The sequence below is a fragment of the Bos indicus x Bos taurus genome, chromosome X, assembly GCF_003369695.1.
Source record: "Bos indicus x Bos taurus breed Angus x Brahman F1 hybrid chromosome X, Bos_hybrid_MaternalHap_v2.0, whole genome shotgun sequence".
Lineage (NCBI taxonomy): Eukaryota > Metazoa > Chordata > Mammalia > Artiodactyla > Bovidae > Bos > Bos indicus x Bos taurus.
The window spans coordinates 12,524,575-12,668,753 of NC_040105.1; the positions used below are offsets into that span (position 1 = coordinate 12,524,575).

General features: G+C 40.6%; 1 protein-coding gene and 1 non-coding gene across 3 annotated transcripts; both read left to right on the forward strand.

Moving 5' to 3' along the window:
- Positions 1 to 10,378: 10,378 nt before the first annotated feature.
- On the forward strand, positions 10,379 to 94,755 carry MOSPD2 (motile sperm domain containing 2). Of its 2 annotated transcripts, none has more exons than XM_027533289.1 (15): positions 10,379 to 10,509; positions 10,654 to 10,723; positions 28,361 to 28,516; positions 30,422 to 30,508; positions 32,173 to 32,327; positions 35,652 to 35,712; positions 38,040 to 38,078; positions 48,195 to 48,319; positions 77,967 to 78,143; positions 78,908 to 79,020; positions 81,005 to 81,101; positions 81,855 to 81,951; positions 82,325 to 82,454; positions 91,432 to 91,534; positions 92,034 to 94,670. In XM_027533289.1, exons 1-15 carry the CDS (start codon positions 10,483 to 10,485, stop codon positions 92,169 to 92,171), a joined length of 1,575 nt encoding a protein of 524 aa, XP_027389090.1. In that variant the 5' UTR covers positions 10,379 to 10,482; the 3' UTR covers positions 92,172 to 94,670. The 2 variants fall into 2 exon arrangements, with proteins under 2 accessions (XP_027389090.1, XP_027389092.1); XM_027533291.1 differs by having other exon boundaries at positions 10,385 to 10,509; positions 93,851 to 94,755.
- Positions 94,756 to 139,150: 44,395 nt separating this feature from the next.
- TRNAG-CCC lies at positions 139,151 to 139,223 on the forward strand. Its single transcript has one exon. It is a non-coding gene; the product is annotated as a tRNA-Gly (tRNA).
- The last annotated feature ends 4,956 nt before the right edge of the window (positions 139,224 to 144,179 follow it).

Sequence of the window (144,179 nt, forward strand, 5' to 3'; positions counted from 1 at the left end):
GGTTGCCATTTCCTTCTCCAATGCTTGAAAGTGAAAAGTGAAAGTGAAGTCGCTTAGTCGTGTCTGACTAAAGTCTGTATCCCAAATATCATTTCTGTAGAGCCCTTAAAAAACACAGTTTGCAAAGAAGGCAAACAAGCACATCACAGAAGATAAATGAATGTTAACAGCATCTCTTAAAAGGTACATGTGCTCCATTATAAAGAACCACAAACTTTCCGGCTCAGAGAATTTCTTAAGGGTTCTACCTCTGTCTCTCAAACATATAGTCCTAACCTGGTTTCTCCCTCTACGTCTTAGCCCCTCTACAATGACATCTCAGTCAGTCAAGGATTCATATTAGGATTGCTTCCATAGCCCAGGCCCTTGGGTTTCTGCCTCCCTGAGAAAGGAGTTTCTACAGACTTGACAGCCAAAATGAAAGCCCGGTGAGGTGGGGGACGGGGGCGGGGGGAGTGGTGGAAACCAGGAAATGCTGTAGCATGACTTAAAAAAAAATCTTCATAGGAGTAATAGAAATAAAATTTAAATCTTATTTTGCAAAAGCAATGCAGTTTTACATCCTAAGGAAGTCACTACTCTTATTCAAAGTAGAAAAAAAACAGAGGATTAGATATTGTAATGAACACAAGAATTAAAAAATAGCCATAAATTGTTCATGCTTATTATATGCCAGGTACAATACATGCATTATTTAATACTCACAAACATTCTTTTAAAGTAAGTATTCTTAATATCCCATCTTTTAATTTTTTAATTTATTTTAATTGGAGGATAATTACTTTACAATATTGTGATGGTTCCTGCCTTACATCAACATGAATCGGCCACAGGTATACATGTGTCCCCCCCATCCTGAACCCCCCTCGCACTTCCCTCCCCACCCTATCCCTCTGGGTTGTCCCAGAGCACTGGCTTTAGGTGCCCTGCTTCTTAAATGAGAAAACTGTATTTTAATGAAGGTCAGAAAATTTCCCAAGGTTACAAAGCTAATCAGCAATGGCACTAGATTTAGAAGAGGGGCCCTCTGGCTCCTGACCCTATATTTCTAACCACTACATTGTCCTGGCACGTATTCCCTTGCTCTGAAGACTGGGTATAAGAAAGGCAACTTGAGACAATAAGTAAGGCAGAATAAAGAACAAAGAACACCCCCTCCATTGAACCCATGTGAGAAAACATGTAAGAAAAAGATGGTGAAGTCTCTTCATTCACTGGCTATGTATGCTGAATCACTCCAGTCAGTTCAGTTCAGTCGCTCAGTCGTGTCCAACTCGACCCCATGGACCGCAGCATGCCAGGCCTCCCTGTCCATTACCAACTCCCGGAGTCCACCCAAACTCAGGTCCAGTGAGTCAGTGATGCCATCCAACCATCTCATCCTCTGTCGTCCCATTCTCCTCCTGCCCTCAATCTTTCCCAGGATCAAGGTCTTTTCCAATGAGTCAGCTCTTCCCATCAGGTGGCCGAAGTAATGGAGTTTCAGCTTCAGCATCAGTCCTTCCAATGAACACCCAGGACTGATTTCCTTTAGGATGGACTGGTTGGGTCTCCTTGCAGTCCAAGGGACTCTCAAGAGTCTTCTCCAACACCACAGTTCAAAAGCATCAATTCTTCAGCACTCAGCTTTCTTTATAGTCCAACTCTCACATCTATACATGACTACCAGAAAAACCATAGCTTTGACTAGATGGACCTTGGTTGGCAAAGTAACGTCTCTGCTATTTAATATGCTGTCTAGGTTGGTCATAGCTTTTCTTTCAAGGAGCAACCGTCTTTTAATTTCATGGCTGCAGTCACCATCTGCAGTGATTTTGGAGCCCCCCAAAAATAAAGTCTGCTGCTATTTCCACTGTTTGGCCATCTGTTTGCCATGAAGTGATAGGACCAGATGGAGTAGCAGCTGTGCGGTGCTCGAGCAACTGTGAGGAGATACCCCAGGCCCAAGAACAAAGGAAGAAGCCCCAGCAAGATGGTAGGGGTGGCAAAATAGTGTTTAGAATTAAACCCCATACCCACCAGAAACACTCAGAGGGCTCAAACAAACTTTGTGTGCACCAGGACCAGAGACCCCACAGAGACTGAGCCAGAACTGTGTTTGAGTGTCTCCTGCAGGGGTACGGGTCAGCAGTGGACTACCACATGGGCAGGGGCTCTGGGTGCAGGAGCCCTGGGTATGGCATAAGCCCACTTGGAGGAGGTTGCCATTAACCCCACCATAGAGCTGCCAGAACTTACAAAAGACTGGGGAACAGACTCTTGGAGGGCACAAACAGAACCTTGTGTGCACCAGGACCCAGGACAAAGGAGCAGAGACCCCACAAGAGACTGACCCAGACTTGCCCGTGAGTGTCCAGGAGTCTCCAGCAGAGGCATGGGTCAGCGGTGGCCTGTTGCAGGGTTGGGGGCACTGAGTGTAGCAGTGCATGCATGGGACTTTTGGAAGGAGGTGGCCATTATCTTCATTACCTCCACCATAGTTTGGCCCCAGGAGTCACTCCTGTAACAGTTACCAAATGCTTAGCATATGCTAAGAACCATCAGAGCACCCTCTGAATGGTGGGCCTGCTTTTCCTTAGATGTATGATTTACAGCAAGTTATTTAGTCTCTTTATGCCACCTCACATCCACATCTATGTAAGAGGGTGCAATAACAGCACCAAACCTACAAGGTATTAGAATTAACGAATAGAACTCACTTGAAATAGAACCTGGCCCATAGAAAGTGCTAGAAAAGGTTAGCTACTATCATTCTCATCATCATGGCTAGCTCTGGTTCATACAGTACCTAATCTTAGAAACATCAGAGCAACTGTATACTTAATAGTTTGTGAATGCTGAAAGGTCTCTTGTCACTTTAAATAACTCTAACTCATACTCTCTTTTCTCTTATTTGTGGATTATTTACACCAAGAAAATCAAGTACTTTAGAAATAAATGAAAACGAGGTCATGTACAAGTAAGTAATATAGTTTTCCTCTTTTGAATGAGAAGCAAACTCCAAAGGCTTAGGTTTTGTTCTTTTATTATAAAAATCTACCAACAATCCAATTAGAAAAAAAGTATCACTGAAGCATAATCTATTAATTTAACTTAATGTTGCCTGCATTTTATTAAAATGACTTGATTTACAGGCAACTCTACTTAAAAGCATATTAGATCATTCAAGTTGGAGACGCTGCACCTTATTGTCGAACTTCTGAAAATACATCACTTGTGGTTTTAAAGACCCTCACAAATTTCTTTGAAACTCCTGTCATTAAGAAGTGGCACTTAAATCTCCTCTCCTTGAATGAGGCCTGGTCATCATGACTCATTTCCAGGCACAGAATACAGAAGAAGAGTGGGTCACAGAGCATGGTGGCTTCCTCAGTGACCTCTTCCTTGGATCATTTGCACTAGGGAAAATCACCTGCCATATCATTAAGACACTTGGGCAGCCCTGTGGAGATGCACACACAGCAAAGAACTGTGGCTTCCTGCCAACAGCCAGCAAGGGACGGGGGCCTTTTGCCAAGAGCCATGTGAGTGAGCCTTCCTGGGATCACATCTCCCAGCTCCAGTCAAGCCTTTCTGAGCCAGAACCACCCCTAAACTGTTCCCAAAAACCTGGTCCTCAGATATTTTAAGATAATGAATGTTTGTTGTTTTACATTGCTAAATTTGGGAGTAATCTGTTACACATTTCTTTTCAAATCAAATTTATGATATCGTTTTTGAGAATTTCTAGAAGAATTACTGAAGCAACTGGAGATACTGGATAATACAAACTAGCAAAAGCCAAATGACTTCCTGGCTTGTTAGGCAACTCATGCAAAGATCTGGGAAAACAGGTATCTCAGAGCAGCTTCAGCTTTATCAGTAAAGCAGATAGGTAGTGAAACCAAAGGCACAGCTTTTACTTGTGAAACTGTTTTACATGAAATTAGTTACATTACATGAAAATGTATGACTAATAACTTCTTGATTTCAAATTTCCCACAGACATCTCAGACCTCTTAGGAGACTTCTAACAGAATTTGCTTTTTTGGCACTAAATGATATTTTTTTTAACATTATATATTCGGAGGTAAAGATCTAAGAACTCATCGTCTTTTACTACCTACTCACTTCAAAAGGTCTTGACTTCCTAATACTGAAAATAAACAAAAATAACTTACATCCAGAAAAGGATTTTGTTAATTTTAATATTAAATGTCACAACTAATGGGTCATCAACACAATGCTCTGGTTTACCCACAAGTGTGGCAGGAGTAAGCAGGATCTCAGTGCTAAAAGGTCAGTAGAACCATCCCCTTCAATAAACTTTAGAGTATGTACTGTTGCCCCTTCAAAATGTGAAGAGTTAGGAAAATCAGGCACCTTACATTGTATCTTTTAATGCTATCACTAAGTTCCTTAACTTAGAAACTTCTTTCTTACAATTTTCTGTCCCAGTTGTGTCTGTGATGGTTCAGGCTTTCATCCCTCATTTAGGCTGCAGTGAACGCCCTTTATCAGCCTTCCTTACTCTAGTCTCTCTCTCCTCCAATATGTCCATTCATTTATGCTACCTCAGTTATTGTTCTAAAACATAAACTTATCTGGTAACTGGCCCCTAATTCAAAAGTTTTGCATGCACCTACTGCTGTACTCCCCCACCCCCACCCCCACCAGCCCCCAAGTCTATGATTTGTATCCCTGAACTATGACCTGGAAAGATAGACGCTGAGTGATAATAGAGATAAAAAGTTGCAAACCACTGCTACAAGCTTTGAGCATGAGCTCTAGGCAAAAAGCAAACTTATTCTCATGGACTTAGATTCAAATAGATTTAAAAACACAGCTGTTATATGAAAGGCTATTTTTTATTTTTAAGTACTACTGCAAAAACATGCACATTTTCAAGATAAGTTATTTTACATGGATCATCTTCAGAGCTAAAAATCAGAAGCTAAACTATTAATTTATAAAAATAACTTTTTTCCTTCAAACTTTCTATAATAATCTCTATGCTTACTGAATTCACATATCTGTGAATATCTGTTTTATTTTATACTAATGCAACATCTACATTAAAGGTAAAAGTTCTGAGCATATGTTCACAAGACAAAACTTTAAAGCTATGGAATAAGTGGTAATATTCATTTTTAAGATAGAAATAATCTGGAAACAAGTAAAACTAAGGTTCAATGTAGAGGTTCTTAAACCAATATAAACAAGTCTTGATTAATCAAATCAGGACACCAGGCTTAGTATTCTAGCCTATTAGTCATTTGACTTTTTACTTAGTACTCTTACAACAGTGGCTGCAGAAAAAAACAGGTAACTCAAACCAGTTAACTTTTACCTCCAGTCGCAGCTCTGGAGGAGGCTGGGGGAAAGAAAGCAGCAGGAAGGAAGATTTGGATGCAGATTATTTATAAAATACTAGGCAGTTAATTTGAGCTTTTCCTGTTCTGTATCGCCACACATCAAAGTTGACTGTATATTTTACACATAAAATGAAAACAGATGTGTGAGTATATTAGAAAAATGATACATGCTAACCTAAATATAGGCAACAAATTATCACCCTTATCCATCCTTCTCTCCCAGTCTGCCAACAAATAAACAATGTTTCTGTTAAATGCTAATAAATACATTTGGCATTATAAATTTCAGAACCAGGTCTGGTACAGGAAGATCCTAAAAGAGCACTATATTATCTACATATGAAAGCTATAAAATTCTCTAAGAAACCAATCGATAGACTGCAACCAGTGGGAAGTGTCTTTGGAATTCTACCTTCGGGAAAAAGGTAGAATTACAACACTCAACTGTAAACTTCACCTCATAATAGTAAACATAATCTTATGAGCATAATACACAGAGATAATCATTTTTCCAACATACAGGACATTGTTTACCTAGTAAATTAACTTGGCTACAGAATAGGTTCACTGTTAAAACTTCTTCTACCTATATAACTAGAAGTCATTTGTTGAGGCCTGCCCAGAGTCAAATCTCCCCTTTGCCTTTCCCAGCAACACTTAGTGTATCTGAAATTTGAATGAATGTGATCCACTGAGAGAATCAGGAAAGATTAAAGGTTCTTGATGCCATACTAAGGACTTCTAACTGTCTCTAAGGAATGTTAAACCACTGAAAGATTTCAAAAATAGAAACCACAGGATTGTACTTTTGAGTAATAAAGATCCTGGTGACAGTGTTGAAGATGGGGGAGTGAAGTGACACTGGAGGTGAAGTCATAAATTAGGAAATAGTTACAAGTACTTAATTAAAGGGAGACTCTGGAAGACAACCTGGCAGTGAACAGAAATGCATACACTTAGAAATTTCATTTCTAGATATTAACCCAGAGAAATAATCCTACATAATAATGAAGACTTTTTTCTGGAATGTTCACTGTGCTATTTTTTTAAAAAAAAGCAAAAACTTCAATGACCACCAATAGGGGAATGAATAGATATGGATGGAATATCATATTATAGCTAAGAGGAATGAATTAGATGTGTATCATTGAGCCTCTTGATGAAGGTGAAAGAGGAGAGCAAAAAAGCTGGCTTAAAACTCAGACTATTCAGAAAACTAAGATCATGGCATCTGGTCCCATCACTTCATGGCAAATAGATGGGGAAAAAAAATGAAAGCAGTGACAGATTTTATTTTCTTGAGCTCCAAAATCACTGTGGATGGTGACTGCTGCCATGAAATTAAAAGACGCTTGCTCTTTGGAAGAAAATCTGTGACAAACCTAGACAGCATATTAAAAAGCAGGGACATTACTTTGCTGATAAAGGTCCATCTAGTCAAAGCTATGGTTTTTTCAGTAGTCGTGCACGGATATGAGAGTTGGACCATAAAGAAGGCTGAGCGCCAAAGAACTGATGCTTTCGAATTGTGGTGTTGGAGCAGACCCTTGGACAGCAAGGAGATCCAACCAGTCCATCCTAAAGGAAATCAACCCTGAACATTCATTGGAAAGACTGACGCTAAAGCCACAATACTTTGGCCACCTGATGCAGATGACTCATTGGAAAAGATCCTAATCTGGGAAAGACTGAAGGCAAAAGGAGAAGGGGGAGGCAGAGGATGAAATGGTTAGATAGCACCATCTACTCAATGGACATAAATTTGAGCAAATTCAGGGAGACAGCAAACTCAGGACAGGGAAGCCTGGTGTGCTGCAGTCCAAGGGGCTGCAAAGAGTCAGACAGGACTTAGACTGAACAGCAACACTGTGGCTTGATTTCAAAAATCAAATGAAAAAATATTAAGTTGCAGAAATATGTATACTGTAGTATATTATGCATAAAAATCAAAACAGATAAAATAGCATAATATGCTTTGTTTACCTCCAATGGCTACATTCCCTGACTGCATTTTCTGTGCCAGGCACTGTTCTAAGCACTTTGGACTAATGTACTTATTCCTCAGAACATCCTTATGCTATAGGTACTATTATCCTCAGATGGGGAAACTGAGACATGGAATTTAAGGATCTTCACAAAGGCCTGCAGATTGGAAATGACAGAGACAGGATTCAAACATAGGCTGCTGCTGTTGCTAAGTCGCATCAGTCGTGTCCGACTCTGTGCAACCCCATAGACGGCAGCCCACCAGGCTCCCCTGTCCCTGGGATTCTCCAGGCAAGAATTCTGGAGTGGGTTGCCATTTCCTTCTCCAATGCATGAAAGTGAAAAGTGAAAGTGAAGTCGCTCAGTCGTGTCTGACTCAGCAACCCCATGGACTGCAGCCTACCAGACTCCTCCGTCCATGGGATTTTCCAGGCAAGAGTACTAGAATGGGTTGCCATTGCCTTCTCCCTCCAACATAGGCAGCCTGGTCCAAAATTAAAAAGCAAAGGTGTCAGGATTCATGACAAATCCTGGTGACTGTCTATTCTGGAGAAGAAGGATATCAGAGTAGGGGAGTGGAGCCAGACAGACACTTTAGCCATGCTTGAGATACTGTTTCAAGGATATATTCAAATACAATATTTCAAATAAAATGAACACAATGTTCATTTTCCCCCATAATAAAGATAAGAAAGTTTGGGGGAAATCATGCTCAAGTGTCCATCCTGTTTGACTATGGCTGGTGGGAGTATAGGGACTGTTCTTTTCTTCTTATAATTTCTTTGCAGTTTTCTGTTGCAACAAGCAAAAATGTCTCCAGACACGGTCAAAAAGTCCCCCCGGGGGCAAAACCGCCCCAAGTGAGAACTATCTTAATTTAGACATCATCACGCACAATACCAGGCTGGATGAAGCACAAGCTGGAATCAAGATTGCCGGGAGAAATATCAATAACCTCAGATACACAGATGACACCACCCTTATGGCAGAAAGTGAAGAAGAACTAAAGAGCCTCTTGATGAAAGTGAAAGGGGAGAGTGAAAAAGTTGGCTTAAAACAACATTCAGAAAACTAAGATCATGGCATCCGGTCCCATCAGATCAGATCAGTCGCTCAGTAGTGTCCAACTCTTTGTGACCTCATGAATCGTAGCACGCCAGGCCTCCCTGTCCATCACCAACTCCCGGAGTTCACTCAGACTCATGTCCATCTAGTCAGTGATGCCATCCAGCCATCTCATCCTCTGTCGTCCCCTTCGCCTCCTGCCCCCAATCCCTCCCAGCATCAGAGTCTTTTCCAATGAGTCAACTCTTCGCATGAGGTGGCCAAAGTACTGGAGTTTCAGCTTTAGCATCATTCCTTCCAAAGAAATCCCAGGGCTGATCTCCTTCAGAATGGACTGGTTGGATCTCCTTGCAGTCCAAGGGACTCTCAAGAGTCTTCTCCAACACCACAGTTCAAAAGCATCAATTCTCCGGTGCTCAGCCTTCTTCACAGTCCAACTCTCACATCCATACATGACCACAGGAAAAACCACAGCCTTGACTAGACGAACCTTTGTTGGCAAGGTAATGTCTCTGCTTTTGAATATGCTATCTAGGTTGGTCATAACTTTCCTTCGAAGGAGTAAGCGTCTGGTCCCATCACTTCATGGCAAACAGATGGGGAAACAATGGAAACAGCAAGACACTTTATTTTCTTGGGCTCCAAAATCACTGCAGATGGTGGCTGCAGCCATGAAATTAAAAGACAATTGCTCCTTGGAAGAAAAGCTATGACCAACCTAGAGAGCATATTAAAAAGCAGAGACATTACTTTGCCAACAAAGGTCCAGTCAAAGCTACGGTTTTTCCAGTAGTCATATATGGATGTGAGAGTTGGACTATAAAGAAAGTTGAGCGCCAAAGAATTGATGCTTTTGCACTGTGGTGTTGGAGAAGACTTGAGAGTCCCTTGGACTACAAGGAGATCCAACCTGTCAATCCTAAAGGAAATCAGTCCTGAATATTCATTGGAAGGACTGATGCTGAAGCTGAAACTCCAATACTTTGGCCTCCTAATGCAAAGAACTGACTCACTGGAAAAGACCCTGATGCTAGCAAAGATTGAAGGCGAGAGGAGAAGGGGACGACAGAGCATGAGATGGTTGGATGGCATCACCAACTCAGTGGATCTGAGTTTGAGTGAACTCCGGGAGTTGGTGATGGACAGGGAGGCCTGGCGTGCTGCAGTCCATGGGTCGCAAGGAGTCGAACACGACCAACCGAGCGACTGAACTGAACTGAAGACGCTTTGTATCTTTAAACTTTACATAACTGTTTCAAAAATTTCAAAGTTAAATCCTTTGTTAAGTACCTCACACTCCAAGTGAGAAAGATGCTGCAGAAGTGAAGAAAGTTGCAAGTGAAGTAATTCCCAGAGAAAGCACTAGGAATAATCTAGTTGTCATTCCAGAGAAAGAGGTGCACAGGCCTGGGGATGCCTACTTCCTAACCGGTCTTCCGCAATAATGGGACTAGGGGAGCCAAGCCCAGCCCCGCTACCTCTCGGCGAAGGTCGGGTCAGGGAACAAGCCGCCAGCCCTACCTCTACGCGTGAGACCCTTGCTCAGCACAATAGCAACAACCCAGCAGCAGCAACGCCAAAAATACGTACAGTGTCCTGCAGCTCCAAACCTCCCGCCTTCGCGCTGCATCTTGGGAGGTCCAGGCCGGAGGCTGCGTCCAGCGCAGAGGAGGCGGAGCCTGCCCATCCGGCCAGAACTCGGTTGCCATGGGAGCCTGAGGAGGCGGGGCCTCCGGGGAATATTGTAAAAGTGAATGGCAGGCGGAGCTCGCAGGGGCGGATCTCTGCAAGGGAAGAGCCCGAGATTCGCGGGCTGGCGGGGGAGGGTCCGCAGTTCAGGACGTCGGGGGCGGGGCCCGAACGCGAAGCGAATGGAAAGCCAGGTTGAGGGCCTGGTCCCGCCTCCAGACCCGAGCGGACACACCAGATTGGGCGGCGTGGAGACGCTTCCGCCTTCCTTCCGTTGTCACGCGACCGCCTCCACCTCCCGCCCTTCCCTCTTTACCTCCTGGCCAGCTTGCCCAGTGCTGAGATATTCGGACCGCAGCTGTGGAAAGGAGCGACGCCAACTCTGATCATGTCCACGACCGCGACTATCGCCGAGGTGAGGAGCTGACCAGATCACTGCCGGACCCCGAAGCCGCCTCTGAGGCGAGGGGGCCGCACGCCCAGGTGCAGGTGGGCTGGGCTGAGGGGAAGTGAGATGGTGCCTGTAACGTCTAAGCGTCCCTTCGTTTCTCTCTTCTAGTATCAAGCCCAGAATAAAGCCAGGCTCATCTCTGAGGTTCGACGGAGGTTTGAAGCTGAGTATGTGACAGGTGGGTACCGCGATCTTGGTGTTGAGGCAGGTATGCCATGAGCGGCCCCAACTTTGCTGAGATGTTTGCTTGGTCTCTGTGGAAGCCGATAGGTACCATTTCGATCCTCACGAGGACCATGCCTTCTACGTTTTCTAGGTTTTCTCTCCTTAATATGGCAAGGATACTGCTCCAGCTGGGCAAGTGACGTGTCTCTTGCTTCCTAAAGGGTTAATGTGAGTTAGAAATTCGTGTTTCGAGTATCTCGAGTTTATGGAACTTTCAGGACACTTGTTAGGCCCTCAGCTCAGGTGACGCCGTTCCTCTGGTGACCTGTCAGGAACAACAACCGAGAAAATGAACCTGGAAATTGCCGAAATACTATTCACGTGTGCTTAATTGGGTATCTGAATCCCTAGGTTAGTTTGCCTAATTCCACTTTATACAACCCAGCAGGTGCCCGCGAAGTAGGCCCCCCTGTGCTGGAGCAGGTTCTTTTCATCTCACACTGTACCTAGCAAAGTACCTGTGCGTCCCAAATTGATTTATTGGGTGAACCTCTCTGTCCATATGTCACAGATAACTGGAGTTGTCCAATATTTAACTGATGATTTAATACCTGTACAGTAATTTTCAAAATCCTTCAGGATAATTTAAGTACAGACTAAAGACCAGTCTTGACCCTGCCTCTTAATAGCTTGCTTGTCTTTTCTGAGCCCCTGATTCCATATTTGTGAAGTTTGACTAACTAGGAGGATTAAATGAAAATATGTATAGCAAACTGTGTAGCATGGGGTTAGCATATAGTAGGCTCTCAGTAAGTAGTTTTCCGCAGTAGCCTTTTTGGTTACATGGAATAAGTTCAGCTTCTACATCTTGACTTCAGTGCTGAGGGTTCCCTGCAACTTTAGATGGCACTAGCTTGTATGTCAGTAATAACCTAGAACAAATAAAGAAATGTGTTCTGAATAACCTGATCAGTAAATCTTTTCATCCCTCCCTGTCAATTTTCCTCACACCCCAAATCTTGTACCGGAGAGTTGCAAAAGCATTTAATTCACTTTCAGCCCAATGATATAACTGGTTCCAGTAAAGAGATAATTCTAAAATTGATTTCTAGGGAAACATAATTCTTAGCTGTATAGTTTATAATATTGTGAAGTAACCCAGAACTTGACCTAATGTGCTAGTACTCACCAATAGTTGTTTACTTAGGCCCAAGGGAGGAAGCAGGATACAGCCAGGAGAATTTAGTAATAGATAAAATCTTAAAGGTCATCTCCGTCCAACCTTCTCATTTTTACAATGAAGAAAGTGAACTCTGGAGAGAGTAAATAATTTGCTCAAATAGGTCTTCTGAATTCACTGTAGTAATCTTTTGGCAACACTGGCATATCTAATTAGATCATGGCCCTCCTCAGCTTAAAACCCTCTAGTACCGTTCTACTGTGTTTAGGAAAAAAAAAAAAATCTCAGTTATTTTTGGTGGCCTGCAACACCATCCTCATGTTACTACTTTTCTTGCTCAGTGCAAATTTCACCACTGCCCACAATAAGAAATGTATTATATATTGCAGTCCAGTACACACTCATACACATCACTGAAGCGACAGTTCATTAAAGAATACTTACGTTGAAAACCTATGACTCCCTGGTACACTGATGCACAAAATTAACATCATAACCTACAGATGTGACCCACAAAATAGTGTGACCAGCTTCTTTTATGCCCTTCAAACTGACTTGAGTCTGTTTCCATCTCGGGACCTTTCCATTTCTCTGTCTGGAAGACTCCACCAAGCATAGCTAGGTTCTGCTTTTCCATCTTGGTTTAAATATATCTGAGAGACCTTTGCTGTTTATTAAATGGCCTCCCTGTCTTGTCTCCATTACAGTTCTTATCATAACCTATAACTCTGGTTATTAAATGGCCTCCCTGTCTTGTCTCCTTTATGGTTATCATCACCTGTAACCTCCCTCGTTTATTTGTTGACTTATTATTGTTCATTTCCTTCAGTAAAATGTGGGTCTGGGGCAACCTGTGGGCCATGAGGGCAGGGTCTGATTCCCCTCTGTATACTTAGCACAGTTCTCAATACATAGTCATTGACTGAATATAGCAACACTTAAATATAAATATACATATACATATGAAGATGAGTCCAAGTCTGCATGAAGGGCTGTCCTGTCTCCTCTCCCCCACAAAAATCTGGCAAAGAGCAGTCTTCACAAAATGTCTCATAAAGACCAGTGTTATTTCAAAGTAAAGCACTGTCTGGCATTAAGTATAAGGAGGGTTTTGTCACACCTGGGTATGTGTGAATGAGTTATCTGCACAGCCATGGCAAATACTGATTTAATTAATTTAAAGACTTGCATTAGTAAGGAAAAGAAAAATTCTTGAGACTTTCTCCCCTTAAAGTTTCAGTTGTTTCGTGAAATAGAGCGTTGGGTAAAGGTAGAGTGGGAAACTGGCACAAAGGGTTTTATGATTTGTCCGTGTTCTCCCTTTCAAGTTTACTTTTTAGAAGTTAGCGAGATGTTGAGAACAACCACTTTCCTCCTTCCTCTTTGATTCTCCCTTTTCTCTCACCATTAACAATATTTTGTTTCAGAAGTGGCTTTAGGCAGACTTAAGCAAACATGTTTTTCCTAAAGGAAAATATTATCTGCAGTGTATCAGTTTATACACTGGCTGAACTCCAACAGCTCTTTTGGGGGTGGGTTCTTGGAAATTCCAAGCATGTTTTTGTTTCCACAGAAATTATTACCAATTATGGATAGATTTCTGGCTGCTAAAAGAACAAATTTGAAGGTCATAATTGTTGTAGCACTGCTAATTGTCCTTTTTATCCCTCATTGTTTCTCTGAGAAATTTCATGCTGAGTCCCACTCTCTCTTCCTCCTTCTTGTGGCCAGGGCAAGAGACTAGTCTCTTGTGACAAAAATTTATTCAGTTCCTGTTTCATTCTGGGAAGCAGTTTGCCAATATTAGAGATAGAGCCCCTTCCTGAACTACTACAATCTAGTAAAGGTGTTAAGACAGAAATGTTAAAGGCAAATGCTGTCCAGAGGAATAGGAATGCTAAAATCATTTCTGTAGGAGTCCAAGACCAGGAAAAATCACATCTAATTTGGGTGGCTGAGTTAGCACAGAGTTGGAAAAACCTTCTCAGAAAAGGCGGTATTTCTCAAGAACTTTGGGAGATGTTAGAACTCGGCCAGCCAGATAGCGAATGTGATCCAGGTGGATCAGATAGTCCAGGTTGAGCTGCTTAAGTGAGAAGGTATGGGGCATGTTTCAGAAGCCAGAGGAAGTCCACTTTGATGATCCTTAAGGAGCACACCTGACCAAAAACAGTGGGCGTATAGCGTGGAGATCCATGGCCACTGAAGCAATACATTTGTACGCAACTGAGGTTTGTGGGTTTTATTATTTTAGGCTTGTTATCTGATTCTACAAGTATGTGAATTTATTTAAATAAATTTGTGTTATACCAAAAACAGTCCAGAGGATCTCCCATAAACTTATCATACAGAGATACAGCTCTTCTAACAGTGAACGAACTTTTTTCTATACATTAAAACAAACACTTAAAAGATCATTCTGTATGTAGTTTTCTGTGTTCTATTTTTTATTGCCATGATTTTATTTCCCCATATTAGGAAGTAACCAACATTTAACATTACTTAATATTCACTTATGTAAATAAAAGAGAATTTTCTTTTATCTGAAATAGCCTCTTTTGGACATTTAGATTCTTTCCCCTTTTTTTTTGTTTGTTAATATTTTGTGCAGTAGTTCAGACTGTTTCCGGAAGAGTCATGTCTAGAAGTAGAATTATTGAAGAGTGAATAGTTTAGGATACTTGACATGTGTGCTTAATTCTCCTCCATATAAATTGCACCAAGCTTAATTCCCACTATTACATAGGAAAGTGTTAAGGTCACTATAGCCTTACCCAGATTAGGATCGTTTCTTAATGCTTTTTTCTTGGTTTTAATTTGCATTTGATTACTAGTGAGAATAAACTTCATGTATTTATATCCATTTGTAGTTTAAAATTCTTTTTTTCAATAGTGTGTGTTTTTTAAAATTGGTTTGGCCTTTTCTTGTTTGTCACGCTGACTTTTTTTCATTTTTTTGAATGAATGTATTCAAAATTACCCATTCCTCTGTGGTTTCTTCCATTGCTGTTACGTTAAATAATTGTCTCTTATTCAGTAACTTTTTCTAGTGCTGTTGTTTTGTGTTGGTCTCTTATTTCTTAATTTTGAAATATATTTTACATATAAAATGTATAAAACATAAACACCCATATACTCACTACTCAGAACTTTCTGTGTATCCCCCAACTCTGCCATTCACACGGTAGTTGCCTATCCTGCATTTGCTGTTACCCAGCCTCTTGCTTTAGAGAAGGCAATGGCACCCCACTCCAGTACTCTTACCTGGAAAATCCCATGGATGGAGGAGCCTGGAAGGCTGCAGTCCAAGGGGTCCCTGAGGGACTGAGCGACTTCACTTTCACTTTTCACTTTCATGCATTGGAGAAGGAAATGGCAACCCACTCCAGTGTTCTTGCCTGGAGAATCCCAGGGACGGGGGAGCCTGGTGGGCTGCCGTCTGTGGGGTCGCACAGAGTTGGACACGACTGAAGTGACTTAGCAGCAGCAGCAATCTCTTGCTTTTCATTAGCTTTGCCACCTGTGATGTATTCCTCACCACTGCTTTATTAAGTTTGCCTCTTTTTTGAGCTTGAAATAAAAGCTGAATATATTTCTCCATGATTTGCATCTGTGCTCATCTCTTTGCTCAAGAGTCATTCTTACTGTAGCTGATTCCTTTTTACAGTCGTGGTGTATCAACAGTTCACAGAATGGAAATACCAACTGATGAATTTGGGGTTCTTTCTAGATTTTACTACTATGTACAATGCTGCTATAAACATTCCTAAATGTATCTGATGCCTAGACTTTGTCTAGAGCAGTGGTTCTCAAAATTGGTCTAGGAACTAGAGTTTCTTGAGATGATTTCAAAGAGCTTCAGAGTCCAAACTATTTCCATAATAACACTAAGACATCATTTTCCTTTTTCACTGACATTCTCTCACAAGCACACAGTGGGGTTTCCCAGAGGTTACATGGCATGTGATGATATTACTCTAACAGATGATAGAATAAAGTGCTTATGTGTGGTTATATTTAAATTTTTCTCAGTTACGATACCTAATGTAGTAACTACCAGTAAATATAACCCATAGAAACAAAAAAGTCTTTAGAGGCCTCAGTTATTTTTTAAAACTCATTATTTTATATTGAAGTATAGTTGATTTACAATGTTGTAATAGTTTCAGATGTACAGCAAAGGGACTCAGCCATACATATACATGTATCCATTTTCCCCCAAACTCCCCTTTCATCCCAGCTGCTGCATAACACTGAGCAGAGTTCCCTGTGCTATACAGTTGGACCTTATTGGTTGTCCGTTTTAAATATAACAGTTTGTACTTGTCATTCCCAAACTCCTAGCCATCCCTTAACCTCATCTTTCCCCCCGGCAACCATAAGTTCATTCTCTAAGTCTGTGAGTCTGTTTCTGTTTTGTCAATAAGTTCATTTGTATCATTTCTTTTTAAATTCCACATATTAAGGGATGTCATGGGGTTTTTCTTCTTGTGTGAGGTGACTCAGTGTGACTCTGGGTCTATTCATGTTGCTACAAATGGTGTCATTTCACTCTCTTTTATGGCTGGGTAATATTCCATTGTGTATATGTGCTGCATCTTCCTTACGTATTCCTCTGTCAGTGGACACTTAGGTTCCTTCCGTGTCTTGGCTATTGTAAGCAGTGCTGCGCTGAACACTGTGGTGCATGTATCCTTTCAGATCATGTTTTTCTCTGAATATGCCCAGGAATGGGATTGCAGGGTGATATGGTAGCTCCATTCTTAGTTTTTTAAGGAACTTCCATACTGTTCTCCATAACGCTTGTAGAAACTTAACGTTCCTACCAACAATGTAGGAAGGTTCCCTTCTCTCCATATCCCCTCTCACATTTGTTGTTTGGATTTTTTGATGATAGCCATCTTGAGTGGTGTGAGATGATATCTCATTGTAGTTTTTATTCCCATTTCTCTAAAAATTAGCGATGTTGAACATCTTTTCATGTGCCTCTTGGCCATCTGTGTATCTTCTTTGGGGAAATGTCTCTTTAGGTCTTATGCTCATTTTTTGATTGGATTGTTTTGATTATATTAAACGTCATGAGCTGTTTGTAAATTTTGGAGACTAATCCCTTGTCAGTCACATCATTTGCAAATATTTTCTCCTAATCTCTGGGTTAGAAGAATTGATGCTTTTGAACTGTGGTGTTGGAGAAGACTCTTGAGAGTCCCTTGGACTGCAAGGAGATCCAACCAGTCCATCCTAAAGGAGATCAGTCCTGAATATTCATTGGAAGGACTGATGCTGAAGCTCCAACACTTTGGCTACCCGATTCGAAGAACAGACTCATTGGAAAAGACCCTGATGCTGGAAAAGATTGAAGATGGGAGGAGAAGGGGACGACAGGATGAGATGGTTGGATGGCATCACCGACTCAGTGGATCTGAGTTTGAGTGAATTCCAGGAGTTGGTGATGGACAGGGAGGCCTGGCGTGCTGCAGTCCATGGGGTCGCAGAGAGTCGGACATGACTTAGTGACTGAACTGGGTTATCTTTTTGTTTTATTAATTGTTTCCTTCACTGTGCAAAAGCTTTGGAGTTTAAGTAGGTCCCACTTGTTTATTTTTATTTTCATTATTCTGGGAGACAGATTGAAAAAAAGTATTTCTGGGATTTATGACACAGTGTGTTCTGCCTATGTTTTCCTCTAGGAGTTTTATAGTGTCTGCTCTCACATTTAGGTCTTTAATACATTTTGAGCTTATTTTTGTGTATTGTGTTTAAGAATGGTCAGACGTGTGGCTGTCTGATTTCCCAGCACCATTTGTTGAAGAGATCGTCTTTCCAACATTGAAGTCTTGCCTCCTTTGTCATAGGTTAATTGGCCATAGGTGCATGGGTTTATTTCTAGGCTTTGTGTCCTACTCCATTGATCTGTGTTTCTGTTTTTGTGTCAGTACGATAGTGTTTTGATGACTATAGCTTTGTAGTACAGTCTGAAGTCAGAGCCTGATTCCTCCAATTCCATTTTTCTTTCTCAAGATTGCTTTGGCCGTTTGGTGTCTTCTGTGTCTCCATACAAATTTTTCACAGAACTAGAAGTTCTGTGAAAAATGCCATTGGTAACTTGATGGGGATTGCAATCGGTAGATTGCCTTCGGTAGTATAGTCAGTTGCATGGTACTGATTCTTCCAGTCCATGAACGTGATATGATTAACAAACAATGTGATAGTTTCAGGTGAACAGCAAAGGGTCTCAGGTATTCATATACATGTATCCATTCTCCCCACAATCTCCTGCTGCTGCTGTAAAAAAAAAATTATTGCTTAATTTAAACTGTGCTGGGCCTTGGCCACTGCATGCAGGCTTTCTCTAGTTGCGGTGAGTGGAGCTACTGTTTGTCGCCATGCAATGGGGTTCTTATTGCAGAGCACAGGCTCTGGGGCGCGTGGGCTTCAGTAGTTGTGGTGCACAGGCTTTGTTGCACCACTGCATGTGCGGTCTTCCCAGAGCAGGATTGAACCCATGTCTCCCGCATTGGCAGGAGGATTGTTAACCACTGGACCACCAGGGAAGTCCTATTCTGTTGCCTTGGATGGAATGTAGAGCCCTAGTGTAAAAGGGGTCCAGAGACCAAGAAGTTTGAAAACTTCTGTAGCCAGCTGTGAACTGGGTGAGTGGTAGAATAGATTCTCAGTCCACTTTACTAGATAATCTAGTTTCCAAGGTGATTTCACCTGCTTTTATTTTAACCAGCAGTTTTTGAATGTCCTTGTTTTTCCACACCTTAAAAACTGGCATTGTTAGTGTTTTGTTTTTTATTTTTTCCCATCTGATGCCATTGGTAGAATATCTTATTGTGGTTTTAATTTGCATTTCTTTGAGTACAAGTGAGATTGAGCATCTCTTCATATTTTTATGGGCCATTTGGTTTCTGCTTATGAAAATAACTTCTTCAGATGGCCCTTTGTTCTTATGTATAAATTTTAGAATCAGTTTATTATGGTTTTGCAATCCGCGCCCCCACCCCCCACAAAAAAAAAGAACCTCTTTGGGGATTTTGAGTGGAATTGTGTTAAATCAGAAGATCAATTTTGGGAAACTTGACATAACAATGGTTAAATCTTTGGAGAACTTGGTATACATATCAGCCAAACTCTTCCTTATGGAAAGATTTATAATTTTCTCCATAAGGGTTAACCCACTTTTATTCAGTTTATTTCCACATACTTTATATGTTTTATTTTTGTGGTGCTTTAAAGAGTATCTCTTCAGAATGTATTCTCTACGTGATTGTTGCTGGTTTATAGAAAGTATGTTTGACTGTTTACATTAATATTGGACTCAAGAACCTTATTCGTTTCAATGAATTTATCTCTAGATAAGTTGGCAATTTCTTTGTAGATTATAGTATCACCTTGAAATAATGATAGTTTTCTTTCAGTTTTCTTTCTAACTTTTTAGAAAGAAAACTAATTGTCATTAACGATTTTTACAACTTTTAAGTACTTTTGCTTTATACTGGCTGGAACCTTTAAGAACACTGTTGAATCAGTGATAAAAGCCTACTTGTCTTATTCCTGATCTAGATAGCCCCAAACAAGATCTCTGTAGATGTCTTTTATCAGAATGAATAGGTTTCCTTCTGTTCCTCCTTTGCTAGGTTTGGTTTTTGTTCATTGTTTTGTTCCCATCACAATTAAGGGGTGAATTTTACTAAATGCATTTTCTTCATCTGTTGAATACATTGTATATGAAATGTTCACTTGGTTTTTCTCTTTTAATCTGTTAATATAGTTTATTGTATTAATCGGTTTTAAAAATATTTATTTTGCTGTAGTCAGTTGACATTTTCAGTAGCTGATATTTTCTTTGGAAATTTTGCATCTGTATTCAAAAATTGGTCTGTAAATTTCCTTTCTTGTATTTTTCCTGTGTGACTTTGATGTCAGAATTATTCAGGCTTCATAAAATCAGTTAGGAGTGTTTCTTCTTTTCTCTTCCCTGAAAGAAATGGTCATTGTGTAGTTCTAACTTGGTTCCTCATAAATTACTGCTCTTCCAATTTGTTGCTGTTGTTTTATATTATGTGTTTGCTTTTATACCTTATATTTGCCAATATCTTTATCATTTCTTTTAAGTTTCAGATCTTTTATCTGGTATCATTATTGTTTCATCTTGAGTATAATCTTTAGATTTTCTCTTGGTGGGATCTTGGTGGTAAATTTAATTTTGAAAGTGTCTTTATTTTTACTGCCTTTTTAATTACACAGTTAACCTTGAGGAATGTCTTCACCTTACTAGGCTGAGGGAGAGGAAGTGGTTAGAGAAGTAGAAGAACCAGGAAACTTTAGTATCATAGATGATCTCTGAGAGGAGAATTTCAGGGACAGAAAGATAAGTAGTGAATAGAAGGAACCTCTGTGGGTAAAAGTACATAAAACTGTAATTTTTCTTATCAACTGCCCTCTCTGGAAAGGGAGGGTGGAATTACACTTTTAAAGTGTAATTACACTCCTGGGTAGTTTACATAAACTCTCTCGATTATGAACCATCCAAGGGATCGACCCAGGCTTTGTTCATCTTTGCATCTGCAGTTCCTAGCTCTCTTTTGAGCTAACATATGATGAGTGATCTTAAATTAGTCCTCATAACTACTGAATTATGTTTTATCCCCAAGAGAGGAAGCCTTTAGAAAATAGGTAGGTAGACAGACACTTCGATTTCCTTAAATTGTGCTCTGACATTTTCCAGGTCAACTTTTTAAAGTTGTCATGGTCACAGTAAGAGGAAAAGATGTTAAGAGTTTATCAGTTTTTGTCCTTATTGCATATCTACAGACCATGTAATATGATTTAGTAACTTTGTATGTAGAATATATAGTTGTGCTTTGAGAACTTTTGTAAACAGTCCCCACATATTAAGTCACAAAGGAAGTCTCAGAAATTCCAAAGCAACTAGATCAGACCATGGTCTCACCCCAGGAAGCAACTGTATGGGAAGTCATAATCAAAAGGTACTTAAAAGTAAATTGAATGTTAGGAAATTAAAATAACACCTCTAAATAACCATGGATTAACAACTTCCTAGCAATGCACATAATTCTTCTGCTGAATAACCCAGAGAGTAAAGAGGATATCACAGTGGAAATTACAAAATACTTAAAGCTGACCAAGAGGATGCCTGTGGTCTTTACATTTATTTCTTAGGAATCAAGGCCCAAATAAAAATCAACTAAAAAGATTGAATTCAAGAAACTAAAAAATGAACATGAGTAAATATAGAGAAAGTAGAAGGGAATAAGAGCAGATAATTATGGTATAGGAAAAAAGATCGTTGATGTAATAAACCTAAGCTGACTTTTTGAAAGGACTAGTAAAAGAGACAAACCTAGGATGACTGAGTGGGAGGAAAAGGAGACGGCAAAAACATCCACTAGGAACAAAAAGCAGATGGAATTATAGCTGTGGCAGAGATTTTAAACACCATAAAAGAGGATATAATGGCAAGCTTTGGCACAGTAAGTTAGAAAACTTAGATTACATGGAAAACTTTCCAGAGAAAAGAAAAATCATCTAAAATTGTCTCAATAAAAAGTAAAAAGCCTGAATATATCAATGACTGTGAAAGGAAATTGGATTGGTAGCCGTAGTCCTCTACACTCTCCCTGCCCTACCACCACAAAGACACACACAGACGCATAAGGCCCAGGCAAGCACTTTTGTTAGCCCCAGGAATGTAAAGATAATTCATAATTAGAAAATGCAGGGGAGGAACTTACTACGTTCACAACATGCTTCTCAGCGAAATTTTAATGGGCACAGTTCACCACCAAAACTATTTAGAAAGGCAAGTATTGAGAAGTGTCTTTCATCTCTTGTGCCTCTTCGCTCCCTTTTCTCCTTGCCTTTTTAGCTAGCCATATCTGTTTTCTCTTTCTTTTTTCTATATTTGTTGAAACAAATACAAACATATTTGCAGTAACAAGATTAAATGGGGGAAAATGTGTATGTCAATAAAGACAGAAACCACATTGGCTGTAATTCACCTTTATGAAAAGCAAACAAAACTTTTAGCAAACAAGGTAACTTGTTTTCTTAACTCTTCTAAAAATCCTGCAGCAAAAGTCATGGTTAATTGTGAAACTTCAAAATGATTCCCAGAAAGTCAGGCAAAAGACAATGATCTTCAATATTATTTATATAATTCTACAGGATATAAAACAACCTAGTTATCAATGTGGCAAGGAAAATAAGAGGTGTAAGGTTTTCAAGTCTTGTCATTATTGGCTCATGATAGCAACACAAAAATCTCTAAACTTTCTAATGAATTGTTATTAAAGAACATTGAAAGAAGACTCCAACTAGAGAAGTAAGTCACCAAGATATAATGTCTTGTACATATTGAGCATATGAACTCAGTTCTTGAAGAATAGGAGCTGAAGCAGAAAGCCCCTCCCCTCTCTACAACAGACCAGAAGTCAGCAAAGTTCTGTTGTGTCTTATTAATTTATTTTTGGTTGCGCTGGCTCTCTTTCCTGTGTCCAGGCTTTCTCTAGTTGCAGCAAGTGGAAGCTACTCTTGGTTGTGGTGTGCAGGCTTCTCATTGTGGTGGCTTCTCGTCTTGCAGAGCACAGGCTGTAGGGTGCACGGACTTTAGTAGTTGGAGCGCTTAGGCTCAGGAGTTCCAGCATGTGGGCTCTAGGGTGCGCAGACTTCAGTGGTTGTGGCTTTTGGGCTTAGTTGGCTCTGCAGCATGTGGAATTTTCCCAGGCGAGAGACTGAACCCGTGTGCCCTGCATTGCCAAGTGGATTCTTATCCACTGGACCACCAGGGAAGTCCCCGTGTGTGTTTTTAATAGCCCTTGAGCTCAGAATGGTTTTTCTATTGGTAAAGCGTTGCTAAAAAAGAAAAAAGAAAAAGAATCAGCAACAGAGGCCATATGTGGCCGTCAGAGGCTAAGATCCTTAGATGTTTATCCTCTGGCCCTTTACCAATTTTGCCAACCCCTGTAGTAGCCCCAGAGTTTTCAAAGTGTGGTCTCTGAAGCAGCAGCATTTTGTAGGGACTTGCTACAAGTGCAGATTCTGAGATCTCACCCACAAATTACTGGGCCCCATGAATTTAGAGGTAGGGCCCCAGTCAACCCTGTTTTAACACTCCTTCCTGGTGACTGTGATAGCTGCTAAAGTTTGAGAATCGCTGCTGGAGGGCCAGTGGCTTAATCCCACCATAGACAGTCACCTGCTTGTCAGGGTAGGTTGTGGCCAATCAGCAGAGGATGCCCTTAAGGGAATATTTGTTATTTCAGCCTGATCACTCCCATTGTTGACATATTCAGGCTCCAGCCAGTAGAAATCGCCCATCTAGTACAAATGCTTTTCCAGGGCCCCACCAGGACTTTAAGTGGATCAGTGCTTAGAGTCTTGGAGAAATAACAGATGCTAAGAGGTTTTAAGGGCTTCCCTGGTGGCTCAGTGGTAAAGAATCTGCCTGCTAATTTAGGAGGCTCGGGTTTGATGGGTCAGAAGATCTGCTGGAGAAGGAAATGGCAACCCACTCCAGTATTCTTAACTGGAAAATCCCATGGACATTGGAGCCTGGTGGGCTACAGTCCATGGGGGTCACAAAGAGTTGGATGTGACTTAGTGACCAAATACACACACACACCCACACACATGAGATTTCACACTACTGAAATGTTTGAGTTGTATATTTGCTGCTTTTTGACATTATGACACCCAGTTGATAACTGTTCTCTGTTTTTCATTATCAAAATACTGTTGCATTTTTTTAACCTTTTATATGAATTCTAGGCACATTTATAATAACTACAATATAATTTCAAGATTTTCTCAACTGACTGATATGTCAATTAGAATTTAGGTTTCTGTTCATGGGTAGCATTCTACCTTATGTTAATAAAAATTCATTGGTATTGTGTTAAAAGTTTTCAAAGTGTCCTTGATCTTCATAAGACTGAAAAGGCAGACCTTATCTCCATTTTACAGAGAAAAAACGTCAGGCCTGGAGTGACTTGCTCAGTCTCCCTGAACATAGTTAATATCAGGGGTCTTCTGATTCCATCACTGTCCCATATCCTGAATCTGGCTATGAATTTTTTTTCATATTTGTTAACCTTAAAACATAGTTTCTGGCTGGTTTGTAATTTACCAGCCAACAAATGCAAGAGAGAGAAAAGTTAATAATGGAATTTGCTATTTTATGAGTAAGCACTGTATTCTCTTTATCTTGCAACATTTAAAAGTGTGTATGTGAGAGAGCTCGAAGGAAGTGTGCATGTGCACGCGGGGGAAGAAAGAGAGTTGAGAGGAGTCATCTTTTCTCTGGAACAGTTAGTCCTGTCTGACTCAGAGGTTAATCACCATAGCCACAAATTAGGAGTGTCCAGTTGGCTTGGTGATATACTGTATAAATATAAGACCAATTTATAGAGCAAAATTCATATAAGGAGAAATAGTAGAAAGAGACAGTAAACTGTAGTAAGTGTGGCAATAGTTCATTAATGTTTCCTAACAGAGGAGTGGCCAGAAATGAGCTTTGAGCTGTTTTGAACAAGTGCAAGGATGAGGCTTAAAAGTCTGCTACTTGAGATTCGCATTGGTTTGTGATGCAGTTTTCCCTGGTCCTCAGCAAGATGAAAGTAATAAGGACAAGGTATTAGACAGTGTACACATATATCTCTGTATGAGACTGATCTCTTCTTTATCTCTGTGCTTTAATTACTGAGAGGTAAAGTGATGTCTTAGGTGGGGAGTGGGGAAGGTTTTGATATCTTCCTGTGTGTTTTGATATCTTCAGATACCTTCTGGGTGTACATCTTTAGCTTTTCCCTGTAACATCTGGATTTATCAAGGGACAGGTTTTCAGAAAACTCCCTAACACTTGAGGGTTCTGTGGAAGTTCCTTCTACCCTTCTAGGTTCTTTACCTGATCTCATAAGTTGATAAAAGACAGATGAACAGGAGAAAAACAAACACGTTTAATAACATGTATACCTCCTGTATACGTTGAGAGGGACCCAGGAGAACTGAGTCACTCTCCAAAGTGGCCCAAGCCACCACCTTCACTACCATCTCCAGCTAAAGACAGAAAATGTTGGGGTGGGGAGCCAGTTATTAGAGATGACCAGGAAGAGCTCAGTAAATAAGGGTGTGGTTGTGCAGATTTAAGTCCTTACCTTCTGTGTTGATAAGAGTTTCAGGAGATTGCCCATCATTCTTCTCTTCCCATGACAGAGAGGGCGGCATCCTTACAAATGGAGACTTCCCTTATAAAAGGATGACTTCTTATAAAAGGATAACTTTTTCATATAAAAGGATGACTTCTGCTCACCTTTTAGAGCTTTTCCTATATTTGCTGTTTATTAAAAATAGCTCAAAATAATCAGTATACCGAGAAGCATGTTTTGGGCTGTGTACTTCGCCTTCCGTCAGCTCAGTTGTCTGGGGGCTGTGTTGCAGCAAACTCTGATGTCGTAAACAATGTCGCACCTGGTCTTGTGGTCCAGGTCAAGTGTTCCTTACCTCGAATGCTCAGTTTTCTGTTTCTCTGTCTCCTTCCTTCTCTCCCTCTCCTTACCTTAGCCCCCTTCTTGGTCCTCTTCTGCCCCCACTTGTCTCTTGCTTCTCTCCCTCCACCTACATAACCTTCTCCCTAGTCCTCTCTTGCTCTCTCTTTCCTAGCGCTCTTATTTCCATTTCTTTCTATCTAGGGATAATGTCTAACAGCAGGCATCTCATATGTTTAAGTACATGTTTTATTAATAACAGTCATCTTAATCTAAATGGAGATTTCTGGTTGCAAAAATCTTCATTCCTAAAAGCTCTCTGGGAGCAGTAAGCTTTGCATTTCTTGGTAAGGGACACTGTAGGGATAATACCAACAGGGGTAGGAATAATTATAATAACGGCAAGTATATTTGATTCTTCTGCGTATAGCTAATAATTTTCTGAGTTTTCACCACTTACCACATGTTTTCCTGGGGAAGTGGTTCTCAGAGTTTAGTCTCTGGATCCTTGGAGATGCCAAGGGCTCTTCAGGAACCCATGAGGTCAGAGCTGTTTTCACAGTGATGCTAAGAAGCCTATTGCATTTTTCATTTTCTCTGATTACATGGAAGCATTGGTAGGCAAAGCTGTTGCCTCCTCAGCCTGAATCAAGGTGAAAGGCCAATATAGTCTTCATTGTCAGCACACTCAGTTAAAACTTTTTTTTTAAGTCAGTGTTATTTTAGAAAGTCCCTGATGAAGCAATAAGTTTTATTAAATCTTGACCCTTGAGTGCATGTTCTTTAAGTGTTCTGAGTAACAAAATTGAGAAGTACTCATAAAATACTTTTGTGCATTTGAGTTACCAACTAAATTAGTCATATTTTTCATAGACCACCCTTTTTATTTGAAAGAACAACTGTTAAGTAAATTGTGGTTATTCAGACTTGGGTTTGGGGGAGAAATTTTCTTGAAGGCAGACAGTAATTTCAAGAAAAACACCATATTGGTCCATTGGAGAAAGTTGTCCAGTGGCCAAACTGGATGGTCCTTCTGGAGGGGCAGGTGTTCCCAGGGGCCTTTTTGCTTTGAATATTGATGAATGTTTGAATAGCAGAGCTAAAATACCATTTTCTAAGGTTTATCTACAACAGAATATGCATTAGAAAAGTGGAGACCAGATATTGAAAGCCATATCCAAGCTAACACTCTACAATACATGATTTGTGGCCTCATGTTATATTTTATAGTGCTTTAAACTTTCAAGTACTTTTATATATATATACATTTTTATCCAATCCTCACACAACCCTGTGAGTATCTAATGCAATTTAAAGATATGGAAATTGGGTCTCAAAGAAGATAATTCCATGAATGCACTTTATATTCCCCTGCCCTTTCATCTATTATCCATGAGGGCCTGAAATAAGTCAGAACAAATGGAGAGGAGATAGAATCTATACAATTTTGCAATTAACTAGGGGCCAAAACATTTGGAGATGAAGGCAGTTTTCTGAAATATCTTCCTTGGGCCCCTGGGAGGGTATCATTGCCTGAGAAAATAAAAATAAGGAAGGAAAAGATTCAGTCCACAAATATTTCCTAAAAGTCTTTTCATTGGCTCTGCTGTAATCCGCTCTGGGGGCTTCTTAGGATGTATAGACTGTGCTGTTAAGATCTCTGTACAGGAAAATATGGCATAAATGCCAGTAACTCTGTCAAGGGGAAATGGACTAAGTGCCTTAAGAAAGGCATAGTTCAGGTCCACTAGCTATTCACAGAGAAGGAATTACTTGTGGGCCTAGGGAAAATTTTATGGAAGAGGAAGCATTTGAAACGAGTCTTACAGAATGGTAGAATTTGGATGTGCAGAGGTGGTTGTAAGGAGACAAGGAAACTTCAGTTACAGGAAAATAGAGGGGGGCGTGGAAGGAGGGTATAGAGGTATGTAGAGGTTGATGAGAACACAGCTTGTGTGTAGGTGGATAATGAGACATCATTGGCAACAATTACTCCAACTAGGGCTTCCCTGGTGGCTCAGGTGGTAAAGAATCTGCCTGCAATGTGGGAGACCTGGGTTCAGTCCCTGGGTTGGGAAGATCCCTGGAGAAGGAAATGGCAACCCACTCTGGTATTCTTGCTTGGAGAATTGCATGGACCTCTGTCCATGAATGTAGCCTGGCGGGCTACAGTCCAGAGGGTCCAAAGAGTCAGATATGACTGGGCAACTAACACAAGCACACATACACATTCCAATGAACTATGGGAAATGTTGACTGCTACATACATCATTTCCATTTTGGATTTAGTTCCTTTTCAAAAAGACATTTGACAAACATGTCTTTTTTTTTTTTGTTCAAGAATAAAATTATTTATTCATTTTTCTTACGAATATATTCTTTTTTTTAATCTTTCATTCTTTATTTTTTTAATTTAATTTTATTTTTTAACTTTACAATATTGTTTTGGTTTTGCCATATATCAACATGAATCTGCCACAGGTATACATGTGTTACCCATCCTGAACCCTCCTCCCTCCTCCTTCCTCCCTCCCCCCTCCCTGTACCATCCCTCTGGGTCGTCTTTTTAAGTACGACTTAGTTATTTCTTTACACAAAAGTTCATTTTTCATTGACTAGGGTGAGGACTTCAAGTTCCGATAACATAATTGCTTTTCCCAGATCTTCGTTTATGGTTTTAGAGAGGGTTATGCAAAATATTTTACTATGTTCTTATTTTTTTTTACACCTCTGGTGGCTTGTCTTGAAATAAAGCTGCAATTTTTAGATAACTTTTAGTCACACTTAGAAATTCCATCAATCCTTTAAATTGCATTTTCATCTGAACTGCATCCCTGTGTCTATCTTCAAATAGCTTAGCTTTATCCTTCGGGTCTTTCTTCTCCTTTGGTATTAGTATTGGTTATCATTCACTGCAGAATTTATCTGACATGGATATTTATTACTGTTTTTCCCCTAGATAAGTCAGATAAGTATGATTCACGTGATGTTGAAAGACTACAGCAAGATGATAACTGGGTTGAGAGTTACTTGGCTTGGAGGCATAATGTCATAGATGAAACACTGAAGATGCTTGATGAGAGTTTTCAGTGGAGGAAAGAAATGGCTGTCAATGGTAAGCTGTTCAATTTAACCTTGACTGTGTACTGTATCCCTCCCCTGCATAAATGTTACTATTTTACATGTATCGAATAGCATATTTGGAAATATTCTTGGCAGTCATCATAAATATCAGGGTACGAGGTTTTATAAAGACCCAGTAACGCTTTGAGAGAAGCATCTTATAAGTAAGTCTTAAAAGTAGGATTATTCACAAGGAAATCAGATTGCCAAGGAGCCAAATCACACTCACGTTCTTCACTAACAGCACAGTCTCCTATTCTGTAGTTTTTTGGTTTAGAACCTTAATTAAACTAGCAGCTCAGCATCTTTACCACCAAGCCTGGAGTAAAAGAGGTACTATTTGCCTGTTTTTCTCACTTGTTGCCTGGTGTCTGCCTCTATTCCCAGGGTTGCTTGTGTTAATAGGTGCTCCATGTGGAATTACTAGATAAATGGGAATCCCCAAAATGCAAGCTTATCCCCAAGGATGCCTGTAGCCACCTCCTCTTAACATTTTGATTTCAAGGTCCAATTCTAGATTGAAATTGCACCCCCTTCCCTGAAAAAAAAAAAAGAGTTTTAAATCTTAGAGGGGATTATGTAGTAATGAAGACCTCTTTTCAGAAAAGGTTACCCATTATCTCTCTCCTCCTAAAAAATTTAACAGGAAGAAACTGGCATAACTACTGGTTTCAGTTCAGTCACTCAGTTGTGTCCAACTTTTTGTGACCCCACGTACTGCAGCATGCCAGGCCTCCCTGTCCATCACCAACTCCTGTAGTTTATTCAAACTCATGTCCATCGAGTTGGCGATGCCATCCAACCATCTCATCCTCTGTCATCCCCTTCTCCTCCTGCCTTCAATCTTTCCCAGCAAAAGTAGTTTCAAATAAGTCATTGAAACTACTGGTTTCAATGAGGTTTAAAGAAGGGTTTCCTGACCGTAAGGATTATAAACTCTGGAGTGACTGAGTCTGGAGATTTAATACAAAATAGTCAACAAATAAATCCAGAACAGATACTCTTTCCAGTCATATATTTGGAGAAGGAATCTATCAGAAGGAGGGTATTTAAAAAATCATTTGATTGGAAATATAAAAACTGTAGGAAATTTGAACAGTGAGCATTCATTAACCAAGCAAGAAACGTAAACCTGATATTCCTGTCGTTTAAGTACGGGGGTAAAGCTTAAGCTCAACAATAGTTTTCTCTTACATAGAATTGCTAGTTTCTAGTGGCCAGTAGCAGAGATATGATGAGAGAGGGCTGAGGAAAGATAAAGCCATCTTTGAGAGTTCTTAGGGCAGTACTGATGAATGCCACAAAAGCCTTGGCATTTGCTGCCTTGCTGTGTTGGTTCTTGACCTTGCTAGAGAGCAGGCCTCCTGCTAAAGGATCTAGCATTTTTCGTGAAGTATTTCCCACCTGTACCAAGATTATAAATGTGTTAGCCTCTGCTGGTTATCAGACTTTGTAGAAAAATAGACTAAAACATTTTACTAGAGAAACCATAGTGATTTCTTACATCACCTCTGAGACTATGATGTGGATATTTACTGCCATGTTCTTCCGAAGTTGTCCAATAGTGATATTTGTTTGCAAATCATTATGAGAAATAAAATCAAAACATGAAAATGTGTCCACATCATAATGGCTAACATGTAAAAGGAAATGGATTTTTTCCATTTTTCTCATCTCTGTCTTTATGTAGTTTTTTCCTACTTAGTAAGAAACACTATATTTTTTTTAATCATCAGAGGTACTTTCCAGATGTTTGCAAAAGCTGTATCTTTTTTAAAAAATAACCTTATCGTTTTCTGTACCAGAACTACTATATAATAGTAATCTGTATGTTGTAAGTATTCTCTTTAAAAGACCTCTGAGTTAGAATTACTCATTAAAGTTTGTCACCTTTTAGACCTGACTGAAGCCTCCATTCCCAGGTGGCTATTGGAAATTGGTGGCATTTATCTCCACGGTTATGACAAAGAAGGCAACAAGTTATGTGAGTATATTTAAAATATGTACTAGCTTTTCGGGATTTTGAGATGTCATCCATCTCAACTGAACTGATAATAGGCAGAACTTTCTGTGTATGAACCACACGTCAGGTTTCCTACGGTGGGAATGGTTAGGGCCAGGTGGACCAAGCATCAGGTACTTAGTAGTTGAATGTACCATTTGCATTATAATAAAGCAGGCTGTAAAGGCCCAAATGCCACATCCCATCACACAGCCAAAATGATGTAACCCAGAGTCATTTTCTTCTTTCTAATTTACTGATATTAAAATTCAACCCGATATCTTGATGGAGAATGTTTTTGACAGTCACTGAGGATGGCTAAATGGACTTTTTTCCTTCTCAAGTTACCCACAGTCTTCTCCCCTTGCTTCTTCCTAAGTCGGTGTGAGAGTGAGGCGATCATCAGCCTGCTGTTGCAGGGTCTCCCTCGTCAGTCCTCTCTCCCCTTTGCCCAAAATGCAGCTTGGTTGGCACCAAGGCTGGCACTCAGTGGCCGCGTCGGAGCCCCCATCCTGAGCAGTCGGCCTGCCAAAGCAGTGTGCTGCAGGCTCCATGCCCACCTCGCACGCCCGGTCGGCGGCCTGTGATCAGCTCCGTGTCAACGCCCTCTCGGAGCGTTTTCCTCCCAGTGCCGGCTCCTCCTGCTTAAGTTTCCTTTCCCATTTCTCTTCTTCCACTTGGTGCCTCACATGTATTTCCCAGGCTTTGTTCCTTTCCTGGCCTCTTTTCCTTTCCAGCTGATGCAGCCTCTTTGGTGATGTCAAGTACCTGGGCTCCTTCAGCCCCTATCCCCCAAACAGTGGTGATGCCAGGCTGTCCCCCAGGCCACATGCACATACATGGCCAGCTGTGCCCTGGATCAGTGGTTGGCCGCCTTCAACACAACTCAGTGCACCACACACATCCTGCCCCTGCCTTCCCTGTACTGCCCAGCTCTGGTCCACAAGCCATTGGCTCTTCCCCGGACAGAGCTTCACTTGAGCCCCTCCTCTGATTTCAGCAGCACTTCCTCACTTCAGTCCCAACCCATCCCCACCCCAGGCCCTTCCCAGGATGCAGCCTGCTGGGCCTCCCTCTCTGCCTCTTGCAGTCTTCCCTCTGTGCTGCTGCTCAGAGGTGTTTGAAATAGGAAAATCAAAACACCTTAGCATTTAACGCAGAGTCCTTCAAGCCCAGCTCTCTCTCTGTTCAGCTACTCCTCCCACTGCTCGTCACATTTTGTCCTAGCTGCCGCCACTCTGAACACTCGCCCCCACGCACGACACCCGCTTTTGCCACCACTGTGCTTCTGTCTGGGCTTTTCTTCTGGATAAAATGTTTTTCTAGTGCTTTCTTTATTGTTAAGCACATGGTAGAGTACTTGTAAGTTATTAGCAAATATTACTTGTTCACCTGTATTTTCTTTCTTCCCTTGCTTACTAAGGGGGAAAGTGTATTTTCTAGGGGGGGGTGGACACCTTTTTTTGACTCTTTAAGATTCACAAGTATACACTGTTTCTCATTTAAAAGAAGGAAGAGATGTTTTTAATCTGAGAAACAAAATGAAATATAAATTTAAAAATATCAAGGGAAATGAAATATGCATAAAATAATATTAAAATGCTATTAATATTTTTTCTTCTTTTTATCTTATGTTCTGCTTAAAGTCTGGATCAGGGTGAAGTACCATATAAAAGACCATAAGACCATGTTGGACAAAAAGAAGCTTATTGCATTCTGGTTGGAACGGTATGCTAAGAGAGAAAATGGGAAGCCTGTTACAGTGATGTTTGACCTGTCAGAGACTGGACTAAATAACATAGTAAGAATTTTTCATTAATTCTGAATCATTGTTTATCATGATGTCATCCTCCTCTCCTGTCCTTCCCATCACCAGCCACTCAACCAAAGAATCCTATAAAATTGAGCTAATCAAGTCATGTTTGGAATTTATTTCCCCTGCCCAGAATTGTGATTGAAGTCAAACATGGAATAGGATTTGCAAAAAACTAAACATATTTGGCCTTGAAACTGTATATTTCCTAGAAATGTTCCTTGCCCGACATGAGGATATTGGGTGTCAAGCTGGCAGGGTAATGAGTAGATGTGGTAACAGTGAACTTTTCTATCAGAGCCAGTATCCTCTGTAGCACTTCCCCTGCGCCTGTCACAGAGGAATGCACTCTGAAAATGTGGAGCTCTCCAGCATACCCTTACCTGTTTTGCAGTGGAAGGATGTTCACTTGCATTTTTGCATATCCAGCACTTTGTGATTTTCTTGGGGTTCTTGTTTGCTCCTTTAAACTCGCTTTCTGTTTGATTTGGTTAGTTTTCAAACCCACTTTTCTTCAGGTGATTCTTGCCAATCTTAAAAAAATAAATAAAACTTACCAGTCTTTCATTTGAGCCCTTAGTGCTGACTGCAAACCCTTTAGCAGTGATGGGGATTTGTTGTCTGTTTATTAGAGCTGTTGTCTCTAACACTCAAACCTGGGCTAATGCTGGTGGCAGTGAAGTGGCGTTTGGGGACCCGCCTGCATCAGTGTTGAAATCTTTTTGAAAATCCAGTTGGCAAAGTATGTTAATATCTTTCAAGTGTTCGTATTCATACTCTTTGCCTGGTAATTAACTTCTGGAAACCTATTCTAAAGAAATAAACCTTGGTACAAAAAATAAACCTTTGTGCATCACAATTTTTTTTCAGAGTGTCATTTAAAATGGTGAAAAATTAGAAAAGATGTAAATGTCAACACAGTGAAGTGATGAATTATTAGTATATCTAATTGATGGCATATGTGTAGCTATGTACAATGGTGTTTATAAAGAATTCGCAGTAATACTGGAAAATAGCTGTTTTTTAGATGATAAAGGCAATGAAATTGTATCATAGTGATACCCTCACCCCAAAAAGGGAAACTTTAGACATTAAAAAAAAAAGCTAGATAGAGTTTTTTTAGGCAGTAGGCCCACATTTTCTTTAATCTTTCTGTATCTCTGAGTCATTTGCCCTTGATTCATTTTTCAATCTAGTTTCCATGTCAGTGAGTTCTAGATTACAGAGTAAATCATTTTATATCTCAAATCTAAACCAAAATGCCTAGATAAATAAATATTCCATGAAAATAAATTATGATTCTGTTATTCTTTATGTATGATACTATTCTAATAATTAGTATTTGAATTAACCCAGAATCATAAAAAAAAATGTTAATGTTTTTTATTAACAAATACAGGGGCAGAGAGTTGAGCTGTCTGATAATTTTTCAAGCTACTTATATTTTATTTCATTATCTTTAATTTATAAATAAGATTTATTTGCATTACTTAGTATTTAAATCATTAATATTTCCAAGTACTAGAATCTTACTGAATTATATTTATATAATGTTTATATATTTTTATATTTATACATAACAATGTTTATATATATATAATTATATATAATCCTCACAATTCACAGAAGATTTAAGTTGGCCTTTAAGGTGTATACAGAATTGTAAGTCAAAAGGTTTTTTACAATTATTTGAGTTAGGCCACCAATTTGGCTTTAACCTTGCCTGAAAGAAATGGAAACATTTAAAATTACTCAGTGGACATACTTTAAAATCTGTGTCTTAAGAGAAGTTCATCCATTCCTGATACTTGAACTAGAAGAAAAGTCTTTCATGACTCTTCAAAGGGAAGACGTTTTACAGGATAATGACTAGCATCCTTGAAAATATCCTCACAGAATGTGGAGCAGTGGGTTTCATGGAACTTTTTTATGTAGTACCTGCCAATATACGTACACCAGTGGCATCCTATAAAATTCGACTTGAATTAGCAGTAATTATGGATTTTATAAGCCAGGTGATTCAGTTAAATAAAAGGTATTTATTTAATTTAATACCTTTTATTTATTTTATTTAATACCTTGGAAATAAAAGGTATTTCCAACAAGAATATTGGACAAGGACTTTTTAGGCAAAGTCTGGGGGCCACAGATCATGTACTAGGTAATTAAATATATAAATTTTGAGGTATTCTCTTGATTCTTACTTTACTACAGATTATTAAACCCTGTGTACAGTAGATATAATGACTAGTTATAAAAGTATTATTATATGCTAGGGTTTATTCCATAATAAATACTTAAGGATGCTTATTTTCAGTTTATTGGAGTTAAAAGATGCTATAACTCACATGCTAGGAATAACTTTATAGACTCAGATCTCCAGGACAGCTTACCTTTTAGTAATTGACGCCTTTAAGTTTACCTGGTTGTATTTTTCATCCTACAGTCCTTACAAGATAGTTGATGAGTAAGTCATCCCATGGCTAGTGGAAACATACAAAATGAAATGAAATGATCCATGTAGATAGTATCCCTGATAATCTAATTTCATGTTGCTGTGTTGAGTGCAGTAGAACCAACAGTCAGCTATATCTCCCAGAAATTGAAGTCAATGAACAGTATTTAAATATAAACTAAAAAAAATTCTTGATTCCTACATAAGAGGAACAAAGGTAGAAGTAGATTCAGCGAACTGGTATGATCAGATTAACTGTTGTGTGAAAGATTAATAAAATATATTTTATTGACTATTATGAGGTATAGAAATTAGGCTTAAAAAAGAGACATATCAGAATTTATATACATATATATTGCCATTCCCAGTAGTCAGGCTATAGCCTGTATATTTGTTCTAATAATTCTTTAATTGTTCAACAGATTTTTAGAATTTTTCTATGAGAGCTCCTTTTTAGATCCATTTTATAATGCCACATTACCTTAGAAGCCTGAAGTATCTAACTAGTTTGAGGTAACATGAATGATGTATAAGCATTTAAATTCTTTAACTCAATGTTTTTAACTTTTTATTTTGTATTAGGGTATAGCCGATTAACAAACAATGTTGTGATTGTTTCAAGTGAACAGCAAAGGGACTCAGCCATATATTTAATTCAGTTTTAAGATTGATTATTTTAAGTATCTTAATGACTTAAAACCAAATTCTGGGAATATAGATACTTATTTTATGAGCTATTTTTAAAGAATTTAATAATTACCTCATTTTTATTTAATTGAGCACCCTTAGAAATATGCAATTTAAAATTTTCTAATGTGGACAGTCTGAAAGATTTAAATGTATATTCTTTATTTCAGGACATGGACTTTGTACGCTTTATCATCAACTGCTTTAAGGTTTATTACCCTAAATACCTCTGTAAGTAACTTTCTTGTTTATAAAAATATAGTGAAACCATAGACAATGACAGTTGTGAGCTTTATATTATTATAGCCTTTAAAACCTGAGACATTACATTTTGGTGAAGAGCTTTAAATGTGTTAGAAGTTTAAATGCATATCCTAATAGGTGCAGGAGAAATTTTTCATAAATAATCACTGTTCTTTATAGTTGTAAGAGTATGTTATAATCTGTGTGTTTATCATCCTGTAACACACACATACACACACATACAGAGACATAAAAACATATATATATTTCTAAGATTGTACCATTTTGACTAATGTTTTCAACTGAGAAATTACTTTTAAGTATTATTTGGAGCTTCTTACATGCAAGACACAGATGAGCAGTATTGATAAGCATATTGTGTGATAAGCAACTCAAACATAAAATGCGCTGTTTTCTATCAATTTGATATTTTTAAATTGTTACTAAGAAAACATTTGACTAGTTGGCATTTAGATTTTGTTTTTTAATTGTGAGTCTTTGTTAATTACCTAAATGAAGCACTGCTATGTGTTATGTATTCATGTTTGATTGATTAGATTTATATGATGGTTTCCCCCTGGAGAATCAAGATGCCATCCCACATAGAAAGCCAAAAACTTGTGACCCGTGTGGGATGAAAGTAAAGAGACAGGATAGATGCAACAGGGATATCAGAAAATGGAAACTGAGGTCTGGTTGGACACACCCCTGGCAAATTCCACAGTTGGGGTCTTTTGGGACTTGTAACTCAGGTGACACTAAAGCATGGAATCCCTAAGTCATTGTATTTTTTTTTTTTTTTTTAGATCAAGCTTTTTTTCTTGGTGGGTTTTTTAAATTAAATTGTTTATTTTAATTGGAGGCTGATAACTTTACAATATTTTGATGGTTTTTGCTAGCATGCTTTCACGTTAGTGTTAATGTGAAGTGAAGAGTTAATGTGAAGTGAAGAGCATATCAAGGATCAGTGCCACTCATAGCCCTGTGCTCTCATGTCTTCAGAGAGAGTATTCATGAAGATTTTTAGGCAAAAGGAATGTTTGGTTTGGGGAACCTGTAGGATCTGCTGTTCCTTCTGCATTCTTGCTTGATATGGCATGTACCCTGATTCATTAAGACTTGCTGAGTGGTGCCAGTCATTGGTCAGTAGGGAAATACTACCCCGTATTATTAGGTTTTCTTTTTTTTATGTACAAAATGAAAGAAAAATCTCCACTTGTTTATTGAAATATCCAAAGCAGTTTGTGAAGAGCCATTTTGAAGAGCACAGATATCATTACTGCTTTATAAAATAACATCTAAGATTCTTTTGAGGAAACTGTTAATAAATTCATGGGTCTATATGAAGATGAGTTGAACATTATCATTCCAAATAACTATATAATGTATATATTCTAGTTTCATAATGCTTTGCAGACATTGAATTTTATAGAATCTTAGGTTATACTTTGAAATTTGTCATGAAATGTAACTATTATTTCTTAAACTATTGAATCCAGATCTTTTGAGGCATATCTCAGATGAAGACTGAGGTATTGAGCACCAGGGTACCTCTTTCCATGTGCCTTCTTCCCTACATGTACTTTACTTGTCCTACATTAATTATTCTAGGAGGTTCCCTGTTCAGAGAAGAATGAAATTGTCTTTTGATCTGAAATAGAATGAATTTTATATCAAAAGTCCCCTTTGTGAGTTCTGATTCTTTGTCACAATTGTTAATAGAGCTGTTTAATATCTTCATCTAAGTATACAACTAATATTTCTGTGTACTTTGGAATTATAGGCTTCCTAGGGCTGATAATATTAAGAAAAGTTGAAACAAGTTTGGTTTCTTAAAACATGACTTACTAAAAATGAGGAGGACAACTGTCAAGAGTGGGTTTAACAATATAATCTCTATAAAATTATAATTGAAACCATAAATTAGACATTGAAATCATTTTAAGGCTCAGTGGACTTTAGCACTAATACCACATGCCACATCCATAGTCTCCACTTACCCACTTAACTATTTTTTGTACTTTTCTGCAAAAAACAAAAGCTATAAATGAATAAAGGAACAGAGTACTTGCCAGCGGGCAGTGATAGTGCATTTTTCATTACACATAAGCCGTCCTCCTAGGCGAACCCCTCACCATTGTGAGAAGTTAGTTTACTTCTAGCACTACTCACACTTGATGGGATTCAAACTGAGTCATATATCTCAGCTTTTAGTTCCATTTACGTCACTAGTTTTTTCTTGGTCAGGTATAAGTGATACTACAATTGCAGGACTGAGTTACAGTCGATGTTTTTTTTTTTTCCCCATCTTTCAGCAAAAATAGTGATCTTCGATATGCCTTGGATAATGAACGGTGAGTATATTACTTATACTTTCCTAATACAAAATATCTGATTCCTTTTTTTTTCTTCCCAGTTTAGCAATATTTCTATACTTGTTTTTTTTAAAAAATGTTTGTATTGTGCTTGGTGTGTACTTTTTAACAGGCTGGAGCTAGAATAGTCAAAGGCTACTCCTAGGCAAACTGGGCTAACATTCTGTTCCCAGGCTCTGGGGACACCCTTTGCTAAGTCGCTTCAGTCGTGTCCGACTCTGTGCGACCCCATAGACGGCAGCCCACCAGGCTCCACGGTCCCTGGGATTCTCCAGGCAAGAACACTGGAGTGGGTTGCCATTTCCTTCTCCAATGCATGAAAGTGAAAAGTGAAAGTGAAGTCGCTCAGTCGTGTCCGACTCTTAGCGACCTCATGGACTGCAGCCCACCAGGCTCCTCCATCCATGGGATTTTCCAGGCAAGATTACTGGAGTGGGGTGCCATTGCCTTCTCCAGGGGACACCCTTTAGTCATGCCTAAAAACAGTTTTTAAATACTGAACCATTCAGGTAAAACTGTAGCCAGAAGCCTCAGTTTGTCACCTTCACATGAGCTATATCACAGAATGCAGGTCTTGGCTAGGTTTTCTTCTGGGCTTCAAGAGTTGAGCAAGAAATCCAACCAGTCCATTCTGAAGGAGATCAGCCCTGGGATTTCTTTGGAAGGAATGATGCTAAAGCTGAAACTCCAGTACTTTGGCCACCTCGTGCGAAGAATTGACTCATTGGAAAAGACTCTGATGCTAGGAGGGATTGGGGGCAGGAGGAGAAGGGGACGACAGAGGATGAGATGGCTGGATGGCATCACTGACTCGATGGCCGTGAGTCTGAGGGAACTCCAGGAGTTGGTGATGGACAGGGAGGCCTGGCGTGCTGCGATTCATGGGGTCGCAAAGAGTCGGACACGACTGAATGACTGAACTGAACTGAATACTTATCCAAATCTCTATTGTCACATGATCCTTATAACAGTCATGATACGTTCTTTGACAAAACAAAGTTAAACCATTGAAAAACATTCTTTACCAGCTTCAGTGTCGTTATAAATTTAATGTTATTTTTAGAATGTGCATTTTCATTTGTGTTTGCCAAAGTCAGTTGTTACATAGAAAGCAGTACAGAAAAGCAATGAAATCAAAACGTGGTTCTTTGAAAAGTTCAACAAAATTAACAAAACTTTAGTTAAACTGATGAATGAAAAGAAAACCACTCAAATTATTAAAGCCAGGAATAAAAGAAGAGACATCACTGTAGACCTTAGAGAAATTTAAAGGATTGTAAGGGAATATTGTGAATAATTGCATGCCAAGAAATTAGGTAACCTTGATGAAATGGACAAATTCCTAGAAAGACACAAACTATGAAAATGGACTCAAGATTCTGAATAATTAAAACAAAAGAACTTGAATTATTAATTTAAAAGATCATAAAAAATAGCCAAGACCCAAAATGGCTTCCCTAGTTGTTGTTCTTCAGCCACTAAGTCGTGTCCAACTCTTTGTGACCCCATAGACTGCAGCATGCCAGCCTTCCCTGTCCTTTGACTATCTCCCAGAGTTTGCTCAAACTCATGTCCATTGAGTTGATGCCATCCAACCATCTCATCCTCTGTCACCCCTTTCTCCTGCCCTCAATCTTTCCCACCATCGAGGTCTTTTCCAGTGAGTTGACTTTTCCCATCAGATGGCCAAAATATTGGAGCTTCAGTTTCAGCATCAGTCCTTCCAGTGAATATTCAGGGTTGATCTCCTTGCTGTCCAAGGGACTCTCAAGAGTCTTCTCCTGCATCACAATTCAGAAGCATCAATTCTTCAGCGCTCAGCCTTCTTTACAGTCCAACTCTCACATCCATACATGACTACTGGAAAAACCATATCTCTGACTCTATGGACCTCTGTTGGCAAAGTGATATCTCTCCTTTTCAATATGCTGAATAGGTTTCTCATAGCTTTATTTCCAAGGAGCAAGTGTATTTTAATTTCATGGTTGCAGTCACCATCCACAGTGATTTTGGAGCCCAAGAAAATAAAATCTGTCACTGCTTCCACTTTCTCTCTTTCTTTTTGCCATAAAGTGATGGGACAGATTCCATGGTCTTAGCTTTTAAAATGTTCAATGTTTTTGTTTGTGTACTTAGAAAACAAGTCTTTTATTTGGCAGAGTATTTAATTTTAAATTAGTCAAATATAACCATTTGAATGTTGAGTTTTAAGCCAGCTTTTTCACTCTCTTCTTTCACCCTCATCAAGAGGCTCTTTAGTTCCTCTTTGCTTTCTGCCATAAAGGTGGTATCATCTGTATATCTGAGGTTGTTGCTATTTCTCCCAGTAATCTTGATTCCAACTTGTGATTCATCCAGCCCAGCATTTCACATGATATACTCTGCATATAAGTTAAATAAGTAGAGTGACAATATACATTCTTGTTATACTCCTTTCCCAATTTGAAGCAGTCTGTTGTTTTCACGTCTGGTTCTAACTATTACTTCTTAACCCGCTTACAGGTTTCTCAGAAGGCAGGTGAGGTGATCTGATATTCTCATCTCTTTAAGAATTTACCACAATTTGTTTTGATCCACACAATTGTGTGACTATGCTAAAGCATAGTCGGTGAAGCAGAAGTAGATGTTTTCCTGGAATTTTCTTGCTTTGTCTATGATCAGTGGATGTTGGCAATTTGATCTCTGGTTCCGTTGCCATGTCTAAACCCAGCTTGTGCATCTGGAAGTTCTAGGTTCACGTACTGCTGAATCCTAGCTTGAAGGGTTTTGAGCATAACCTTACTAGCATATGAAATGAGCACAGTTGTATGGTAGTTTGAACATTCTTTGGTGTTGCCTTTCTTTGGGATTGGAATGAAAACTGACCTTTTCTAGTCCTGTGGCCACCAGTGAGTTTGCCCGATTTTGACATATTGAGTGCAGCAGTTTAACAGCATCATCTTTTACTGTTTTAGATAGCTAAGCTGTAATTCCATCACCACCACTAGCTTTATTCTTAGTAGTGCTTCCTGAGACCCACTTGACTTCACACTGTGGGAATGTCTGAGTCTAGGTGAGTGACCACACTATCATGGTTATCTTGGTCTTTAACACCTTTTTTGTACAGTTCTTCTGTGTATTCTTGCCACATCTTCTTAATCTCTTCTGCTTCTGTCAGGTCCTTACTGTTTCTGTCCTTTATCATGTCCATCCTTGCGTGAAATGTTCCCTTAATATCCCCAGTTTTATTGAAAAAGTCTCTAGTCTTTCCCAGTTGATTGTTTTCTTCTGTTTCTTTGTATTGTCTATTTAAGAAGGCCTTCTTATTTCTCCTTGCTATTCTCTGGAATTCTGCATTCAGTTGGGTATACCTTTCCCTTTCTCCCTTGCCTTCTTCATCTCTTCTTTCCTCAGCTATTTGTAAAGCCTCCTCATATGATCATTTGGCCTTCTTGCATTTCTTTTTCTTTGGGATGGTTTTGGTCACTGCCTTCTGTACAATGTTATTAACCTCCATCCATAGTTCTTCAGGCACTCGCTACCAGATCTAATCCCTTAAATCTGTTCATTACCTCCACTGCATAATCATAAGGAATTTGACTTAGGTCATACCTGAATGGCCTAGTGGTTTTCCCTGCTGCTGCTGCTGCTAAGTCACTTCAGTCGTGCCCGACTCTGTGCGACGCCCCCACCAGGCTCCCCCATCCCTGGGATTCTCCAGGCAAGAACACTGGAGTGGGTTGCCATTTCCTTCTCCAATGCAGGAAAGTGAAAAGTGAAAGTGAAGTCACTCAGTTGTGTCTGACTCTTTGCTACCCTATGGACTGCAGCCTACCAGGCTCCTCCATCCATGGGATTTTACAGGCAAGAGTACTGGAGTGGGGCGCCATCACCTTCTCCAGCTTTCCTCAAATTGAAGTCTGAATTTTGCAATAAGGAGCTCATAATCTGAGCCACAGGCAGTTCCAGGTCTTGTTTCACTTGACTATATAGAGCTTCTCCTCTTTGGCTGAAAAGAATATAAATCAGTGTGATTTCAGTATTGACCATTTGGTGATGTCCTTGTGTAGAGTTGTCTCTTGGGTTGTTAGAACAAGGTATTTGCTTCACTAGTAAATTCTACTAGACCTATATAGAAGAATCAATACCAACTCTTCCGAAACTCTTCCAGAAAATGTAAAACATGTCCCAACTCATTTTATGAGGCAATTATATCCCTAATATCACACATCACAGGAAAAGAAAACTAGAGACTAATATTCCTTATGAATATAAATGAACCAACCCTCAAGAAAATATTAACAAACTGAATCTAGCAAGCATGTGAAAGGTATTGTATGCTATGATCAAGTGGGATTCATTTCAGGAATGCAAAGTTGGTTCAACATATGAAAATAAACCAGGTATTCAGCATATTAATAAAGGGAAAAAAAACACATGATAATTTTAATAGACACAAGAAACATTTGAGAAAATCCACTATACTCTCTTGATAACAGTACCCAAGAACTAGGAATAGAAGGCAGAAAGAGTTGGAATGTCTGAAAAGTTAGTGGGGATCACAGTAGATCACACAAGACTACTCTTACTTCTCATGCCAACTGTAATGTAAAGGGGTTTCCAAAATCACCCTTAGGTTTATTACGGTCACTCACAGAAGTCACTGAAAAGTGTTATACTCAGCTATGATTTATTACTGAGAAAGGATTCAGATTAAAATCAGCCAATGAAGAAAAACATATGGCAGAATCCAGGAAAGTACCAAATGTGAAGTGCATTACTTTCCCACTCTCAGTACATGACAATGCTCGTAGAGTATTGCCAACCAGGAAAGCTCACCCAAACACTGACGTTCAAAGTTTTTTATTGGAGCTCCATTACTTAGGCCTGACCAGTTTATCACATGGTTCATCTCACTCTCTAGTCTCTCCAGAGGTCTACAGATACTGTGTGACCCAAAGCCCCCAAACTAAATCATATTGTTCCAGTGTGACTCAAGGCATATATGCAAACAAAGACACTCCAGCAGACATGAAGATTACTTCTGAAAGCTGAGGATAAAGGCCAGACCTTTCTTTGGGTAAAGTTAATTCTTCACAGAAGAGAATTTCCTAACCCTGATAAAGAACATCTGTGCAAAACTTCATCTTTGAAAACCCCCAGTTAGCATCATGCTTAGTAAAAGAAGGAATAGATCAGGCTCCCTTAGATCAGGAGCCAGATAAAGTTGTCAGCTCTTAACACTTAGATTGTCAGGGCACTTAGGCAAGAAAAAGGAAAACCATCCAGATTGGAAAAGAAGTCATACTATTCATATTTGCAGCTGATATCTATATGGAAATTTTTAAGAAATACAAACCATATATACACAGAAGCCTGTTAGAACCAGTAAACAAGTTCAGCAAGGTGACCTGATGCAAAGTCAAAACATGAAATCAATTGTGTTTCTATGCATTAGCAATGAATAACCCAAAATGATATTATATAATCACTCCAGTTGTAATAGCATCACAAAGAATAAAATACTTAGAAATTAAAATAAAAAGTTGAAGACTCATACACTGAAAACTATAAAACACCACTGAATTCAAGATCTAGGTAAATATTCATGTCTTGTTCATGGATTAAAAGACCTATTAATTACTAAGATGGCAGTGCTTCAAAGTTGATTTACAGATTCAGTGCAGTTTCTGTCAGAATCCCAACTGCTGCCCCCACTTTTTTTTTTTTAAACAGATTCAGACAAGTTTGTCCTTAAATTCATATGGAGATGCAAGAGACCCAGAGTAATAAAAATAGTCTTGAGTAAGAACAGTGAAATTGAGGAACTCACACCTCTTGATTTTATTAATTTTTAAACTATTTTTAACTAATGATTTTTAAAAATAATTTTATTTTTTAAATTTTTGGCTATGCTGGGTCTTCACTGCTGTCTGGGCTTTTCTCTAGTTGCGGAGAATGCGGGATACCCTTCAGTTGCAGTGCATGAGCCTCTCACTGTGGTGACCCCTCTTGTTGCGGAACACTGGCTCTAGATAAGTGGCCTTCAGTAATCATGGCGCACAGGCTCAGTAGTTTCAGCTTGCAGACTCTAGAGCACTGGCTCAGTTGCTGCGGTACACGGGCCCAGTTGCTCCATGGCATATGGAATCCTCCCAGGCCAGAAGTTGAACCTGTGTCCCCTTCATTAGCAGGTGGATTCTTATCCACTGCACCACCAGGAAAGTCCATCTCTTGATTTTAAAATTCACTATAAAGCATTAAGACATTGTGGTGTCAACATAATAGAAATAAAGATCAGTAAAATAGAATTCAGAGTCTAGAAATAAATCCTAACATTTATAATTGATTTCTTAACAATGGTGCCAAGACAATTAAGTGGAGAAAGATTAGCCTTCTAAACAAATTATACTGGGACAACTGAATATCCGCATTCAAAAGAATGAAGTTGGACCTCTACCTTCCATTATCTAACAAAATGAACTCTAAATGGATCAGAGTTAAAACTATAAACCTGTTAGAAAAACCATAGGGGTAATCAATGTGACCTTGGAGTAGACAGTGGTTTCTTAGGTAAACCCCAAAAAAGCACAAGCAACAAAGGAATAGATATTTTGTACTTTGTTAATATTGAAAACTTTTGTACCTTAAAGGACACATCAAGAAGGTAAAAAGACAATTCTCACAATGGAAGAAAATATTTACAAATCAGACATCAGAAAAGGGACTTGTGAGTAGAATATATAAATAACTTTTATAATGTAACAATAAAATGACAAGTGGCCCAGGTGAAAAGGACAAAAGATTTTAATTATTTTGCCAAAGAAAATATGCAAATGGGTGATAAACCCATAAAAGCTGCTCAACATCATTAGAGAAATGCAAATTAAGACCAAATGAGATACTACTTCACACTTACTAGGATGGCTGTAATCAAAAAGACAGAATAAAGTAACAGGTGTCCATAATGATGTGGAGAATTTTGAACCCTCATACATTGTGAGTGAGAATGTTAAATAGCACAGCCACTGGAAAAACAGTTGGCCATTCCTCAAAAAATTAAATACAGAGTTATCATGTGACCTAGCAATTTCACTCCTAGGTATATGTCCCAGAGAATTGAAAACGTGTGTCTACACAAAGAGTTCTACACAAAGGTTCATAGTAGCATTATTCATAATAGTGAAAAGTGGAAATAATCCAAAGTTCATCAGTTGATGAATGGATAAACAAATGTTCAGTTCAGTGGCTTAGTCGTGTCTTACTCTTTGCAACCCCATGGACTGCAGCACGCCAGGCTTCCCTGTCCATCACCAACTTCTGGATCTTGCTCACATTCATGTCCATCGAGTCGGTGATGCCATCCAACCATCTCATCCTCTATCATCGCCTTCTCCTCCCACCTTCAGTCTTTCCCAGCTTCAGGGTCTTTTCCAGTGAGTCATTCTTTACATCAAGTGGCCAAAGTACTTGAGTTTCAGCTTCAGCATTAGTTCTTCCAATGAATATTCAGGACTGATTTCCTTCAGGATGGACTGGTTGGATCTCCTTGCAGTCCAAGGGACTCAAGGGTCTTCTCCAACACCACAGTTCAAAAGCATCAATTCTTCGGCATTCAGCTTTCCTTATAGTCCAATTCTCACATCCATACTTGACTACTGGAAAAACCACAGCTTTGACTAGAAATCTTTGTCAGCAAGTAATGTTTCTCTGCTTTTTAATATGCTGTCTAGGTTGGTTACACCTTTTCTTCCAAGGACCAAGCAGCTTTTACTTTCATGGCTGCAGTCACCATCTGCAGTGATTTTGGAGCCCAAGAAAATAAAGTTTGTCACTGTTTCCATTGTTTTCCCAGCTATTTGCCATGGAGTGACAGGACCAGATGCCATGATCTTTGTTTTTGAATATTGAGTTTTAAGCCAACTTTTTCACTCTCCTCTTTCACTTTCATCAAGAGGCTCTTTAGTTCTTCTTCACTTTCTGCCTTGGTATCATCTGTGTATCTGAGGTTATTGATAATAACAAATGCTAATAAACAGCAAATAAACAGATGTTATATAACCATAAAATGAAAAATTATTCAGCCATAAAAAGGAATTAAATATGATACATGCTCCATTACAGATGATCCTTAAAAACATGCTGAGTGAACAAAGCTAGTAGGAAATAAAAACTCATATTTATAAAAACACAGTTATAAAAATGGGCAAATCCATAAAGACAGAAACTAGATTAATGGTTGTCAGGGAGAAAGGAAGATGAGAGATTGCCCATGGGTGGTGATTTCTTTTTGGGTGATGAAAATGTTCCAAAATTAGATAGTGGTGATGAGTTCCACAACTCTGTGAGTATACTAAAGAAAAATCATTGATGAGTATACGTTTAAAAAGTGAATTTTATGGTATGTAAATTTTATCTCAATAAAAGCTGTTATAAAAATCAGCTTTAGCACTTCAGTTACTTTCAAGTACTAGCTTCAAACATGCCAACTCAGACTTTTTTAATTGAAATTAATGAAAATGTAAATGTTATGTAGAAAATTTTAAACATAATTAGCCAAAGTAAAAATGCAGTTTTTTGAACTACTGTTTAATGTTCATTATCATGCTGTTTTATTTCCTGACTTTTTCATTGACGCTTTTGCAAATGTAATTCAGGATTTCTCTTTTAATTCCATTAAAATGTGCTTAGGAACTCATGATGGAAAGAAGGTTAAAAAGTTTATCAAAATGGCATGATAGAACAAAACTGTAGTTACTGAATGGCTGTGTTTGATAATTTTATTCTTGGAGATTCTATAATATCGTCATAACTCTTAAGCTGCAGGGCTTAGGAGAAAGGCACAGAAGTTTAAGATTAGGGTGGAAAGTCTAGGGTGGAAAGTCTGGGTCTGGCTCACACACATAAGAGAAGGGCTTTTTCTTTCTCTTCCTGACTTCCCATTTTAGAAGATTTTTCAGATTGGGGATTTATCAGAGAAGCATAAGGCAAATGACTCTTCCCATATTATTGTACAAGTAGTGAATCACAATGCAGTTTGATTCATTGTCTGGAAATCTTAGAAGTTGGGATCATTGATGGATTTGTTCAGAGGCCAAAACCATAAGTTTGTTAATGAACATCAAGATAATTTAATCCTCCAGAATCTTCCTGGAACATTTGAAACCCATAAGGCACAGTTAAAGTATAAATGCCTACAGGGATTCAGTTCAGTTCAGTTGCTCAGTCGTGTCCAACTTTGCGGCCCCATGGACTGCAGCATGCCAGGCTTGCCTGTCCATCACCAACTCCTGGAGCTTGCTCAAACTCATGTCCATTGAGTCAGTGATTCCATCCAACCATCTCATCCTCTGTCATCCCCTTCTCCTCACACCTTCAATCTTTCCCAGCATCAGGGTCTTTTCCAATGAGTCAGTTCTTCGCATCAGGTGGCCAAAGTATTGGGGTTTCAGCTTCAGCATCGGTCCTTCCAATGAATATTCAGGACTGATTTCCTTCAGGATGGACTGGTTGGATCTCCTTGCAGTCCAAAGGACTCTCAAGAGCCTTCTCCAACACCACAGTTCAAAACATCAATTCTTCGGCATTCAGCTTTCTTTATAGTCCAATTCTCACATCCATACATGACCACTGGAAAAACCACAGCTTTGACTAGAGACCTTTGTTAGCAAGTAATGTCTCTGCTTTTTAATATGCTGTCTAAGTTGGTCATCGCTTTTCTTCCAAGGAGCAAGCATCTTTTAATTTCATGACGGCAGTCACCATCTGCAGTGATTTTGGAGCTCAAAAAAATAGTCTCTCACTGTTTGCATTGTTTCCCCATCTATCTGCCATAAAGTGATGGGACCAGATGTCATGATCTTAGTTTTTGGAATGTTGAATTTTAAGCCAACTTTTTCACTCTCCTCTTTCACTTTCATCAGGAGACTCTTTAGTTCTTTTTCACTTTCTGCCGTAAGGGGTTAGAGAATGTGAATATAACTATCATGCCATGGAAAAATACATATTAACATATTTTAGCCCAAATTAATCTCAGAGGACCTACATTAGCACATACGGTAAGTAAATCGAGAAAGAATGAAAGGAATTTAATACAGTGATTGTCTTTTTCTTCAGCTGCTTTCAAAATTGTGAAAACCTGGCTTGGTCCAGAAGCAGTGAGTTTGTTGAAGTTTACGAGTAAAAATGACATCCAAGACTATGTCAGTGTAGAATACCTGCCTCCTCACATGGGTGGAACTGTAAGTACAGTACCTAAAACCTGTTTTTAAAATAAGACTGGGTCATGACACATGCATGAGGCTGTATTCTTTCCTCAACAGAAACAGAAAAGCAATATCTAAACATCCTAAGAAAAATTATAAATACTCTAAAACAGCAACCAGGGTTATAGACATTTTTTAATTAAAAATTTTGAGTTGTTAAATTATTTTTGAATAGGTCAAGTTTTTATATGATTTTAAACTGAAAGATAACTCAGTAAAGTATTCAGAAACAAGTATTCAGTAAAAAGTCTTTGTACTGATGTGGCTACCATCCTGTTCTCCTCTCTAGTTTAATTTCTTTTTTTTTTTAATTTCCAGGGATCTGTGTTACCTATATAAAAAAACTATACTAAATATGTAATATATAAACAACTATAGTATTCATATATATATAATTCTTTTTCCCTCCCAATGTGGTTTTAACCAAGTAGTGTATTTATACACTATTGTGTGTGCTGCTTTTTGCTTCATAAAATCTCTTAGAAATCACTCAAAATCATTATGTGATAAGCTGTCTTATTCTTATTCGTGGCTGCATAGTATTCTACTGTCTAGAGATGACCCATAAATTGTATAATGGATGACACTAAATCACTTAATTGCCTTTTGTTGTCTCTTTAGTTTGATTTCAGTTATTTACTGTTGAACAGTTTTTAATTTAAAAGTTAATATATACTATAATATTTTTTGGAAATGATCTTGCTACTTACAAATAAGAGACCAGAAGTAAGTAGCTATGTGTTAAATTTTTAGTACTCCATGGCAATGAAACATAATTGGATAATGACTTTTTTTTAATAAACTGTGAAACCTATGGATTTTGTATGCTTTAGGTTAATTTGATTGATAATACTTCAGTTATTTGATTTTTGCAATCTGCTTTGCACTGGCAAAACTACATTCAACTAGACTCAAAGGAGTAGCAAAATGAAAAGTTTTTGTGTATCCTTTTCTATGTTTTCTTTCATTAGAAAAAAACCTTGAATTGGTAATTTTGGGGGGAAGTTATCAACCTTTTGTTTGTACAATACATATGGAACCTATGAAAGACTGGATAAAGTATCTGAACCAAAATTGACTCTCCACGAGAGTGGTATATTATACAGAAAGTTCTCAGCAGCTTTTGGCAACCAGCTAAGGATGATTTTAAGAAAAGAAAGGAAGAATAGTATGAGGTCCCTAGATAATACTTATGAACTGAGACTCAAATTTATTTCAAAAGATATAAAATATTTATATCCTTATGTCTGAGACTGTTTCCAGACTGTCACAACTGGACGTAGTCCTACAGAGAACTCCACAACACTTCAACTCACTGCAAAGGAAATTGGGTGGGATGAGGGTAACAAAAATAGAAATTTTTTCATATAGAGACATGCACAATTATTTCTTCAGCCAAACTGAACTTTAAACTGGTAATGAGTATCTTGATTCCTAGACATCTGAAAAACCAAATGAAAAGTCTCTTGTTACTGAATGATGGTCATTAAAGATGGTTTCAAAGATGTTTCTTTTTCTTCCCCTAAATATTGATTTCTGTATTTTTTTTAACTTTTATTGTCAGTTTCAGATGTACATCAAAATGAATGAATCAGTTGTACATATATCCACCCTGTTTCAGATTCTTTTCCCATATAGGTTATTGCAGAGTGTTGAGTTCCCTGTTCTATATAGTAGGTTGTTGTTATTAGGTTGGTGCAAAAGTAATTGCAGTTTTGCATTGTTGAACTTTGCCATTTTAAATAGTTGACTTATAGTATTTTGGGTGCACAGCAAGGTGATTCAGTTATACAAATACACATATATTATTTTTGAAATTATTTTCTATCATAGGTTATTAGAAGATATTGACTATAGTTCCATATGCTATACAGTAAAACTTTGTTGCTTATTGCATATCTATTTTTTAATTAGAAATCTAGCATTCTAGTCATACTAAGTCAAACAGGTGGAATCAAAATGTCATAATTTTTTAATATAAATTTATGTCTTTTAATTGGAGGCTAATTGCTTTACAATATTGTATTGGTTTTGCCATACATTGACATGAATCCGCCATGGGTGTACATGTGTTCCACATCATGAACCCCCCTCCCACCTCTCTCCCCATCCCATCCCTCTGGGTCATCCCAGTGCACCAGCCCCAAGCATCCTATATCATGCATTGAACCTGGACCGGTGATTGGTTTCACATATGATAATATACATGTTTCAATGCCATTCTCCCAAATGATCCCACCCTTACCCTCTCCCACAGAGTCCAGAAGACTGTTCTGTACATCTGTGTCTCTTTTGCTGTCTCACATACAGGGTTATCGTTACCATCTTTCTAAATTCCATATATATGCATTAGTATACTGTATTGGTGTTTTTCTTTCTGGCTTACTTCACTCTGTATAATAGGCTCCAGTTTCATCTACCTCATTAGAACTGATTCAAATGTATTCTTTTTAATGGCTGAGTAATACTCCATTATGTATATGTACCACAGCATTCTTATCCATTCGTCTGCTGATGGACATCTAGGTTGCTTCCATGTCCTGGCTATTATAAACAGTGCTGCGATGAACATTGGGGTACACATGTCTCTTTCAATTCTGGTTTCTTCAGTGTGTATGCCCAGCAGTGGGATTTCTGGGTCACAAGGCAGTTCTATTTCCAGTTTTTTAAGGAATCTCCACACTGTTCTCCATAGTGGCTGTACTAGTTTGCATTCCCACCAACAGTGTAAGAGGGTTCCCTTTTCTCCACACCCTCTCCAGCATTTTTTGCTTGTAGACTTTTGGATAGCAGCCATTCTGACTGGCATGAAATGGTACCTCATTGTGGTTTAGATTTGCATTTCTCTGATAATGAGTGATGTTGAGCATCTTTTCATGTTTGTTGTATGGCTTCTTTGGAGAAATGTCTGTTTAGTTCTTTGGCCCATTTTTTGTTTGGGTCGTTTATTTTTCTGGAATTGAGCTGCAGGAGTTGCCTGTATATTTTTGAGATTAATTCTTTGTCAGTTGCTTCATTTGCTATTATTTTCTCCCATTCTGAAGGCTGTCTTTTCACCTTGCTTATAGTTTCCATTGTTGTGCAAAAGCTTTTAAGTTTAATTAGGTCCCATTTGTTTACTTTTGCTTTTATTTCCAATATTCTGGGAGGTGTGTCATAGAGGATCCTGCTGTGATGTATGTCAGAGAGTGTTTTGCCTATGTTCTCCTCTAGGAGTTTTATAGTTTCTGGTCTTACGTTTAGATCTTTAATCCATTTTGAGTTTATTTTTGTGTATGGTGTTAGAAAGTGCTCTAGTTTCGTTCTTTTACAAGTGGTTGACCAGATTTCCCAGCACCACTTGTTAAAGAGATTGTCTTTAATCCATTGTATATTCTTGCCTCCTTTGTCAAAGATAAGGTGTCCATAGGTGCATGGATTTATCTCTGGGCTTTCTGTTTTGTTCCATTGATCTATATTTCTGTCTTTGTGCCAGTACCATACTGTCTTGATGACTGTGGCTTTGTAATAGAGCCTGAAGTCAGGCAGGTTGATCCCTCTAGTTCCATTCTTCTTTCCCAAGATTGCTTTGGCTATTCGAGGTTTTTTGTATTTCCATACAAATTGTGAAATTATTTGTTCTAGCTCTGTGAAAAATACTGTTGGTAGCTTGATAGGAATTGCATTGAATCTATAGATTGCTTTGGGTAGTATATTCATTTTCACTATATTGATTCTTCCAATCCATGAACACAGTATATTTCTCCATCTATTAGTGTCCTCTTTGATTTCTTTCACCAGTGTTTTATAGTTTTCTATATATAGGTCTTTTGTTTCTTTAGGTAGATATATTCCTAAGTATTTTATTCTTTTCATTGCAATGGTGAATGGAATTGTTTTCTTAATTTCTCTTTCTATTTTCTCATTATTAGTGTATAGGAATGCAAGGGATTTCTGTGTGTTGATTTTATATCCTGCAACTTTACTATATTCATTGATTAACCAAAATATCATAATATTTTAGGCAAAAATTCATAAGTTTTCTAAAATATATATATATATTATACATTTACATATGTGTATACTAAAGTTTTTCTACTACACTTGATAAAGGCTTGAGAAAGAGTATACAAAAAAAAAGAGATCCAAAAATTAGAGAACATATACTAAATGAAATGGAAGCCCTGAATATGAAATAGAAAAAGTGAAATATACTAGATAAAACTAAAAGATCATATAGTCAAGTTGTTCTTAAACATGACTGCTCATTAGAAACATATCTGGAGCTCTGGAGAGAAAAAGAAATACCTGAGCATTTGTATTTTTCAAAAAGTTTCAAGATAATTCTGATATGCATCTGGATTTTAAAAAGTGATTACAAGTTTTTTCTGTTAGATCCTAGTTTTGGTGATATGTGAAGTGAAAGTGAAGTGAAAGTCGCTCAGTCGTGTCTGACTCCTTGCGACCCATGGACAGTAGCCCACCAAGCTCCTCTGTCCATGGGATTCTCCAGGCAAGAATACTGGAGTGGGTTGCCATTTCCTTCTCCAGGGGATCTTCCTGACCCAGGGATGGAACCCAGGTCTCCCACATTGCAGGCAGATGCTTTAACCTCTGCGCCACCAGGGAAGCCCTTAAATACAAGAATACTAACATCAAAGATTTCAAAGGGAGGAAAGGAAGCCAGGTTGAAAGAAGAAGGGGGAGGAGGCGGAAGACGGGGGCGAAAGGGGTGGCCTTACAGACGTCTCCTGCCACCTACAGATACCCAGGCGTTATGGGACTTTTCCCAGGGCCTCTAGAGAAGGGAGGACTGGAACTCGGCCCTACCAGAAATCAGAACCAGAATTCGAGTTCTCTGCCAAGAGGAGGTGATCAGTCTCCTATCCTCAGTTCAGGCTGAGGGCCCTTCGACCAGATTCCTGCATCCAGGACCGGGGGATTAGAAAAACGGGGAAGGATAGGAAGGGTTAAGGAAAGGAAAAAGAGAGGGAAGGGGAGAGAAGTCAGTAAAGTCTCTTGTTCCTTACCTGGTCGGGGCACTCTGGCCAGTTGTCCATGTCAGGAGGAGACCAGGGACAAAAGGGTTCCAGTTGCGGCCGCTAGGTCTGGTCCATTGGCAGGCAAGCTGGCCCCTGAGTACCCCGAGTGGTCAGGATGTCAGTCTCAGCGAAGAAGAATCCCACCAGAGTCGCCATTTGTTGCAGGAAGGCAGACCCCTTCCAGGGCCCAAAACTGGGCTCTTGTCTAACACTCAGAAATGAATTGTCCAAGAAGACACATGTGCTGACAAAGCAAGAGATTTTATTGGGAAAGGGCACCCAGGTGGAGAGCAGTAGGGTAAAGGAACCCAGGAGAACTGCTCCTGAGTTTTGGTGATATAGAGGTCTATTATTTTTCTGTACCAATCATGATATAGTGGTATTAAGTGAGTAATACAATCACAAAAGTAAAAGATGTTTATCAGTTTTCACAGTCAATAGCCAGACAAAAAATAAAAGTTAATTACAATTGCAAGCCATAATGGGAACATGATTAACTTAACAATATAAAATAATTACATACAATTTGGCGGGGGCGGGGGGGGGGTGGTCAAGCAGAGTGATGTGGTAAGTAGAAGTGCGTACATGCACATGTTTTCATCCACCCAGCCAGTGTATGTCTTTTGGTTGGTGCATTTAATCTATTTACATTTAAAGTAATATCAATATGTATGATGTTGTCAAAAACCTTTTCTGCATCTACAAAGATAATTATTTGGTTTTTATTCTTCTGTTTGTTAATATGGCATATAACACTAATTAATTGGCTTGCATTGAAGAATCCTTGCATCCCTGGGATAAATCCCACTTGATCATGATGTATTGTTGGATTTAGTTTGCTAGTATTTTGTTGAGGATTTTTGCGTCTGTTTATCTGTGATATTGACCTATAATTTTCTTTTTTTGTGCTCTGTCTGATTTTGATACCAGAGTGATGAAAACCTTTTAGAAGGTGTTTGAGAGTTTTCCTTCCTCTGCAGCAGTTTCAGAAAAATAGGTGATAACTCTTCTCTAAATGTGAGATATAATTCACCTTTGAAGTCATGTGGTCCTGGACTTTGTTGAGCGTTTTTAAAATCACAGTTTCAATATCACTTGTTATTGGTCTGTTCACATTTTCTAGTTTGTCCTGGTTCAGTCTTGGAAGGTTGTGCCTTTCTAAGAATTTGTCCATTTCTTCTAGATTGTCTGTTTTATTGGCACTTGTACTAGTGTAGTAGTAGTCTCTCATGATCCTTTGTATTTCTGTGGTGCTTATAGTAATTTCTTTTTCATTTGTAATTGTACTGATTTGAGCCCTCCCTTTTTTTCATGATGAGTCTGGCTAAAAGTTTATCAATTTTGTGTATCTTTTCAAAGACCCAGCTTTTATTTCTTTTTTTTTTTTTAATTTTATTTTATTTTTAAACTTTACAGTATTATATTAGTTTTGCCAAATATCAAAATGAATCTGCCACAGGTATACATGTGTTCCCCATCCTGAACCCTCCTCCCTCCTCCCTCCCCATACCATCCCTCTGGGTCGTCCCAGTGCACCAGCCCCAAGCTTCCCGTATCCTGCATCGAACCTGGACTGGCAACTCGTTTCATACATGATATTATACATGTTTCAATGCCATTCTCCCAAATCTTCCCACCCTCTCCCTCTCCAGCAGAGTCCAAAAGACTGTTCTATACATCAGTGTCTCTTTTGCTTTTAGTTTCATTCATCTTTTCTATTGTTTTGTCTCCATTTCATTTTTTCGACTCTGATCTTTATGATTTCTTTCCTTATGCTAACTTTGGGTTTTGTTTGTTCCTCTTTCTCTAGTTGCTCTAGGTGTAAGTTTAGGTTGTTTATTTGAAATTTTTCTTGTTTTCTGTGGTAACATCATATTGCTATAAACTTCCCTCTTAGAATTGCTTTTGTTGGTTTGCATAGGTTTTAGATTGTCATGTTTTCATTGTCATTAGTCTCTGCTGCTGCTTCTGTTGCGTCGCTTCAGTCGTGTCCGACCCTGTGAGACCCCATGGACGGCAGCCCACCAGGCTCCCCTGTCCCTGGGATTCTCCAGGCAAGAACACTGGAGTGGGTTGCCATTTCCTTCTCCAGTGCATGAAAGTGAAAAGTGAAAGTGAAGGCGCTCAGTCGTGTCTGAGTCATTAGTCTCTAGGTATTTTTTAATTCGCTCTTTGATTTCTTCAGTGATCCATTGGTTTAGTAACATATTGTTTAGCCTTCACGTGATTGTGTGTGTGTTTTTTTTTTCTTTACAGTTATTACATGTAATTTAATTCTAATCTTACAGTGTTGTGGTCAGAAAAGATGCTTCATATGATTTCAGATTTCTTAAATTTACCAAGGCTTGATTTGTGGCCCAAGATGTGATGTATTCTAGAGAATGTTTCATGTACACTCGAGAAGAAAGTGTATTCTGCTGCTTTTAGATAGAGTGTTATGTAAGTATCAGTTGGGTTTATCTGGTCTAATGAGTCATTTAAGGCCTATGTTCCTTATTGAATTTCTGTCTAGATTATTTGTCCATTGGTGGAAGTGGGATGTAAAGTCCCCCATTATTTTCTGTTTATTTGTTTATTCTCTATTTTTTGTTAAACTTTTTATTTTTTACTGGGATATAGCCAACTAATGGAGAAGGAAATGGCAACCCACTCCAGTGTTCTTGCCTGGAGAATCCCAGGGACAGGGGAGCCTGGTGGGCTGCCGTCTATGGGGTCGCACAGAGTCGGACACGGCTGAAGCAACTTAGCAGCAGCAGCAGCCAACTAACAATATTGTGATAGTTCAGGTGAACAGTGAAGGGTAAAGTCTCCCACTATTGTGTTACTGTTGATTTCCCTTAGCATTTGCCTTGTATATTGAGGGTCTCTGTGTTGAGTGCATATATATTTATACTGTTATATCTTCTTGGATTGATCCCTTGATCATTATGTAGTGTCTTTGTCTTTTATAACAGTCTTTAAAGTCTGTTTTGTCTGATATGAGTATTGCCACTCCAGCTTTCTTTTCATTTCTATTTGCATAGAATATCTTTTTCCATCCTCTCACTTTCAGTCTGTATGTGTTCCTAGGTCTGAAATGGGTCTCTTATAGACAGCATATATATGAGTCTTATTTTTGTATCCATTCAGACAGTTTGTGTTTTTTAGTTGGAGCATTTAACCTATTTACATTTAAGGTAATTATTGATATGTATATTCTTATTGCCACTTTTTAAAATTCTTTTGAAGTTGTTTTTGTAAGTCTTTTTCCTTCCTTTTTTGTTCTCTTCTCATGATTTAGTGTTTGTATTGCTTTTTATTTTGTTTGTGTATCTGTTATAGTTTTCTGGTTCACATTTCCCATAACATTTCTTTAATATTATTTAATTTTGATTGCTCTGGGTCTTCATTGCTGTGCACAGGCTTTCTCTAGTTGCAGAGAGTGTGGGCTACTCTGTAGTTTCAGTGTGCAGGCTTCTCATTGCCGTGGCTTCTCATTGCAGAGCATGGGCTCTAGAGTGCACAGGCTTCAGTAGTTGAGGCTTGTGGGCTCAATAGTTACAGCTCATGGGCTCTAGAGCACAGAGTGGTTGTGGAACATGGGCATTAGTTGCCAGAGGCATATGGAATCTTCCTGGGCTGGGGATTGAACCTGTGTTTCCTGCATTGGCATGCAGATTTTTATCTACCGCACCACCAGGGAATTCTTCCCATAAGGTTTTGATATAGCTATCTATCTATATGTATATATATATATACAACATTGTTTTAAGTTGCTGTTCACTTAATTTCAAATGCATTGCCCATTTTCTGCATTTGTACTCTCCTCACAATTGCCGGTTTTGATACCATATTTGTGTGTGGATGATTTCCTACTTTTACTGTATGTTTACGGGTAAGCTTTCCCATGTAGATTTTCATATTTCTAGGTGTGGCCTTTTTTTTTTTTTTAACACCTAAAGAAGTATCTTTAGCATCTGTTGCAAAGCTGGTCTGGTGATGCTGAATTCACTTAGCTTTTGCTTGTCTGTAATGCTTTTCATTTCTTTGTGGAGTCTGAACAAGAGCCTTGCTGGTTAGAATGTTTTTGGTTGGAGATTTTCTCCCTTTTGTCAGTTTGAATATATCATGCTAGTCTCTTCTGGCCTGCAGAGTTTCTGCTGAAAAATCAGTGGATAACTTTATGGGAATTCCCTTGTATGTTATTTATTGCTTTTCCCTTGTTGCTTTCAATATTTTTTCCTCTGTATTTTAATTTTTGTCAGTTTGATTAATATGTATCTCAGGGTGTTCCTCCTTGGATTTATCCTGCCAGGGACTGTCTACACTTCGTGCTCTTGGGTGACTGATTCCTTTTTCAAGGGAAATTTCGGCTGTAATCTCTTCAAATAGTTCCTCAGGCCCTTCCCTCTTTCTTTCTCATTTCTTATCGTTTTCATTCTATTTTTGTTTGTTCTGCAGCTGTGATTTCCACCACTCTGTCTTCCAGTTCATTTATTCATTCTCTGCCTTAGTTATTCTGCTATTAATTCCTTCTAGTATATTTTTAATTTGTATTGTGTTTTTTGATTTTTAGATTTTTTAAAATTATGATTTATTTTTGGCTGCACTGAATCTTTGTTGCTCTGTGTGGGATTTCTCTAGTTGCAGTAAGGGGGAGCTACTCTTAATTGCAGTACATGGGCTTCTCATCATGGTGGCTTCTCTTGTTACAGAACACAGGCTCTAGGCACACAGGCTTCGGTAGTTGTGGCACATAGGCTCAGTACTTGTTGCTCGCAGCCTCTAGAGTGCACCAGCTTCAGTAGTTTTGGCACATGGGCTTAGCTGCTCCCTGGCATGTGGAATCTTCCCCAACCAGGGATTGAACTCATATTGTCTCCATTGGCAGGTGGATTCCTATCCACTGCACCATTAGGGAGGTCCCAGTTATTGAATTCTTTATCTCTAATTCTTCATTCTCTTAATCTTTTATCTCTTTGTTAAACATTTCTTATATCCTCTCGGTCTGTGCCTCCATTCTTTTCCCAAGATTTTGGATCATCTTTACTATCATTACTCTGAATTCTTTTTCAGCTTGATTGCCTATTTCCTCTTCATTTAGTTGTTCTTGTGGGTTTTTACATTGTTCCTTCATCTGAAACATATTTCTGTGTCATCTTACTTTGTCTAACCTTCTGTGCTTGTCGTGTTTGTGCAGGCTGCAGGATCCTAGTTCTTCTTGTTTCTGGTGCCTGCCCTCAGTGGGTGGGGCCATGTCAAGGGGTGTGTTTAGAGGCGTCTTTGAGCTCAGTAAGGGCTTCCCTGGTAGCTCAGCTGGTTAAGAATCTGCCTGCAGTGCAGGAGACCCCAGTTTGATTCTTGGGTCGGGAAGATCCATTGGAGAAGGGATAGGCTACCCACTCTAGTATTCTTTGGCTTCCTGTGTGGCTCAGCTGGTAAAGAATCTGCTTTCAATGTGGGAGACCTGGGTTCAATCCCTGGGTTGGGAAGATCCCCTGGAGAAGGGAATGGCTACCCACTCCAGTATTCTGGCCTGGAGAATTCCATGGACTGTATAGTCCATGGGGTCACAAAGAGTTGGACATGACTGAGCGACTTTCACTTAACTTCACTTGAGCTCAGTATGACTTGAGGCAGCCTGTCTGATGCTGGGTGGCGCTGTGTTCCTGTCTTGTTGATTGTTTGGCCTGAAGTATTTCAGCTCTGGAACCTGCAGACTGTTGGATAAGGCCAGGTCTTGGTGCCAAAATGGAGACCTCCCTCTGGGAAAGCTCATACCCATCAATATTCCCTGAGGCCTCTGCCACCAGTATTCTTGCCTCCATAGGGAGCCACAGCCAACTTGCACCTCACCAGGAGACTATCCAAGACCCATAAGTAGGTCTAGACTCTTATGGAATCATTGCTTTGCCCTGGGGCCCAGTTTTTGAGACCTGTATGTACTCTCCAAGAGCGAAGGATCTGTCTTCCCCCAGCCCTGTGGAGCCTGCTCAGGTAGTAGACTGCTGGGGCAGTGGTCAGGGTATGTGGACCACCAGGGAGGTAGCCCCTCCTGGAGTCCACCAAGGCAAAGATCAACACATGTTGAAAGAGCCTGCAGTGACAGCCTCACCCTTTACATGCCTCTGAACAATGGCACTTTGCTTCTATGGCGTCCCAGGCTTCTTCCACAAATATTCCTGGTTGTAGAGCTCCACCCTCCTATCCCTTCAGGATTTCTCGTCACCACGGGCAGCAGGCTTTCCCCAGGCCTGCTCTCTCCAGACCCAACGTTCCAGCATCCAGCCTGTTTGCATCTGCAAACACATCTCAGGCTGGGGTGCACAGGGTTGTGGCATGGACCACCCGTGGAGGTCTCACTCTGTCCTGCCTGCCACAGACTGGTTGCTGTGTTCTCTAACTCCTCTTCTGTCCCAGGTAATAGCCCTGCCAATGAGGGGGCTTCCCCAGGTACAGGACCCTCTCTTCTCTTGCACCTCCCTCCTTGGGGTGCAAGATCCCATTCAGCTTCCTGTTTTTTCTTTCTTTCTTTCTTTCTCCCTGGTTATGCAGAGATCTTTGTTGTCCTTTCAGCTGCCCAAAGTCCTCTTCTAGTGTTCAGCATGTACTCTGAAAATTGTTCCAGTTATAGGTGTATTCTTGATGTATTTGTGGGAAGAGGTGAGCTCCATGTCCTCCTACTCTGCCATCTTGACTCCTCCCCCCGAAGCACTATTTTAAACTTCATGTTTCCTGCTTTCCTCTACTGAGGCTTTATATTTCACTTTTAAACCTAGAAAAACAAAGTATGGTTCATTTCAAAAAGTATGTTTCATTTCAGATACTACCCTTGGTTAAAATAACTATTTGATTGGTTTGTTCTGTTAAATAATTTGCCAATACAGTTGTTTCTTAAAACTAGTTTTTACTACATGCGATTAATTTTATTTTTATGGGTAGAAAAAGATATTTTATTTCCCTTCTCTGTTGTTGGAGATTTATTTCCTCAGAATTGCAGTTATAAAAGTAATAGGACTACTGTTCATTAAAGTACACTTTTCCCCTAAATACATACACACTTCCTTAAATAAAGGAAATAATATGAAAGACTGAAAATTACAACAGCACAATGAAAATTAAAAGTATGTCTCCTTTTCCAAATCACTGCGACTCCAATTCCCCCAAGCAGTCACTGCTTCAGAGTTTTTTCTTCTTCTAGAAATACTCAGTCCATTGTTGTTGTTTTTTAATGTAGTCATTATATGCTATGTAGTATATTATTCTGTTGTGGTTTTTTTTATATCATTTATTTTTAGGTCATACCATATTGATTGCTAGAGATCTAATAGATTCTTTAATCCATTGCAGAATATTCCATTGTGTGGATCTAATGATGTATTATTATTACGTTCTCTTTTAAATACCATTAATTTTCTAATCTTTTACCATTACTAACACTGATTCAGTGAATATTCTTATAACGAGTTCTTAATACATGGAAGCAGCAGTATCTGTAGAAGATAAACTCCTTGAGTTGAAATCATTAGGTCAGTTGTTACATTTAGTTTAAACTTCAATAGCTCATTTGTGATACCTGTTACCAATTTCCCTGTAAAGAGATTGTGCCTATTTAATGTGTGAGAATGCTTGAATCACATCCTTGCCAACACCACCTATTTTCCTTATTTTAATCTTTGTCAGTCTCAGGTGAAAAATACTTAACTATGGTTTGAATTTGCATTTTTTTATTGTAAGTGATGTTGAGCATTTTTTAATGGTTTAAAACACAATCTATTTTTTCTGTGAACTCTCCATCATTCCTTTATTCCTTATTTTGTTGAGATGTTACTCTTGTTGATTTTTCTGTATTAAGAAAAAGTGGTTTTTGTTTCTATTATATGTAATACATATTTTCACAGTTACGGACTTTTAAAACATGCTTTGTTTTTTAAGTTTTTTTTTTTTTTTTTTTTAATTTGTGGTTGGTTGATTTATTGGTTGGGTTTTGTTTATGTTGCCATTCAGAAATGTTTCCCTTTATTGTTTATTTTCTATTGGCGTATAGTTGATTTACAGTGCTTATTGAGAGTGAAAATGAAAGTTGCTCAGTTGTGTCTGACTCTTTGCGACCCCATGGACTATACAGTCCATGGAATTCTCCAGGCCAGAATACTGGAGTGGGTAGCCTTTCCCTTCTCCAGGAGATCTTCCCAACCCAGGGATTGAACCCAGGTCTCTCTCATTGAAAGCGGATTCTTTACCAGCTGAGCCACAAGGGAAGCCAAAGAATACTAGAGTGGGTAGCCTATCCCTTCTCCAATGGATTTTCCTGACCCAGGAATCAAACTGGGGTCTCCTGCATTGCAGGCAGATTCTTAACCAGCTGAGCTACCAGGGAAGCCCTAAACTACTGCCCCCCACCACGTCCTGCAAATTAGAGAGTAGTTCTTATTGTTTAGTAGCTAAGTCATATCTGACTCTTTTGCGACCCCATGGACTGTAGCCCACCAGGCTTCTCTGTCCATGGGATTCTCCAGGCAAGAATACTGGAGTGGGTTGCCATTCCCTTCTCCAGGGGATCTTCCCAACCCAGGGATCAAACCTGGATCTCCTGCATTAGAGGCGGATTCTCTTCCACTGAGCCACAGTTCAGGTATACAACAAAGTGATTCAATTATACATATACATACATCTATTCAAAAGAGGAGAGTGAAAAAGTTGGCTTAAAGCTCAACATTCAGAAAACGAAGATCATGGCATCTGGTCCCATTACTTCATGGGAAATAGATGGGTAAACAGTGGAAACAGTGTCAGACTTTATTTTTGGGGGCTCCAAAATCACTGCAGATGGTGACTGTAGCCATGAAATTAAAAGACATTTACTCCTTGGAAGGAAAGTTATGACCAACCTAGATAGCATATTCAAAAGCAGAGACATTACTTTGCCAACAAAAGTCCATCTAGTCAAGGCTATGGTTTTTCCAGTGGTCATGTATGGATGTGAGAGTTGGACTGTGAAGAAAGCTGAGTGCCGAAGAATTGATGCTTTTGAACTGTGGTGTTGGAGAAGACTCTTGAGAGTCCCTTGGACTGCACGGAGATCCAACTAGTCCATTCTGAAGGAGATCAGCCCTGGGATTTCTTTGGAAGGAATGATGCTAAAGCTGAAACTCCAGTACTTTGGCCACCTCATGCGAAGAGTTGACTCATTGGAAAAGACTCTGATGCTGGGAGGGATTGGGGGCAGGAGAAGGGGATGACAGAGGATGAGATGGCTGGATGGCATCACTAACTCGATGGACGTGAGTCTGCGTGAACTCCAGGAGCTGGTGATGGACAGGGAGGCCTGGCGTGCTGTGATTCATGGGGTCACAAAGAGTCGGACACGACTGAGCGACTGAACTGAACTGATTCTTCAAGTTATTTTCCTATTTAGATTATTACAGAATATTGAGTAGAGTTCCCTGTGCTATACAGTAGATCTTTGTTCATTATTTATTGTATTTTATTAAATTTATTTATTATTTAATTAAAGGATAATTGCTTTACAGAATTTTGTTGTTTTCTGTCAAACATCAACATGAATCAGCCTAGGTGTACATATGTCCCCTCCCCTTTATTTATTTTAAATACAGCAGTGTGTATATGTCAGTCCCAAACTTCCAATTTATTCTTCCCCTCCCATCTTTTCCCTTTTGTTACTATAAGTTTGATTTCTAAGTCTATGAGCTTGTTTCTGTTTTGTAAATAAATTCAATTGTATCTTTTTTTTTTTAGATTTTGCATATAAATGATATCATATGATATTTATCTTTCTCTGACTGACTTCACTTAGTATGATCATCCCAGGTCCATCCATACTTCTGCAAATGGCATAATTTCCTTATTTTTAATGGCTGAGTAATACTGAGCAACTGGACTCAACTCTCAACTTACTATCTCACAGTTTTCCTTTTTCTGCTCCTCTGAGCCTAGGTGTTGAGGAGTAAAATTGCTGCTCTGCCTCTCATTGATTATCTGGAGAAATAGCCTGCTATCCAAATTTCAGTATGACAAAGAGCATGAAAGGTGACATAGAAATCCAGAATACTTTCCTTTTAGAAAGTGGACAGAGAGTTCCAGTTTCTGGTTTTGCACATTAGATGCTTGGAAGTTGCTACCTGTCCTAAAAGTAAAAAGCTGAAGAGAGTGATGACAGCAACAGCTCTTCTTGAATTCATGAGACAGGGGTAGACCCAAGGCAGACTACTTAGAGAGACAGTCAAGTCTATGTAGGGAGTCTAGGTTTTCCAGAGTGGAGACTCACTGCAGGAGTTAAAAACCTAAATGGCAATTGATCGATTGCTGGAGGCTCACTGGAAAATTCTCAGAGTTAACAACTCCAAGGGATCCAGTAACAGGAGGGCCTCCACAACACTATGACATTTACCTCCAGGAGCTCCACCGGATTTCTTCAGTAAATACTAGGGAAAAATCTCCTAAAACTTCCTGCAGGGGGAGCTGGAAGAAGAGCCATTTTGAAATAAATACACCAGAGGACTCAGTTCTGCCATCAGGGGAAACCAGTTAACCAGAGCCTACCCTCCTGTGGCATTATTATCAGAACCTAAGGCGATGGCACCCCACTCCAGTACTCTTGCCTGGAAAGTCCCACAGACGGAGGAGCCTGGTGGGCTGCAGTCCATGGGGTCGAGAAGAGTCGGACACAACTGAGCAACTTCACTTTCACTTTTCACTTTCATGCATTGGAGAAGGAAATGGCAACCCACTCCAGTGTTCTTGCCTGGAGAATCCCAGGGACAGGGGAGCCTGGTGGGCTGCCGTCTATGGGGTCACACAGAGTCAGACACAACTGAAGCGCCTTAGCAGCAGCAGCAACTGACCTAGACAGCATATTCAAAAGCAGAAACATTACTTTATCAACAAAGGTCCATCTAGTCCGTCTAGTCAAAGCTGTGGTTTTTCCAGTAGTCATGTATGGATGTGAGAATTGGACTATAAAGAAAGCTGAGCACCAGAGAATTGATGCTTTTGAATTGTGGTGTTGGAGAAGACTCTTGAGAGTCCCTTGGACTGCAAGGAGATCCAACCAGTCCATCCTAAAGGAAATCAGTCCTGAATATTCATTGGAAGGACTGATGCTGAAGCTGAAACTCCAATGCTTTGGTCACCTGATGCGAAGAGCTGACTCTTTGGAAAAGACCCTGATGCTGGGAGAGATTGAAGGCAGGAGGAGAAGGGGACGACAGAAGATGAGATGGTTGGGTGGCATCACCGACTCAATGGACACGAGTTTGAGCAAGCTCTGGGAGTTGGTGATGGACAGGGAAGCCTGGCGTGCTGCAGTCCATGGGGTTGCAAAGAGTTGTACACGACCCAGCAACTGAACTGACTGAATATTCTATTGAGTATTTGTACCACATCATCTTTATTTATTTCTCTGTCTGGACATTTAGGTTGCTTCCAGGTCTTGGCTGTTGCAAACAGTGCTTTGGTGAATATTGGGGTGCATGTAACCTTTTGAACATGGTTTTCTCCTAATATGTGCACAGGAGTGGGATTGCTGAATCATATGGTAGCTCTGTTCTTTTTTTATAAGGAACCTCCATACTGTTCTCCATAGTGGCTATCCCAGTTTCCATTCCCACCAACAATTCATGAGGATTCCCTTTTCTTCAAACCCACTCCAGCATTTATTGTTTGCAGACCTTTCGATGATGGCCATTTTGATTGATGTGAGGTGATAGTTCATAGTTTTTTTGTTAATTTATTTTTTAATTGGAGGATAATTTCTTTCAGAGTTCTGCTGATTTCTGCCATACAACACTGCAAATAAGTCATAACTATGCATGCACACACACACATATACACATATCCCCTCCCTCTTGAACCTCCCTCCCACCCCTTCATCCCACCCCTCTAGGTTGTCACAGAGCACCAGGCTGGGCTCCCTGTGTTATATAGCAGTTTCCCACTAGCTCTCTGTGTTACACATGGTAGTGTATATATGTCAGTGCTATTTTCTGAATTCATTCCACCCTCTCCTTCCCCCAGTGTGTCCACAAGTGCGTTCTCTTCATCTACATCTCCATTCCTTCCCTGCAAATAGGTTCAATAGTAGCATTTTTCTAAATTCCATATATGTGTGTTAATATATGGTATTTGTCTTTCACTGTCTGACTTACTTCACTCTGTATACAGGCTTCAGGTTCATCCACTTCAGTTCAACTGATTCACATTTGTTCCTTATTCTGGCTGAGTAATATTCCTTTGTATATATGTACTGCAACTTCTTTAGCCATTCATCTGTTGATGGACATCTAGGTTGCTTCCATGTCCTAGCTTTTGTAAATAGTGCTGCAGTGAACATTGGGATGTGTGTGTCTTTTTGAATTGTAGTTTTCTCAGGGTATATGCTCAGTATTGGGGTTGCTGGGTCATATGGTACTTTTATTCCTAGTTTGTTTATTTTAAAGGAATCTCCATATTGGTCTCCATAGTAGCTTCATCAGTTTACATTCCCACCAACAGTGTAGGAGGATTCCTTTTGCTCCACACCCTCTCCAACATTTGTTGTAGAATTTGTTGTTGTTGTAGGCTTTTTGATGTTAGCCATTCTGACCAGCGTGAGGTAATACCTCATTATAGTTTTGATTTGCATTTCTTTAATATTTGATGATCTTGAACATCTTTTAATGTGTTTACTGATCATGTGTCTGCCTTCTTTGGAGAAATGTCTAGGTCTTCTGCCCTTTTTTTGATTGGGTCTTTTTTTTTTTTAATAATGAGCTGCACAAGCAGCTTTTATATCTTGGAGATTAACAGTTGCCTCATTTGCAATTATTTTCTCCCCTTCTGAGAGTTGTCTTTTCATTTTTTTTATAGTTTCCTTTGCTGTGTAAAAGCTTTTTGGTTTAATTACATCCCATTTGTTGATTTTGTTTTCCTATCCATTACTCTAGAAGGTGGGTCAAAGAGGATCTTGCTGTGATTTATGTCAAGAGTGTTCTGCCTATGTTTTCCTCTTAAAGAGTTTTATAGCTTCTGGCCTTACATTTAAGTCTTTAATCCATTTTGAGTTTGTTTTTTGTATAGTGTTATGAGGTGTTCTAATTCCATTCTTTTACATGTGGCTGTCCAGTTTTTCCATCACCATTTATTGAAGAGGCTGTTTTTTCTCCATTGTATATTCTTGCCTCCTTTGTCAAAGATAAACCCATGCACCTATGGACACTTTATATCTGTGATTTCTGCTTATTCCATTTGTCTCTATTTCTGTTTTTGTGCCAGTACCATACTGTCTTAATGACTGTAGCTTTGTAGAATAGTCTGAAGTCAGAAAGGATTATTTTTCCAGCTCTGTTTTTCTTTCTCAAGATTGCTTTGGCTATTAGGGGTCTTTTGTGTTTCCATACGAACTGTAAAATTTTTTCTTCTAGTTCTGTAAAAAATGCCATTGGTAATTTGATAGGGATTGCACTGAATCTTGATAATTTGGTAATTTGCATTGGTAATTTGATAATGGATTGTTTTGAGTAGTATAGTCATTTTCACAATATAGATTCTTCCAAGAACATGGTGTATCTCCCCATCTGTGTCACCTTTGATTTCTTTCATCGGTGTTTTAGTTTTCTGCATATACATCTTTTGTCTCTTTAGGTAGGTTTATACCTAGGTATCAGAGAAGGCAATGGCACCCCACTCCAGTACTCTTCCCTGGAAAATCCCATGGACAGAGGAGCCTGGTGAGCTGCAGTCCATGGGGTCGCTAGGAGTCAGACACAACTGAGTGACTTCACTTTCACTTTTCACTTTCATGCATTGGAGAAGGAAATCGCAACCCACTCCAGTGTTCTTGCCTTGCTGGCATATTGAGTGCAGCACTTTAACAGCATCATCTTTCAGGATTTGAAATAGCTCAACTGGAATTCCATCACCTTCACTAGCTTTGTTTGTAGTGATGCTTTCTAAGGCCCACTTGACTTCGCATTCCAGGATGTCTGGCTCTAGGTGAGTGATCACACCACCGTGGTTATCTGTGTCGTGAAGATCTTTTTTGTACAGTTCTTCTGTGAATTCTTGCCACCTCTTCTTAATATCTTCTGCTTCTGTTAAGTCCATACCATTTCTGTCCTTTATAGTGCCCATCTTTGCATGAAATGTTTCCTTGGTATCTTTAATTTTCTTGAAGAGATCTCTAGTCTTTCCCATTCTGTTGTTTTCCTCTATTTCTTTGCATTGATCACTGAGGAAGGCTTTCTTATCTCTCCTTGCTATTCTTTGGAACTCTGCATTCATATGCTTATATCTTCCCTTTTCTCCTTTGCTTTTCACTTCTCTTCTTTTCACAGCTATTTGTAAGGCCTCCTCAGACAGCCATTTTGCCTTTTTGAGTTTCTTTTTCTTGGGGATGGTCTTGCTCCCTGCCTCCTGTACAATGTCACAAACCTCCGTCCATAGTTCATCAGGCACTGTATCTATCAGATCTAGTCCCTTAAATCTATTTCTCACTTCCACTGTATAATCATAAGGGAAAGACCATAGCTTTGACTAGACAGACCTTTGTCAGCAAAGTAATGTCTCTGGTTTTTAATATGCTGTCTAGGTTTGTCATAGCTTTTCTTCCAAGGATCAAGTGTCTTAATTTCATGGTTGCAGTAACCATCTGCAGTGATTTTGGAGCCCAAGAAAATAAAGTCTGTCACTGTTTCCATTGTTTCCCAATCTATTTGCCATGAAGTGATTGGATTGGATGCCATGATCTTAATTTTTTAAATGTTAAGTTTTAAGTCAGCTTTTTCACTCTCCTCTTTTACCTTTATCAAGAGGCTCTTTATTCCTCTTCACTTTCTGCCGTAAGAGTGCTGGATCATATGGTAGTTTTATTCCTAGTTTTTCAATGAATCTACATACTGTTTTCATGGGTATTTTGTCAAAACCTTCTTTGCATGTATTGAGATCATCATATGATTTTTATTCTTAATTTATCAGTGTGGTATATCACACTGATTTGCAAATATTGAAAAATCCTTATGTCCTTAAGGATAAATGCTACTTGATCTTGGTGTATGATCCTTCTAATGTACTGTTGAATATTGTCTGCTAGTATTTTGTTGAGCATTTTTACATCAGTGTTTATCAGTGATACTGGCCTGTGATTGTTTGGGGGGTGTGTGATATGTGTCTGGTTTTGGTATCAGGATGATGTTGTCCTCGTAGAATGAGTTTAGGAGTGTTTTTTCCTCAGTGGATTTTTTGAAGATTTTCAGGATTTGCCTGTGGAGCCATCGGATCCTAGAGTTTTGTTTGTTATGAATTTTTCTAACATAGTTTCAATTTTAGTACTTGTGATTGGTTGGTTCATTTTTTCTGTTTCTTACTGGTTCATTTTTGGGAGATTGTAACTTTCTAAGAATTTGTTTCTTCTACATTGTTCATTTTATTGGTGTATAGTTTATAATTGTCTCCTGTGATCCTTTGTATTTCTGTGGTATTTATTATAATTTCTCTTTTTTATTTGTAATTTTATTGACTGGAACCCTCCACCTTTTTTTCTTATTTATTTTTGGCAGCAGTAGGTATTTGTTGCTGTTAAGGCTTTCTCTAGTTACTGTGAGCAGGGACTACTCTGTAGTTGTGGTGTGCCAGCTTCTTATTGTGGTGGCTTCTCTTATGTGTGGAGTATGGGCTCTAGAGCATTCAGGCATCGATAGTTGTGGTACATGGGCTCAGTTGCCCTGCAGCTTGTTGTATCTTCCTGGCCCAGGGATCAAAGCTGTATCCCCTGCATTATCAGGCAGATTGTTAAAGATTGGACCATCAGGGAAGTCCTCACCTTATTTTATTTTATTTTATTTTATTTTTACTGATGCTGCTGCTGCTAAGTCGTTTCAGTTGTGTCTGACTCTGTGAGACCCCATAGATGGCAGCCCACCAGGCTCCGCCGTCCCTGGGATTCTCCAGGCAAGAACACTGGAGTGGGTTGCCATTTCCTTCTCCAGTGCATAAAAGTGAAAAGTGAAAGTGAAGTTGCTCAGTTGTGTCCGACTCTTCGTGACCCCATGGACTGCAGCCTACCAGACTCCTCCATCCATGGATTTTCCAGGCAAGAGTACTGGAGTTGGGTACCATTGCCTTCTCCTTTTTACTGATGAGTGTTGCTACAAGATTTATCAGTTTTGTTTATCATCTAAAGGAACCAGCTTTTAGTTTCATTGATTGTTTCTATTGTTTGCTTCATCTCTATTTCATTTATTTCTGCTCTGATATTTATGATTTGTTTCCTTCTATTCACTTTGAGGTTTGCTTGTTCTTCTTTCTCTATTTGCTTTAGGTGGTGGTGTTCAGTTCTTAAGTCATGTCCGACTCTTTGCAACCTCATGGACTGCAGCACGCCAGGCTTCCATGTCCTTCAGTATCTCCCAGAGTTTGCTCAAACTCATGTCCATTGACTCAGTGATGCCATCAAACCATCTCATCTTCTGTCTCCTCCTGCCCTCAATCTTTGCCAGCATCAGGGCCTTTTCCAGTGAGTCAGCTCTTCACGTCAGGTTGCCAGAGTTTTGGAGCTTCAGCATCAGTCCTTCCAGTGAATATTCAGGGTTGATTTCCTTTAGGATTGACTAGTTTGATCTTGCAGGCCAAGGGACTCTCAAGAGTCTTCTCCAACACCACAGTTCGAAAGCATCAATTCTTTGGTGCTCAGCCTTCTTTATGGTACAACTCTCATATCTGTACTTGACCACTGGAAAAACCATACCTTTGTTGGCAAAGTGATGTCTCTGCTTTTTAATACACTCTCTAGGATTGTCATAGCTTTTCTTCAAAAGAGCATGTGCCTTTTAATTTCATGGCAGGAGTCACCATCTGCAGTGATTTTGGAGCCCATGAAAATAAAGTCTGTCACTGTTTCCATTTTTTCCCCATCTATTTCCCATGAGATGATGGGACCAGATGCCATGACCTTAGTTTTTTGAATGTTGAGTTTTAAGCCAGCTTTTTCACTTTCCTCTTTCACCTTTATCAAGAGGTTCTTTAGTTACTTTTTAGTTTCTGCCATTAGGGTGGTATCACCTACATATCTGAGGTTGTTGATATTTTCCCTGGAAGTCTTGATTTCAGCTTGTGATTCATCCAGCCTGGCATTTCACATTATGTAATCTTCATATATTAAGCAGGGTGACAATATACAGCCTTGACGTACCCGTTTCCCACTTTGGAACCAGTCCATTGTTCCATGTCCAGTTCTAAATGGTGCTTCTTGACCTTCATACAGCTTTCTCAGGAGACAGGTAAGGTGGTTCAGACTCCCATCTTTTAAAGAATTTTCCACAGTTTGTTGTGACTTGCACAGTCAAAGGCTTGGGCATGGTCAATGAAGCAGATGTTTTTCTGGAATTCTCTTGGTTTTTCTAGCATGTGAGATGAGCACAGTTGTGCAGTAGTTTGAACATCATTTGGCATTGCCCTTCTTTGGGACTGGAATAAAAATGGACCTTTTCCAGTCCTGTGGCCACTGCTGAGTTTTCCATATTTGCCGGCATATTGAGTGCAACACTTTAACAGTGTTATCTTTTAGGATTTGAAAGCTCAGATGGAATTCCATCACCTCCACCAGCTTTGTTCATAGTAATGCTTCTTAAGGCCCACACTTACTTGATTTCACACTCCAGGATGTCTGGCTCTATGTTGTTGACCACACTGTCATGGTTATCTGAGTCATTAAGACCTTTTTTGTACAGTTCTTCTGTGTCACCTCTTATAAATCTCCCCTGCTTCTGTTAGGTCCTTGCCATTTGTATACTTTATTATGCCCATCTTTGTATGGAATGTTCCCTTGGTATCTCTAATTTTCTTGAAGAAATCTCTAGTCTTTCACATTCAGTTGTTTTCCTCTATTTCTTTGCATTGTTCTCATAAGAAGGCTTTCTTATTGCTCTTTGCTTTTCTTTGGAACTCCACATTCATTTGGGTGTATCTTTCCTTTCCTGCTCTGCCTTTTGCTTCTCTTCTTTTTTCAGCTATTTGTAAGGCCTCCTTCGACAACCATTTTGCCTTGTTGCATTTCTTTTTCTTGGGGATGGTTTTGGTCACCAACTCCTGTACCATAATGTTATGAATCTCCATCCATAGTTCTTCAAGAACTCTATCAGATCTAATCCCTTGAATCTGTTTGTCATTTCCACTGTATAATCATAAGGGATTTGATTTAGGCCATACCTGAATGGCCTAGTGGTTTTCCCTAGTTTCTTCAATTTAAGCCTGAAATTTTTAGTAAGGAGTTCATGATCTGAGCCACAGTCACCTCCCAGTCTTGTTTTTGCTGACTGTATAGAGCTTCTCCATCTTTGGCTGCAAAGAATCTAATCAGTCTGATTTTTGTATTGACCATCTGGTGATGTCCGTGTGTAGAGTCATCTCCTGTGTTGTTGGAAGAGGGTATTTCCTATGACTAGTGCATTCTCTTGGCAAAACTCTGTTAGCCTTTGCCCTGCTTCATTTTGTATTCCAAGGCCAAACGTGCCTGTTACTCCAGGTATCGCTTGACTTTCTACTTTTGCATTTCAATTCCCTATGATGAAAAGGACATCTTTTTTGGTGTTAGTTCTAGAAGGTATTATAGGTCACCATAGAACCGTTCAGCTTCTTCCATATTAGGGGTTGGGGCTTAGACTTGGATTACTGTGATGTTGAATGGTTTCCCTTGGAAATGAACCAAGATCATTCTGTCAGTGTTGAGATTGTGCCCAAGTACTGCATTTCAGAGTCTATTGTTGACTATGAGGGCTACACCAATTTCTAAGGGATTCTTGGCCACAGTAGTGGATATAATGGTCATCTGAATTAAATTCACCCATTCCAGTCCATTTTAGTTCACTGATTCCTAAAATGTTGATGTTCACTTTTGCCATCTCCTGTTTGACCACTTCCAATTTACCTTGATTCATGGACATAACATTCCAGGTTCCTATGCAGTATTGTTCTTTATAGCATCAGACTTTACTTCCATCACCAGTCACACCCACAATTGGGAATTGTTTTCGCTTTCATGGCATCTCTTCATTATTTCTGGAGTTATTTCTCCACTCTTCTGCAGTAGCATATTGGGCACCTACCAACCTGGGGAGTTCATCTTTCTGTGTCATATCTTTTTGCTTTTTCATACTGTTCGTGGGGTTCTCAAGGCAAGAATACTAAAGTGGTTTCCCATTCCTTCTCCAGTGGACCATGTTTTGTCAGAACTCAGTTTAGGTTTTTTATTGGAGATTTTTCTTGTTTCCCAAAGTAAGATTGTATTGCTGTACACTTCCTTCTTAGAATTGCTTTTGCTGTTTCCCGTAGGTTTTGGATCTTTATGTTTTCATTGTCATTTGTCACTAGGTATTTTTTAATTTACTCTTTGATTTCTTCAGTGACTCACTGGGTGTTTCTTAGCATATTGTTTAGCTTTTACAAGTTTGTGTTTCTTACTTTTTTTCCTTTTAGTTGATTTCTATCTCATAGCATTGTGGTCAGAAAAGATAGTTGATGTGATTTCAGTTTTCGTAAATGTACCAAGCCTGACTTTGTGGCCTTACTTGTAATCAATCCTAGAAAATGTTCCATGTACACTTGAGAAGAAAGTGTATTCTGCTGCTTTCAGATGGAATGCTCTATAAATATTAAGTTGATCTATTTTAATGTGTCATGTAAGGTCTGTTTTTCCTGATTGACTTTTGGTCTGGATATTTCCATTGATGAAAGTGGGGTGTTAATGTCCCACACTAATAGTTTGTTACTGTAGATTTTTCATTTTATGGCTCTTAGTACCAGTTTTATATATTGAGCTGTTCCTATATTGGGTACAAGTATATTTACAGTTGTTTTATCTTCTTGGATTGATCCCCTGATCATTGTATAGTGTCCTTCTTTCTCTCTTAAAACACTCTGTATTTTAAGATCTATTTTGTTTGATATGAGTATGACATTGCAGCTTTCTTTTGATTTCTGTTTACATGGAATACCCTTTCAGTCCCCTGACTTTCAGTCTGTGTCCCTAGATTTGAAGTGGGTATTTTGTAGACAGCTTATGTTTGCATCCATTCAACCAGTCTGTCTTTTGAATAGCGCATTAAATCAATTTACATTTAAGGTAATTATTGATATGTTTTTGTTTTACTGTCTTTTCTTTTTTGGCCTTGCTGCATGGCTTACAGATCTTAGTTCCCTGACCAGGGATAGAATCCAGGCCGTGGCAGTAAAAGCACCAAATCCTACCCACTCTACTGCCAGGAAACTCCCTTGTCATTGCCAGTTTATTAATTTTTAAATTTGATTTTGTAGGTCTTTTTCCTTGCGTCCTCTTTTTCTCTCTCATGATTTGATGCCTAACTTTAGTGTTGTGTTTAATTTCATTTTTCCTTTTGTTTGTATGTATTTATTGTTGATTTTCAGTTTGCAGTTACTGTGTTTTGATATAGTAGTCTATAAATGAGATTGTTTTCAAATGCCTTTCTAATATCTTGAGTTTGTACACATCTCTTCTCATGATTGCTGGTTTTCATATCCTATTTCTATGTGGATGATGTCTTACTTTTACTATATGCATTCTTTACTAGTGAGCTTTTCCATTCATTGTTTTTTTGTTTCTAGTTATGGCCTTTTTTTTTTTTTTTTGCCTTCCACCTAGAAAAATTTGTTTAGCATTTGTTGCATAGTTTGTATGGTGTTGTATTCTCTTAACTTTTGCACGACAGCTTTTGATTCCTCCATGAACTATGAATTAGAGCCTTGCTGGGAAGGTATCTTGGTTATGGGTTCTTTCCTCTCATCGCTGTAAATATATCGTGCCATTCCTTTCTGGTCTGCAGAGTTTCTGCTGTAAAATCAGCTGATAATCTTTCAGGAATTCCCTTGTACGTTATTTTTTGCTTTTAATATTTTCTCTTTAATTTTTGTCAGTTTGATTAACATGTGTCTTGGCATGTTCCTCCTTGTATTTATCCTGCCTGGGACTCTCTGCACTTCTGGACCTGGGTAACTATTTCCTTTCCCATGTTATGGATGTTTTCAGCTATTATCTCTTCAAACATTTCCCCAGGTCCTTTATCGCTTCTCCTGACACCCCTTTAATGTGAATGTTGGTGCTTTAAATGTAATCTCAGAGGTGTCTTAGATTGTCCTCATTTCTTTTTTCTCTATTCTGTGGCAGTGATTTCCACCATTCTGTCTTCCCACTTACTCATCTGTTCTCTCATTTTTTTCTGCTATTGGTTTAATCTAGTGTGTTTTTTATTTCACTCATTGTAGTTTGTCTCTATTTGTTCTTTAGATATTTTAGGTGTTTATTAAACATTTTTTCTTTCTTCTCAGTCTTTGCCTCCATTCTTTTTCCAAGATCTTGGATCATCTTTACTGTCCGTACTCTGCATTCTTTTTTAGGTAGATTGCCTGTCTCCACTAAACATAGTTGTTGTTCTGAGATTTTATCTTGTTCCTTCATCTGGGACTTATTCCTCTGCTGGTCTCATTTTGTCTTACTTCCTGTGATTGCAATTTCCATTCTGCAGGCTGCAGGGTTGTAGTTCGTTTTTGCTTCTGCCCTCTGTTCCCTTGTGGATGAGGCCAGTCTAAGGCTTGTGTAGGGAATTCCCTGGTGGTCCAGTGGTTAGGAGTCCACACTTTTACTGTTGAGTGCACGTGTTCAGTTCCTGGTTAGGAAACAGATTCCACAAGCCATACAGCATGGTTAAAAAAGAAAAATTATTTAACAGGCTTGTGCAGGCTTCCTGTTAGGAGGGACTGGTTCCTGCCAACTTGCGGGCAGAGCTGAGTATTGTGTCTCTTTTACTGAATCCAAGTTTGCTCTGGTTGCTATGACAGGCCAATTAACCGAGAGATGAGGTGTTGAGGCAAGGAATATGAGTTTCTTTGGAAAGCTGGCAGACTGAGATGACAGACTAGTGTCTCCAAAAAGCCATCATATCAGGGTCTGGATGCCAGGTTCTTTTTATAGAACAGGGATGGGAGAAGGCGAGGAAGTCAAGTAAAAGTTCCATTAATCTTGCAAATATCTCCTGGAATAGACAGCCTCGTGGAGAGGATCCATTAATTCCTTCCTGTAGCCATCCACAGGGCCTGGAACAAAGGCATTTTGGTTTAACACTCAGGCAGTGGGGCAGGGTTCCCCAAGGCAGGCCACTGTGTATGGACAGTATCCTTTTAGTGAACAAAAGCAATGGGAAGCAAAGGTTAAAGTAGAAGAAACAGAGCCAACGTGGAGTCAGTTCTTCCCAGTAACAGTTGCGCACTGTCAATGTCCATTCCACATCTTGTAGAAAAGGGGGCCATGACCATTCTAATCGCTTCCTGTTGCGTCTTGTCAGATGGATGTCTCTGGGAATGTCTGCCATCAGTGCCAGTGTTCCAAATGTTGCTTCTTTTGTTCCTCTATGGGAAGTGTCTACTTTACACCTGTACACTTAAAAAATACTCACAACCTAAAAGTTAAGAGTTATGTTCTCTTCAGTGGGAATTTTGAGGACTTAAGGCCTGATAGGCAGCCACTCAGGTAAAGAATTTAGCAACTTTTCTGTGTATGTGAAGATGCAAGAGTCAGGGCTCATTGAAACCATTTCCTTGACATGTACCTCAGGTATCTGGGGCCTAGAATCCTGTATTCTCATATCCCGAGTTTCCTCAGGACTCAACCATAGCAAGTGGCTGAAGTCTAATGGCTGCTAGATAGGAGATATTCTCCTTCCTGAGTGTCCTAGGGCTCACCAGCTCGTGTTGGGCAGGGGGCTGCAATCGCTGATGGCTGATATGGCAGGAAATATTCCATTTCTCAGATCCTCCCCTCTTGGTCAGGAATTTAACCAATATTTAGGAGACATTTTATGATGAAATTTTGTCCCATGACACTGGGTGGCCCCTCCCAGATCAGGCAAAAATACTTAATTTGTGACCCCTTGGACTGCAGCACACCAGGCTTCCCTGTCCATCACCAACTCCCAGAGCTTGCTCAAACTCAACATCTATCAAGTCGGTAGACCCCCATCAATAATTAATGATTCTCTAGATCTGTCTAATTATGATCCAGGAGACATTTTCACTTATTGCCTCTTCCCATACCTAGAATCACACTATTACAATTATGTTATCAATGTGATATATTTCCTTTGGAGTGTGTTTCTTTGGAGGCCTGTTTGCACACTTGGTACTGTGATAGACAACTCATCTTATAAATGAGACAGGATATAAATAATGCAGGGAGCAACATTTACAAAGACCTAATGCAGCAGGGAGACACAAAGCACAAACATTTTGGAGACAAGAAACAAAACAATGATTCATGTAACTAATTGTAATCCAGTTGCAATAATCAGGCAACGGTTAAAAGTAAAAAAAAGATCAGACATGGAGTCACTTCTTTCCTGTAAGACCTCTAGTGAGCAAGATCATGTGAAGGGGTGTGTTTAGTGGGCACCTGTGGGCTCAGGAAGACTTCATGCAGACTGTCTGCTGATGGGCAGGACTGTGTTGCCACCCCATTAGTTGTCTGGTTTGAGGCATCCCAGCATTGGAACCTATAGGCTGTTGGGAGGGACCAGGTTTTAGTGAGGAAATGGTGGCCTGCAGGAGCGCTCACACCCATGCATACTCTCCAGAACTACCACCACCAGTGTCTTTGTCCCCACAGTGAGCCATAACACCCCTTGTCTCAGCAGAAGATCCTCCAGTATTAGCAGGTAGGTCTAGCCCAGGCTCCTCGAGGTCACCGCTTTTCCCCTGGGTCCTGGTGGTCACAGGATTTTGTGTGTCCCTACTGAGAGTGGAGTTTCTGTTTGCCCCAGTATTGTGGAATCCTTGCAGTCAAATCCCATTGGCCTTCATAGCCAGATGCTCTGGCGGCTCCTACTCCCAATGCCAGACCCCCAGGCCGGGGAGCCTGGTGTAGGCCTCCAAACTTTCACTCCTGTGAGAGAACCTCTGTGATACAGTTATTTTCATTTGTGGGTCACCCACCTGGCAGGTATGGGAATTGATTTTTACCATGCTTGTGCTCATCCTACTGTCTCCTTATGACTTCTTGTTTGTCTTTGGATATAGAGTATCTTTTTTGGTCGGTTCCAGTGTTTTATTCTCAGTGGTTATTCAGCAATTAGTTGTGATTTTGGTGTTTTCATGAGAAGAGATGAGCTCACATCCTTCTACTCTGCCATCTTGTCTCAGCCCTCAATCAGAAATGTTTCATTTTTTGTAAATATTTTTATGCCTTCTAGGTTTCATGTTATACTTAAAAAGGCCTTTCCTTACTTAGGTTTTGTGTTTCTTCGTTTTGTTGTTTTTAATCCCCCTATTCCTGAAACTTCCATGGTTTTTAAAAACTACACACATTTAAAGCTCTTACCCGTCTGAAATTCTTTTTCGTATAAAGAATGAGCTGAAGATCCAACTTGGTTCTTTTACAGATGGCTGGCCAGTTGTCCCACACCACTTACTGCATTTTCCCATGCTGTTTTAAAATGCTTGCTTTGTTTTAAATTTCACTATCTAATTAACTCTGTTTCCTTGGCCAGAGGAATGGATTTTAACTTTACTAAGATAATTATTTCTCCACCCACCTCTCAGCAAGCTGATACAAAATTCTTTTTCCTCAGGATCCTTTCAAGTATAGCTACCCACCACTTGTAGATGATGATTTCCAAACACCATTGTGTGAAAATGGGCCTATTGCCAGTGAGGATGAAGCTTCAAGTAAAGAAGATATAGAAAGTGATGGCAAAGATACCTTGGAAACAATTTCTAATGAAGAACAAACAACTCTTCCTAAAAAGGTAATTTTAACAAAAAAATTTGAGAGAGACAAAAGATGTGATCTCGTCCCACCAGCTGGCTATGTGAATTTAGATAATTCACTAAACCTGCTGCCCTTCTATATCTTGAAATGTAAAAAGAGCAAGGATGGCACTAGCTGACTGTTAGTACCACTACATTATATAAAAGGCTGATTCCATGCTTTGTATAAAAATTGGCAAAACACACCTTGAAAGAATCCTTTTATCCAAAAAATGTTTTATCTAAAATAAAAGTAACTTAAAACGTACCCTTGATCTACCCCCTCTTTGTCACTTTTAAAGAACACTGAGTTGTTATGTTTTTATATCAGGAACTTGATAGAGATATAAATATATTCTATGTAGAAAAGATTTTAAAATACATAAGTGAGGGGAATTCCCTGGTGGTCCAGTGATTAGGATGCAGTGTTCTCACTGCCCAGGGCCCAGGTTTAATCCCTGGTTGGGGAATTAAGATCCCACAAGCCGTGCAGTGTGGCCAAAAAAACTAAAAATAAAAAGACTCTTAAGAGAAAGACCATGTTACATTTTCTAAAGGGGCTTCTTTATATAGTAGGCACTCAAATATAGGTTAATGATCTGATTATTATATCTAAATTATATATTTAATATATAGTAAACCTAGCTTAAATATTATATTTTGGATCGAGTCACTATAATGCTTACTTTGTGACCTAATGAACTACCTGTGTGAAACTCAATTTTTTTATCTTTCTTCATATATATATATAATTTGTCCTTAGGGTAACATAATGGAACCTACTTCCAAAGCAGATGAGAATGAAAAAGTTGATTCCAAAATGAAAACTTTCAAGAAACCACTGAGTGTGTTTAAAGGGCCCTTATTACACATCAGGTAATGGCTGAGGATTTTATTAGGTATGCTTTTGTAACATATCTTGATTATTTTGAGAGAACTGCAAAGTTGAAATTTCTGGACTGTTTTTGAAACTGTGGAAATATAAAATTAAGGGGTATCTGAAGACTCACGTTGGTTTTCAAACATAGTGGATATTTGTAGCTACCTTTTTATTATTTATTCTGTTGAGTTTGTTTAAAAGGCCCTTATCCCACATTAGGTAATCATGAATACTCCCGTATTAACAACAAATCTGAATGACATACATTTTTCTCATTTTATTGGTAGTGTTTGACTTGCGTAAGTTTGAGGTTGCCAGAAATGACACTGAAGTAGCCCTTTATTGATTTAACCTTCCAAAACTAAAGCTGAACCAGAAAAATAGGATTTCTACCAAAGCCAAATTTCAGCACATCTCTATTTTTTCTCTCCAGGGTGTTCAGTCCACAAAATTTAGTATCGTTTCTTTATCATTAGGTAGAGACCTTTCTCACTAATGATGCTTTTGGTTGGTAAATCTATATAGCCTTATTTAACAGTGCTTTATCAACTGTCTTTGGTAACAGCCTACTGTATCATTTTCTATCCCTTTACTTGAAACCTTTCTATATAACTGTTAAAGACTCATGAACAGTAGAGCCAGACATTCTAAAGATCAAATTTGAAATTCTCTAATTGACAAGATTGATTTGTTGACACACATTTTGATTACTGTTATATTTGGATTTATCTTCATCTGCATGAGTGTGTGTGTGGTGGGTGCAGGGAGGGAAACACACGTGCCTGTTCTCCTTTCCATGGTTTTGCTTGGTCGTTTTCCCTGCTTCAGAATTTTTTTCCCCATTTTCCCCTGTGCTAGTTTGCAAACTAGTTTTTTTTTTCCTCTGGAGGCCTGTCACAACCTTATCAAGATATGGCTGGAAGAGCCAGCTAGGGAGAAAGCCAGCTCTGCACTGCCCACCAGAAAATCACAGTGCTTCTCCTCCACAGACCCGGGGACCTAACCAGCCTCTGTCTCCCCAGACCTTTTCATGGTTTTTGTGCTGGGTACTGAGAACAGTTGAAGACAGAAACTTCCTATCTTTTCCGTGGTATATTTCACTTGGGTTTTTAAAGGAAGCCAGCAGTCATGCCACTTTATGTCTTGTCCAAAGCTAGGCACAGCTCTCCAGGGAGAGCTTTTAACAATGTGTGTTCTCTACATGAATAAATATCCGATATGCAGACATTCCTGATATAAAATGAGTCTGTTTATAAAGATGGAGCTCAAAGTCAAGGGCTATCTGGCGAATTCACCTTTTTATTTAAAAATCATAGTCCTTTGTACTGTTTGGAGAGGCACCTCATGCAATTTAAATTTAGCTCATGTAATTAAATTACACAATCTTTGCTTGAGTCTTTTCATTTTTATTTTAGATCGTGGGCATTACAGTGGCTAATAACAGTAAAAATTGCATTTTGAAGCTTACTGATTTTTTGACCAATTTTCCTGTAGTTCCCACAGCAAATCTTATGTTATTCTCCTTCCATGTTACTTAGAAAACAACTATATATAGTCAGGAATTATTTTGTTACTTAAATATCTCTCTGACTTTTTTAAGTTGGTGTATAGATATGTGCCCCATTCTAATGTTTGTAATTAGGTAAAGTTGAAGTGGCAATTTCTTCTCTGGTTCTTATCTGTCACCTGCCAAAGCTGGTTATGGGACTAATTCAGAATCCTCCTAATTCTCCCTTCTGTTCCTGCCTATTTTTCTTTTAGATCTTGGGGGGAACCATAGGACTTTTCAAATAGCATGCATTCATTCAGTCAGTAAGAAAGATTAAAATACAAAATGTATTAGGTAATCGTTTTGTAATCTTCTTTGATGAAATCTCTTTATACAAATGGGCATAACCAGATATTTTTCTTCAAGCTGATGATTAGGTTTGTCATTTCTTCTGAGCAGTACCAATGCCTTATGCTTTTATTACCATGTAGCCCAGCGGAAGAACTGTATTTTGGAAGTACAGACTCAGGAGAGAAGAAAGCTTTGATAGTGTTGACAAATGTAACAAAAAACATAGTGGCATTTAAGGTAAATATCTGAGAGATAATTTATAAGTTGTGTGTGGAAATTGAAAGATTGATCATTTTGAGCTTGCATGTTTTTATGATATTTTTAGGCTTGTTAAACTGCCTTTTAGCTCTGAGCTTATCTAAAATGTTCCCTTGAGGTCTGTATCTGTCTATAATATGTAGTAATCGGGTACTGTCCAAATTAGTCCCAGGGTTTAATGTTTTTTATTTAAAAAAAAAAATCCTTTTTTCAGTATATGAATAATAAGAAAGAATGAAAAATAAAGCTATAAAATCAAAAGTGCATTTCCCCCCAAGTGTGGTATATTCTGGAGTGTAGTTTATATTGGATACTAACCTGATGCTGAGCAGTAAGTATAACAGGACTGAGCCCACTATTGCCCATATGGTAGGTTTTACTTCCTTAAATTATCTACTTTCTGGATGTCCTTTGGTTATCTAAACACTGTTGTAACATGTATTCTAATGTATGTTGTGTTTCTGAATATGAAATATTTATCCTGTTAACCACCTGAATTTAATAATTAACAGTTGGGCTCATTTTTTTAATTTAAGAGGAAGGCTCAGTGACAGTTGGACTGATGAATGTTTCTTCCCAATAAATTGAGGTGCTTTTTACCTGTTGATGGGAAAAGATACATTTTAACCAAGGTGGTTTTATAGACTTTATTAACTGGTTTTTTAAAGTCATTTTAAACCATTTCCCCCCAAAGAGCATGAAAGTTATTGTGACTACTGTCTTTCTAAACAGGTGAGAACAACTGCTCCAGAAAAGTACAGAGTCAAGCCCAGCAACAGCAGTTGTGACCCTGGTGCATCAGTTGATATAGTTGTGTCCCCCCATGGCGGTGAGTTGTCACCTGAGTGGCTGCAACAGCCTCTTTATGGGGGACTTAGGGCTGGGTGATGAGTCAGCAGAGCTCGACTGGAATCTCGAAACTGGACTGTCAGCAAGTCACCTTGGCCAACTGTAAAACGAGATGGTTGAATGAGGAGTCTCATTAAAAAAATTGAACAACTAAACTTGTTGACACTAATGCCAGCTGAAATTGAATTTCAAACCACAAAAGTCCTCATCTGTATAGGAGAGCTGCCTGTTTTACAATAGTTCCACATTATTCTTTTTCCTTAGTGTTGTTTTCTAGAACAATGCCTAAGCCACATGCCCAACCCTTTGTAAAGGTCCCTGTTTATGTATTAACTTGCCCTTTTGGAATGCAGGTTTAACAGTCTCTGCCCAAGACCGTTTTCTGGTAATGGCTGCAGAAATGGAACAGACATCTGGCACGGGTCCAGCAGAATTAACTCAGTTCTGGAAGGAAGTTCCTAGAAACAAAGTGATGGAGCACAGGTATGCTTTTTGACTCATAAGCTCTCAAACTGCAATGGGAAAAAATCCCAAAGAGGGATGTGCCTACCTGGGCTAGGCAGGCATTCCTTCCTTGTTGCACTTGGCAGACACTAGGCTTACACTGTGGGCCCCGACTGCTGAAAGGCTCTAGGGTGCCCAGGTGCATGGGCCCTGGAGTGGCTCTAGGATTGCTAATAGCAGAGACTTGCTGGCAGGCCAGTGCAAGATTCTGGATGTGTCAAAAGTACAAGCACAGGTATTTCTCTTCCAGCAGTAAACCTTTGTTAGGAATGCGCACCTTATGTACCAGAATGTTTGCTGCAGCATTGTTTGTACTAGTGGGAAATGAAAAAGGGCCTAAATGATCATCAGGAAAGTAACAGTGAAATACATTCGAGAACAGCCACACTAAGGAGTACTCTGCTGCTGCTGCTAAGTCGCTTCAGTCGTGTCTGACTCTATGTGACCCCATAGACGGCAGCCCACCAGGCTCCCCCGTCCCTGGGATTCTCCAGGCAAGAACACTGGAGTGGGTTGCCATTGCCTTCTCCGAAGGAATACTCTGCAGTTATTCAAAAGAATGTACTATGTCTATTTGCTCTGATACAGGAAGACGACATCTGATATAGTACTAGGAAAAGAAAAGAACCTACTCACAGAAAAATATGTATGACAGTTATCCTATTTAGGAGGAGAAAACCCTATGACTGTATAGGCATATTACACATGTACATCTGTGCATGCATACAAGCCTTTTACATCTTAAAAAGATGTATAGGTAAGAGAAGGTTGGTTATGGGTCTTTTTTTCCCCTAGTGTGCCCAGTTTTGCCCCCCAAGGGACAGTTGTTGGTCTTAACTGGACAGTGGGGTGCTGTGGGCATCTAACAGGTAGACACCAGGGGCGCTACTCAGTGTACCCCTCTGCACAGGATACACCTCCCCCCCACCGCTGAAGAATGGTGCAGCCCAGAATGTATTGAGGAAGCTCAGTTGAGGATAGTTAAGATGGCTACTCTGATGGCATTTGAGTAGGACATGAAGAAATGAGAGAAAGCCACATAGATAACTGGGACAAGAGCTTTCCAGGTAGAGAGAACCACAAATGAAAAAGCTGTGTTCCTGGCCTGTGTGAGGAACAGTAAAGTCATTGGAGCCTAAATCAAGTAAGGGGGGTAGCAGGGAGCCAAATCATTCTCATAGTGAGAATTGCTGATTCTAAGAGGAGAAACCATTACCTGGTGCTGAGCAGAGCCATGAGGTGAATGACTTACATAAAGGGTTACTCTGGGAGGCTGTGTAGAAAATAGACTGTGGGCAGACAGAATATTAACACTTAAATAGAACCTCCTATATGCTAGTACTGGTATAAAAGTGTGTTACTCATATTTATTCATTAGTCACTAGGACAACTCTGCGTGCATGCTTGGTCACTTCTGTCGTGTCCAACTCTGTGACCCCTATAGACTGTAGCACACCAGGCTCCTCTGTCCATGGGATTCTCCAGGCAAGAATACTGGAGGGGGTTGCCATTTCCTTCTCCAGAGGGTCTTCCTGACCCAGGATCGAACCCGTGTCTCTTAATGTCTCCTACACTGGCAGGTGGGTTCTTAACCACTAGCACCACCTGGGAAAGTTAGGTACAGGTAATTATTTTTCTCACTGTATAGATGAGAAGCTGGGAAGTCTATTAATGGCTGTGGTTGATTTAAATCTACAAAAAAAGAGGTTATATAACACATATGGCTGGAACAGAATGTGAGAGGGCCCATACTAAGAAAGAATGTTGGAGAGGAAGTAGGGCCCAGAGGAGGAGCTTGGTCACCATTGTAAAATCACAGGGAGAACACAGACCTGATGTGAAATGCCTTGGACGAGATTACCATTTTCAGGTCATTCATAGGTAAGAGAGCAAGAAAAATAAGAAAGGGTCTAGAAAGACAAGCTGTATTTCCACTAGGCTAGGTCTAACTTTTCCCCAGTGAAAGAGGATAAAAGTTATAGTTAGACCTAGCCTAGAGGAATATTTAGTGGCCAAACAAAGGAGGACAATACAGGGAGTCAGGAGGGAAACCAGTAAGTGAGCTGCGCCCTCAAAACCCAGGTTAGAGTATGTTTCATGAAGGAGCAAACTGCTACCAGTGTCTGCCAAAGATGACATGTGACTGGTGGCCACTGCTGATGACATCATAGAGGTCATTGATGACCTCACGAGGATCATCAGTTTAGTTGGCAGGAGTCAACTGCCAAAGAAACACAGGTGATGAGTCTCCTGAAGGTTTGGGTCTGCTGAAGGTTTGGCTTATTTAGGCAGGACCAGGGTCATCTTTAGAAGGAAGAATGTGTTATGTTTGGCGTTTTTAGTGGGAGCTGTTTGAGCACTGTTTAAAACCACGGTAAGAACAATTTCAGAAGGAGAAGCTGACTTTACAAGGTAAATCACTGACCATGAAATTCCTGAGAAAGAAGGAACAAAACCTAAAACCCAGGTAGAGGTCAGCCTTAAGTCAAGGGGGAGAAAGGAACATAGATCCTAGATAAGGCTCCTGCTGGTTGTGATGTGTTTTTAAATGGAGTATTTAGATATTTAAATCTCAAGTTATATTACAAGAGGGCCTACTTTTGAAGTGCTTATGAAACCATACCTTAAAATTACCAGGTTTTTTTCCTAGTCTTGTTACATATGAGTTGTTTTGTTGTCTTATTTTGTAAATCAGTTCCTAATGGCTTGCTGTTCTATAACTGTCAAAAGAGAATCCATTACTTACAGAAACCGGGAGACTTGGTGGTTTAGTACTGAAGGCCCGGTGAGAGCACTGCTTCCCAGTAGAAAGGGTGGTTTCCTTCAGATCCTAAGATTGGGTGAATTCTATTGAGTCCCTTATGTAAAAGAAAACTTCTCATAGGTTATTGAGGACTGTGTGTAATTGTGTTCTAAGCTAGAAGATGTAGGAAAGGAAAAATAATTTCCCCTCTACCCTTCTAAGTTCTTGGCTAAGACCCACTGTATAAAAGACATGAACAGGAGAGAAACAGAGAAACTGAAGTTTCATAACATGGACACCTCCTGTAAATGCGGGAGAAACCGAGGAAAACTAAGTACCTCACCCAAATGGTGCAGGCCATCACCACCTCCAGCTGAAGACCAAAGAAAGCCAGTTCTGAGATGCTGTCAGGGAAAGCACAATAAACATGGGTAAGTAAGGTTATTGTGCCAATTGAGGCAAATTCCTCTCTGCTTGAGGTCCCCAAAGTATCCTGAGGTTCCTAAGCTTGCCAGGAAGTGACTTTCCTTACTCCCCTAGTAAGGCTGTCCGAAAACAAGGTCCCAGGTGAGTTTTTTCCCCAAGTGTCTCTAGTTCCTTACAGCCATCTGCTCATACCTGTCTTTATGCATTTCATTTTCAATATGACATTTGAGTCATAAACCTTGATAATACAACCATGTTTCCAATTGTGTCCTGTTACAAGGGGAACAGATTCTCATTGAACTTATGCAAATAACTGTATCACCATGAAAATGAGAATATCACTAAGTGTTTCCAGATTTTGGAGGGATCAGGTATGGAAAAACACTGTCTTAATTCTGCTTACAAAGGTATAATTCACCAAATTGCAGTAAATCACAGATACCTTAAGAGAAAAAGTTTTCCTTAAATCTGGAGAAACAAACATTGTATTTCTAACCAAAAGTCATAAAAATTATAATCATTTTCATCAGATCAAATCAGATCAGTCGCTCAGTCGTGTCCGACTCTTTGCGACCCCATGAATCGCAGCACACCAGGCCTCCCTGTCCATCGCCAACTCCCAGAGTTCACTGAGACTCACGTCCATCGAGTCAGTGATGCCATCCAGCCATCTCATCCTCTGTCGTCCCCTTCTCCTCCTGCCCCCAATCCCTCCCAGCATCAGAGTCTTCTCTAATGAGTCAACTCTTCGCATGAGGTGGCCAAAGTACTGGAGTTTCAGCTTTAGCAGCATTCCTTCCAAAGAAATCCCAGGGCTGATCTTCAGAATGGACTGGTTGGATCTCCTTGCAGTCCAAGGGACTCTCAAGAGTCTTCTCCAACACCACAGTTCAAAAGCATCAATTCCATGTTATTAATTTTTGTTCTGCTTGAGTCCAGTTTTTCCATTAGTTCTGGAAATTCCTATCCAGTTCAGTTTTACAATCTTGAAGTTATCAGAAACCTGAATCCTACAGTATTTGTCAGAGTCCTTTTTGTGAGTCTCTTTGAAGATGAAACATGTATCTCTACAAATACAATCAAGAAGGTTTAGTATTCTTATTTGACAATGTGTCTCACGTAATTTGGGGTGTCCCTGGTGGCTTGAATGGTAAAGAATCTGTCTGCAATGCGGAAGACATGGGTTTGATTCCTGGGTCAGAGAGAGTCCCTGGAGAAGGAAAGGGTAACCCACTCCAGGCAGGTATTCTTGCCTGGGAAATCCCATGGAGAGAGGGGCCTGGCGGGCTACAATCCATGGGATCACAAAGAATTTGATGTGGGGAAGTTTGTCAAAAATATCAAAAGGTTTGGACATTTGACTAAATAGAATCATAAATTATTATGGAACAATACTTACATATCCAATTAACCAAAGTGACAGTTAAATTTCAAAGGTAAATACAGATGGTCACATAGTTGTGACCAGAACTTAGCTCTTAATCTTTAAAAGACTGTTTGCTAAAGTAATCAAAGACCTGATGATAAAGATAACTAGAAACACAGGAAATCATTTTAATACCATCTAAAATCTTTGATTTCTAGGCAGATTACTTAGAAAGGGTAAAGAAAAACCTTTCACAATCTCCTAGTGGGGGCAGACCAGTAGTCTAATAAAACTGTCCTTTAACCAATAAATGAAAGAAAAGTTTATGTAATTACACTATTAAGCTTATTTTTAAAACCCTTAAAACAAATTTATTCAATTTTAGCCCTCTTGACTACACAAGGTAACATTTTCTCTTCCTCTCTCTTCCCAGCTTTCTATATGCCTTTAGTTTGTCCTTTATTCTCCTACTTTCTATTCTGAAATAACTAGCTTTACTTTAGGATATAATTACTTTCACTTCTCTTGGTCAAAAATATCCTAACTCTTGCATATGGAGTTATACACTTATTTCTAGTATTATAATTTTCATAACTCTTAGAAACTAATTTCTAGTGAAAACAAACAAGCATTTGCAGTCTGTTACACCAGCATTCTTTAAACTGGCAAATTTATGAATATAGTTCATCATTTCTAAAAACAGATGTTTCCTCCTAGTATAGTTTTTTAACATGGCACAAGATATGACTATGTCTTACATATCCAAATATCTTTCATTCTGTACTAAGAAGCCCTAAGTAGATAAACCTACGTTTAGTAATGTTTCAGTATTTTATCTTATTTGGAAATGACCTAGATATTCAATTAATTCCCTATCATTTAACTTAGCAAAACTCTAAACTCTCAAGTAATCCAAGATATTTAGAAAACTATTTTTAAGAGATACAAAACATCCTCAGTGCTGAAAAGCTCACCTACAAACTTTTATCCCTGTGACTTGTTAAGTCAAGTGATTTAGATAGAATTGTTCAGTCTACTCATAAAAACATCGAGGCACGGTGTCAGCCATCATCCCAAGGTGTTTTTCTTGCTGACAGATTTTGTAACAGAGCTGACATGAGCCTATTTGAGTAGTAAGTCCAGGTAGAATAAAAGTTGCATCTCTCATTGTATTCATCTTGATAACTCTGAAGATTTGCCTGTTGAATTAAACCAACAAACTTAACCCAGCTTTTTATTTACCAAAAATTATCCCAGATCACGTGAACTTGGAAAAAAAATTGGAGTTAGTTTCTATATTTGAGAGTTCTAGGAATTTTTAATTTGAAAAGCACTTATTTTTCTTTATGCCAATTAAATAGAACTTTTATGAATTAGTTTTTAGAGTAGCATGCAGAGATAGAAAAATACCACACATTTGTTAACACATATATAAACACATGTAAACATACAGATGCAAACAAGAGATCTTAAAGCTTTGGTTCTAAAATTTTAGCCCTGATTTTTGGTACAGTAACACAAAACTCACTAGCTTATAAAAGAACAGGTGAATCCAAATAGTGTTTCTGGCAGCTGGAGTAAGTTAACCTTCTCAGGGTGCTAAGATATATTTTTTTAACCTATATATATATATATATATGTTTTTTCATTTGTCCAGCTTCAAAATAGCTCCTTTTTTGCCTTCTGATGAGAATCATTTTCCGAGAATTTGCATTTCTAAGAGCTGGCTATCATGTCCTAAAGAAGGTGGGGACAGAAAATTTACATCACAGAGGCACTGCGAAAGTGTCTTAAGTTTTTTGCCTGGAGTTCGGGGGTACTTTGCCTAATATCAGAGGTTTAGAGTAATTACCATATAAGTTTTTCCAAGTGCAGAACAGTTCTATTTCCAGTGTCCTGGTCTTTTACAATGCCTACAGGTATTTTGAGATATTAATAAATAGGGCAGGTTTTCGAAGTGGTTAGGATAGGTGAACACCGAATTGCTTCTAGAGCTGAATTTCTGGCTTTGTAAAGATTTGCAGGACAAAGACAGTTGCTTTTAATGCCTCAAAAAATTGGATTGCAGCCTGAATGATATCAAGGGACTGACCTGCCCATCCAACTACATTTTCTTCAATTTGCTTTATATCAGGGAGAAGATTTCCAATTAAGATGGAAATCAAATGATTTGTGTGTTCTGGAGTTTCAGGGCTTAATGCAGCAAGCTTTACACAGTTCAGATAAAGCATTCAACAAGGCCTTTCAATGCTCTCCTTTTTCTGAGTGCACAATTCCGCCTTGGACCAATTCACCTTCAGGGAGGGAGTAGGGGAAGCCCTTACTATTGCTTCTATCAGCCTCTGAATATTGGTTTATCCATTTCCTGATAATTTGGGAGGAATTGTGGTCATATTTCCTGTGTGAGTGTGCCTGTTTTCCCCAGGGGGCCATCTGGTGTATCTGATAATTACAGTATAATTATGGATGTTAAGAACACCCCTGCACAGCCAATCAAGGTCCCTGGGAGCAGGGAACTGATCTTTTTAACTCTTCTCTAAATTTGATAGATATGTTCTAAAAGTGGAGGTACAAAGAAGTTTGTCATTTCATCTTGCTAAGGATGTCCCTAAAGCTGACTGCCATACTCCTTCATGTCCTCCTTTCAAGTTAGTCTTTCCCTAGATAGCAAAGAAGGTAACTGTTTAGGATGAGAGCTCTGAAACATGTTAAACACAAAAGTTTCTCCAATTCGAAAGATCCATCATTTGACCATTGACAAGTAACATCTTATTTACTTTCAATAGCAACCCACACCAATAAGCCTTTTGACGGCTTAACCATGGATGCAAGAGGCATCCCAAAACGGGGTGCAAAGATGCAGCCCTCACAAAATTCAGAAAGCTCACTTCCAGAGTTAGCCTCAGGAAGCCAAGACCTTCACTGTCACAGGTGCTGAGGACAGTGGCATGAGAAGTGTCTCCAGTTTCCCACAAGAATGTGATAATGCTTTCAGTTACAAACCTCCTCATCTGTGACACCAGGTGGGCGCTGTAGGAACAGGACTTTTCCTGCACTAAAGGAGAAAAGGTTGCAAGGACAAGGGCCCTTTATGCCAAACTCACACAACAGCTGGAAGGATCAGAGAAGGCTGCTTATCACTTTGTGTCTTGGCTCCCCAGCCTATGCAGTTGGTCATGAGATGCGTATAGATACGAGCATCATCTAGCTGGCAACGACCAGAGAGCATACTCTCATTGGTCATAAAGCCAAGCTTTCAGGACAGAATGAAACAAAAGCAAAGTCTCACCTGTCCTGTGGTTCTCCTTATGCCAAATACCACAAAAGACAGAGATAAAGTAACGACCATCTCTGGGAGGAAAGAGGACCAGTAGAAAACAGGAGTCCTGAAAACAAGTCTCTACCAGAGTCATGACACCTAAGGAACTAGCTGACACATATTTTCTCCTGCTAATCTCTATTTGGAAAAGAAGGGACAAGGTGAAATGTTTACCTTTGTCTCTCAGCTGCCACCAGAGTGAAATCCGGGAGAGAGGACTGTGGAAAGAATCTTTACCCTCTCTGGCTTCTTCTGTATTTCCAGGGTCCCAAGCGAGGATGGTGTCCTGGCAGGTCCCATGGGAGATTGCCAACCTGTAGGAGAGGAAAAAGAGTTCACCCTTTACTTTTCTAGGTTCTTGACTGAGACATCCCCCAGCCTGCATAATCATAGACAGATGAATAGAAGAAAACAGGAGAAAAACAGAAGTTTAATAGCATGTATAACTCCTGTATACTGGAGGGATACCCGGGAAAACCGTGAAACTCCCTGAAGTGGCCCATGACATCACCTTAAATATCATCTCCAACTAAAGATAAAAGATGATGTTAGTGGTGAGGGACTGGGAGGTGAGCAGGACAAGCATGGTATACACGGGTAAGGTTGTCCCACATACTTAAGTCCCCACCTTCTCCACTGATAAGAGTTTCCAGAGGTTTAGAGTCATCCTGCTCTTTCTGCTATAGAGAAGGCGACTTCTTGTGTAACTGTAAATGTCTCTCACAAAAAGGTAACTGCTATTCAGTCCATGGGCTCATGGACTACATTGCTGCAGTCCCTGGGGTCGTAGAGAGTCAAACACGACTGAGCTGAACTGATTCAGTTTCCAGAGCTTTTCCTGTGTCTGCTTTTTCTTAGAGAATAACCAGCTCACGATAAACCTTGTACCACAGAGGCATATTTTGAGAGGGTGACAAATTCTGCTGCCCTTCGAAGATAAATACACAGTGAGCGGCTCCCTTAGGTATCTCTGGGCAGAGAAGTGAATGCTTTCCCCTCTGTGACACACACTTCTGTGTTTACTTTTTTTCACCTTATATTTTACTTTTTAAAAAATTCATTAACAGCTTCAAGAAGTTACGTTTCCCTTGGATTTTCGTAGGTTAAGATGCCATATTGTTGAGAGCTGTAAACCATCTAGTCTTACATGGAAAGATCATGCCTTTAACATGTCAGATAAAACCAGCGGAGACCTCTGCCATCAGGTAAGTGTTCTTTCTTCCGAACTAAAACAAAGTCCTTAATGTTAATCAGTATTAGAAATCCATTTTTCCCCACTGACATAAGGAAACCTTTTGGCATAGACATGACAGAAATGCTCTCCTCTTTGTGAAGGGAAGCCAGATCAGAAATGGTAAGCGGTGAGTTACTTTCAGAGAGCCGTTTCTTTCTGAAAGCTCATCGATGTAGTGCATTTACATTTGAAAAAGGGGTAAGGCCTCTTTCTGAAGAGTTGGTTTCAGTACCTCCAGGAAACGATAGCTTCGCTCCTTTTGCAACTTGAAAATTAGATCTTTTCAAAACAAGAATAGAGAGAGGCACATCCCCTCACCAGCCAAGTCTAATTCCTCATTGCCTTTCCACCCAGCCTCTCAGAGTGCACGCACTCTCTCCCGTACTTGTTTGTGGGGTTTCTAATATTCGTTTGTCACGCACATGATTAATGTACTGATGCAAACCTTTCATCCTCTTTTCCCTCTTCAGCTCAGTCGTTTGGTAGCGAGCACTAGGAAGCTTGAAGACCAAGTCGAACGATGTATCTGGTTCCAGCAGCTGCTGCTTGCCCTAACTATGCTCTCGCTTAGCTTTATGGTTTCTTTATTCTATCTGTTGTACAGTTAAAGAAGTGGGCCTTAGTAGGAGTGTAAGACTCCGAACTTCACCACCAAGCTCCAAGTGTCGCACATCTATGCTTCCACCAAGGAGATGTACGGCATTTAGGGGCAGAACTGAAACATTCTTGAAATAAACTAGTAGAATAAGCAAACACTGAAGAGATTGATTATGAGAGTCTATAGGTAGTTAGTCAAGTAAGTAAAGGCATATCTGTTGTGTGACTTAATAGTTTAGAGATAATTTATTTTCCCCTCCTGAATACTTTTAAAGCTTGTTTTATCGTGTGTGTGTGTGTATATATATATATGTATGTATTTATATATATATATATGTACATGTTAGCTGAACAGAAAAGTAACTTGCTTTGTTGCAGCCAAAAAACATCATCTGCTTTTTTTTTTTTAACACAGTTATTATAGCTGAGCCAACTTAGTTTTTCTATACTGTGTATATAGAACAATGTATATTGAAAAAAAAAAAAGACGTACTTATACAGAGTCATTTCTGTAACCAGGACTTTGTCATTTTGAGGACTACTAACACATGCTAGTTGATGTTCTTTTGGAATGTACAACTACTTAATGCCAAACCACCTTTAGCCTTTGTTTCCTATCCGTCTTCCTTAAAGGCCTGCCTGCCTTTTATTAGGGCTTCCCTGGTGGCTCAGAGGTTAAAGCGTCTGCCTGCAATGCGGGAGACCTGGGTTCTATCCTTGGGTTCGATCCCTGGGTCGGGAAGATTCCCTGGAGAAGGAAATGGCAACCCACTCCAGTATTCTTGCCTGGAGAATCCCATGGACGGAGGAGCCTGGTGGGCTACAGTCCATAGGGTTGCAAAGAGTTGGCGGACTTTGTATTGAACAATCACATTCTCATTGAGGTAGGACTGGGGAACTAAGTCTGGTTGGATTTTCTCTGAAATCTGTCAATAACATCTGGAAGGAGAACCTCTCCAGTCTTTTTTATGCAGTTCCATGTTGCTCTCTGGCTGGACACATACCTTTTTGCTTCACCTGTTATAAAGGCCTGATCCTCCATTGGATCATCTTCACCTTCTTTTCTAAATGAAAGGAGTTTTGAAAAGTTAATTTTTGAAAAAGATGCCTAGCAGTATAATTCATTTACATTTCAGTTTCTTGTTAAAATCAGGCATGAGAGGGGAACTTGACAAAACACTGGAGTATTTAAGAGGGTGGAAAAAAAATTGAAACTTAGGTTGTCAGTTCTCTGTTTTAAAAGTGAAAAATATTACTTGGTGATCGACTGTCCAACCTTCAGACCAAGGTTAACTGACTTGATCTTCCACCTTTGTCAACAGCAATACTGAGGACAGTTCCTCAATTCCTAACATGAAACACCTCGCAGGAGCAGAGCCTAATAACAGTAGTTTCTTTTCTCATCAATATAACCAGTTTGGGTCCCTGTTGCTTCACATGTAAATCTACTTTATATGAAAGACAAAAAATAGTCTGTAAAATAAATTTTGAGTTGTGATTGAGCCATGTTTGGAGAATGTTTTATTCTGAGGTTGTAGTGTTGGCGGCTTTCATCTTGAGAACTTGATGAACCTAAAATGGCATTATGAAGAATGAAGAGAGAGACTTCCTTGAAAATTGGCCTAGGAAATAAAACCTTAAATGGATACTGGTCTGATATTTTGTCTTAATTTGGGTTTTTCTGTTTCAGTTTGCCACCTCCAGACGTGAAAGTGACTGCAATCCACCCTAAGTACTGTTCATAGTTTTTCCCTGTGTGTGCAGCGCTTTCCCCTTATATGGTAGATCACTGGCTTTTACTATAATCGAATCCCAAATTGTCTATGTGTTTTGTTCTTTGGCAAATAAATGTGGAAATAATTAGTCAGAATTGGAAATGTGTAATAATTCACGTGAAAATTACATAAACTCACTAAAATGTTTTTCCCTGATGTCTGGCCAGGTGAATTTAATAACATATCTTGTTAACATTTGTGTGTCTATTAAATGTGACTAAGCAAACTGTACTGAAAATTAACCATAAAATCAAAGGCATCTAAACTTTTGTACTTGTCTTGATTGGTTACATATATTTATATTTGATTTTATTCTGTCTTCCTTTGATTTTATTTAATCACATTTGTATGATTATTTTGAGTACTCTATAATTATTTTTTAATATGTCATTACCTGTTTATGACCAGATTACCAAGGACCAACATTTAGATTTAGATTGTTTTCACTTGGGAATGGAAATTCATAGAGTTTCCATGAAAACATTAATGAAGTATCATTATAGGCAAGAGCCTAAAAATACAATTGCTGGTAAACCTAGCCTCAAATTTCATAATATACCATAACTGTTTTTATATCTTGCCACTAATTTTGACTGGATTTAATAGCACTTTATTGTACAATTGCGAAAAAAAAAAATATATTCCTAGAATTGTTGCCAGTGTAATTTCTCTAATGTTCTGGTGCTTTTCATATATTTTCAGTATTTTTATTACTATATTGGTATTTTCTTTGTATAAATTGATCAAAAGAACATGCTTTCTATTTTAATATGTTTTAGAAAAATAATTACATTTATGCAATAAATATCATCAGGAAAAACCTCTGGTCTCTAATTCATAAAGCATCTTAAAAAATCAATGCTCAGGTTCACACTGACCTTTCAAAGATCACATTAATTTACCCTGCTTACCTTTTTATAAGGAGGGCACTGCAGAATTCCAAAGACAATTGTGTTTTCAGGAGAACCCGACCTCATTGTATCCTGTTTCTTGTCGCCCAGGGTCAGGGTCTGCTCCTCGGGGCTGCGCTCCATTTTCCTGACTCAGCGTTGGCCTCACTGTCACAGCTGGGGCTCCATCATTGAACCTACCACTAGAGTGGCCACCCAAGTCACAATTGCCCCACATCCCCCATCCTAGTACCCACACGCCTGCCTGGCTGCCAGGCACGTGGCAGGAAGTCCCTGAGAGAGGGCATCGGAGCGGCTGGGGGTGGGGACAGCCCTGGACGGGGACCGCAAAGGCCCTGGGGAGTGTGTGGGCTCCTCACCATTGGAAAACACAACTCCCAGGTGCAGTTCCATAAAACAACCGAAAGGACAGGTCCATCTTCTAAACTGCAAAAGAGAGAGAGAGAAAACCACCTGAGGAATTAAAAATAGAGCCACTAAGACCAGTAACCTATGAGGGAGCGCCATACCTACCTGGGACAGTGAGGGTGTGACCTTTCCCAAAGACAGTTTTCTAGGGAGCAGCTGCTACTGCTAAGTCGCTTCAGTCATGTCCGACTCTGTGCGACCTCTGTTCTCCAGGCAAGAACACTGGAGTGGGTTGCCATTTCCTTCTCCAATTCTAGGGAGCAGAAGAGCTAGAAAAGGATCAGTTACTTTACAGCAACCCAGCTCTTCCTCTAGATTTTTACTAGCAACTTGAGGTTTCTTGATGTCAGCACCACATGGGTCTTCAGAAGCACAGGGCTCCCCTTTTTCTCCCTGGACCGTGAGCACAGAACGGAAATCCTCCCATCTGTCTCAACTGGGGCAGGGGTAGTCCGGAGTGAGGGTTCTGGGTTCCAGTCCCCTCACTGACATTTGATTCCTGCGTGACTCGGGAATGTTCATTAACCTTTCCACCTCAGTTTCCTCATCCGCAAGTGCCTGTGATCATCAAAGGACTACTTCCCAAGAGGAGTGTGAGAGGGAGGAGATCTTGCATTTAAAGCCGCCCTGGAGAGGCTCACCTGGCTCTGCTGATGTTGCCTCCACCACCTTCCTTCCCAGCCTCTAGAGCTTTTCACACTGGGGTTGGTCTTCCTGAACATCCCATCTCACTCAAAGCCACACATCAGTGCCCCAGACTTTTCCACTTTGTTCTAGCCCTTTCTTGGTCCATCACTGAATTCTGATTTCCAGGTGAAGGGACACATGGAGAAAGCCAGTGAAGATCAGCTGCCTTGAACCCTGTGAAGGAGTATCCCCCACCAGTCAGAGGAAGGCTTGTTTTGATGCTTCCTTCCACCATGGCACCCAGACCCCTCAAAACACTGCACCCACACCCTAAACTGATACCACAATATTCCACCCAGAACAGTTTCCCCCTATATTTGTAACAATTCCATTAAAATATCACATAGGATCCTTTATATCTTCATGAAAATACCTTCATGACAATACCATCTTTAACACTGACTATAATTACTTCCCTGTGATGTCCAAAGAGCCTCTTTCCTACCCCTCTCAGGTCCCCTGCCACACTAAGACTAATCTCTGGCACATGTTAACAATATTTGAGACAACTGGTTCAGCTGGCAAGAATATAAAGGAGCATCTCCCTGACCCACAGAAATGAGACCATGCACGCTTCCAAGTCTTTGCAGACTTGAGAATTTGAGTGATGCTTGCAACTATCAGTTGTTTGTGTTCCTTTGTTTGAACAGTGTGAGAAGACATGATAAGATCTTGTGTTTTACAGATATGGAAACCAAAAGCCTGAGAACTCATCCTTTTTCCCAAGGTCACAGGCCAGTTGGTTTCAGAGCCAAGAGTTGAACTAGTCTCCCAAGTCCACTGCTTGTTACAACCACTCAAAACTGCCTCAACTGAGCATCAGGTGACCATACTGAAGGACAGGTCTGATAACTCCACATTCCCTAAACAGCAAGAGGGGAAGAGGAGAGAAGATAGCATACTTGAGAAGCAAAGTTGACAAAACACAAATAACCACTCAAGACCTTTGGCTGGAAAAGTTTCTTGGTATTCTAAGCTACAGACAGACCTCATTGAAAAAGGTTTGAAAGGTACAGGTTAATGTCCTGTTTACTTTGATGGAGGGCCGTGTTGTGCCTCATCAACTTTCAGAGAGGTTTATCCATCAGTCTATAGAAGGGCATCCAGCAGGGTGCAGCTAGTAGTTGTCTCAGCCATAGTCTAGTCACCTCAAGGAGTTGTATTTAATGAAATAAAATCATGTTTTTATTAATCAAGTTTTCTATTAAAAGTAAAGTGAAAGTGTTAGTCACTCAGTCGTGTCCAACTCTGCAACTGTAGTAGCCCACCAGGCTCCTCTGTCCTTGGGATTCTCCAGGCAAGAGTACTGGAGTGGGTAGCCATTCCATTCTCCAGAGGATCTTCCCAACCCAGGAATCGAACCTGGGTCTCCCACATTGCAGGCAGATTCTTTACCATCTGAGCTATGGCCATGTAACAAATTACGATAAACTCAGCATCTTAAAGCAACCCAAATTATTTCCTAGTTCACATGGCTGAGTCTGGTACACCATGGCTAGGTTCTCTGGATAACATCTCACAAGACTAAAATCAAACTGTCAAGTCATCTGAGTCCTCCGTGGAGGTTCAGCTGGATAAAGGTCCACTTCCAAGGGCTCACCCGATTAGATCAGACCCACCCAGGACAATCTCCCTTCTGATGAACTCAAAGGTAACTGATTAGAAACATCACATCTGGGGACTTCTCTGGTAGTCCAGTGGTTAAGACTCTGTGCTCCCAGTGCAGGGGTCCTGGGTTCGATTCCTGGTCAGGGAAGGAACTAGATCCCATATACTGCAATGAAGGGTGAAGATTCTGAGTGCCACAACTAAGACCTGGCGCAGCCAAATTAATATTCTTTTAAAAAAGAAAGAAACATCACATATGCAAAATCCCTTCCTCTGTGTAAGCTCGGGATAAGTGTTATTCCATCACATTCACGAGCCCCAGGCCCCTCTCAAGGGGAAAGGGTTATCCAGGGTGTGTGTGGGGTGGAATCAGCAAGCTCAACCAATATGGTCCCCTCATTTTACAGATCAGGAAACAGAGGATCAGAAAGCTGACCCAATCTCTGAATTCACAGACGTCCTGCACGTGAAAGGAAACAGACTAGAACCTCTCTGTTAGGCACCGGATGACAGGTGTGGAGGACAGTATATCTCTATCCCAGCTGGTTTCCTCCAGTCTCATAACTTCAGTGCACACAAGAATTCAAAGTTTTGCAAATAACCTGTTAAGGGCAAGAATTCCACCACTATGTCAAATGTTGATTCAGTCATTAAAAAAAAAAAAAAAAAAACACCCAAGAAACATTCTCACAATGAGTTCATGTGCTGGGGCAAAGAGGACTTCCGGTAATTGTGTGCTTTTGTCAAAAAAGCTCCAGTGAAAATCAGTTTGTCTGTTTTTTTAACTTTCCCTTTTCTTTCAGAATAATCCATTTCAGTTAGTTTATTTAAGTTAGTTTTCTTAGACCTATATATACTCTATTAAGGTAGCTACAAGAAAAGGTTAAAATAAAGGAAGGAAAAAAATCTCCTTTCCTTATGGAGACTTGCTTTGTGACTCCCAGAATAGTTACTGTCTAATCTACTTTGGATCAAAGTCCAGTGCCTTGAATTCTATTATGCCAGAAAGTCCTCTGCAAATTTGCAGGTCCTCCTAGAGCTGTGTATGTACATGTGCATGTCAAAAAATCTCAGTAGTTTCTGGAAGCCTCTCTAAACTCCTACGTGGATTTGCAACTGCCCCATAAATTCTAACTTGATGTTCCCCTCTATGTAAGTATGTAGTCTTGTTTCTTTCTGACTGCAAGAAACTTTAAAACCACTAATATTATGACGATCCCCTTTTGCAGAATCTCGGACTACAACAAAGAAGTGAATCGTTTGTCTTTCTCACGCCAACACTCCTCTCTTTTCTGCAGCAAACCTCACCCTAATACTGTCACAGAGATTCATTCAGTAGAACTTCCTATTTGCAGTTCAATTTTCCCTGAACCGCTTTCGCCCACTAACAGGCAAGTGTGCTTGAGTCAAATACCAAATCACTGTTCTCGGTCATAAAATAAATGTCAGAAATGTGTTTTAGGTACTTTTCCAACTCTAACTCCAGCGACTTCTTTTTAAGGAGGTGGAGAGGGAGAAAGTTATAATTAGGGGGAATAACAATCATATGACGCAGTCTACCCAAACTTAATTTTTTTTTCACGCAACTGAACTAATAAGTTGCTTAAAAGGAAACTGACATAAAAAGCAAAGCTTCCTTGCAAACCAGTATTTACTGCTCTGAGATCTCTTAAATCACTTGAGATCTTAGTCATCAGAGGTGGGGGTATGTCTTATAGAGACTCAAATTATAAAGTCAGTGCTTAGGGTAGAATTGAGTATAGTCAGAATTTTCCCTCAAAATTCATTAGGAAGATGCCAAAATAGAGATGATATAGTAACCATATCCTGGTGAGTCTAAACCTTTTTAACAGCAGATAAAGCATTTGGTTTGCTTCATTTGGTGGTAGTGGTGGAGGTCATGTAGTACAATAAACACATGCAATAAGTCTTAAAACTAGAATCACTATCAACAAGATTCTCTCGAGAGACACAAGAAAGTTGCAAATGACTGAAAGGAAAACATACTGACCACTCTATACACAGTGGGGTACGATCGTCTTGATCCTAAGGGTTGAGAGCCAGATATAAGTGAGGTTGCTTACATAGTTAGGGCCAAAGTCAGAAATGAAATATGGTCTTCCTCTTGGACAAGCCTCTTTAGGAAGGGCCCTCACCATATCTCCACTTGCATCTTGCTCCGTGTTGTCTCACTCCATCCTAGTGTCTATTACCATCACTCCAGCAAAGCAATACTTGCTAAGGTCGAGCAATGACCTCCTTATTGGGTCGCCCATTGCACGTGCTTCAGTCTGAATCAGAAATGAATCCATGCAGCAGCATTTGACTGTATCAACCACGAGGTTTCTGACACAACAAACTCCTGCTTTTCTTTTCTCCCTGCCTCCTCTTCCTCCACCATGTCTTTAAGGCATTCAAGTTAGAAGTGGGCTCTCTTTCCTTTCTCTCCAAAGGTGACCTCCTCTATACCCAGACCTGCAGTTAGCATCAGCCAACCATTAACCCTCTGATGGTCTAACCATACCTCCCCGACTAGGTCTTAGACATATGTGAGTGAAAGTCGCTCAGTCGTGTCTGACTCTCTGTGACCCCATGGACTGTTCATGGAATTCTCCAGGCCAGAATACTGCAGTGGGTAGCCTTTCCCTTCTCCAGGGGATCTTCCCAACCTCGGAATCAAACCAGGGTCTCCCACATTGCAGGCAGATTCTTTACCAACTGAGCTATCAGGGAAGCCCAAGCGAGCACAAGGAGCCAGGCTGCTGGGAGCTGGGCCCAGGGTGATGCATGCGGCATGGAGGAATGAGGGGGGCAACCTCCGACCCCGTCGCCCCAACTCAGCAGTTCCAGGTGTCCATAAGAAAATGTCAAAAACAACTCATGATCCTCCCCCATACCCAGTCTTCCAGATCCTATCTCAGTGGATGGTACCACCTTCCATCCATGTAAAACCAAGTACCCCTAAAACTGAGTTTATGATTAACCTCTCTGTCCAAAACCTTATTCCCTTTCTTGTTCTGCACCCATTCCCCCTCAAGATTGAGGAATATCAAGGGAAATGGAGGGTCATAACCAAGCAGGACCCTGTGGGACCCTCCCAAGAGAGACCCTCTCCCCACCATGTCCTCTGCCTGCCTCTTGTTTATAGAAAAACTTGAGCCTTTTAGGCCTTCCCGGAATTCCAACAAGCAAATTCAATCAGAGGGGTGAGAAAATGCAAAAACAAAGGAAAACAAGCAAGCAAGACAAAATGACAATAGTTTAGTCACTGAAGAATGTCAAGGACCTTTAGTTCCCCCTCAGGACTATAGATAATATTCTGAGCCATATCCTTGAGCTATTTTGCAAATACTGAAACTCCCATCAGCTGGAAGAAGTTAACTGTATGTTACCCACAAGCACATAGACCCTAGATCGGTTGGAACCAGAAGATTGACGATGCTGAGGCCAGGTTACTTTACCACCAACAAATCAGAAGGCCCACAAGCTGATCACGCACCCTAGAGCCCTATCTTTAGAGACCTTTCCCTGAAAGCCAATAGGTCTTCTGAGCATTAACCACTCATACTCCCTGCTTGTTGCCTGCACTTTCCTTCACCACAACCTCGTATCAATAGACTGGCTTCACTGGATGTGAGCGGGGAAAACCCAGTTTGGTTTAGTAACACATTTACACCAGCTAGAAACCTGACCTTCATCCTTGACCCTACAGGGCCCCTCCCCTCCCCACTGCAAACTCCCTCCTTCAATCCACAATGTCTCTCACGTGACTTCTGCAACAATCTCAGGCAGTGTCTGGGCTTTCCTTCTGACTCTCAGCAGTCATTTCCGTAGTCAGGGACATTGAGGACCCTCAAAAATGAACATCTTATTATACCCTGGTTAAAACTTTACCTGGCTTCCATGGCTCTGAGCCCATGATTAAATTTCTTAACTTGGCCTACAAGCTGCTGAATGAGCTGGCCTTGGCTATCTTCCCAGCCTCATTTCCCCCTCTCTCTTGCTCTAAAAAGTCTAGTTTCATCTCTCTGCCTGGAACTTCCTCCCATCCCAACTTCCCATTCTCACTTCTTCAAGGTGGTTCTCAGCTTCTCACTTGTTCATAAAAGGCACCTCTCTGCCCACTCTCACCACTTTTCTTCAACACGGCACTGAAAGTCCTAGCCAGAGCAACTGAGCAAAGATAAATAAAATAAAAGGCATCCAAATTGTAAATGAAGAATAAAACTTGCAGATGACATAATATTATATACAGAAAATCCTAAAGACCTCACCAATAGATGTAGACTATATAAATTCAATAAAGTGACAGGACACAAAAACCAATATACAAAAACCTGTTGCATTTCTACACACTAATAATGAACTATCAGAGAAATTAAGGAGATAATCTCATATACATCAACAAGACTAAAATACCTAGGAATAAGTTCAACCAAGGAGCTGAAAGACACGTACAGTGAAGCAATAAGTCATTAGTGAAAGAAACTGAAGAAGACACAAATAAATGGAAAGATATTCTGTGCTCATGGATTAGAAGAATTAATACTGTTAAAATGGCCCAATGGCCCAAAGCAACCTACATATTCAATATAATCCCTACCAAAATTCCACTGCCATTTTTCACAGAAATTGAACAAACAATCTTAAAATTTGTATGGAACCACAAAGGCCTTGCAACGGCACCCCACTCCAGTACTCTTGCCTGGAAAATCCCATGGATGGAGGAGCCTAGTAGGCTGCAGTCCATGGGGTCGCTGGGAGTCAGATACGACTGAGCGACTTCACTTTATTTTTTCACTTTCATGCATTGGAGAAGGAAATGGCAACCCACTCCAGTGTTCTTGCCTGGAGAATCCCAGAGACAGGGGAGCCTGGTGGGCTGCCATCTATGGGGTTGCACAGAGTCGGACACGACTGAAGCAACTTAGCAGTAGCAGCAGCAACAAAGGCCTTGAGTAGCCAAAGCAATACTGAGAAAGAAGAACAAAGCTGGAGGCATCATGCTTCCTGATTTCAAACTCTACCATAAAGCTATAGTAATCAAAACAGTATGGTAAATAGCATAAAAACAGACATACAGATCAAAAGAACAGAATAGAGAGCCCAGAAAGAAACCCATGCACATATATGGTCAATTCATTTATGACAAGCTAAAAATGTACAATGGGAAAAGGATAATCTCTTCAGTAGATTGTGTCGGGAAAATCAGATAGGCACATACAAAAGAAGGAAACTGGACCACTATCATACACCGTGCACAAAAACTAACTCAAAATGGATTAAAGACTTGAATGTAAGACCTGAAGTTATAAAACTCCTAGAACACATGCGGGTAAGTAAGCTCCTTCTAGGCTATGATTTTTTGGATTTAACTCCCAATTCAAAGGCAATAAAAGTAAAAATAAGCAAGAGGGACAATATCAAGCTAAAAAGCACAACAACAAAAAAGAAAGAAAGAAAGAAAGGACAACCAGCAGAATGGGAGAAAATGTTTTCAGATCATATACCTGATGATGGGCTAATGTCCAAAATCCATAAAGAACTCATATAGCCAAATGGCAACAACACCAAAAATACAATTTAAAAAATTGGCAAAAAATCTGAAGACATTTTTTTTAAATGACATATAGATGGTTGGTAAGCAAGGTAAAGGATATAAAGCACATGAAAAGATGTTCAACATTACTAATCATCAGGGACATGCAAATCAAAACCACAATGAGATCTCACCTCACATCTGTCAGTCAGAATGGTTATCATCAAAACGACAAGAAATAACAAGCATTCATGAGGATTCAGAGAAAACAGAACACTGGTGCACTGTTGGTGGGAATATAAATTGTTGCAACCACTATGGAAAACAGAATGGAAGTTCCTGAGAAAACCAAAAACAAAACTACCGTATGATCCAGCAATTCCTCTCCTAGGTATATATCCCAAGAAAACAAAAATACTAATTCAAAAAGATACATGCACCACCATGTTCACTGCAGCATTACTTACAATAGCCTAGACACGGAAACAACCTGTGCCCAGTGATGAATGGATAAATACACAATATATACACAACACAGTATTAGTCATACAAAACAAGAAATGTTGCTATTAATGACAACATGGATGGATCTTGAGGACATTATGCTAAGTGAAATAAAGCAGACAGAGAGAGCCAAATACCATATGATCTCACTTATTTGTGGGCTCAAAACATAATCACTGAAAAAAATTAACTCAGCTACAGAGCATGGACGTGGAGGGGGGTAGTGGCCTAAATGGTACAAAGTACTAGTTATAAAATAAACAAGTTCTGGGGACGTAATGTACAGGATGGTGACTACAGTCAATAATACTGTATTAGATATTTGAAAGTTGCTAGATCTTAAAAGTTTTCAACACAAGAAAAGAAATTCTGTTAACTACATGTGGTGATAGACATTAACTAGATTTGTTGTGGTGATCGTTTTGCAATATATACCTATTCTGAATCCTTATGTTTACAACTGAAACTAATACAACGTTCTATATCAGTGATATTGCAAAAAGAAAAAGCCTCTCTTTCCAAGGATGTGATTGTGACTGGTCAATTTCCCCTATCAGATGTTCTCTGATAGCACCATATTTTCTTCACAGCACTCATTGCTGCTTATACGTTTGTCACACAAATACAACTGAAGTCTAGTTCATTTACAATGCTGTGTTAGTTTCAAATGTACAGCAAAGTGATTCAGTTATGCTGTTGTTATTGTTGTTTAGTTGCTCAGTTGCATTTGTAACCCCATGGACTGTAGCCTGCCAGGCTCCTCTGTCCATGGGATTTCCCAGGCAAGAATACTGGAGTGGGTTGCCATTTCCTCCTCCAGGAGATCTTCCCAACCCAGGGATCGAACCCATATCTCCTGCATTGATAAGCAGGTTCTTCACCACTGAGCCACCAGGGAAGCCCACATGCATTTACATTATCTATTCTTTTTCAGATTCTTTTCCCATTTAGGTTATTACAGAATACTGAATAGAGTTCCCTGCACTATAGTAAGTAATCCTTGTTGTAAGTAAATCCTTGTTGATTATCTATTTTATATATAATAGTGTGTATATGTGAATTTCAAACTCCTAATTTATCTCCTCCTGCTTTTGGTAACCATAAGTTTGTTTTCTATGTCTGTGAGTCTGCTTCATTTTATAAACAAGTTCATTTGTATCATTTTTTAGACTCCACACATAAGTGATATCATATGATATTTATCTTTCTCTGTCTGATATACTTCACTTATTACGACAGTCTCTAGGTCCATCCGTGTTGCTGCTTGTGTGATATTTATTAATGCCTTTCTCCCTGTTAGACTATAAACTCCGCATGGGAAGGCATGACAGTCACCATCGAATCCCTAGCACCAAGTACATCCATGCCACATGGGTATAGCCGACTTGATGAAGGAATTAATTCCTAGGTTTTAAAAAACAGACTAACATATGCAAATAGATAGCCAATGGAAATTTGCTGTATGACTCAGGGAACTCAAACTGGGGCTCTGTAATAACCTAGATGGACGGGAGGTGGGAGGGAGACTCAAGAGAGAGGGGACATATGTATACTTAGGGTTAATTCATGTTGATGTATGACAGAAATCAAACCGATACTGTAAAGCAATCATCAATCAATTTAAAATAACAAAAACAGACTATCCAGAAGTTCAAGGCTAGCCTTCCCCTTCCTCTTTTCTAACCTTTTCCCCCCAAGTACGTCAATTAACTAACATTTACCAAGCCCAGCTTTACACAAAGCATGTAACTTGCTGCTGCTGCTAAGTCGCTTCAGTCATGTCCAACTCTGTGCGACCCCATAGACAGCAGCCCACCAGGCTCCCCTGTCCCTGGGATTCTCCAGGCAAGAACGCTGGAGTGGCTTGCCATTTCCTTTTCCAATGCATGAAAGTGAAAAGTGAAAGTGAAGTCACTCAGTCGTGTCCGACTCTTTGCAACCCCACGGATTGCAGCCCACCAGGCTCCTCCGCCCATGGGATTTTCCAGGCAAGAGTCCTGGAGTGGGGTGCCATTGCCTTCTCCAATTCTATAGTTGACTCTCGGCCAAAAGGTTTCCATTGTCATACAATTTTGAGAAACCCAGTATTAAATGAAATTGTAGTTTTCCCCCATAGACTTTCTCAGAATTTTAGTGTACTAATGTGCATGACAAATCTATGAGAATATTATTTCCCCAATTTTTATAACCATGGAATCCCCTTTATACATTATATTTTGGGGCTAAGGATCCTGAGCGTACACTTGGGAAAACATTGTGTTAGGAGTATTAACACTTGAAGGATCCTGTATGCCTGTAAAAAAGTATGTTAAGGCCAAAGTGATGCTTCAAAGTTAAAATGCCATGACACTTGTAAACATAAAGCTCTATATTGTTCAGCCTGCTACAGCTCTTTCGACTCTCATTCTTTAAATTTCATTTGCAAATTTAACTGAATATGGCAGAAAGAGTATTTTAACTCAAAGCATCCTGCACTCTCCAAGTCTTTCCATGGATTTCCTTTTCCACATCCGATTTCCTCCCTATAGCTAGTTTATATTTCAGTCGTTGCCAGAGTACAGATGTCTAACTCTCCCTTCCTTCCTATCCCTATCTGGACCAAATTTGTCTGTTATCTTTCTGTGGATCAAACATGTGAAATGTATTTGTGACTCCCTTAGATAGAAGCTTATCATGAAAGCCAGCCATCATTGCTCTCCTTTGGCAGGATTTCAGCCAGCCCGTACATGACTTTGGACCCCAGCTCATAGCCCACAGGCAGATATTACTTCCAGGAAACATCCCTAATTTTGTTGGCTTTCCTTCATTAAGGGAAAATCCAAACAGACCTCAAGGGCTTTATTAGAATCTTAACTTAGGGGATTTCATTATAGCCACTAAATGTAAGTATGTTTCAAGTTAATTGCATTTTCTAAGTACTGGCTGACTTGGATATAACTGCATATAATGCTTTCACCTCACCCTGCCTCTCCCTCTGCGTTAATGGCATTTCCTTTTTGAGCTTTCTTTCCCATCTTGATGTTTCTCTGAAGACTGAAATTCTGCTGAGAGCTCCACTTCATGCCAGTTGTATTTTCTTCTTCACTTACATCCATGGATTTCAATGTTTCTGGCTCTGATCTTTGGCTACTTGTACCTATTAACCCTTCCATTTCATGGTTTAAAAATCAGTATACAGTTTTTAGGAATTCCCTGCTGGTCCAGTGATTAAGACTCCATGCTTCCACTGCAGAGGTGGCAGATTCCATCCCTGGTTGGGGGAAAAAAGATGCCGCATGCCACACAGTGCTGCCAAAAAATTTAAAAATTGAATTTAAAAAAATCCAGGGACTTCCCTGGTGGCCCAGAGGTTGGGACTGTGCTGCCAATGCAAGGGGTCTGGGTTCGGTCCCTGGTCGAGGAGCTGAAGCCCACATGCCACAACTAAGAGTCTGCATGCCATAACTAAGACCTGGTGCAGCCAAATAAATCAATAAACAGCATTTTTTAAAAAACCATATACATTTTTTTGTTAAAGGTTCAGGGGAGGGGAAAAAAAAGTGACTGACTCTGTGAGGTACCTAAATACAAATGCATTTTATTTACCTCAGGTCTATCCTTCTCCAGTTATTGAATCTAATGTTCTTTGACTCAATTATAGGTAAAATTTCCACATGCCTTTTCCTGCCCACAGGGCCCATTATTCAATATCAGATTTTCCTGCCCGTGTAAACAGCACGCATTAGACTGCTTGACTGTACTACTTGTGCTTCTTCTACACCTTTCACAGTTTTGAACCAGTTTGCTTTTATTTAAAAACACTATTAGACTATTTGCCAGGCAGCCCCTAAACAACACATGGCTTCAAATGGATTGCAAGTTCAAAGTTTTATGGTTTCAGAAAGTTACAAGAGAGAGAAATCTGCTTTGTTGCCCCTCAACCATAAGCTTGGAAAAGCCAATCAATTATAAAGCAGCCATAGAGGATATATCATTATATATAGTGATATAAGAAGAAAATATCACTTCTCAAGAAGGACCTGGTGACCTGAGAAAGAGAGAGAAAGAGCGTGCACAATAAAGAGTTCTTGGCCCTTTTCAAAGAGTGAATTCAGGGGAATCAAGAACCTATGCAAAACAGAGCCAGAATCTGATTAAGAAAGGCCAAAGATTCTGCATTTCTAACAGGCACCTAGGTCAGGCTGATACTGCAGCTCCTGACCACAAGTTGACTAATAAGGCTTTAGAAATGTTAGGAAAGACCATCTCAGAGTCCATTGCAGACCTCTTGCATTAGAAGATGCATAGAGGGACTTTTCTGGGGGCTCGGTGGTGAAGACTCCCCACTTCCACTGCAGGAAACATAGGCTCGATCCTCGTCAGGGACTAAGATCCCATATGATGTGTGGCACAGCCAAAAAGTTTTAAAAAAAAGACATGAAAAAAGAAGAAGCTACATATAGACAGGATCCCAAGTAGTTCACAAGCACATTAAAGTTTAAAAAGCACCTATCAAAACAACTTCTACCTTCATTCCAAAGTCCTTCTACCTAAGGCCCTTTCCATTTTATTTGACTTTTCATCACTCCCTTGATTGCAACAGTTTTACTGAGATGTTATGCTCTTCTTGTGGCTCAGCTGGTAAAGAATCCACCTGCAATGAGGGAGACCTGGGTTTGATCCCTGGGTTGGGAAGATCCCCTGGATAAGGGAAAGGCTACCCACTCCAGTATTCTGGCCTGGAGAATCCCATGGACTCTATAGTCCATGGGGTCACAAAGAGTCGGGTACGACTGAGCAACACTTCACTTTATACTCTTCTTACAGATTTTGCTATTTAAATAGTTTGTGGCCATTTATAAGTGGGTTATGTTCCATATTTAAAGTTAAACATCTAATGAGTGTTCTCTAGGTACTGGTAGTGTGCTGGGTATGGTCTTACAAAGAAGAATAAGAAATGATTTCTATTCTCAGGAAATCACAGCCTTGGGATGGGGTGGCCCTGGCCCAGATTTAACATACAGGGTATCAGTAATTATGTACGGACGTGATAATTGGACCATAAAGAAGGCTGAGCCCCAAAGAATTGATGCTTTCAAACTGTGGTGTTGGAGAAGATTCTTGAGAGTCCCTTGGACAGCAAGGAGATCAAATCAGCTAATTCTAAAGGAAATAAACCTTGATTATACATTGGAAGGACTAATGCTGAAGCTGAAGCTCCAATCCTTTGGCCACCTGATGCGAAGAGCAGACTCATTGGAAAAGGCCCTGATGCTGGGAAAGACTGAGGGCAGGAGGAGAAGGGAATGACAGAGGATGAGATGGTTGGATGGCATCACCGACTCGATGGACATGAGTTTGAGCAAACTCTGGGAGATAGTGAAGGACAGGGAAGCCTGGCGTGCTGCCTTCCATGGGGTTTTGAAGAGTCGGACACAACTTAATGACTGAGCAACAGCAATCACTTATACAAAAGGAGCTATTTTTGTCATGAAACTTATTAATTTTATATTCTGATAATTAAAAGGATGACAATGATATTTTCCACCTGGCCATGAAACCCACAAACTCCAGGGACATTTACTGTAAGTAATCTTATACAAATCTGGTATATCCTGACAAAAACATTCCATCACTAAGGATACCCCATTAGCAAATATCATCTCGGGGTCCAGCAAACAAATCTACATGATCTGTTCAGGTCATTTTTCCCTGATGTGATCCCAGGGATTGCAGATCAGCTGTTAACTCTTCCCTTCCCACTTGCACAGATGTGTCAGGCTAGGAGCTGGCTGACGAAGTTCACTGTTCAGAGTGTGGGCCTTTCAGAGGCAGAAGGACAGGAGAGGCAAATTGTATGTGGAAAATAGTTTACCTTATTTGTAACAAAACATCCTGGAAATGTAGCATCTGAAGCAGGGGAGGCCCTCAAGAAATATTTGCTGAAGGAAAGAAAATGTACATCTGCCTTAGGTCAAATAGCTTAGAACACTTAGCCCAATACATCCCTGTACTGCTCTTGAGGAAACTGATGATTACCCTCTTCCACACCGGTGGGAGCACACCTCTTGGTCAGCATTCATCTTGCACAGTAGGACAAAAGAAGGCAGCGTATGGCCTGACCTCTACTTGGCAGGGTTGAGTTGTTAGAACTGCTGGTGGGATCACTAGTAATAAATGGCTCTAGGTTTATTCTCATTTCAAAAATTACTCCGATATTCAGCCTTGCAAAATGAGTTCTGATGTGTAATGCTCCGCTGAGAATTAACAGATTCATTTAATGTTCGAAACCCATTAGCAAAACAGAGTTTATTCTGGGGACCAATTATTCAATATGGTGAGCCTCTCCAAAGCACCTATAAAAGAGACACCTCAACAGGTGCCATTTACAACTTTCTACCCCCTAAGATGGTCCCTGGAAACAGAAAATGCCACGGAAACTCTCTCCTGGCAATGGCTCCTATTAAGTATGTTTCCTTTGGGTGCTAATGAAATGGATTTTGGATCTGCTAGATCTGTGAAATGACTCAATTTCTTGTGTAGCTCCTTTAGATAACCCATAACTTCACGACTTTGTCTCCTTTGTTTTCTTTATATTAAAAAAGGACTCCTGAATTTAGGGCTAGCTACCAAGTATTTCCAGGGCTGGAGAGAAGGGTGAGGTTTTAGATTATGATTAATGCCAAGGAATGTCACTGGAAGGTAGATGGGGAAAGCAGAGTTGTTTTCGGTGGGAGAGCAACTCTGTCTGTCGCTCAAAAGGCGGGAACAAAAGGGCAAGTTTGCATCTACAAATAGGTTCTACAAATACCACTGAACAAAAGCAGTGACTCAAAGGCTTTGCTGCCAACTTGACAATCAGATGCCTTCTTTGCAAGTGAGGAAAGTGCTTGTTGTACTGGAAAGGGCTCTTGGTTCAAAAAGCCCTCTGAGTAGTTGGTGGGATGTTCAGGATATCAGGGCTTTCCTGATAGCTCAACTGGTAAAGAATCCACCTGCAATGCAGGAGATCCCAGTTCAATTCCTGGGTTGGGAAGATCCGCTGGAGAAGGGATAGGCTACCCACTCCAGTATTCTCTGGCTTCCCTTGTGGCTCAGCTGGTAAAGAATCTGCCTGCAATGTGGGAGACCTGGGTTCGAACCCTGGGTTGGGAAGATCCCCTGGAGGAGGGAAAGGCTACCCTCTCCAGTATTCTGGCCTGGAGAATTCCATGGACTTCATAGTCCATGGGGTCGCAAAGAGTCGGAAATGACTGAGCAACTTTCACTTTCACTTTTCAGGATATCAAGTCGGGGGCTTATCTCTCCAGGGGAGGAAATAGGGGACCTTTGAAATTCACACATCTGTGCAAATCCAGGCACCTCTGACACATGCTCAGGATGGTTTTTAACTGTTCAAGACCTGGCAGCAGGCCCCAAGCAGAGTTGCTTACGCTAAACCCCACGTCGTCAAACCAAGATATAATTAGTTTCAACTCTTCCAGAAACAGAATCTCAAACCAGTTGGTAAGAAAATCACCTGACCAGCACTAGTTAGGTAATCCACCTGATAGAACCCTGCCATCTCAGGTGGCGCTAGAGGTAAAGAACCTGCCTGCCAATGCAGGAGACGAAAGCAAGGCGGGTTCAATCCCCACGTCAGGAGATCCCCTGGAGGAAGGCATGGCAACCCACTCCAGTATTCTTGCCTGGGAGAAAAACTCCAGTATTTTCTGTTTCCAAGGACCATCTTAGGGGGTAGAAAGTTGTAAATGCACCTGTTGAGGTGTCTCTTTTATAGGTGCTTTGGAGAGCCTCTCAATGTTGAATCCTGTGGACAGAGGAGCCTGGAGGGCTACAATCCATGGGGTTGCAAAGAGTCAGATGTAACTTAGCACGCACGCATGCACGCGCGCGCATACACACACACACACACACACACACACACACACACACACGCATCCCCTGAGGAAAGTACCTTTGCACTAACCAACCTGTTCCTTTGCCCAGAACAACTTCCTGTTCCTGCTGCCTTCTGCCTAAGTGAAAAGTCTTTTGCTCAGTACAGCTCCTCAGAGCTTCTTTCTTCCTGCTAGACTGGGTGCCGCCCTTCATGAATACCTGAATAAAGCCAAAAGATCTTTCCAACTTACTCAGATGAATTTTACTTTTTGAACAGAACCCAAAATGAGGCAAAGATCATACAAAGACAAAGAATAAAGACAAAACAAAAACAAATTTTGACTTATGTTAGTTATATAATTTTTTGATGCTTTAAAAATGACATTCAAAAATGTTAACTGTCAATCATCAAAAACACAATGAAAAAGAACTGTCACTGGGTATTAACAAGCAGCATAAACACAACTCTAGCACAGACTCTGCCATGTTGTAGACACTCTGTGTTTCCACTGCTGTGCTCTTTCGTTTTCAAACAGGCAGCAGTGTCCTTTCATCTTTTATTCATTATAGCCAAGATCTCAAAGCCTGAATTACTATTTTGCTTCTTTAGTTAATGGAGCATAAATAATGATACATCTGAAGTCTCAGAAGAAGCCACCCCTGTAAACTTGCATTAGCTAGGTCAGTGATCTGGGCATGGTTTAAGATTTCCAGAATATTCTGCCTACTCCAGGAAGAGCTCCAGTCTGCCTCTGATTCCCCACATCCAACTTTCACCCACTCTTTCTACCTCCCTGATGTCTTCTGGAGGATGTCCACTTTCTCCAACCCTACATGATACTCCTCTAGAGCAAGACTCAGCAGTTTGTCTGTCAAAGGCCAGACAGTGAATGTTTTAGGGTAAGTTCCCACGGCCTCTGTCGAAATTACTCAACACTGAGAGAAAGCAGAGAGAAAGCAGCTGAAGAGGAGCAGGATATTCCACCCCAAAATGGGCCCCTTGGGCCCGAGGATTATTTTAAGCTGGTTATTTTTGAGACCTAAAATAATCAGCAGACACAGGACATTCTCTGGAAACATCGCAGAAGCTACTCTTATAAAGTAGCTTTACAAGTAAAGAACATTCCCATTTAAAAAAGAAATCTCCATTTGTCACCCTCTTGCACCAGGAAGAGAAGGATGACAAAATCTCCACAAACTCTCCTCCGTGGAGAAGGCACCCACTTGAATCCACATAACCTGACCATTATTTACCATGCTTCATTCCCTGCTAACCTTCCATAACTGGTTTCCTCCCCTCCCCAACATCTGCGTTTTGTCTTTAACCAAACAGAGGATGCTTAAAGCGGTGGCTTGGGCCATTTGGGGGAGTTTTTCTGGGTCTCTCCCATGTATACTGGAAGTATAGATGTTATTAAAGTATCTTTGATGACAAGGTTCCCAGCCAGGAACTCAGAAGGATAAAGAAAAACAATGAGTGCTCCCCCTCCGCACAGCCACAGACAGTGTCTAAGTGTGTGGCCTCACTCTGCTGCAGTGAAACTTTAAAACAAGCAGGAGGCCAAATTTAGCTGATGGTCAGCAGTCGGTCATGCCCCTGCCTTTGAGTATCCCACCGCCTCATCCACTGGCCTGCCTCCCTTCAGTCTTCTTTCTCTAGAACCTGCCCTCCACACTGCTATCTGAATCATCTTCCTGGAATACAAACCTGCCTGTGATGGAATTTTCCAGAGAGATATGGCTATCAAGCATCTTTTTCCTCCCACTTACTCTGTCATGGAGTTCTAGTTTTTAGTTTAATACATGGCCACCCAGAAAAACAAATACTAATAAATCACCTAGGACTTTCCTGGTGGTCTAAAGGTTAAAAATCTGCCTGCCAATGCAGGGGGCACGGGTTCGATCCCTGGTACAGGAAGATTCCACACGCTGCAGAGCAACGAGGTTCGTGCTCTGCAATGAACGAAGCCCCACAATGAGGGGACTGTACAGCACAACTAGAGAAAAGCTCCAGCAGCAATGAAGACCCAGCACAGTCCAACTAAATAAATACATCACCAAGTGTCCTTCACAGCAAAGTGCAAATATGTAACAAGTCCTAATCACTGAACTTTATGTAGGAGTATGGTTTGAGACTTCAAGGGTGACTCCTGGCAAATTAAGAAGTGGTCCATTGACCTGGAGGGCAGTTGTGAAGGGTGGAATTTCAGCAAATATCATGAGGATAGAAGTCAAGCAGTGAAAAGGACAAAGGGAGAAAACAGTGTTTCTGGGGCTCCATGGTCAGGAACTGCACACTAGCCTAGACTGCACATTGCTGAATTTTCTCTATGTGACAGTGGTAAACATATTTATCTTCTTTAAGCAAATACTGTTTTGGACTTCGCATATGTACAGACACAACGGTGACTGATACATTAATGATATGCCGTTCTGGGCTAGTCACAGGAGTGCTTTCAGCTCAGGGAACACAGCCTCATTCAAGGCAGAAAGAAGCAGCCAAGATACCTGCCGTCCACGTTTTATTTGAATCAGGGAAACAGTAGTTTTCTCAAAAATTACCACAGTGGATCTCCAGTGAGGGGCTCTGCCCTTCCTCCAGCCACAAGGGAGTCTGGGAAAGTCGATATTGAGCTCCATGCGCATCTTCCTGTCGTACCTGCGGCAAAGGCAGTGCCTAGGGATACCAGCTTAGCCAACCTCCAGTGCCTAAAACCCTTGTAATGGTTATCTGCACTGCACAAGATTAGTGTCAGTCGCTCAGTTGTGTCCGACTCTTTGCGACCCCATGGACTGTAGCCCTCCAGCCTCCTGTGTCCATGGGATTTCCCAGTCATGAACATTGGAGTGGGTTGCCATTTCCTCCTCCAGGGGATCTTCCTGACCCTGGGATCTAACCTGCATTTCCTGCATTGCAGGCAGATCCTTTATCATCTGAGCCACCAGGGAAGGCCCATGCCTTTATCTTGAGGGATACAGGTAACAAAAACCTTATAATCTCTTCCTGTAAAAAAAAAAAAAAAAAATCTTTTCCTGTATCCCTCAGGATAAAAGCTCCATAAACAATCCAGCCTTCCTAAGTCTCAGAACAGACTCTGATTCAGCAGATCTAGGGGTAGGGCCTGAAAGTCTGCATTTCCAAAAAGCTCCCCAGTTGATACTAGTGCTTGTCCCAGGCACCGGCGGGGCATAGCAAGGGCTGACCAGGACTTCATGATCTGACCCTGCTTTACTTCTACAGCTTCATCTTTTTGCCTCTTCCCCTTCTACTCTCAGCTCCAGTCATATTTTACTTTCAGTTCCCTGGAAGGGTTGTGAGTAAGTGCTGACTGCCTTACACACAGTACCCTCTGCCTGAAATTCACACTCTGCCTGAAATTCACACTCTGCCTCCTCTGCTTCTTCCTGTGAATTGTTACTCATGTTGGGGGACCTGCTGGGTATCACTTCCTCCAGGAAGGTTCTCTGGATGCCACACCCTCCCCCCAGGGATGGAATTTCTTCCTCACTCATCTTTGGATCCCCAGTCCCCAGTCCAATGCCTGGTACACTGTGGGGGTGTTGAACAAATGCATGTTGAATTAATGAACCAATGAATGAATCACAAAAATGAGTACAGAAAGGGAGAACCAGAACTGGGAAACCTGTTTGCGAACTTTACAGAGTTATTTTATCTCATTTGAATCTAACCATAACAAATTGCTTTCTACTTTATGTTCGTTACTTCACTTTTTTACAGTAATTAAGTTTTATTGTGTTTCAAAATATATTGGTTCACAATGGATTGGAAAGTTTTTCACAACTGGTTTTCCCTACAGATCATTGGGGACTACTGCTCAAATTTCTCTCATCTGGGTCAGATCTAAAGCAGCGGTTCTCAACTGGGGGGGCTTCATCCTGCCTTCCAGGGGACCCCAGTCACCAACTGGAGGCATTTGTGACTCTCACAACTGCAGAGGAGGGGCAGGTTCTACTAGTGTGTAGTGGGGAGACACCAGGGGTGCTCCTCAACAGCCCACGATGCCCAGAAGAGTGCCCCCCACCAAGAATGATCTGGCCCTAAATGTCAATACTGTGAGGGTGAGAAACCCTGATCTCAAGATCTAAACCCACAATCTGAAGCCAGTTTAGGACCTCAGACTTTTTACTCCTTTGCCTCTTCTTAGCTGGTGAGTTGCTTCTGCCCATCGTAAGCACCAATGGGAGAGTCACATGGTCAACCTGCTCAGGGTGAGATTTGATAAGAATTCCCCTGCTTTTTTTTTCTTCTTTGGGTCAAAGATTCTTCCTCCTGAAACCCCTGATTTCTCCAAGGCACAGCAAAAAGAGAATCACAATCTGATGATTTTGCAGTGAGAGGGTCTCATGACTCTTTCCCCCCTTCTCATCAGTTTTTCTGACAGCTGGTTCTTTGGTTTCTCAATCATGCATTTATAATGTATGTGAACTCAAATGTGAAAGCAATGCTTAGATGTTCACATTCCAAAGAGCTCTCTGCTGACCCTCCTGGCAACCATCTCAAGGGGGACTAAATGAAAACTCTTTTCATGCTGGACTTGAAGTTGCTGTTCAAAGTTCTTGGAACAGAACTTCTCAAACACATGTCCACAGGCTCTCTCAAGTTTTGCTGAAGAAAATAGGAAGCACTGGATCTAAAGTTGTTCATGCTTATTTGCACTGCTCCAAAAAATAATTTCATCTCACTTTTCTTTCAGTGACCTGATCCTTTTCCTTCATGTTGGCAGGGTCAATGACTCATTGGAGATAAACATTGGCCACTGGGCCAATGCATATAAACAACTGAACTCAACACATTTCCTGAAGTTTTTGGAAATGAGGTCTTTGAAATCTCGACTGAGGCCCCTCGGAAAAAAAAATCTGTCCTCTGCTGTTGCCTGGTATTTTTAAAATAAAGAACGTGGTTAATTTTACATTGTTGATTTATTAAAATGCTGTTTATAAAGCTTGCTGCTGCTGCTAAGTCGCTTCAGTCGTGTCCGACTCTGTGCGACCCCAGAGACAGCAGCCCACCAGGGTCCTCCGTCCATGGGATTTTCCAGGCAAGAGTACTGGAGTGGGGTGCCATTGCCAGCTTATATTCCATAATAAGAGCTCTGATTGGGCTGCTATAACCATAAGAGCTAATACTTTTGGAAGGCTCACTTTGTGTAGGTTGGTCACAATGATTAAGTGAGATAATATCTTTAAAGTGCTTAGGGCTTGAAATATATTACCTCAATCATTGTGACCAACCTACACAATATGTACTACCATTGTTACCACTTTGTTGTTGATGAAAGTGAGGCACGCAGAGGTGACAAGACCTGGCCAAGCTTATAAAAGTAGTGGGCAAACGGGCTAAGATCCCAACTCAAGCACACTGGATCCCAAACTATGATCCTACCCATCGTCCCTCTCTTACAAGATTGTTGTTGTTTAGTTGTTGTGTCCGACTCTGCGACCCCGTGGACTAGCCCACCAGGCTCCTCCGTCCATGGGATTCTCCAGGCAAGAATACTGGAATGGGTTGCCATGTCCTTCTCCAGGGGATCTTCCCAACTGAGAGACTGAACCCACGTCTCCTGCATTGGCAGGTGGATTCTTTACCACTGAGCCACCAGGGAAACCCCCTTGAAAGATTAAAGTCATGTAAGTAAGAAACGCCGTAGAGGAAGAAATTGAAGGTTATGGTTTGTGTGCTCTCAGACTGGTCAGGAGAAGCATCATAAAAAAACTAATGTAGATAAGCTCTGTACCTTAAGGAACTGCATCTTACCCATCTTTGTTTCGCCCAGGCTTGTTGGGTACCATGAGAGTGCTTCTCGCAGAAGGAACCAGTGGTCAGTATTAGGGGCTTTGACCCACACTAGGAGCTGGCCACCCACATCCTTGCTCTCCACTCACTTCATCTTTACCCCTCTGTAATTTGCAAGTCTTGTCTGGAGCCAGTAGCTATGAAACCATGCATTCCTTCCCTGGGAAGCCCTCAATGATAACCCATGAGCCATAGTCACTCATCTGTGCTATACAGATTCTCACTATCTCTAGCTGCCTGTTCGTTTTTGGAAGGGATCATGGGAGGTGATGTTCAAGGTAGATTAAAAGACAAAATCTTCAGCAGCTTTGCTCTTTAGCCTTGGATGGAAAGTCTCAAACCCCTTTACAAAGTGGGGGGGGGTGTTAATAGTTAGGACCGCCTCCCCCCTCCTTCAAATCAAGGTATCTAAAATTTCCTTTTATGGGGGTCTTTTATTAAAAATGTTTTTTAAATTTTATATTGGAGTATAGATGATTAACAACGTTATGTTAGTTTCAGGTGTACAGCAAAGTGATTTAGTTATACATATAGACTGCTGTTGTTGCTCATTCATTCAGTTGTCTCCGACTCTTTGCAACCCCATGGACTGCAGCACGCCAGGCTTCCCTGTCCTTTACCAGCTCCTGGAGCTTGCTCAAACTCATGTGCATTGAGTCAGCGATGCCATCAAAGCATCTTGTCCTGTCATCCCCTTCTCCTTTCTTTCCCAGTTATCAGGGTTTTTCCAATGAGTCAGTTCTTTTCATCAGGTGGTCAAAGTATTGGAACTTCAGTTTCAGCATCAGTCCTTCCAATGATTATTCAGGGTTGACTTCCTTTAGAATTGACTGGTTTGCAATCCTTATTGTCCAAGGGACTCTCAAGAGTCTTCTCCAACACCACAGTTCAAAAGCATCAATTCTTCGGCACTCAGCCTTCTTTATGGTCCAACTTTCACATTCATACATGACTATTGGAAAAATCACAGCTTTGACTATACTGACCTTTGTTGGAAAAATAATGTCTCTGCTTTTTTTTTTTAATGCACTATCTAGGTTTGTCATAGCTTTTCTTCCAAGGAACAAGTATCTTTCAATTTCATGGCTGCAGTCACTGTCTGTAGTGATTTTGGAGCCCAAGAAAATAAATTATTTTACTGTTTCCATTGTTTCCCCATCTATTTGCCATGAAATGATGGGACCAGATGCCATGGTATTAGTTTTTTGAATGTTGAGTTTTAAGCCAGCTTTTTCACTCCCCTCTTTCACCTTCACAAGAGGCTCTTTAATTCCTCTTTGCTTTCTGCCATTATGTCATCTGCGTATCTGAGGTTATTGATATTTCTCCCGGCAATCTTGATTCCAGCTTGTGCTTCATCCAGCCTGGCATTTTGCATGATGTACTCTGCATATAAGCTAAATAAGCAGGGTGACAATATACAGCCTTGATGTACTCCTTTCCCAATTTTGAAGCAGTCTGTTGTTCCACGTCCAGTTTTAACTGTTGCTTCTTGACCTGCATATAGCTTTTGCAGGAGGCAGGTAAGGTGGTCTGGTATTCCCATCTCATAGATATACTTGTATCTATTCTTTTTCAAATTCTTCTCCCATTTAGGTTTTTACTGAGTACTGAGCAGAGTTCCCTGCTTATTTAAAAGGTAGATTATTAAGCCCCAACAGGCCATCTGAATCAGAGTCCCCCAGGAAATCAGGCAGCTTGTTACTGTCTAACTTGTAGCTTCAAGTTGGAGGACCACTGAATCAAGTATTTCTTTTTAAAGGCAGATTGAACTGGACATTGGAATCCTGTTCTTGGTCACACCTAGAAGTGAACTGACTCACGTTTCTTCCCAATATTCCAGTTTAGTCAGACAGACGCACTTGCAGAGTTTCGCCATCTCCCTGATGCTCAGGGAGCAAAAGTAAAACTATAAAATCTATAAAACTGTAAAACTAAAAACTATAAAATCTCCATATAGTGACGGAAGTGTCACATTTTGTATAAATGAGTTATTTCAGCATCCGCACAATAACTTTTTCTAGGGATTCTTGACTCTAAAGGACATTTACTGTGAATGTTGATTCAGACGTCTTGAGAGTCACAAATTATAGGGCAGAGTTTGCAACATGGATTCCGGTTTACCAAAGGGGATGAACGGCACTGACGACCATTTTTCTTAGCTACCCTGGCCTTGGGTGTTCTCTGCAGGGAGGCTATCACTCTTCTTTATTTATTTTGTAATGTTTTTGGAGAGCTTCTTGACCATGCTCTAAGGATGCATCTACTTCTGATTGCTTTTGCTCTCTCCATTGTGTGTACATGAAGTGTGCTTCTTGGTTTAATAAGAGCTGGCTGTGATTGATCCTCTAGCTTCTACCCATAATGTCACTTGACATCATTCCTTCATTCACTCACCATGACGGGATGTCTGTAGGAATGAACAGATGCCTTTAGCAGAGCTTCAACAAAAAGCAAGGAGACTTCTGACAAAGGCACCATTTTTCTTGGAAAATTAGCAAAGGCTTCACAAATGAGGCGGCATTTGGGCTAGCCTTACAGGATGAGTAAGAATTTGTCAAGCAGGGAATAGAGGTCTTTTTCAAAGATAAATCATACACTGAAGATTAGATGAGAATATGTCCTATTTCTGTGTCTCAATGAGCCATAGTACCACAGCCCAGGACTAAGGGTACCATTTTCTCAGTGATTAAAGTCTGCTATAGCTTCCCTGGTGGTTTAGATGGTAAAGAGTCTGCCTGCAGTGTGGGTGACCTGGGTTTGATCCCTGGGTCAGGAAGATCCCCTGGAGAAGGAAATGGCAACCCACTCCAGTATCCTTGCCTGGAAAATTCTATGGACAAAAGAGCCTGGCAGGCTACAGTGCATGGGGTCACAAAGAGTCGGACATGACTGAGTAACTTCACTTTACAGGCACATTTAGAAATGTAGGTTCCCCCAAAGAAGACAAATTGGAGAATGAAATATTCCATGAAATGAAGTGTTACCAAACCAGACCACAGGTCCCAAATGAAGTGGCTTAGACTAAGCCCCATGTCACCAAAGCAAGACTTAATTAGTCTTAGCTCTCCCCCAAATGGAATCTCCCCCAAATGGAATCTAAAACCAATCCATCAGGAGTCACCCCAGCAGCACTAGTTAGGTCATCTGCCTGATAGGAAGTCACCTTGCAATAACCAACCTGCTCTTTCCCCTTATATAACTTCTTCATTTCCACTGCCTTCCTTCTATGAGTCTTTCATTTTTTTTTTTTTTCATTTTCTACAGCTCCTCAGAGTTATTTTCTATCTGCTAAATTGGATGCTTGGTTTGAATCACTTTTGCTCAAATAAACTAAAATTCTTTAATAGGCCTCAGTTTATCTTTGAAGAGTTCGAACGTAGTTAGCCCTGTAAAATTGTTGCTGCTAACTGCTGCTTGGTGGGCTGCCGTCTATGGGGTCACACAGAGTCGGACATGACTGAAGTGACTTAGCAGTAAAATTGTTCATTAGGCCCAAAACAAAACAAAAAGTGAAACAACAACCAAACCCACCAAAAAGCCCATACATGATGCAGAAATCCGTTTCACTAGAGCCCAGTGATCCTTGACTGGAGTTGGGGGTGGTTGTGAACCCCAGGGAATATCTGGCCCTGTCTGGAGACACTGTGTGAAGTCACACCTGTGAAGTGTGTAGACCCTGGAGACCAGAGACACTGCTAAACCCCCTCCAGTGCACACAACAGCCCCGCCCCCCGACAAAGAGTGGTCCAATCCAAAACATCTATAGCGCAGAAGATGAGAAACTCTGTTCTGATCGATGCCGCATGACTAAGGGGACACTTATTGAAGCTGGTGTGCTTTTACTGGTGGAATGGAAATCAGTCCTGCTCTGCTCTTTCTTCCTTAGACAGTTTAAAGGATGACATGTAAGATTTACCTTGTCCTGTCCTCACTGCAGCACGGCTCCATGTATAAACAGGGTCCTCATGAATTTAGAACACTGTGCACACTCATGTGAATTTAATAACTTGAGTTGAGGGAAAATCGGATAAGAATCCAAGTGTGGGGGAAGACCATCATGACTCCAAGGCCGAGGGCCCATTACTGTCAGTGCAACATAAATATTTATGAAAGCACATTCCACCCAGAGTGCATCTGTCTAGAAAAGAAGTGTGTCATCAGGCACAGCAAGCAGAAGCAAGGTTTTCTAAATACAGCCTGTATTATTTGAAATGAGTAGCCCTACATTTGCACCAGGGAGGAGTAGCCCAAGAATTTAATTCAGTCAGCAAACATGCAAAGAACAGGGGGTAGGGAACAAGACTATTTTGGTTTAAAACTATTTTTCAATTTGGTGGCTACTAACCACATGTGGCTGTTGAGTATGTGAAATGCGGTGAGTCCAGCTGAGATGTGCTATTAATATAAAATACATAGGACTTCCCTGGTGGTCCAGTAAATAGGAATCTGCCTGTCAATGCGGGGGACATGGGTTTGATCCCTGGTCCGGAAAGATGCCACATGCTGCAGGGCAACTAAGCCCCTGCACCACAGCTACTGAAGCCCATGTGCCCTGGAGCCCCTGCTCTGCAACGAGAGAAGCCACCGCAGTGAGAAGCTCACGCAGCACAAATAGGGAGTAGCCCCTGCTCACTGCACCTAAAGAAAGCCTGTGCATAGCAACAAAAACCCAGCACCGCCGAAATAAAGAGGCCAACTAACTAAAACAAAACAAAAGTACATACTGCCTTTCAAGGACCTATTATAGAAAAGAGGAAAGCAAAATGTCTCAACAAGTTCTAGGTTGGTTATGAGTTAAAGTAATTTTTCAATATACTGAGCTAAATAAAATATATTATCAAAATTAATTGCACCTAACTTTTAATTTTATAGTAGAAAATTTAAAATTTTGTATGTATATATAATAATATAGTCATATATATTATGTATTTCTACTGGACAACATTGTTCTAAAAGCACACATTTCTGTTGTTCTTTTTAAATTTTATTATGATGCTCCTGAAAAATCTGAGGAAATTACACTGGAGACCTGTTAAAAAATATTGATGCTTGGACATCCATCAGCAAAACAAACCAAAAATCCCCCTAGACCTAAATCTCACATCTTATACAAAAATTAACTCAAAACGGATCATGGATTTAAATGCAAAATGTTAAACTATAAACTTGTAGAAAAGAAAACAGAGGGGAAGAGCTTCAGGTTCTAGGGCTAGACAGCAAATTCTTAGATGTTTATATAAGTACCATCCATAAAGGAAAAAAATGGACAAACTGGACTCCATGAAATTGAAAATCTTCTGTTCAAATTATGCCAAAACAAAAACAAACAAACACCAAAAATCTCATATCAGTTCAGTTGCTCAGTCGTGTCCGACTCTTTGTGACCCCATGGACTACAGCACACTAGGCTTCCTGTCCATCACCAAATCTTGTACCTTGCTCAAACTCATGTCCATCGAGTCAGTGATGCCATCCAACCATCTCATCCTCTATCGTCCCCTTCTCTTCCCATCTTCAATCTTTCCCAGCATCAGGGTCTTTTCCAGAGTCAGTTCTTCATATCAGGTAAAGTATTTGAGCTTCAGTATCTGTCCTTTCAATGAATATTCAGGGTCGATTTCCTTTAGGATGGACTGGTTTGATCTCCCTGCAGTCCAAGGGACTCTCAAGAGTCTTCTCCAACACCACAATTCAAAAGCATCAATTCTTTGGCACAATGCGGGAGACCTGGGTTTGATCCCCGGGTTGGGAAGATCCCCTGGAGAAGGGAAAAGCTACCCACTCCAGTATTCTGACCTGGAGAATTCCATGGACTGTATAGTCCATGGGATTGCAAAGAGTCGGACACGATTGAGCAACTTTCACTTTCAAAATCCCATATATGACTCAGAAATTCATTTCATTGGAGTGAATCTCAATTGGGGGTGACCCCCAATAAGCTTCTTCAAAGTCCATTGAGGAAGACAAACTATAGACTAGGAGAAAATACCGAGACGCCGCATACGTAATAAAGTATCTAGACTACCCAGAGAAGGCTCAAAGTCAACAGTAAGAATACAAATCATCCAATGAGAGGATGGGTAAAAGACATGAACAGATATTTCAATGAATGAGAATACAGAGATGGCACATTAGCACATGGAAAGACATTCGACATCATTAGTGAGATGCAAATTAAAACACTGCACTGGAATCCACAATGATCTCAATACAAACTTCAATTTTCAAAAGTACTACGACCCTCCCCTTCCCATCCTCCCACTCCTCTAGCCTCTGATTTAAGTGGTCCAGAGTATGGCCTGGGCATTTAGAGTCTAAAAATCTCCCCTTGTGATTTTCATGCACAGCCAAAGTTCAGGACAATTCTTTGGGGATAAAGAGCATAGATTAATAGGAACTTATAAAGCCTGAAGGCAGGCGAGGGAAGCAACTGACTTGGGGCTTTTGAATTGAGGGTTATCTTCACACTCAACCCCCCAAATAGGAGAATGCAGCTCATTCTCAGGAGGTTTTACGATCCAGCATAATGTCACACCAGAGGTCCAGCTATTTCTAACCCCTGGAAAGAACAGGATTTGGGCAAATTTAACAGGTGGATTAAACACTGTGAGCTCTTCTTATAGGAAGGGCAGCTTTAAAAAATGTGGATACCTGGGTCCTGCTCCTGGTGATCCTCATTTCCTAGGTGCAGAGTGTAAGCAGGACATCTCCCCCAGGGACTCTAATACAGTGAAGGGGAGCAGAATATGCCAACCCGAAATCTGCCTGCTCGGCACAAAGATTATTTTGAGAGACAGCAGGCACAGGGGAAGTTCTGAGAACAGAGTAGAAGTTACCCTCTTGGGAGGGACATTTACAAGGGAAAGCTCCATTTGTCAGGGGGTCTCCCTTTCTGTACTGGGAAGAGGAAGATGACTAAATCAATCAGAACATCCATGGAGAAGGCACCTTAGTCTTCACAGCAAGTCTTACCCTGTTTAGCCTGCTTTTCCTGGTCACTTTCTCTCCCCACCACTTTTCTTTTGTCTTTAGGGGAAGATAGTATTTAAGGTGGTAACCTAGGCCATCTTGAGGCCACTTTAATGAGTTACTCATTTCCCCTGGGTATTTCCCATGTATACATGAGGTAAACATGTTATAAAAAATTCTCATTGTATTTCTTTTGTTAATCTTTCATCACAGGGATCTCAGCTAAGAACTCAGAAGGGTTGAGGAAAATTACTTTTCCTCCCCTTCAGCAAGGACTTTTGAGGACCACTGTTTTAGGCCACTGGCTCTTAACCTTGCCTGCAAGGTGGAATTACCTAGGGGAACTTTCCTATCTCCTGATGCCTGATAGCTAAAGACCCTGATTGCTCTGGGGTGTGGCCAGGTCAGCAGATTTTTAAAGCTCCCTAACTGCTTCCAACACGGAGTCAAGATTGAAAACCACTAGTTTAGGTACTCACCTTCCCTAATCTTCTACAGCAATGTTGATACTGAGGGGCTGTTGAGCACAAAAGCCTTTCGATGTCCCCCTTTCTTGATTATAGGAAATAGGCTTCATTCAGCCTCCAAGACCTTCGTGAGTTTCAAGGAGCAGGTTCAAACGGATGCTAATTACGGAAGGGAGGGGATGAGGCAACAAGGGAATAAGAGTCAAAAGAAACAATAGTGCAGCCTTGGGCAGGTCCTGGTCCCCCCTCTCAAGGCATATACAGAACAAAATATTTGAGCTGTTTCACAGATACTGAAACCCCCACCAGGTGGGAGAAGTTAACTGCATGCTGCCCACAAGCACTAGACCCCAGACCTGTGGGAATCAGAAGGCTGATGATCTGACTCCCACTTACCTCACCACCAACCAATCAGAAGACTGCCCGTGAGCTGACCACGCCCTCTTTGACCCATTCCTGTAAAACTCCTCACTACCCTCTCCAGGTCTGGACACACAGTTTTGAGGACAGGAGCCCGCTGAGGCCCTCTTTGCCTGGCAAAGTAGTAAAATTATTCTTTTCTGCTTCACCCAGAACTCTGCCTCAGAGATCTGATTCAGTGTCAAGGTACAAAGGCTGAATTCAGCTGCAATATCAGTTGTGTTTTGGCACAGGATTCAACAGTGAATGCTTCCAAAGGAAGGAGAAACTTTACAGGCTGGGGGGGGTGGTGGCTAGAACCCCACCTGTTTCTCCAAAATCACTGATTGCTTTACCTGTTTTTAAGGCTGGTAAACTTGCCGGAAAGTCCCATGGATGGAGGAGCCTGGTAGGCTGCAGTCCATGGGGTCGCACAGAGTCAGACACGACTGAAGCGACTTAGCAGCAAGCAGCAGCAGCAGCAAACTTGCCACTTAGTCTCATTATCAGGGCATAGCACAGTACCTCCTTTCCCTTATGAAATGGATTCATCTGTCCTGAGCCCCCAAGACTCTTCCCAACCACCCATTCAACAGCCATGTCAATTGTCCAAGTCAGTGGTTCTCAGTTTGCTGTGTGTTAGAATTTCCTGGACACTTTTTAAAAATACAAATGCCTGGGCCCCACCCAGATGGTCTGATATAACTGGTCTGGGGCGCAACCTGGGTCTTGGGATTTTTTTTTTTTTTGTCAAGCCATGGGGCTTGGGGGATCTTAGTTCCTTGACCAGATATTGAACCTGAGTCCTAACCACTGGACCACCAGGGAACTCCCAGGGCCTCAGGACTTTTAAGAGTCTCTGCAGATCCTAATGTTCAGCTGTTTGAAAACCACTGGTCCCAGTGAAATTTGATTTAGTGTTGAGAAACTTATTTTTGCACCAAAAGATTCTAACAAAAATAGTCTACGAGACAAGCAGCTATGCAGAATTGTCATATTTTCAAACTAAGAACTCCTATACAATGCAATGAATGCAACAGAGAATGCTTAGAGATGAATCATTACTGGGAACACTGTATTCCAAATCTAAATTGCCCCTTTCTACAGCTAAGACCCCTACAGTGTCTTGGAGTCTCTGGCATGATCTATGCAGAGTTCATGGGCATGCCAGTTCTACAGATGTGAAGGCAAAGTACTTCTGCATAACAGCGTCTCTCAACTCATCAATTCTACCTCCTGGTGGGCCAACGTTATACCAACATCAAATGCAAATTACAGATAAACTAATTTAAGTCCTAACTGCCTCTACCTCATCTCCCGAGGGGGGCTGCTGTTTGCGATCACACCTCCAAAGCAATGTGCCACCTGCGGACTGTCATTTTCATCAGATGTGCCTAATTACACAGCCTCATTCTGAAACTATCCTCCTGCATTCATTCCCAGTATCCCCAATGGTGGAAGACATTTTCCCCAGTTTCAAATATCCTCTCTGCACATTTGCAGAGGATGCTCTCGATGTCCAGACGAGCATCAGAGAGGAGTTGCCACTCCTGGCAACAATCTTTAGGGAGATATGGAAGAGGAGTTTAAATAAATGTCAGAAGAGAGAAGTGGATGCTTTGTTCTGTGGTGAAAAGTCCATCCTCTGGCTGAAAGGGATGCATGCCAGATGATGAGTCATGCCGAGTGGGATGGAATGTGAAGAGCAAGGAACAGTATGTTAACAGGAGCCTTCTGAACCATGGCTGAAGGCAGACAAGCGGGAGGAAAGCTTGTGGCCTCAGATTTTCTTAGGCTGAGCCATCTGGAAGTGAACATACAAAACATCTGGGAGACACCGTGGTGGTTTGGCCTGGCTGAGCCCCCTGGGAGTTCTCACCACATGCAGATGGAGATACGGACTCAAGAAAATTGTGGGTTAGAAGGGAAACTGCTATTTGTCAACAACCCCCTGGTGAGACATGGTCCTCTTCCCACACCAAGGGCAGTCTGGGGGTGAAGAGATGACTCAACCAGGGAGAAGAAAACCACTCTGTTAGGGAAGCGCAGCAGATTCTGCCAGCAGAACTGTCTCTCCAGGTCACGGCCAGAAAGAGAGACGAGAAGCAGTTGTGTTTCATTAAGCCCACTGGCTTTTCCAGACTGAGTTTCAAATTCCAGTAAAAATACAATTCTGTACAAGTAGTTTTCACACTTCAGCCTGCATCAGAATCCCCTGGGGAGCCAGTGAAGAACTCCCCCACCCCTCAGCGTTTCCATGTCTCTGGTTCTGCAGGGCTGTGAGAGGGTCGAGAATCTCCATCTCCAATCAGTTCTCAGAGGACTCCAATGGGCCAGTGGTCATGTTCTGAGAGTCACTGCTTTGAGGATGATGCTGGGGATGTTTAACCATAAAGGATGACTTACACGTGACTCTGAGCACTCATACCCAAGTACCTCTTTGTAAATATCTAGGTCTCCAGTAGGTCAAATGAGCACAGGACTAGGAGTCACATGGAAGGTGCTGACTGTGGCTGCCCAGGACGTGACTGGTGTGACAGCCACTTCTGGTTTCATATACTAAATAGCAGCTGAATGTCAAACAAGAAAAATACCATTAAAACACTGGTGGGAGCATAAAGGGAAATACCAAACCCCACGCGCAGAAAGCAGAGTGTGTGTGGGATGGAGTTGGAGGTGGGGAGGGCACGGTGAGAGACTCAGAAGATGAAGGAATGTTATTTTGTGGATGAGATGCTCATCTTTTATATGGAAGACAGACCAGCCTTCAGGGAAGGAGCAGGAGGGTGTTGGTTATTTATTTACTAATCTCATGACTATTAATGTCCACAGGGTGCATGGGCTTGTGGTGAGCTATACATCTGAAAGAATATCCTATTCGGGAGGTTTGTGATGCTGGGGTAAGGAGCCAGTGGAAGTGGAGTTTGTCTTCCCTGAAGACTTAAATTTGGGACTCGACCGTTGTTTATTGGGCAGCCAGGGCTGGTTTTAGTTAGACTCTCCTAGATGCAGGAGAATGGATATAATGATATCTCAAGTGCTATTTCTTCTTTAGGTAAAGAAAGCATGTAAAGAAAAGTCAGTGCTTCAGTGGGATGCTACGCAGTGTCTATAGTTCACCCTTCCCTGTGACCTCATTCTGAGTCTCTGAAAGCTATTTAACAACTCTGTAAGCTGGAGATAATTGATAGCAAAGTAATTATTGCCTGTAGACATGCAAATGGAGGCCCAGCACCTTCCCTCTCTCATGGGAAGAAAGAAGCAGCAGCTTTTATCTCCACCATCCTGCAATACCACTGTGATGCCAGCCTGGAGGTAGGGCGGACTCAGCAAGCTAAGGGCACAGTTCCCAGTGAGATCGCCCTCATTTCAGATGCCAGCTGCAAGTATGGGGTCGTCAAGCTACCAGCACTTCTGACCAACTGGCCACTAACTCAGGGAAGCCCACTACTCCTTTATGCTTGAGAATTCATGAGAATGACTCACAGAACTCAGGAAGTCTCTATAGTTATGATTGCAATTTTGTAATATAGGATACAAGTGAGGACGGATCAAATGAAAAGACATGCAGAGTGAGGTCCAGAAGGGTCTCAAACACAGAGCTGCTGCATCCTCTTCCAGTGGAATCAGGGCATGTAAAACTCAGCACACGGTGCTCACTAACCAGGAAGCTCTCTGGAGCCCACTGTTCAGAGTTTGTACTGAGGTCTCATTACATAAGTATGATCAGCTAGGTAATTGGCTCTATGATGGAACTCAATATCCAGCACCCCCCTTCCTGGAGGTCCAGGGGACATCACCTGGCTCACAGCCACAACCCTCTAATGACAAGGTTGTCTAATCACATGATTGGCCCCCATCCTGAGTTGTCTCCTTAGTATGAACACCAATGTGGTACAAGGACCCACCATGAATAATAATCCTTCTATCATTTGGGGCTTCCCTGGTTGTTCAGACTGTAAAGAATCCACCTGCAATGCAGGAGACCTTGCTCAATCTCTGGGTCAGGAAGATCTCCTGGAGAAGGAAATGGCAACCCACTCCAGCATTCTTGCCTGGGAAACCCCATGGAAAGAGGAGCCTAGAGGGGTACAGTCTATGGGGTCGCAAAGAGTTGGACACGACTGAGTGACTAACACTCAATTTCCATCACTCAGGAAATTCCAAGGATTTAACATTTCCTTCCCAGGAGCTACAGAGACAAAGACCAACCAATTCTTTATTATATGTCAGTCCCCATTTTGAATATAAAAATACACGTTTTTGTATTCTCGATCCATATACATGTCTGTTTTTCAGATGGATCATTTAACTGGTTACAACAACACTGGGTTCCTTGGTTTTTATTCTTAAAACCAAGGTATCTACAGCAAGAGGAAAGCTGGGACTGCTCTTGGATAACCCCATCATTTTGTGGTTAAGAAGACAACGCCAAGACATGAGGGATGTGCCCTGGAGTCTCATAGCCAGATGGAGCCCACTTGGGATTGGAATTCACGCTTCCAGACTCTAAGTTGTGTTTGCAGCAGGGAAAAATCATTTTCCCTCTACCTTTCCAGGTACTTGGCTGAGATCCCCATAATCAAAGACAGAGGACCAGAAGTTTAACAACATGAATACCTCCTGCACGTGTGGGAGAGACCCAGCGGAACTGAAAGGTGAAGTGTTAGTCATGTCTGACTCTTCGCAACTCCCTGAACTGCAGCCCGCCAGGCTCCTCTGTCCATGGAATTCTCCAGGCAAGAATGCTGGAGTGGGTTGCCATTTCCTTCCCCAGGGGATCTTCCTGACTCAGGGATCGAACCTGGGTCTCCTGCATTTCTGGCTGATTCTTTACCATCTGAGCCACCAGGGAAGCCCTAGCAGAACTCAGTATCTCTCCCAAAAGGTCCAAGTCACCACTGTAAATACCATCTTCAGCTAAAGACAAAAGACGTTGGGTGGAGGGAAGTGGGTTCAGGCGAGGTTTGCAGGCAAAGCACAGTAAACAAGGGTAAGAATGTTAACCAGATTTAAATTGATGCCTTTACCACAGGTAGAATTTCTAGACATTAAGAATCATCCTCCTCTTCCTGGTACAGAGACGGAGTGTGCATGCATGCTCAGTCAAGTCTGACTCTTTGCGACTCCATGGACTGCAGCCACTAGGCTCCTCTGTCCATGGGATTCTCCAGGCAAGAACACCACAGTGGGTTGCCATTTCCTTCTCCAGGGGATCTTCCTGACCCAAATATCGAACTGCATTTCCTTTATCTCCTGTGTTGGCAGGCATTCTTTACCACTGAGCAACCTGGGAAGCCCTTACAAATGGAGATCTCACAACAAAAGGGTAACTTCTATTCTGTTTTCAGAGCTACTCCTGTATAGGCTGTTTCTTAACAATAATCAGCTCAGAATAATCTGTATGCCAAAGAGGCATATTTGGAGAGGGGGGGCATGTCCTGCTCTCTTTAACATTCCTCACCAACATGTATACCACATAGCCAAACACTCTGTTCTCCTCCCTTCCCTGCCCTAGATTCCTGAAGAGCATAGCATCCAGGCCCTGATTTACTCCCGTTAGGAACTCTCTGCTTGTCCTGACTCTTCCTTTATATCAGGATTTCCCTGGTGGTCCAGTGGTTGACTGCACTCCCAGTGCAGGGGGCCCGGGTTCAATCCCTGGTCAGGGAACTAGATCCCATGTGCTGCAACTAAGACCTAGCACAGCCAAATAAACAAATACTAAAAAAAAAAAAAGAACTCCTTGGGGTTGAATGTAGGGCTTTGGCCCAACTGGTACCTACATTACCTAAGACAACTCCACTGGTGTGTGCAATATACTTACAACTGTTGACAAATACATAAATTATACTTAATGCAAAAGTCTATAAGTGAACAACAGCAAACAATGATGATTAACATTCATAGGACATTGACTTTCTGCCTGCAAATTACTTTCCTTGCACTGACACATGTAAAACTCACATCAACTCCACAGATTAGGTATTATTATTATTGCTACTTTATAGCTAAGGAAACCAAAGTTTATAAAGTTTGAAAAACTTATCAAGACAGAAGATGGCAGAGTATAGTCTGTTTGCTTATTGAATTGAAATCAATCTTTAGGCCAGCTTTTCTCAAACTTGAGCATGCATCAGGATCAGCTCCTAGAGGGCTTGCTAAAACACCTGGAGTGGACTGTGGAATTAGCATTTCTAGCAAGTTCTCAGGGGACAAGGATGATACAGGCTTTGAGTCTACAGGCTAACCACTGCTCTAGGCTTTGCTGGCCGACAGTGAACAGAAATAAACACAGGTCAACACAACCTAAGGAGAAATGTAGGCCACGTTTTATACACTGAGAGCAATCTGGTGCATTTTTCATTTTTATCAAGCAGACATGAGTGACCCAGCTTTACTCTTTCACTGTTTATTAAGCATATGATGGGATTGGGGCAGAGTGTGCAATGAAAGGAAGGGATGTCTTCTGGCAGTCTTGGGATCTTTCAAGAAATGGTGGGGGGCGGGAGGGAATGCCAGTAAAGTTATCTATTTCTGTGCAGATTCCAAACTGAAATACAGTTTGAAAACTGTCTCCAAATCAGAACATTATATCAACTAATGTGTTCTGAGAAAATGATACAGGGGAACAGAAAACAATTATGTGAAACTCTTTTTTTTTTTTTTATTTCTATCCAAGCTCGTGCCAGCCAGGAAGAAGGTGGTGGTGGTAGGTACCTGCAGTGGCCTTTAGGGGAAAAAACACATTCATTGTTCATCAGCCCAGGCCTTCTGCAAGAACACAGCCCCTAGCTGTGACATCGTGGTCAGCTGCTGCTCTGCTGACCAAGACCCACACAATACCCCTTGTCTTTCTCAGTTTAAGGTGAATGGATCTGGACCGTTGAATTGGCCATCAAACACACATTAGAACAATCCATTCAAGAAGCACCCGCACTATTCAAGGAGGAATCTTTGGTGAGAAAGAGTAGGCCATTTAAAGTGGAGGTTCTCAAAATTCACTGCAAAATGACGTCACTTGGGGGAGTTTTTATAAATCCAAAGTCCAGGCCTTAGTCCAGACCCATTACAACAGAATCTGTAAGTGGATCCAAGCACTGGCATCTTTGAAGTTGCCCAGGCAATGCCAATGTGCAACTAAGCTTAAGAGTCAGTGCCCTGAGAATTTCCTGGATGCCTAGTGGTTAGGACTCTGCACTTCCACTGCTGAGAGCATGGGTTCAATCCCAGGCTGGGGAACTAAGATCCCACAAGGTGTGCAGAGTGGCCAAAAAACCCAAACAGTCAGTGTCTTGAAGAACTTCTGATCCATTAAGTTGAATAAGATTCCCCAGGGTATCTTGCTAAAAAGGCAGACTCCTCTGATTTAGTAAGTCTGGAGTGGGGCCTAAGACACTGCATTTCTAACAAGCTCCTAGATGGAATGTATCTCAAACATAAGAATAGCAGCAAAATGCCTAGCAAAGTTGTGCTCCACTGAATGCAAAGATATCCGGCTGCTGAGACCTTCTGGTTTGGCTGGAGTCAGAGCAAGCACCAGATCAAATCAAGATGACATCAGCCATTCAGCCCCATTGAGAGTGTTATATCCTGTCTCTGGTGAGGCAACAGCTGAAATCCTAATTTCTCTTACCAGGCCTCACTACACGAAATGCTCAGCACTTCCTAGCATAGAATATTGTGCCCTCTGGACAGACTGTTGGATTCGATGAACCCTCAGTAATCCCATGTTTACCAGCATTGCTCAGTGAAATCAGATTTCAGAGGACAGCATATTCTTCCATATGGTGTGCATGGGACTAAGCCTTGCCAATTAATTTTCTAAGTCATCAGGCATTCCCCTCTCCCTCCACCACCAGAATTCTGATTTGTACCAGGCATATGTTATTCAATGACATCCTCCCCTCTTCCTGTCCATGCTAGCAATTCACCAAATATCACCATCTTCTTCCCTATTGGTCTACCAATCACAGCCTTCTGTGCTATTAGGTGCAGTCTCGTGACTGGGTTGTCGCCAATGGAATGTAAGTAGAAATGATGTGTGTGGCATGTGGACCAGGCCCATAAAAATCTCTCCCCACTCTTCTAAGTGCTTTCCCCTCTGCCAACTTTGTGCAAATATGCTCAGCAACTTGGAAGCCATGTGCTACAGATGGTAGAGCCACAAGATGGAGAGGGAGCTTCCTGCCAATTATGAACACTTCTTTTTTGTCTTTATGGAGAAATGCAGTTCTTTTGTGTTTGAATCATCCTACCATTTGTAAGTTTTTTTTTTTTTATAGCTGCTAAACATATTTTAATTACTATACCTTGCAACCATCTACTTTCCATGGACAAGCAGAACTTGGGGATATGGAGAGAGAACCATGAGTCACCCAGTTGACAGCACGGCCTGCACCCCATACTACAGAGCAAAGTGTTTGTTGGAGGAATGAAACAGCGTCCCTTCTTCTTCATGGATCCCTCTTACTCTGCCTCTCTGCTGCTAGACTGTTGCAAGAGGGCTTAGGAGAGTCTCTCTATGAAGAGAAGAGATATGGTGAGCCAAAGAACTGCTGAGATCTATTTTTTGTATTGGTTTTAAGAATGAAAATGATGAGATATGCACCCCGTGTTCATAGCAGCACTATTTACCATAGGTAAGACATGGAAGTAACCTAAAAGTCCATCAACAGTGGAATGGATAAAGAAAATGTGGTACATATATACAATGGAACATTACTCAGCCATGAAAAAAGAAAGAAACAATGCCATTTGCAGCAGCATGGACGGACCTGCAGATTATCATATGAAGTGAAGTAAGACAAAGAAAGACAAATATATGGTATCACTTCTAGGCGGAATCTAAAAGAAATGATACAAATGAACTTATTTACAAAACAGAAATAGATCCACAGACATAGAAAACAAACTTATGGCTACCAAAAGGGAAAGGGGAGGACAAATTAGGAGTTTGGGATAAGCAGATACAAACTAGTATATATAAAATAGATACTCAACAAGGTCTTACTGTATAGCACAGGGAACTATATTCAATACCCTGTAATAACCTATAATGGAAAAGAATCAGAAAAAGAATATATATAACTATATCATTTTGCTGTACACTTGAAAGGAGAGAAGGTAGGGAGAATAAATGATGGTGATGATAAGTAACATGATTAACACATGCCATCACTGTTATACAGTTTTACACACACTACCTCATTCATTCTGCACAACAATCCAATCATTAAGTACTATTAATATTCTCCTTTCACAAAGGCAAAAATAGAGGCCCAGAGAGATGAACTTGACTACTCTGCTAGAGGCAGAGCCAAGAGGCAAACCCAGGCAGCCTCTCCTCCAGTTCTCACACCGATATCCACTGTACTGGACAGTTTCAGGGTCTGGGAGAGATCCAACCACCAGTGAAAGGTAATGTGTGTGTCCGTAGTTTCTTCTCTGTCTTCCGAGTGAAACTTCAGCTGGACAGAGCAGGAATCTGGCAGAATCAGGGAACCCTAACAACTGGAGAACCCTCAATACATGTGGCATAGTCATATGAAGAAGCCCTTTAGGCAGCTCACACTGGGCCAACTACATAGTCTATTTTTCACCATTGCTCCTGGTTTAGACCAAAATAACACATTCAAACATAACCTCATGGGGACCTTAAATGAATGAATACATGCATGCATGCATGATAATAGGCTCAGTTTCTTTATTCTTTTTTTGCCACACTAGTGGTATGTGGGATCTTAGGTCCCCAACCAGGGATCGAATCCACATCCCTAGCAGTGTCTTAACCACTGGCCCATGAGGGAAGTCCTCGGCTTCTCCCATGCCTATTTCCTTACACTTATAACTTATTTGTATCCTCAGAATTTTTAATTTTTATTATCTTGAAAAATTATATAGCCAAAAAGTATATGCAATATATAAGTATATTTGAGGATAATAAAATGCACATCTCTGCACGCACAACCAAGCTGAAGATAAAAAACATTCTAGGATGTTTGAAGTGCCCTGTGTACCCCTTCTTAGTCTCATATTTTTACTCACCCACCTCCAAAAGGTATTCAAAATCATTTTAATTATTCCCTTGCTATCTTCTTCGCCTTACCCAGAGTTCCTCAATAGTGGCACTACTGACATTTTTGATGGGATAATCTTTTGTTGTGAGGGGCTGTCCTATGCTGTTATGAGTTGAATTATACCCCCACACACACACAAGATGTAGTGAAGTCCTAACTCCCAATACCTCAAATCTGACCTTATCTGAAAAATAGGGTGGTACTAGAGTAATTAGTTAAGATAAGGTTATACTGGAGTAGGGGGGGTCTTTAATTCAATGTGACTTGTGTAATATAACTCTATATATTAATACATGGAAGTATACATGTGTCCTTCTATGACTTGCTGCCTTTTTGATCAGTGTTATGTGTCCAAGATTCACCCAGGTTGGTGTATGGAGCTGGCGTATATTCATTTTCTCTGCTGTATGGCATTCCATGCTGCCAATATGCCTAGTTCCCCACTCCTTCCATACAGGGAAAAGATGGAGACAGGGAAGTTTCTCAGCTGTCTCTTCTGTGTTGTGGGTACATTTCTTGTTCACCCTAACACCAAAGGTGAAATGCTTCAGGATCCTCGCCTTATGGATGGTTCTCCTATTAAGATCTCTACCTTAGTGCTCCCTAGGCTTTACTGTCTCCCAACCCTTGTCCCCAGCCCCATGAAGACTCTAAAACAGAACTTGAGAGTCACCTTACCTTCCCCTTTGACCTTTGTAGATTTCCTTCTTGCTTGCCAGCTCAGGAAGTGCATTTTTCCAGAACTCTCATCAGGACTCTTAGAACTGAAGAAAGGTGTTTTTCTCTTCCAAGAAAAAAGAAAATAAATTCTTGGAACTGAACTGATTAGTCTGGTAAATCTTAAGACGTCTTAGAGTTGAACACTGAAACACCTCAGTTCAGTTCAGTTCAGTCACTCAGTCGTGTCTGACTTTGCAACCCCATGAACCGCAGCACGCCAGGCCTCCCTGTCCATCAACAATTCCTGGAGTCCACCCAAATCCATGTCCATTGTGTTGGGGATGCCATCGAACCATCTCAGCCTCTGTGTCCCCTTCTTCTCCTACCTTCAATCTTTCCCAGCATCAGGGTCTTTTCAAATAAGTCAGCTCTCCACATCAGGTGGCCAAAGTATTGGAGTTTCAGCTTCAACATCAGTCCCTCAAATGAACACCCAGGACTGATCTCCTTTAGGATGGACTGGTTGGATCTCCTTGCAGTCCAAGGGACTCTCAAGAGTCTTCTCCAACACCACAGTTCAAAAGCATCAATTCTTCGGCACTCAACTTTCTTTATAGTCCAACTCTCACATCCATACATGACCACTGGAAAAACCATAGCCTTGACTAGATGGACCTTTGTTGGCAAAGTAATCTCTGCTTTTCAATATGCTATCTAGGTTGGTCATAACTTTCCTTCCAAGGAGTAAGCATCTTTTAATTTCATGGCTGCAATCACCATCTGCAGTGATTTTGGAGCCCAGAAAAAGAAAGTCAGCCACTGTTTCCACTGTTTCCCCATCTATTTGCCATGAAGTGATGGAACTGGATGCCATGATCTTAGTTTTCTGAATGATGAGCTTTAAGTCAATCCTCTTTCACTTTCATCAAGAGGCTCTTTAGTTCTTCACTTTCTGCCATAAGGGTGGTGTCATCTGCATATCTGAGGTTACTGATATTTCTCCTGGCAATCTTGATTCCAGCTTGTGCTTCTTCCAGTCCAGCATTTCTCATGATGTACTCTGCATGTAAGTTAAATAAGCAGGGTGACAATATACAGCCCTGACGTACTCCTTTTCCTATTTGGAACCAGTCTGTTGTTCCATGGCCAGTTCTAACTGTTGCTTCCTGACCTGCATACAAATTTCTCAGGAGGCAGGTCAGGTGGTCTGGTATTCCCATCTCTTTCAGAATTGTCCACAGTTTATTGTGATCCACACAGTCAAAGGCTTTGGCATAGTCAATAAAGCAGAAATAGATGCTTTTCTGGAACTCTCTTGCTTTTTCCATGATCCAGCGGATGTTGGCAATTTGATCTCTGGTTCCTCTGCCTTTTCGAAAACCAGCTTGAACATCAGGAAGTTCATGGTTCACATATTGCTGAAGCCTGGCTTGGAGAATGTTGAGCATTAATTTACTAGTGTGTGAGATAAGTGCAATTGTGCAGTTGTTTGAGCATTCTTTGGCATTACCTTTCTTTGGGATTGGAATAAAAACTGACCTTTTCCAGTCCTGTGGCCACTTCTGAGTTCTCCAAATTTGCTGACATATTGAGTGCAGCACTTTCACAGCATCATCTTTCAGGATTTGAAATAGCTTAACTGGAATTCCATCACCTCCACTAGCTTTGTTCATAGTGATGCTTCCTAAGGCCCACCTGACTTCACATTCCAGGATGTCTGGCTCTAGGTGAGTGTGAGTGATCACACCTTCGTGATTATCTGGGTCATGAAGATCCTTTTTGTACAGTTCTTCTGTGTATTCTTGCCATCTCTTCTTACTATCTTCTGCTTCTGTTAGGTCCATACCATTTCTGTCCTTTAACAGTATATTTACCGCTAACCACCATCTTTCATGAAGCATAAGGAAATCTTGTACCAGCTATGGAAGACTGCCCCTCCAGCATTTCACTTATCCACCACATTACTATTCATTACTTAACTGAATAATTTCACCATTAAGCACACATCCATCCTTGAGCCTAGTTCCAGGAGAATCCACTTTGCTTTATGTACAGAATCAGAAACACTGAGCTTAGATGCATGATCTGCATTCCTACTCCAAATTTATAGAGGTCATGTGCCCCCTCTGCATTTTGTTGAGATTTCTAGGGCTGTTCCACAATTTCAGGGTCCAATCATCTTCCTGGAGAAATTTCACTACTTGCCTTGTAGAAGCTGCACAATCAAGCCAGAAGCCACCTCTGGGGCATCCTTACCTATCAAGAGATTTAAATCCAAAGCAAGAGGCAAACTTTTATGCAAAATGAATAAAACAAAACCAGGTTGGGGAGGAAAGGAAGACTGCAAATATTCTGACATATTTCAAATGCCAAAAGCCCACAAGTCTATTTTCATGCATGCATGTATTCATTCATTTAAGGTTCCCATGAGGTTATGTTTGAACGTGTTATTTTGGGTCTCAGTCAGAAGCAATGGTAAAAAATAGATTATGTATTTGGCCAAGTGTGGCTACTCCTTGTCAATTGCTTCCACCCCTGTCATTTGTCTCTCTCAACATCTTTACCCTGATTTATTGTCCTGTACTTAAAATGACATTGTTTACTTATTTTTATAATCTTATAATAAAAGTATTATATTAATTTTGATAATATATAAATTATTTACTTTAGCCTAATTACATTCTTTCTTCTTAACAAGAAGATCTTGGTTACCTCTGTATTTAAGCTTCTCTCACAGTCTGTCATACAGTACCTGCTCAATAAATATTTGCTGAATAGTGAATGGATATATGAATGCAGAATTGGAATTTGAAAGAAAAATAAATATATATTTTTTTACTCGAAAGTATGTGCTATTATTTAACTATTTCAACTCATTTTCTGCATTCATAATTAGGGACCAGGTAACATTAATGTAGCATTTAGTAGGACCAGTACTCTCCACATGAATAAGACAGTATTAATATTAGAACACAGCTGACTTTTGAGCATAGAACTTTTCTATTAGGTTTTGATCAAGACCAAGTCTCCTTCATCTGGACAAAAAGAAAGAAAACCTCCTTTGAGTTCATTTTGACCCCATCTCCAATCCCCAGAAAATGCTCCCCTTTCCCTCTCCCTTTAAACTACACTCTGTGTCTGAACTTTCAGCATGTTTTCACTTCCCAACAAGCCTTTCACCAAACAGCTTTCACTCATGTCATCACGATCTCCAACCACTAAAACCCACGGATACTCTTCTGCTCCCAACCTTCCTGAGCTCCTGGCATCATTAAATGCATCCCTTCCAAAAGCATCCTCAGGACTTCCCTGGTGCTCCAGTGGCTAAGATGCTGCACTCCCAATGCAGGGGGCCTGGGTTCAATACCCAGTCAGGGAACTAGATCCCACATGCTACAACTACAAAATTCTGCATAATGCAACTGAAAGACCTCATGTGCTGCAACTAAGACTCAGGGCAGTCAAATAAATAAGTAAATAAGACCCAGAGGGATGGTATGGGGAGGGAGGTGGGAGGGGGGTTCAGGATGGGGAACATGTGTACACCCGTGGTGGATTCATGTTGATGTATGGCAAAACCAATACAATATTGTAAAGTAATTAGCCTCTAATTAAAATAAATAAATTTAAATTAAAAAAAAAACAAAAAAAAAAAAAAACAGAAGCATCCTGTTCATGGTGCTAGCATGACACCAGTTTTTCTGCTTGTCTCCCTAAGGCTCTGAATGCTCCCTCAGAACCCCGTTGTCTCTTCTATTTCACCTTGAAGTGTAGTTCGTCCCCTTTGTTTCTCCCCTTTCTTCTTCCTCCCCATTTTCTAACCACGTCATTCATTCTCTGGCCTGTTTTAGCCATTGCACCTCCCTCGGCCACGGGTAGAAGACCTGTATGCCTAACTCTTAACTCTCCATCTTCATCCAGTTGTGGCAGAAGCACCTCCATCTTAACATGTTGCAAACCGGATGTGCACTCTTTCTCCCATCCTAGGGATTCCTCTCTTTGGGGATGGTCCCACCACCTACCCACACAGTTTATCAGGAATCATTTCTGATACTCCTTCTTCATGTCCACATCCCAACCAGACAGTTAAACATCTGACACTGTACTCCACTCTATTCCCATGGCCCCATTAGTCCTCACTTGCTATAACAATATAAGCTTCCTTAAAAGCAATTTGTCTCCATCAATTAGTTTACTAAAGATATCATTTTAAAACCCAAATCTGCTCATGTTTAAGCATTTCAATTTCTTTCAACTGCTGTTAGTATAAGACTCAAAATTCTTACCTGGGTATTTCACATTCTCATTCTTCCCTCCAATCCTCTGCCCATACCCGACATAGAAAACTCCCATTATGAAACTCTCAGTTTAAGTATATTTTCCACTGTAAACCCCTATCCTGATTCCCAGATAGGTGAGAGCTCCATTATCTGCTTTCTTAGCAGACTCTATACATGGACACTACCAGATGGTCAACACGGAAATCAGATTGATTATATTCTTTGCAGCCAAAGATGGAGAAGCTCTATACAGTCAGCAAAAACAAGACCAGGAGCTGACTGTGGCTCAGATCATGAACTCCTTATTGCTAAATTCAGACTTAAATTGAAGAAAGTAGGGAAAACCACTAGACCATTCAGGTATGACCTAAATCAAATCCCTTATGATTATACAGTGGAAGTGAGAAATAGATTTAAGGGCCTCGATCTGATAGATAGAGTGCCTGATGAACTGTGGAATGAGGTTCGTGACATTGTACAGGAGACAGGGATCAAGACCATCCCCATGGAAAAGAAATGCAAAAAAGCAAAATGGCTGTCTGGAGAGGCCTTACAAATAGCTGTGAAAAGAAGAGAAGCGAAAAGCAAAGGAGAAAAGGAAAGATATAAGCATCTGAATGCAGAGTTCCAAAGAATAGCAAGAAGAGATAAGAAAGCCTTCTTCAGCGATCAATGCAAAGAAATAGAGGAAAACAACAGAATGGGAAAGACTAGAGATCTCTTCAAGAAAATCAGAGATACCAAGGGAACATTTCATGCAAAGATGGGCTCGATAAAGGACAGAAATGGTATGGACCTAATAGAAGCAGAAGATACTAAGGAGAGATGGCAAGAATACATGGAAGAGCTGTACAAAAAAGATCTTCACATCCCAGATAATCACGATGGTGTGATCACTGACCTAGAGCCAGACATCCTGGAATGTGAAGTCAGGTGGGCCTTAGGAAGCATCACTATGAACAAAGCTAGTGGAGGTGATGGAATTCCAGTGGAGCTATTTCAAATCCTGAAAGATGATGCTGTGAAAGTGTTGCACTCAATATGCCAGGAAATTTGGAAAACTCAGAAGTGGCCACAGGACTGGAAAAGGTCAGTTTTCATTCCAATCCCAAAGAAAGGCAACACCAAAGAATGCTCAAACTACCGCACAATTGCACACATCTCACACACTAGTAAAGTAATGCTCAAAATTCTCCAAGCCAGGCTTCAGCAATATGTGAACCGTGAACTTCCTGATGTTCAAGCTGGTTTTAGAAAAGGCAGAGGAACCAGAGATCAAATTGCCAACATCTGCTGGATCATCAAAAAAGCAAGAGAGTTCCAGAAAAACATCTATTTCTGCTTTATTGACTATGCCAAAGCCTTTGACTGTGTGGATCACAATAAACTGTGGACAATTCTGAAAGAGATGGGAATACCAGACCACCTGACCTGCCTCTTGAGAAATTTGTATGCAGGTCAGGAAGCAACAGTTAGAACTGGACATGGAACAACAGACTGGTTCCAAACAGGAAAAGGAGTACGTCAAGGCTGTATATTGTCACCCTGCCTATTTAACTTATATGCAGAGTACATCATGAGAAATGCTGGACTGGAAGAAGCACAAGCTGGAATCGAGATTGCCAGGAGAAATATCAATAACCTCAGATATGCAGATGACACCACCCTTAGGGCAGAAAGTGAAGAGGAACTAAAAAGCCTCTTGATGAAAGTGAAAGTGGAGAGTGAAAAAGTTGCCTTAAAGCTCAACATTCAGAAAACAAAGATCATGGCATCCAGTTCCATCACTTCATGGGAAATAGATGGGGAAACAGTGGAAACAGTGTCAGACTTTATTTTTCTGGGCTCCAAAATCACTTCAGATGGTGATTGCAGCCAGGAAATTAAAAGACACTTACTCCTTGGAAGGAAAGTTATGACCAACCTAGATAGCATATTCAAAAGCAGAGACATTACTTTGCCAACAAAGGTTCGTCTAGTCAAGGTCATGGTTTTTCCTGTGGTCATGTATGGATATAAGAGTTGGACTGTGAAGAAGGCTGAGCGCCGAAGAATTGATGCTTTTGAACTGTGGTGTTGGAGAAGACTCTTGAGAGTCCCTTGGACTGCAAGGAGATCCAACCAGTCCATTCTGAAGGAGATCAGTCCTGGGATTCCTTTGGAAGGAATGACGCTAAAGCTGAAACTCCAGTACTTTGGCCAACTCATGCGAAGAGTTGACTCACTGGAAAAGACTCTGATGCTGGGAGAGATTGGGAGCACGAGGAGAAGGGGACGACAGAGGATGAGATGGCTGGATGGCATCACTGACTCGATGGACGTGAGTCTGGGTGAACTCCGGGAGTTGGTGATGGACAGGGAGGCCTGGCGTGCCGCGATTCATGGGGTCGCAAAGAGTCAGACACGACTGAGCGACTGAACTGTACTGAACTGAGTACTTCTTAGTACTTGTCACAAGGGTAATAAAGTGATTATAAATAATAACTGTACAAATTATTATTTTATATATGTGTGTCTGTGTAGGAGGATGAAGATTCAGTGAGGTCAGCGGTTTGCCTGTGGTTTTTAACCACTTCCTAACCCTTTTCTGCATCAAAGCATGAGGAGAAAAATGATATTTACGAGGGAAACTGGATTAAGAAGGACAAGAGGCTACTTCCGGCCAAAGGCCACCAACCTGTGGTCTCTGGTTGGCTGAGACTCTGCCCTCCACCTTGGGCTGGAGTAATAAATGCGTCAGCATACATGGCTACTGGGCTAGTTGGGAAACTCGCCTTTCCACTGACATTATATCCCTAGGGCTTGCATAGTTTTTCTACTCTAACACATTGCTTTTACCCCTTGCTAGAGATATTTAAGATGAGTCTAAAGGAAATTTACTCCAAGTCTAAAGTTTACCCAGTAATCATCCAGCAAGGCCTTGGAGATGTCACTAGTTTAGGAGATGAACAAAGAGATTGTAAGTACAAGCCCACATGGGAAGGGAGGAGGAGGGCAGCCACAAAAATGTCAGTGAGGGCTTTCCTGGTGGTTCAGTGGTAAAGAATATGCTTGCCAATGCAGAGGACAAGGGTTCAATCCCTGGTCTGGGAAGATCCCACATGCCACAAGGGACCTAAGTTGGAGAGCTGCAACTACTGAGCCTGTGTGCTAGAGCCTGGGAGCTACAGCGGCTGAAGCCCAAATGCCCTAGAGGCCTGTGCTCCACGACAAGAGAAGCCACCGCAATGAGAAGCCTGTGTACTGCAGCGAAGAGTACCGCTCACCGCAACTAGAGAAAAGCAATGGAGACCCAGCACAGCCAAAAATAATTAAGTAATTAATACAATTTTGAATAATGCCAGTGAATACAGGCATTACAAAAGGAGCATGCAGAAGCCTGGACTTATGGCGCCCAGTTTTGATGTACTGTAGACTGCTCTAAGAGGAACTAAGAGGAAATCTAAGTACCTACCTACAGGACTTCCCTGTAGCTCAAACAGTAAAGAAACTTTCTGTGACGCAGGAGACCAGGGTTCGATCCCTGAGTTGGGAACTTCCTCTGGAAAAGGGAATGGCAATCCACTCCAGTATTCTTGCCGGGAGAATTCCACGGACAGAGAAGCCTGGTGGGCTACAGTCTGTGGGGTCGCAAAGAGTCAGACGTGACTGAGTGACTAACACATACACACACACCTACTGTTACATGCTTGGTTGTATATTTTTAAATTATATACATATATTATAGTTCTGATACAGTACATACATTATAAAAGAAAGCAAAATTGCAAACTTAACATGATACAGATGAACTAAAACAGATCTTAAAAGTCTTGCTAATTAGGATGCTTCATATTTTTATTTACCAATATCTTAAACACAACAGAGAGTAGGTACATAAAGAAGGCTGAGAACTGAAGAATTGATGCTTTCAAACTGTGATGCTGGAGAAAATTCTTGAGAGTCTCTTGGACAGCAAGGAGATCAAACCAGTCAATCCTAAAGGAAATAAATCCTGACTATTCATTGGAAGGACTGATGCTGAAGCTGCAATATTTTGGCCACCAGATGCAAAG

What these genes read in the sequence shown, in the direction of transcription:
- MOSPD2 (XM_027533289.1), top strand. Translation starts at nt 10,483, where the DNA reads ATGTCCACGACCGCGACTATCGCCGAG. An exon ending in AACAAAGTGATGGAGCACAG is followed by an intron (nt 82,455 to 91,431) that starts GTATGCTTTTTG and finishes GGATTTTCGTAG; the next exon opens with GTTAAGATGCCATATTGTTG. An exon ending in GCGGAGACCTCTGCCATCAG is followed by an intron (nt 91,535 to 92,033) that starts GTAAGTGTTCTT and finishes TTCCCTCTTCAG; the next exon opens with CTCAGTCGTTTGGTAGCGAG.